Source organism: Heterodontus francisci, chromosome 12 (assembly GCF_036365525.1).
Source record: "Heterodontus francisci isolate sHetFra1 chromosome 12, sHetFra1.hap1, whole genome shotgun sequence".
Classification (NCBI taxonomy): domain Eukaryota; kingdom Metazoa; phylum Chordata; class Chondrichthyes; order Heterodontiformes; family Heterodontidae; genus Heterodontus; species Heterodontus francisci.
Genome location: NC_090382.1, coordinates 48854930 through 48957316, shown reverse-complemented (window position 1 = coordinate 48957316; position 102387 = coordinate 48854930). Strand labels below are relative to the sequence as shown.

Genomic DNA, 102387 nt, shown 5'->3' with positions numbered 1-102387 from the left:
CTAGGTCAAAGTCCTGGAACTCCCTCCCTAACAGCAGTGTGGATGTACCAACACCACATGGACTGCAACAGTTCAAGAAGGCAGTTCACCACCACCTGCTTAAAGACAATTAGGGATGGGCAACACCCTCATCCCATGAATAAATATAAGAAAAAGATCTGTGTGCTGTCTGGAAACAGGGATTGCATGCTTCAAAATTTTTTTTAAATTGCCTTTTGAGATGCCTCAAATGGCTTCCCCCCAGAGGGGGTTCCTTGCTGCTTTTGCAACCTGACACTGGAAAAGCCAGAAGGAGGCGGAATCTCAACCCAACCGCATTATCCAGAATTTTCCCACCTCGCCCGCACCCCATACTGCCTCCAACGTCTTGGGAACACTCCACCCAAAATATTTGTCATTTTCCCCATTGTAATTTCTCTGCCTCTGCCTCTTTATCCTTACTTTCACTAATCTCTTTTTACATATCTATTAAAAGCTTTTACAATCTGCTTTTATGTTTCTTGCTAATTTATTATTTTATTTTATCTTTATCAATTTCTTGGTCATCCTTTGCCGAATTCTAAAATCCTCCCAATCCTCAGGCTTATTCCATATAACTTCAAGTTAGCCACGGTTGGACTACTTTTCCTGTGGGTTTTTTAATTCCCTAAGTGAATGTATATTTGTTGCAAATTATGAAGTAATACTTTAAATGTTTGGCATTGCTTATCCTCTGGCATATTTTATAATCTAGTTTCCCAATTTACTTGAGCTAACTCACCCCTCATACCTACAGTTTGCATTGTTCAGATTTAAGCCTAGTTTCAGACTTTTTAAAAATTAATTTATGGGATGTGAGCGACGCTGGCCAGGCCAGGTACACCCACAGTGCTGTTAGAAAGGGAGTTCCAGGATTTTGACCCAGCGACAGTGAAGCAACGACGATATAGTTCCAAATCAGGATGGTGTGTGACTTGGAGGGGAACTTGCAGGTGGTGGTGTTCCCATGTATTTACTGCCCTTGTCCTTCCAGTTGGTAGAGGTCGCAGGTTTGGAAGGTGCTGTCTAAGGAGCCTTAGTGCATTGCTGCAGTGCACCTTGTAGATGGTACACACTGCTGCCACTGTGCGTTGGTGGTGGAGGGAGTGAATGTTTGTGGATGGTGTGCCAATCAAGTGGGCTGCTTTGTCCTGGATGGTGTCGAGCTTCTTGAGTGTTGTTGGAGCTGCACCCATCCAGGCAAGTGCAGAGTATTCCATCACACTCCTGACTTGTGCCTTGTAGATGGTGGACAGGCTTTGGGGAGTCAGGAGGTGAGTTACTCGCCTCAGGATTCCTAGCCTCTGACCTGCTCTTGTAGCCACAGTATTTATATGGCTACTCCAGTTCAGTTTCTGGTCAATGGTAGCCCCTAAGATGTTGATAGTGGGGGATTCAGCGATGGTAATACTGTTGAATGTCAAGGGGAGATGGTGAGATTCTCTCTTGTTGGAGATGATCATTGCCTGGCACTTGCGTAGTGCAAATGTTACTTGCCACTTATCAGCCCAAGTCCAGGTCTTGCTGCATTTCTACACGGACTGCTTCAGTATCTGAGGAGTCACGAATGGTGCTGAACATTGTCCAATCATCAGCGAACGTCCCCACTTCTGACCTTATGATTGAAGGAAGGTCATTGATGAAGCAGCTGAAGATGGTTGGGCCTAGGACACTACCCTGAGGAACTCCTGCAGTGATGTCCTGGAGCTCAGATGATTGACCTCCAACAACCACAACCATCTTCCTTTGCGCTAGTTATGACTTCAGCCAGCGGAGGGTTTTCCCCCTGATTCCTATTGACCTCAGTTTTGCGAGGGTTCCTTGATGCCATACTCGGTCAAATGCTGCCTTGATGTCAAGGGCAGTCACTCTTACCTTACCTCTTGAGTTCAGCTCTTTTGTCCATGTTTGAATCAAGGCTGTAATAAGGTCAGGAGTTGAGTGGCCCTGGCGGAACCCAAACTGAGCGTCACTGAGCAGGTTATTGCTAAGCAAGCGCCGCTTGATGGCACTGTTGATGACACCTTCCATCACTTTACTGATGATTGAGAGTAGGCTGAAGGGACGGTAATTGGCCGGGTTGGACTTGTTTTGCTTTTTGTGTACAGGACATACCTGGGCAATTTTCCACATTGCAGGGTAGATGCCAGTGTTGTAGCTGTACTGGAACAGGGTGGCGGCAAGTTCTGGAGCACAGGTCTTCAGTACTATTGCCGGAATATTGTCAGGACCCATAGCTTTTGCAGTATCCAGTGCCTTCAGTCGTTTCTTGATATCACGCGGAGTGAATCGAATTGGCTGAAGTCTGGCATCTGTGATGCTGGGGACTTCAGGAGGAGGCCGAGATGGATTATCAACTCGGCACTTCTGGCTGAAGATTGTTGCAAATGCTTCAGCCTTATCTTTCGCACTGATGTGCTGGGCTCTCCCATCATTGAGGATGGGGATATTTGTGGAGCCACCTCCTCCAGTTAGTTGTTTAATTGTCCACCACCATTCGCGGCTGGATGTGACAGGACTGCAGAGCTTCGATCTGATCCGTTGGTTATGGGATCGCTTAGCTCTATCGCATGCTGCTTACGCAGTTTGGCATGCAGATAGTCCTGTTTTGCAGCTTCACCAGGTTGACATCTCATTTTGAGGTATGCCTGGTGCTGCTCCTGGCATGCCCTCCTGCACTCTTCATTTGGTCTCCTGGCTTGATGGTAATGGTAAAGTGGGGGATACGCCGGGCCATGCGGTTACAGATTGTGGTTGAGTTCAATTCTGCTGCTGCTGATGGCCCACAGCGCCTCATGGATGCCCAGTTTAGCATTGCTAGATCTGTTTGAAATCTATCCCATTTGGCACGGTGATAGTGCCACACAACACAATGGACGGTATCCTCAATGTGAAGGCGGGACCGAGTCTCCACAAGGACTGTGCGGTGGTCACTCCTACCAATACAGTCATGGACAGAAGCATCTGCAGCAGGCAAATTGGTGAGGACGAGGTCAAGTATGTTTTTCCCTCGTGTTGGTTCCCCCACCACCTGCCGCAGTCTAGCAGCTATGTCCTTTAGGACTTGGCCAGCTCTGTCAGTAGTGGTGCTACCGAGCCACTCTTGGTGATGGACATTGAAGTCCCCCACCCAGAGTACCTTTTGTGCCCTTGCCACCCTCAGTGCTTCCTCCAAGACTTAACTCTGCAGGTGCAAGCAAGAGGCCTGTCCGAGGCCCCTCGTACAAAATTTGGATCGTCCTGAAATCGTTGCTCTTCCCTTTTCTTCATCAAGAGTGACCAAAGCCCTTTGAAGCTGTTATGAAGAAACTTCTATACTTTTTGATTTGCAACTTAGGGATCTTAAGGGACAGATGTGCATGAACATTGTTTTTGGTCTTGCTGTATGAATTTGTAAATGCATGAACAATTGTGTGATTTTCTTCTGTAAACCTGGACTCATTAAGAAAATTTCAAGTTTTTCACAGAACGCCAGACGTGGACAATCTGAAAACTGTTGGGTCCAGCAGCTTTGCTATTCATTTGAAAGGAATGACTCAGGACCATGCACAGTAAAACAAATCTGGATTTCCTGCCCAGGGCCCGCGCCTGCGCCTTTCACAGCGAGTCAATGGTGCGGGATTCTGCAAAACCAGGCAATGTGCGCGCCTCAAACTGGACTGAATACGAGAGATGAAGGAGTACCGACAGTGCTGACAAATGGAGAGATGATATCCGTTACTTTGTATTTTTAACAGTGACAGGTGGGAGCCCAAACCTGTAAAAGGTGGAATGCTGATGTTGAGCTTGTGATCCGGCTCCAGGGTTTTTGAGGAACTGCCTGTGGAGGGGCAGTCCATGGCGGAGCAGTGCTGAGAGAGACACAGTATTAGTACAAGTTCCGCATAGCCGGCAACGCAGCAATCGCACTATTGCAGTGCCTTCTGGCTGTTAGTGAGCTTTGGATACTCTCCATCCTTTCTGTTACCTTGCACTGGTTGTTGGGTTTGTCTTTGTGCAATATGGCTGTTAGTGCTGGGCTGACTCTTACATTATTAATCAGCATCGCAGTCACCATATGCCACCAGGAAGAAGCGCCCCCTAAAAAAATAGGTAAGATGTGTCTTTGCAAAGTGATTTTACTGCAGAAGCTAGGACATGTTTAATGCTGCATCTTATTCTAGGTTGCATTGATGGTATTCTACAAGGCAAAGCCAATTTCCTGTGATCTTTCAATGTTCGGTTTTACTGAGAGCTATAACTGTCGCTGAACCTGATAATCATTAATATCCAAGTAACGTCCCTCTGGCAAAAACAATAAAGCATTTTTTTAAAATCATTTTCATGAATCCTAGAAAAATGAAATGAGGTCCTAACGATTTGCAGAATCGGTTTCTTAGAGATGTACCTACGTTTGGCATGATGTATTCCGTCATGTATCTTTGAGAATCGGGGAAGGAAATGATTGTTCAAAGTCTTTGATTTAATACTATTTTCAAAGCTGCTTTTTGGTGTAATTTGAATTAGCTTATGATTCCCAAGACCTGATGGCTGTGACTCTGTTAGGATTTGATGTTTTGTGGTTTCTGCTGCATTCAGATGATGATGTAATAAAAGTGCATCATCACCGTTGCCTCATACATAAAAAGAACTGAAGTTGTGCAGAAAATTTCCCAATTGGGACTTTGAGGCCACAAGAAAGGTTTGAAAGAATAACGTGTTTCTAAAATGTGTGTTGCATTGGAGGTGCGTTTAGTTAAGCATATGGGCGATGATATGGCAATTGTACAAATGTTGGATAAATTCCTGGTTGGTTTGGATTTTTAATTTACTTTGACTCATCCAAATCTGCAGTAAAGTTTAGTTTGCAATGTTAAAGTCATTAGTAAGAGTGTAAATTTCCTCTGTCCTCAGTTTGTGTTTCTTCAACAGTGTGCTCTGGTGATCAACTATAATTGTTACGAGTTGGTAAAATTCTTGGGTCTAATGCTAACATGTCAAACAAAATCTATGTAACTGTGTGAGTATATAAAAAGAAAGTCTAGAGTAAGAAAAGGCCATACAGCCCATCAAGCCCACTCCATGCAGAGTCCATGTGTGATTTGCCACTTGGGTCCATTTTATTATCAAAGTTTTCTATAAGGATGACCATTACTCTGATACTTGTTGGCAGTTGTCTGAGATTGATCTCCCTTGTTGACCCGTGTACTAATTAATAAATTGATTCTGTTTCAATGTTAGTTTAAAAGTACCGCTGTAACTGAAATAGCTAGATAATGTACCCTGGAATCTCATTTTATTATATATTTTTTGTCTCCCACAGCTGTAGTAGGTGCAGGAATTGGAGGATCTTCTGCTACCTATTTCCTTAGACGTGAGTTTGGTCACAACGTTAAAATTGATGTCTATGAGAAGGGCACTATCGGAGGTCGACTGGCTACAGTTACTGTAAATGGTCAACAGTATGAGATTGGTGGCTCAGTCATTCACCCACTCAATCTTCACATGCAAGACTTTGTTAAACAGTTGGGTAAGGTTATGTTTTAATCATTCAGTTTCCAAAGTTTTCACCAGGTTGATTTTTAAATTTTTTAATAAGTACCAAAGCTGAGAATTGCATAAACCAAAAATTCAGTATAAAATAGTTTTCTTTTTGAGGTATAATAATACATTAAATTAACATGACATGTTAATGCTGGGAGTGAAATGCGTTACCACTTGCAGCCTTGTGCTGTCAGTACTTCCAGGTCAGGTTTCAACGGTTTTGCCCAGTAATGCTCTTTTGCCAACTACAGGGGAGTATTCACTACTTATGTGCGAAAGGCTGGCGTAGGCTGCTTCATCATTAAAAGGAAATTTGAATGGAGTTGAATCATCAATAGACAGTTTCACTCCTGAGTTTATGATGAAAGAGGGTTGTGTGGAGCATACTGCCCTGAGGATTCTTGTTGTGATATCTTGGGCCTGCAAAAATTGGCTTCTGACAAGCAAGAGAATCTTCCTAGGTGTCAGGTATGACCCTCAGTAACTTAATTATCGCGAAGCTCCAAGTGCTGTCTTGATGTCGAGGATAGTTATTTCCACCTCTCCTCTGTGGTGATTTTTTTCCCCAAAGCATTTCATTTCAAACTTTTATAGCCATCAAAGAGAGTATACTCTGTACCATCAGTACCAACCTGGATGCAAACACAGATTCTGTTGGTAAATGGAAGTTTTAACTCACTGTCAACCAGATGACACTATCCATGTTAGTTTCTTTGTTTTAGGATATATACAGTACACACTTCATTTGCTACAGGAACATATCTTACTGTTCAAATTTGGACCTGTTGCTGCAGCTTTTGTGACAAAACTGTTCTGGGTAGCACAGCATCTCAACAAGTGACATCATTGTGATGGCATTTTCTATGCGAGTTAGGTTAGCAAATTCCTAAACACCTAGTTTACAAATGCCAGTAGTGCACCCGACGGAGACATGGAGTTCATTACTTGGTCATTCTTGTGTATCTAATTTTTCTCCCCTTCACAACTGAGCTCACCCTCGCAAAAGACTCCCACTAATTTTTTTTTTTCCTTTTTAGTTTGCCAGCTGCTCCTGACTTCCCTGCTGATGGGCCTCTATCGTTGCTCCATTATTATCAGTTCTCTTTAATAATATAGACAAAATAGCACATTAGATGAGTGCGTTCCTGCAATCCCACACACCACTTCATTTTCTGATCTCAGCTGTGTTGCTGTATAAGAATGGCAAGTGAAAGCCAAATGTTTGCTGAGAGAGGGGGATGGAAAACAGAGCCGAAGTTTGTCGCCATTCTACTCACCTGCTATAGAATGGCACTGATAGAGGACTGCAAACAGGAAGGCTGCAGTTGGCATGTGGTCTGGGGAAAGCAATAAATTGGGAAAAATTTGAGGAGTTTCTTAGAGAGCAGATGGGTAAGGAAGGAAAAAACCCCAACAGGTCTTAAAAATGCATTCAGAAGAACTTTTTTTAGCCAGTACGTAGCAAGCCCAACAAGAGAGGGGGTGGGGTGGGGGGGGGGGGGGTAGTTCTGGGCTTAGTTTTAGGGAATGAAGCTGGGCAGGTGGAAGGGGTATCAGTTGGGGAGCACTTTGGTGGAAATAATCATTATTCATTTAGATTTAGGTTATTTCTAGAAAAGGACAAAGATAGACCAGGAATAAAAGTTCTCAATTGGGGAAAAGCTAATTTTACTAAGTTGAGATGTGATTCAGCTAAAGTGGACTGGAAACAGCTATCTGAAGGCCAATCAGTGCCAGATCAGTGGGATGCATTCAAGGAGGAGGTAGTAAGGGTTCAGAGCAAGTATGTCCCCTTATAGAAAAAGGGTGGGGCTAACAAATCCAGAGCTCTCCAAATGTCAGTGAGTTTAAAGGAGAGGATTTTTAAAAAAAGGAAGCTTACGACAAATACTGATAGCTCCAAACTGCCGAAAGCCTAGAGGAGCATAAAAACGTAGGGGTGAAATTAAAAAGGAAATTAGGAAAGCAGAGACAGGGCATGAAAAAATTTTGGTAAGTAAAATCAAGAAAAAGCCAAAGATTTTTTATAAATACATAAAGAGCAAGAACATAACTAAAGAAAGAGTAGAGCCTATTAGGGACCATAAGCGTAACGTGTGTGGAGGTGGAGGACATTGGTATGCTACTTAATGAATATGTTGCGTCTGTTTTCACAAAGGAAAGCGATGATACAGATGTTGCAATCAGGGAGGAGGTGTGAAATATTGGATGAAATAAACACTGAGAGAAAGTATAAAGGGGTTTGACATCTTTGGGGCCTGGGGATTTATTCACTTTCAATGAAATGTATCGTAGACTGTTATGGGAAGCAGGAGAAGATATACCGGAGACTCTGAGCACCATTTTCCAATTCTCTCTGGCTAGAGGTGTGGTGCCAGAGGACTGGAGGACTGCTAACATTCTACCATTACTTAAAAAGCGTGAAAGGAACAAACCGAGTAATTATAGACCAGTCACTCTAGCCTTGATGGTGACAATATTATTGGAAACATTTTTGAGGAACAGGATAAATCGTCATTTAGAAAGACAGATTAATCAAAGACAGTCAGCATGGATTTGTTAAGGGAAGGACATGTCTGACTAATATGATTGACTCTCCTTGTTAACTCCTCAAAAATTTCAATGAGGGTAGTGTGTTTGATGTTGCCTATATGGATTTTAGCAAAGCTTTTGATAAGATCCCACATGGCAGACTGGTCACGAAAGTAAAAGTCCATGCAATCCAAGGCAAAATTGGCAAGTTGGATCAAAAGTTGAAACGAAGGGTAATGGTCGATAGGTGTTTTTGTGACTGGAAGAATGTTTCCAGTGGGGTTCTGCAGGCCTCAGTACTAGGTCCCTTGCTTTTTGTGGTATATATCATTGATTTGGACTTGAATGCAGGGAGTATGGTTAAGAAGTGTGCCAGGGATACAAAAATTGGCCATGTGGAGGATAATGGAGAAAGCTGTAGACTGCAGGAAGACATCAATGCACTAGTCAGTTGGGCAGAACATTGGCAAATGGAATGAGAACAGAAAGTGCCGAAACGCTCTGGTCTGGCAGCATCTGTGGAGAGAGAAACAAAGTTAACGTTTCAGGTCTGCGACCCTTCCAAAGTGGCAAATTGAGTTCAATCTGGAGAAGTGTGTGATAATGCATTGGTGAAGGCTAGCAAGGCAAGGGAATACACAATAAATGGTAGGATATTGAGAAGTGTAGAGCAACAGAGTGACCTTTGAGTGCATGTCCACAGCTTTCTGAAGGTGGCTGGACAGGCAGATAAGGTGGTCAAAAAGGCATACGGGGTACTTGCCTTTGTTAGCTGAGGTTGAGAATATAAGCGCTGGGAGGATATGCTGGAACTATAAAACACTAGTTAGGCCACAGCTGGAATACTGTGTGCAGTTCTGGTCACTGCGCTATTGGAAAGATGTAATCGCACTAGAGAAGGTACAAAGGAAATAAACGAAGCTGCTGCCTGGAGTGGAGAATTTTAGTTATGAGGAAAGATTGGATAGGCTAGGGTTGTTTTCTTTGGAACAGAGGAGGCTGTGGATGACTTAGTTGAAGTGTATAAAATTATGATGGATCTAGATAGAGTGGATAGGAAGTCCCTATTCCCCTTGGTTGAGGGGTCCATAACTAAGGGGCATAGATTTAGGGTAGGAAGTAGGAGGGTTAGGGAGATTTGAGGGGAAATGTTTTGATCCAGAGGGTGGTGGGGATCTGGAACTCATTGCCCTGAAAGGGTGGTAGAGGCAGAAACCCTTATCGCATTTAAAAAGTACTTGGATATGCACTTGGAGTGCCATAATGTACAAGGCTATGGACCAAGAGCTGGAAGGAGGGACTAAGTTAAATGGCTACCTGTCAGCTGGCGTGGATATGATGGGCCAAATGGCCTCCTTCCATGCTGTAAATTTCTATAATTCTGATGATTGTTGGACAGTATCCATGGAGAGGAAAACAGTTTTTCATTTCAGGTCAATGCCTGACTTTTTGTCAGAACTGGAAAAGGTTTGTGATGTACCAGTTTTTTAAGCAAGAACAGAGGGAGAGAAGGTGGGGAGAGTTTCCGACTGCTTGACATTTTCATTTTCTGTCCCACTGTCACTCTAATCTTTCTGTCCTCTGCTCATGCACTGTACCAATGAAGCTTGCGGAGCGGCACCTCATCTTTTGATGAGGCACTTTACAACCTTGGGACTCAACATTGAGTGCAATAATAATCAGATGATAACCACCGCTCTGCATTTTTTCATACAGCAACTGTTGGTCGTGTCTCTGCTGTTGCTGTTTATGCTTTCTCTCGACCATTCCTTTATTTCTTTAATGTTGCATTACCACCCACTTTTTGCCTTGCACTATCGTCCCTTTTGCTCTTTATTAACTTCTGCCTTCCACCCTTGCTCTTGCCTTCCACCATAGCACAAACCTTCTCCTTTTGTTCTTTCCTCCTCTCTCCCCTTTCCCTGCCTCTCTTCTTACTTAAAAACTGGTAAATCTCTAATTAGTTTCCATTCAGACGAAAGGTCCTTGACCTGAAACTTGAACTGCCTTTACAGATTCTTCTGACCTGCTGAGTGTTTCCTGCATTTTCTCTCTTTTCGGATTTCCAGCATCTGCAATATTTTGCTTTTGTTTATGGGAGTTGACTTGCAATGTCCTGCATAGATTTGTAAGGTAGCAGGACCTGGGAGAGTAGCAGTAGAACCCTCATAATCTGAGCTGGATATCTGTATCTTAAACAGGTGTAACCTTTGCATCTGTATGAAGGCTAACTGAATTTAACACACCGCAAGGTGAATTTGGTTCAGATTTTAAGCTGTTTAATTCCACAGTAAGGTGACATGTACAGAGCAATAGGTATGATATGAGCTGCTTAGTTTAATTAGTGCAATTTGTATTCATGTAATGCCACAAAAGCAAGTGTGTACTAACAGAACTGTGGTGGGTTGTCCAACTTCAGTTTCGTCTGGGGAAAAAACAACTTTGATTAGCATATGAACCCCCTTTTCTTTGGGTGCCTTTTTTAACACTTGTGTGACTATGCGTTGTTTTTAAATACCTGGCAATAAAAGTAACTTTTCTTTCCCCTCCAACCCACTTTAGTTGGAAAATGGTCAAAAATATCAACAAACATGATATGCAGCAATTGGCTTTAATGGGACACAGCTGAATAACACCCTCCACCTAAGCAACAGAATAATAGCCTGTGTGTTACATGGTAAAATGCACCTATCCTTATAAACAAGGAAATATGTTTATTAATAAGAATAATTTTCAGCCTCAACTTTCTGATTTTAATTGCTGCCATGGTGCAGAAATAGGGAGGTTGGTGTACTGTACCATGTCCACCATCATTCCCAACTTGATAGACACTGGGATTAAGTTTGGAATTGTCTACATTTATTACTCCATATTTAGCTTGACTCCGGGTGAAAGAACTCAATGTGGTCTCTCCAAATGTCTATTAAATACTGCCCATGTTAAAGATCATTATAAACTGACTTCCTGGGATATTGCTTTATCGCTGGATAAACCTGAAATATTGAGCCTGCTGTCCATCTCTAACTTTGTATTTCAAATCTATATCAGGATAATAGCTTTTATTTGTTTAGATTTAGATTTGTGGTTTTTAAACGCATCAACTGAAATTTGCAACAGTGTAAGAATATAGACAAATCTCTTGTTGAGATGCAGTCCCTATTCATGTTAATATATAAAGGACAATATACTAGACCAGCAATTTGTATTTGCATAAGAAGTGGGGTTTTTATCGACATTAACGGTGCAAAGAAACTCTTGGAAATACTGTACTGTAATCTAAATTTCAAAGTTATTTTCTGTACTGTGCTGTCTTAGATCCACTGAATAGCAGTCTCTCAACTGTAACTGTTTTTTAATGAAAAGCTGCAACATTATGGTTTATATATACTGTTTGCTCCCCACACACAGCCTTTTTCATATTCAAATCACACACTGCACAATAGTAGATTTTTACAGACAATTACTGTCTGTTACTGTCGAGAGATAACTTTGGATACTTTTTAATAAGGAATTTTGGTGATGGAGGCAGTACTTAGTCTAATCAATAAAGGCTAAGAAAAGCTATCAGCAATGATTCTTAAATTCAATGCACTCCTCCTTCCCCCAGAAGCTGCGAGGCTTGCTTTATCTTCCCCATTAATTTCTCACCCATTTTCCATATCCTGTCCTGGAAACCTTGACTCTTTGCTCAGGTTTGATTTCACAGGTGCCAGTTGCCCTTTGGAACCTTGTTTAAATGCTGATTTATTATGTGTGGGCTGAGATAGTGAGCCTTCCATCCAAGCTCAGTCCAGCCTTAACTGGATGTCTGTGCACATGATTTCCAACAGGGCTCACTGAATAGAAATGAGAACCAGAAACTCTAGCTGATTTACCCCCACTCCCAACCCTAATCCATGATGCTGAAGCCAATTGTAAAACCTCTGCTAGCACTCCTGCTGAGTTCAGCTAACTGAACACACAAGGCAGCAATTAAACCTGGGATTTTTTTTGTGGCCTGTATGGCTCAGCTGCTCATTGCCTTAACCAGCTGAGTCATTATGAATCCCTTTTATCATAAGATATGCTTTGCTGGAGGGCTGGAAGTAGCTTGTATGATTCAACACGGATGATTTTGTAAACATCCAAGTTATTACTGTAGCAATTTATTGTTTCTTAGTCTTTCCCCTCTCTGTCTCTGTTCAAGGTCTGAAGCAAAGAAAAGGTATTCCAGAGAAACTGGCAATCTTCAATGGAGAGCAGTTTGTGTTTGAAGAGACTGACTGGTACCTCCAGGATCTGTTTAAAATGTGGTGGCGGTATGGCTTTGGTTTACTGCGCCTGCAGATGTGGGTGGAGGAGATACTGGAGAAGTTCATGAGGTACTGCACATTGTGCAATTCATATTGTTGTTTCAGTGTAACCTATAGATTGTCAGTTAAAGGACATTTTGAAGCATGATCTACCTCTTCCATTGTTAGTATAAAAGTAAAGTCATGACCTCAGGTTGTTCCAAAGTACTTTTGAAATGTAGAGACTATTATAATATGGGAAACACAGCAGCCAATTAGTGTACAGTATGTTCCATGAACAACAGTGACACAAATGTCCATATCATTTGTTTTCAGTGTTGCTTGAGAGCTAAATATTGGTCAGGATACTGGAAGCACTTTCCTGTTCTTCCAACAGCGAATTGGGATCTTTCATGCCCATCTGAGAGGAATGATAGGAGCTCAGTTTAATGTCCTAACTGATGGTCAGCAGCTAGGGCAGTGCGAGTGGGGCTTGACCCCACAACTTTCTGATTCAGATATCCACAGCCAAGCTGGTACCCATTACAGTGACAGTCAACATTTTTAAGAGTATAATCAAACCATTTTTACAGTGGAATATTGCTTTGCATCAGTGTGGAATCTGATTCCTCTGTTGTACAAGGTCTCAGTTTTGGAGTTACTGTGTTCTGCTTCATGGTATGTCTGCAAATGTTTGATGCCAGTTGTCTTGGAGTCGAAAGCAAAAGAGAATGTGATTCATGAATTTGACCACTGAAAAGGGCACAAACCAGTGAGTACGAGTCATGGTTAAATTTAAAAGCAAAATACTGTGGATGCTGGAAATCTGAAATAAAAACAAGAAATGCTGGAAATACTCAGCAGGTCTGGCAGCATCTGTGGAGAGAGAAGCAGAGTTAACGTTTCGGGTCAGTTCTGAAGAAGGGTCACTGACCCGAAACGTTAACTCTGCTTCTCTCTCCATGGATGCTGCCAGACCTGCTGAGTATTTCCAGCATTTCTTGTTTTCATTTCATGGTTAATTTTATTTGCCCATTGCAGCTCAAGGATTCTAAAGTTAATTATATAATCTTCTCACTGCTGCTGTCACTAAGATCAGCTAACTTACTCCAGTGTTCATTCTTGTAAATCTCCTGATGTGATACCTTAACAGCACATTGAGCAGTCCACTAACCTTCATTGAATCTTGATTTTTACATTTTCCATATGCATGATATTGACTTTTTTTTTGTACTGATGGTTCTTGACTTTGCAGTTGCTGAGATATAGTAATGCAGGGCAGGATATTTGTAAGCAAAACATGTTAACTCCCAAAATCCACAGTTGTTCCAGTGAATTCCCTCCACAAGTTAGGCAGCAGAATCACAGAAGTGTTAGTGCTGAAGGAGGCCATTCGGCCCGTCGTGTCTGCACTGGCTTTCTGAATGAGCAATTCAACTAATGCCATTTTCCCCGTCTTCTCCCCATAACCTTGCACATTCTTTTCAAATAACAGTCTAATTCCCTTTTGGATGCCTCGATTGAACTTGCCTCCCCCACACTCTCAGGCAATGCATTCCAGACTGTAACCACTCGTTAGTTGAAAAGGTTTTTCCTCATGTTGCTTTTGCTTCTTTTGCCAGTTACTTTAAATCTGTGTCCTCTCATTCTCGATCCTTTCAGGAGTGGAAACAGTTTTTCCCTATCCACTCTGTCCGGACTCCTGATGATTTTAAATACCTCTATCAAATTTCCTATCGGGCTTCTCTTCTCCAAGGTAAATGGTTCTAACTTCTGAAATCTTTCTTCATAACTAAAGTTCCTCATCCCTGGAACCATTCTCGTAAATCCTTTCTAGACTCTCTGCAATGCCCTCACATCTTTCCTAAAGTGCGGCACCCAGAACTGGACACAGTATTTCAGCTGAGGCTGAACTAGTGTCTTATACAAGTTCAATATAACCTCCTTCCTCTTGTACTCTGTACCTCTATTAATAAAGCCCAGGATACTATATGCTTTATTGACCGCTCTCTCAACATGTCCTGCCACCTTCAATGACATGCGCATATACCCAGGACCCTCTGCTCCTGCACCCCTTTAGAGTTGTACCCTTGATGTTATATTGTCTCCATGTTCTTCCCACCAAAATGAATCACTTCATATTTCTCCACATTGAACTTCATCTGACATTTGTCCGCCCATTCCACAACTTGTCTATGGCCTTTTGAAGTTCTGCACTATCCTCCTCACAGCTGCTCTAAGTATCGTATCGTCCGCAAATTTTGAAATTGTGTCCTGCACACCAAGGTCTTGGTTATGAACGTATATTAGGAAGAGCAAGGGTCCCAACTCTGAACAAAGAACAGTACAGCAGAGGAACAGGCCATTCAGCCCTCCAAGCCTGTGCCGATCTTGTTGCCTGCCTAAACTAAAACCTTCTGCACTTCCGGGGCTCCCTATTCCCATCCTAATCATGTATTTGTCAAGATGTCTCTTAAACATCGCTATCGTACCTGCTTCCACCACCTTCCCCGGCAGCAAGTTCCAGGCACTCACCACCCTCTGTGCAAATAACTTGCCTCGCACATCCCCTCTAAACTTTGCCCCCCTCACCTTAAACCTATGTACCCTAGTAACTGACTCTTCCACCCTGGGGAAAAAGCTTCTGACTATCCACTCTGTCCATGCCACTCATAACTTTGTAAACCTCTATCATGTCGCCCCTCCACCTCCATCGTTCCAGTGAAAACAATCCGAGTTTATCCAACCTCTCCTCATAGCTAATGCCCTCCAGACCAGGCAACATCCTGGTAAACCTCTTCTGTACCCTCTCCAAAGCTTCCACGTCCTTCTGGTAGTGTGGCGACCAGAATTGCACACAATATTCTAAATGTGGCCTAACTAAAGTTCTGTACAGCTGCAGCATAACTTGCCAATTTTTATACTCTATGCCCCGACCGATGAAGGTAAGCATGCCGTATGCCGCCTTGACTACCTTATCCACCTGCGTTGCCACTTCCAGTGACCTGTGGACCTGTACGCCCAGATCTCTCTGCCTGTCAATACTCCTAAGGGTTCTGCCATTTACTGTATACTTCCCACCTGCATTAGACCTTCCAAAATGCATTACCTCACATTTGTCTGGATTAAACTCCATCTGCCATTTCTCCGCCCAAGTCTCCAACCGATCTATATCCTGCTGTATCCTCTGACAATCCTCATCACTATCCGCAACTCCACCAACCTTTGTGTCGTCCGCAAACTTAATAATCAGACCAGCTACATTTTCCTCCAAATCATTTATATATACTACAAACAGCAGAGGTCCCAGCACTGATCCCTGTGGAACACCACTAGTCACATCCCTCCATTCAGAAAAGCACCCTTTCACTGCTACCCTCTGTCTTCTGTGACCGAGCCAGTTCTGTATCCATCTTGCCAGCTCCCCTCTGATCCCGTGTGACTTCACCTTTTGTACCAGTCTGCCATGAGGGACCTTGTCAAAGGCTTTACTGAAGTCTATATAGATAACATCCACTGCCCTTCCTTCATCAATCATCTTTGTCACTTCCTCAAGAAACTCAATCAAATTAGTGAGACACGACCTTCCCTTCACAAAACCATGCTGCCTCTTGCTATTAAGTTTGTTTGTTTCCAAATGGGAGTAAATCCTGTCCAATAATTTCCCTACCACTGACTTAAGGCTCACTGGCCTATAATTTCCTGGATTATCTTTGCTACCCTTCTTAAACAAAGGAACAACATTGGCTATTCTCCAGTCCTCTGGGACCTCACCTGTAGCCAATGAGGATGCAAAGATTTCTGTCAAGGCCCCAGCAATTTCTTCCCTTGCCTCCCTCAGTATTCTGGGGTAGATCCCATCAGGCCCTGGGGACTTATCTACCTTAATGCTTTGCAAGACACCCAACACCACCTCCTTTTTGATAATGAGATGACTGAGACTATCTACACTCCTTTCCCTCGGCTCATCATCCACCAAGTCCTTCTGTTTGGTGAATACTGATGCAAAGTACTCATTTAGTATCTCGCCCATTTCCTCTGGCTCCACCCATAGATTCCCTTCTCTGTCCTTGAGTGGGCCAACCCTTTCCCTCGTTACCCTCCTGCTCTTTATATACGTGTAAAAAGCCTTGGGATTTTCCTTAATCCTGTTTGCCAATGACTTTTCATGACCCCTTTTAGCCCTCCTGACTTCTTGCTTAAGTTCCTTCCTACTGTCTTTATATTCCTCAAGGGATTCGTCTATTCCTAGTGACCCTTGGGGAACTCCACTACAAACCTTCCTCCAGCCTGAAAAACATCCATTAACCGCTACTCTTTGTTTCCTGTCACTCAGCCAATTTCGTATCCATATTGCTACTGTCCGTTTTATTCTATGAGCAATAGCTTTGCTCACAGTTCTATTGTGTGGCACTGGAAGTCTGTGTACATCACATTAACAGCATTGCCCTCATCAACCCTCTCTGTTACCTCTTCAAAAACGCCAGCAAGTTAGTTAAACCTGATTTTTTTCTTTTAACAAGTCCATGCTGGCTTTTCTTAATTAACTCGCATTTGTCCATGTGACTATTAATTTGGTGCCGAATTATCAGGCTGGATTTTACCTTGGGTGGGCAGGAACACGCCACGGCCTAGCCTGGGGATCCTTCCGCATTTTATGGGTCCCCGGGCTTTAATTGTCCCGAGGCGGGACTTCCACTCACTTGAGGAAGGAGGTTCCGCCTCTGTGAGCTGTTGGCCAATCAGCGGGCCGGCGGCTCTTCATCCCAGCAGCACCACCGGGAGCGGTGGCCACTGTTGGGACTGCAGCCCTGCTGATGCCATGGAGCCTGGAGGGAAGGAAGGTTGGGCTTGCCTCACCGGGGAATCGGTCCTTCCCTGGTGAGGCTGGAGAGGTCGTTTGGGGAGATGGGGACATCTTCGATCCCGGGGGTAGGTTGGGAGGTGGGGGCAGCCCTCAATCGGGCACCCTGTGCCTGACTGCTATGCACCCCCCCTCCCCAATCAGGGCGCGGAAGAGCTGGCTGCTATCACTGGGTGGCCTTTCATGTCCCCAGCACGCTCACTTGCCATGGGTAAAATACCCTTGGAGGCGGGTGAGTGTCCTTAAGCGACCGTTAAGTGGCCACTTAAGAGCCTTGATTGGCCTCGGGCGGGTGGGCTGTTTTCTTTCCCCCCCCCCCCCCCCCCCCCCACCCCACCCGATGCTGTAAACTTGACCGGAGGCAGAAGCGGGACGGGTAGGCCTCCCGGAGCCTCCTGCTCAATTTTACTTCACCCCCACGCCACCATCTGACCCACTAGGGCGGAGTAAAATTCAGCCCATTGTTTCTCGAAGTTTCCCCCCCCACCAAAGTTAAACTGACTGGCCTGTAGTTGCTGGGCTTATCATTATATCCTTTTTTGAACAAGGATGTTACATTTACAATTCTCCAGTGCTCTGGCACCACCCTGAATCTAAAGAAGACTCAAAATTATGGCCAATTCCTCTGCAGTTTCCACTCTCACTTCTCTCAGTATCCTTGGATGCATTTCATCCAGCCGTGGCACTGGAATGGCCGCAAACTTGGCCAGGTCCCAAATACGCCAAGTCTCAGCTTTGTGGGAAAGTTTCCTATATTGCCTTGTGTTGGCAGAGCCCTTGCCTAACTCAGCAAGTCCATCGCCGCAAAGATGGATCAGGAGCAGGGTTCCACAGTTTGCGAGTTCCTGCTGCTTGGCCCTTAGTCGAAACCTGTTGTGTGATCAGTGCAGGCACACCTGGTCTTGTCAGATATATCTGGCTGGAAAAAAGGTGGAACGCATCTGAGGGTCCAGGCTGGACAGGAAGGCAAGAAATATTTGACAGAGAGGTTTTATGGGCCCTCCTTTTGAAGGGGGCTGCTTAGGGCACTCAGATTGCCCCCTCCCCGGGTAGGCTGGCTACCACAAATCATCCAGGTGTCTTCGGTGGTGTAGGGGGTTGGCATGCTGATGTGACTCCAAGCCCTGCTCCAAAAGCCACTTAGGAACTGTCAGCAGAATGGGTGATGAAGTTCCAAGGTAGTCACCTACCCAGCACAGTTTAAGCCAGCCAGCCCATTGCATCACACTGTGCTATAGGACATGGGCTTCAACCCACAATTACTCAACTTGGTGAGATCCTGGACTTGCCTGAGTTATGAGGGAGGTGCCAATTGGAGGCTAGGTACTTCCCAGAGTGATGGAAGAGAAATTAGTCAAACCTGTCGCATCACTCTTGTGAAGTGATATTTTGTTTTCCTTATCATGTAAGCATGGATGTGGTAAGGGAAGCAACCTCTGCATCTCACTGTGGCATTGTTTCCCCTCCTCCTTCCACCTCACTTTCTCCTGTTATCCTTGCTATCCTGAAGGCGTTGGATGCTGGCTGCATTCTTCACTGCTTCACTCAAATGGCTATTCTTCATTTATAAGCTGATAGTTTGAATTGGTAGGCTGTTTAACAGTAGGAGTTATCACATTTGAGCTCCGTACTGTTTAGATGCTTGATAGAAAAAGGGCTTCTTTCTCATTGGTTTGGGAAAAGCAAGTCAATATCATCTACTGAAATAATTGTTTTAAATTCATTTTTAAAAGACTGAAAATCTGTGGAGAGCTGGTGAACAAAACTTGTAATGGTTTCTTTTAAATGCTTGAACAGAAGTTCATTTAATGCCTGTCAATCAATAAGTCACAATTTTCTCAAGATGTGAAAAAAGGAGTGGTGCTTAAAAGAAGTCTTTAATCCTATGTTATCATTGTGGGACAGGATCTACAAGTACCAGGCCCATGGCTATGCATTCAGTACGGTGGAGGAAATGCTGCAGTCATTGGGTGGAGATCGTTTCATTAACATGACACGGCGGTCTGTGACAGAGACCCTGCAGGAATTGGGAGTCTCACAGCGCTTCATTGATGAAATAGTCACTGCTGTTATGAGAGTGAACTATGGTCAGTCAGCAACCATTCCTGCATTTGTTGGTATGTATCTCCTTGTTCCTGGTTAATCAATGTATAGTAATTTTTTAAGAATTAATACATATAAAAGATACATAATTACAAGGGAATAAACATTGGACATTATGGTAATTTAAAAAATTACAGTTGGCTGGATTAATAATAATCTGGTTGCACAGTAAATCAATAATTACTGCATATTAGATTTCTTCATAGAGAGACCTGCATCCATTTCACAGACCTGCTTCCGTAAGAGAAGGGGTGTCTAACTCTGGTACAGTTGTATAACGGGATCTACTAGAGTCTTAAGTGCTGTACAGCCTGTACTGCCAGAGGAGATATTTGTAAAGTTTGAGTTTTATTTATTGCCTAGCGCTGGCAGCTTTCTGGTCCCTTGTCTGTTTTATAATACACCTGCTATTTGCAATTTGGACTTGGAGTTAGGCCTGTAACAATAAGCAGCAACATTTTCCTGCCTTAAAGAAGTAGTTTCTTTTCAAACTGAGTTTGGCACAGCTAGATGCAGCTCATGGATGACCTCTGTGAGATAAGCAGTTGTTTCCTGTAATATTGACAGCAGGACTTTCCACCAGAAAGATAATATTGGCAGGCCTCGCTGAGTTCAGCGTGGCTTAAGTTTATAGAGCCATTCTCCAAGTTGTGTCTGTACAGTTAAAGGTCCCCCTTTGTACAGGTTAAATGTAGAAAGAAGAAATGTAGTGCCAAAAAAGACCACATTACCATGTTCCATCAACATCAACCCCTTTTCTTTGGGTCTATCCCATGACCGAATTCAGCTTTACATCATGTATGTGTTGTATGGCTCTTTTGTGTATATACACAGGAAATAGAGTTTTCTTCAAACAAAAATAAAACTTCACATTTTCATGGATGTGAAATGTTGCACTTCAAGAACATTTTTTAAGACTCTTACCATCTGTGTTTGTGTAACACATATGCCAAGCAACAGTATATAATGTAAAATTACTTTGAATTTTCGAATTTCCTGTAGGTAACTAAGGTTATAGTAGTTAATATTGCTGCATCTTTATATCGATGAACTGTAACTTGTCACAGTGCTACGAAAAATAACACATTCTGGTGGCATACTGAGCTCATATTATTGTGCTAGTTAGCTCTGCTTCCTTGAGGCAATTGACACAAGTAAGGTATTTTTAACAAGGAATGCTTTTGAACCAAAATGCATGATGGAGATTTTGCCATTTAATTCTGTGGTTAATGCATGCTAAGTCAGTAGATATTAATGCACTGAAAAAAATGGTGTTCAGCAGATACAAATCCCACAAGGTGAAATGCCCTTATATTTTAAAATTTCTATGTCGGCCAGTGCACATTCAGTATTGACCACTCATGACTGTATTTTGCTACCAAATAGGCTCTGTACTGCAATAGGAGACTTCTGCCTTGCCCAATTTCTAATCTGTTTATACATTTAGTTTGAAAGTAGCACCATGGAATAATAGAGCTGAGATTGGAAACTCTGGGGAAAGATGCTCCTTTCCACCACTATAGTGCTGCACAGACCGCAAGTTTTCCAGTTTTGTTTTGGAGTAAACAATGAGCAACTACCAATGGAATATTGAACAGGCAGTATTTATTTAGGAAACTAATGGGCTGGAGTTTTACGCCACCCCAAATGAGCGGGCTGGCGGCTGGGGGGGTGGGATTTTTCCCACCCCCACTGCAATTTTATGTGGGGCGGCGGCAGCAAGAAACAGCCTGCCCGCTCACCCGCCCCAGGCTAATCAAGGCCCTTATGTAGCCAATTAACTGGGGCTGCGTTTTGCTGACAACGCAACCATTAGGTGGCGCACATGCGCAAATGCAGCCTGTGCCACTAAAACGTCACAGCCTGCGATACTAAAACATTATAGCCTGTGACATTCAGGCAGCTGCCAGGACTAAAGGTGCTGTTCAAATAATCACACAAAGGCAACTGAAACACATGGCAGCACACAATGGCCGGAGGGAGAGAGTGAACGTGTGTGGGGGGAAGCGGGCGGGCAGGCCCCCGCTTGTCCCCTGTTCGCCCCCACCCCTGCATTACGTGGTGATGTCATCTGTGCATGCGCCAACCAGTCCTGGCAATGCGGAACGCAGCGCATGCGCTGAGTTCAGGAGCCCTTTCGCAGATTGGTGCAGTCTGATGACATCAATTGCTGGCTGCGTTGTCAATAATCACTTTGATTAACTGGCACTTAAGGGTATATTATACCCTTGGTGGCCAGACAGCATAAGCCTCAAAAACCCCACCTGGTGAAGCCAGGTGGTCGCCTTGCAGGCTGGTGGGGGGACCTCCTGATCGGGTGCCCTGTACCCAATGGAGGGCCTCCCCTGAAGCCCCAACTGCCCCCAATGCACAACACTCCCCCCACTTCCCTAACCGACCCCCCCCAACCCTTGCCTTATTGGGGCCCAACCGGTTGTCCCTGGCGAGGCTCTAAAAACTTACCTTAGTTCCCGGGTCATCCTTCATCTTGTTTGCAATGGCTGGGTGTAGTTCCAGCAGTGACCATCGCTCCCGGTGGCACTACTGGGACTAAGAGCTGCCAGCCCGCTGATTGACCGGCAGCTCCATTCGGTGGGACTTCCTGCCTTAAGGAGGTGGCCGTCCCGCCCAAGACCAATTAAAGACCTGCAGAGTGGAAAAATCCTGGTCTGGCTCCCCAGGTCCAGCAGAGCCAGGCTCGCCACCGACTTTTCAGCCATTGGACAGGACATTCCACCCAATGAAAAATTCTGGTTATGGTCCCATTCTTAATTCTGGCTTGGTTAGGTTTAGTTTAGGAGCAGTACACAAGAAGATGTTTGAAAGTGTGCAGGCATATATGTGCAAAATATTGTTGAGCAGCTGCAGGGGTGGTGGGGTGGGTGTGGTAAGTCTTGCATACTGACACATTTTATTTTGTGAACCACATGTTTTTCCTGTAGTATCATTTTAAACAGAGGAGGAACTCGCATGTATTTTTCTTAGATGTATGTGCAGCCCCTTCCAGTTTATCTCTGTGCTTTACATTGTTTTTGCCCCTTCACTAGAACTGAAGGGAAACCCTCCAGATTTTTGGTTCTGCCACCTGCACAAGAACAAATGCAGAATGGAAAGGGTCAGTGTTTGGCTGATCTTCTGTCTAGCCAGCCTTTGTCCACCCAGTAATATATATCTGTCAGTAAACTGCGAAAGTCAAAAGAGTTGCCTTCATGGTCTGCCTGTCTCATGCTCTCGGGGTCAGATGTGGGTCAGACTGACCTGTCAATCAAGCTTATTTGGTACTGACAAATCAGAGTTGAATGAAGGTGATATAGCTCTCACTTGCCATTCTTGACAAGTTGGATTTTTTTTTTATTAACAAAAATTCATCCTTTCTGGCCAGTTCCTAAATACTGCAACCAGTGATTCTGATCTTCCCAGGTTATACGTGCATGTCCTGTGGCTAACAGGGCAGACAGCTAATCTCCTCCCAAACTTCTTCCAGTGTGACGATGAACCAGCTGCCAGAAGATGCATAACAGCAGCACGGGGTCAGCTATTGTTAGATTTTGTTCCTTTCTCCTCCCCCGAGGTGCCTCAGCAAAAGGACCTACTGTGTGTGTTTTGTGGGGTTGAATCTATTGTTCCTAAATTCCACAGCACCATATCAGGGAAAAGTGACTGCTGGGGCTTTACAGTGGCAGGAAAGTGATGTCAAAAAATAAATGAACTAATTAAACACGCATCCATTTTATGGTGATGCATTCTGTTGAGGTACTAACGTGCTAAAATTTAATATATTTTTCTTTGTAGTCGCCCACCCCCCCAGGCCCATAGAATCAGGAAAGTCAGTTCAAGGAGAGAGAAATCATGTGTGAAAGTTGGTTTTAGTTCATTGCAAAATGTGTGTTGCTTCTCTTTCACTGTACTTCCCTGGACATTTATTCTTGTACTTTGCTTGGATATTTTCTGAAGAGGAGTTTAAAAAAAAAAAGCATAACTGTGTACACTACATTTGTAAAGGCTTCTGATTGCTTACACTTTTACAAGGTATGATTACGAGAGTGTTCTGAGGGAATGGTAGTCACTGGTAGCCTGAAAGCAGCAAGCACTTTATTGCTACATGTCTTTATTTTCTCTTAGATTAGGAGAATATTGCAATTATTTCTAAATATAATGGGCTGGCTCAAGACAAGGGCATTCTCAGCATTTCTGTGTAAGTATGCAGCCATTTTCCTGGACAACTAAAAACTGACTAAAGTACAACAGAACTGATGTACATTTCCAACATTTTCTATCGGTCTCTGTACAGAAATTATTTTAATTCATTCTTGGGTTGTAAGCATTGCTGGCTAGGCCAACAGCTGTAAATTTCTATAATTTGTTGCCCATCCCTAATTGCCCTTGAGAAGGTGGTGGTGAGCCGCTTTCTTGAACTGCGTAGTCCCTGTGATCTAGGTACACCCACAATGCTGTTAGGAAGGGAGTTCTAGGTTTTTGACCAGTGACAATGAAGGAAAAGTGATTATATTTTCAAGCCAGGATGGTGTGTGACTGGGAACTTGAAGGTGGCGGTGTTCTAATGCGTCCGCTGCCCTTGTCCTTCTAGATGGTAGAGGTCATAGGTTTGGAAAGTGCTATTGAAGGTGCCTTGGCGAGTTGCTGCAGTGCATCCTTCTAGATGGTACACATTGCTGCCACTGGTGGAGGAAGTGAATGTTTAAGGTGGTAGATGGTGTGCTTATCAAGTGGGCTGCTTTGTCCTGGATGGTGTCGAACTTTGTGAGTGTTGTTGGAGCTGTATTCATCCAGGCAAGTGGAGAGTATTCCATCACACTCCTGACTTGTTCCTTGTAGATGGTGGACAGGCTTTGAGGAGTCAGGAAGTGAGTTACTTGCTGCAGAATTTCCAGCCTCTGACCTGCTCGTGAATCCACCGTCTTTATTTGGCTGGTCCTGTTAAGTTTCTGGTCAATAGTAATCCCTAGGATGTTAATGGTGGGGAATTCAGTGATGGTATTGCCATTGAATGTCAAGGGGAGATGGTTAAATTCTCTCTTGTTGGAGATGGTTATTGCCTGGCACTTGTGTGGTGTGAATATTATTTGTCACTTATCAGCTCAAGCCTGAATGCTGCCCAGGTCTTGCTGCCTGCGGGCATGGTCAGCTTCATTATCTGTACCATTCGCAACTTCTCAATCATTAGGGAACATTCCCAATTCTAACCTTGACCTGATGGCTTAACTATTCAGATGTAAACTCTTGATGGGAACTATTCTGACAAATGGCCTATACTTTGAGTTAAGCTATTCTTCACTTTAAACAGCAGGATTGTTGGCATTTGTAATCATTTCAGCTTTGCAACAATAACTTGCTTTTATCTATTGCCTTTAAAGCAGTAAAATGATCCATGATGCTTCACAGGAGTATTAACAAACAAAATTTGACACTAGCTACATAAGGAGATATTGGGACCCATGACCAGAAGCTTGGTGAAAGAGGTAGATGTTGAGGAGCTGTTCTTATAAATTATTCCACAAGGAAATGGGAGTTCAAATGCATTTATTGGCTTTTGAGGCAATGAAGCATACAATGACTCTTAATATTTACACATATACTTGGGGCTGGATTTTGTGCAGGGCTCCCGACGCCAGGCTGAAAAGTTGGTCTCTGCGCTTTTTTCTGACTCCCAGAGTGATCCTCCAGTCTTTTGGGGTCAAAGTTTAAGGAGGCAGCATCCCCATCCCATTAAAGACTTAATAGGGATGGGGATCCCGCCCGCAAGAGCTGCTGGCCAATCACATAGCCGGCAGCTCAGCAGTATCTCAACAGTCCAAGGGGAGGAGGGTCCTAGGGGGGTACATTTGTTCCCGGTGGCAGTCCTCTGTGGGTCACAAATTGCCCACGAAGGAGGGATTCTATGTCCTGGATTCTAAAATACAGAAACAACAGAATCTCATGGACAAAATGTCATTTGCTCACCAAAGCTAGTGACAAAATTAGATGAACACAATTACAAATAAAGAGTGCCCTTCAGTTCTTCTAATAAAGGGATTCTCTTAAATTTACTTATGTCTATATCTCAGTTCATCACTGTTGATTCTGATTCAGCTCTGACAAGATAATTATTAACAAAAAGCTTTTCTGCAAAAAGTTGAGCAGTTGTTATTGCATATAATTCAGTTACAAAATGTTTAGTCAGTACCTGTAAGATTGTACTCCAGACTAACCAATTTATGTCCAAGCCAAATCTATTACCTGTTAGCAAATGTGCACTTTTAACATAATGTAATTATATGATACACGCAACTTTCAAATTACATTGGCCACTCAGCTTATCTGCCCTCAAACTGGATAATAAATGATGCACGTTGCAGGTACTGATCATTGGCATACTTGTAAATCTTGCCCTTTAATGCAATTCGCAGCAAAAAAAAATCAGTTAATGACTCTGTTTCTAACATGGTCATTGAAACATAATACATTTTTGCTATGTCTTCCCTGGCAGTTTTTAAAACTGTAAATGCAGCATAGATTTTGTTAAGGGATCATACAGTTCATCGTAGATTAAGGTTTATTAAAGCTATCCGTTACACTGCAGTCACTAACTTGTATATGTGTCAGCAGCATCCTGTTTTCGCCAATATCACTCAGCCCTAATACACCATGTTATTGTTGTTGTATTCATGAGGAACTTAACAGTGCTGACTTATGGAGAGTCCTTGGATTTTCCTGCCTGTTTTTCCCCTCTATACAAGTTCTGGAACAATGTGATTCCAAATGGAAAGCAGCGGAATTGTGACATTTATATAGAAGTAAAAGTTCAGCAACTTTCAACATGTCACTGAGCTTGTGACCCAGCTGAAAGTAATGTGTTCCAGAAAGCAGAAATCAAGACATTTCCTAAGTGACTTTTGCCATTTTAAAATGATTTTACATAACATAAGCCCTTAAACGTGTGTTTTAAAATAGCCTAGCAGCTAGATTATTTTCAAACACAAGGCTAAAGGCTTGAAGCAGGGGTTCCCAACCTTTTTTGCGTGGGGGGGGCCACATTCCAATTTTTGCCTTACATAGTGGGCCAGTGAAACAATTTTGGAAAGATAAAAGCATTAAAAATTTATTCTAGTAGATTGATAAAAACAACACCAAATGTGCATTATTGTGAAGAAGCTTTAAGTGAGAAGACTAATTTATTGACTTACTTTCTCATCACTATGCTGGATACTGATTTAGTGCGATACCTGATATTTTTTCTTTCCACAAGTACTCATTGTCTGCTCGCACACTTGTAGTGATGCGGAGTATTCCGGATAGCTGTTCATCTGTCAGGAGTGATCCTCTCACTCTTCCTCTCCGTACCTCTCCCCCCACCCCCCGGCTCTCTGTTGGACCAGGTATTTTTTTCAAGGAAGACATCAAGGGTCACTGAAGGAACTGGTGACAACAATGTCACATCACTCAAGTTAAAGATAGAACAGAAACCCTGGTAACTGGGCAGCGAAGGGACAAGCATTCAATTGACTGGACAAACCCAGTAGCAGCAGAGTACCTGGGATGGGCAGAAAACTGACAAGCTTTTTGGTTGTCAGTCAGTGTCAATGTGTTTTACCTTCTGGAGTGAGTTAAAATCAAGTCTGCTGCAGAAGAAGGTGAGAATTCCAAGGCGTAAAAGACCACAACCCAGCAAAACTCTAAAGACCCTGATAAGTCCACTGTGTCAATTCATCTTGTTTCCTGTATTTGAAGAAAGCCTGCTAAAAATAATTCTTAACGCCATCTGAAAAGAACTGTTCTCAAGATCCTAGTGACCTGTCTGCGTGTCTTGGAAGTTGGACTGTATGCCTATTTTTGGAACAACACATCTCATCTGCTGTTTTCTTCAAAAACGTGCGAGTAATCAACCCAAGTGCGTGTGTGCGCGTGCGCGCGTGTGTGATGCTAAGGTAAAAAAGGGGACTTTAAAATTTAATGCTGGGGCTTTAAAAAATGTGATCTGTGTGTTTGTTTGTTTTACTTCATTGCTAGTTAAGACTTGTTCTATATTAAACTGTTAATTTTGTTGTTCAGTAAAGAAACCTGGTTAGTGTGTTCTATTCTGGGGGAAAAATAGTGCATCTGATTGACTGTTTTGGTAAATGGGAAAATCTAAATCTATGTTATGACCTGTGGAGAGGTGAGACTGAATTAACAATGCACTCCTCCCACTTCGGTCGTACCATTATATAGTATCTTGCCACAAGTTCAAAGTTGTTGACTGTTGATGAGATGCCGTTCTATAAGCACCTTCCACTATCTTCTCTAAGGTGCTGTTCTTCCTACATAAAGCAATGTTAGCTCTGTACTCACCCTATTTCCACACTCTGTATCTTCAATTGGGCTCATTAGATAATGATCCGGAGCTGGAAACCTGGTTGATTTTACTTTTTCCCCAATCCTCTTTAGACCTGCTCCCGAGACCTAGTAGCAGGGCCCATTTGTAGTTTTCCTGAGATGAACGGAATCCACAAAGACCAGAGGTGGATCATGGCTATTCTTCAGTCATCTTGCCTCAGTTCCACACAAGGCTATCAGGGAGGCTTTTCCATTTTGCAGTATTGGTCTCTAACTCATGATCTGGAGTCCCCTCATAATGTGTCTCCAAAGTTAAATTCTCACCTTTGAAGTGGTACAAAAAATAAATTAGGGCTTAAAGCTTGAATTTTTTAATGTAGCCTTTGTTTAAATTCTACAGTTGTCTCCCATGATTCTCTATGTGGAATGTTCTATCTTGGAGATGGTGCTAAAGATCATGTTGTCATGCTAGGCCCCACCTGCCAAGAATGAGGCACATTAATTTTGTCATGAACATTGATTTTAAACTCTTACTGGAGTGAAGAAAGTACTTGTTAAACAGATCAACTGTGGCTGGAAAAGACATTTGCATATTAACAGACAGTGTTTGGAAGGACAAAGTAGCCATTCCCTGACATTCAACCCACGATGGACTTTTGATCTCCCAGACGTTGAAGGTGGAGGGAGTTCGCATTCCAGGTTGACTGCTAAGCTGGCCGAATACACAAATGGACATGGTCAAACCAGCTAGTCACATGACTAACCTGCTGGACAACCTGAGTTTTTTTTGAATTTGTACAAACAGTTTGGGCAGAAAGCAGAATGCTCCTGGACTGAAGAAGACCTCCAGTCTGTCTGTCTGCTTCCATCTCTTTCTCACAAGGCTCTGAATCCACAGAAGACACATGAACCCCAAGAAAGAAAAGTGTCCTACAGCAAACAAGGTTTAAAAAGAAAACTGGGCCCCAACGAAAAGCAAGATCTACCTACAATCAAGGACTCTATAGTGAGCTCGAAGACCCATAACAACAACTCTTCAGATATTGCCTCAAACCTTTCCACTTTATTTTCTTCTCTTTTCTGTCCCTATCTGCATGTGTGTATCGCATATGCATGCTAGCGTGGGTGCATAGTGTCTCCGTCGGCATTAACCGAATTAGAGTTTAATAAATTTCGATCTTTCTTCTTTAAACCTGAGAAAACTTGTGTGTGCTGGTTTCTTTGCCTTCTAATTGGAAAGCAGTGAACAAGGATTCACCAAGGGGGAGCTAAAAACAGTGTGTTTAAAATTAAACCCTGTTACTGTAAGGCCAGGTGAAGGCTGAAAGGGATCCCGAGACACCTTTCTCAACTGGTCGTAACAATGTACTTCCCTGACAGGAAGGTTAGGAAAATGTAGATATTACCTTCAAATTTTTTTTTTGTGCACTTCTTAACAGGTGACTTGAGTTTGAACTAACCTGCCTATCATCTTCGTTTTAGACGGCATTAAAAATGTAACTTTAGCATTGCTGCAAAGCAATTTACTGCAGTAGAACGATGGATTTGAAGTTATGTTTTCCCGGATTTGCACTGAAGCATGTGGAATCGCCTGGGGACAGTGAATGTTGCAATACTAAAGTAGATCAGAGTGCGTGACTGCAAAGAAACCCAACTGATTTTCTTTCAATTTAATTTAAATATGACTCCTGAGTGTTTCATTTGGTTGTAATATGTAACTCTGGAGTTAGAAAAGTGATGAGGTTCCTAATGGAGGCACTGCAACCTGCTTTTCCACTGCCATCAATTTAGTCCAGATTCTGAGAGGCTGGCTCGTAAACTTACACTGCATCCAACTCACTTATGAAACTGATAATTATAGGAACATAGGACTTAGGAGTAGGCCATTTGGCCCTTCGAGTCTGCTCCACCAGTCAATAAGATCATGGTTGATCTGGTTGTGGTCTCAACTTCTGCCCCCACCCCATAACCCTTGACTCCCTTGTCTATGAAAAATCTAACTCCGCCTTGAATAAATTCGATGACCCACTCCACTGCTTTCTGGGGAAGAGAATTCCACAGACTAACGACCCTTTGAGGAAAAAAGAATTCTCCTCACCTCTGCCTTGAAAGGGAGACAGCTTACTCTTAAACTGTCTCCCAGTTCTACTCTTACCCCACAAAAGGAAACCTCCTTCTGGTATCCACTTTATCAAACCCCCTCAGGATCTTGTATGTTTCAATAAGATCACCTCTCATTCTTCTAAACTCCAATGGGTAAAGGCCCAACCTGCTCAATCTTTCTTCATAAGATAAGCTCTTCTTCCCCAGAATGAGCCGTGTGAACCTCTGAACTGCTATCGCAATTATATCCCCTTTTCAAATAAGGAGACCAAAACTGTACACCGTACTCCAGATGTGGTCTCACCAAGGCCCTGTACAGTTACAGTAAAGTTTCCCTACTTTTATACCCAATTCCCTTTGCAATAAACACCAACATTCCATTTGCCTTCCTAATCACTTGCTGTACCTGCATACAAATGTTTTATGACTCATGTACCAGGACACACTGTTCCCTTTGTTCCACTGAGTTCTGCAGTCTCTCTTCATTTAAAGTGGACAAGTTCACGTTCTCCCACAGTATACTCCATCTGCACAATTTTTGCCCACTCACTTAACCTATCTATACCCCTTTGTAAACTCTTTACCTCCTCTTGACAACTTACTTTCCTTCCTATCTTGGTGTCATCAGCAAATTTAACTACCATACATTTGGTCCCTTCATCCAAGTCATTGATATAAGTTGTAAATAGTTGAAGCCCCAGCACTGATCCCTGTGGCACTCCACTAGTTTCAGCTTGCCAACCCGAAAAAGACCCATTTACCCCTACTCTCTACTTCCTGTTAGCTAACCAGTCCTTTATCCATGCTAATATGTTACCCCCCATACCATGTACTCTTATCTTGTATAGTAACCTTTGAGGCACCTTTTATCAAATGCCTTTTGGAAATCTAAGTAGACCACATCTACAGGCTCCCCTTTATCCACCTTGCTTGTTACTTCCTCGAAGAATTCTAATCAATTATTTGAACACTATTTCCCTTTCACAAAGCCATGTTGTCTCTGTTTGATCCCGTTCTGATTCTCTAAGTATCCTGCTATAACCTTAATAATAGATTCCAGTAATTTCCCTATGATAGATATTAGGCTAACTGGCCTATAGTTTGTTGCTTTCTATCTCCCTCCTTTCTTGAATAAAGGTGTTAGATTTGCTATTTTTCAATCTGCTGAGTCCCTTCCAGAATCTAAGGAATTTTGGAAGATTATAACCAAAGCCTCGACTATCTCTGTAGCAGCGGCTTTTAAGACCCTAGGATGCAGGCCATCTGGTCCTGGGGACTGGTCAGCCTTTAGGTCTAATAGTTTTCTAATAGTTTTCTCAGCACCTTTTCCTAGGTGATTATTTTAAGTTCCTCCCTGTCTTTCACCTCTTGATTTTCAAGAACCTTTGGGAAGTTTTCTAAGTCTTCTACAGTGAAGATAGACACAAAATACCTGTTCAGTGCCTCCGCCATTTCCTTCTTCTCCATTATCAATTTCCCAGACACACTCTCTAGAGGATCAACACTAGCTTTAGTTACTGTTTTCCTATTTAAATACTTGTAGAAACTCTTACTCTCCGTTTTTATATTACCAGCTATTTTTCTCTCATACTCCTCATTTCCCAGTTCACTTTTGCTAGCTCTGTCTTCATACCCTTGTAATTACATTTATTTAGGTTTAAAACACTAGTCTTAGACCTACATTTCTCCCCTTCAAACTGAACATGAAATTCTATCATGTTATGATCGCTGTCACCTAGAGGCTCCTTTACCATGAGGTTATTGATTAATCCTGTCTCACTGCACATTACCAGGTCTAGAATAGCCTCCTCCCTGGTTGGCTCCAGAATGTACTGCTCTAAGAAATTGTCCCGTGTACACTCTATGAACTAATATTCCAGGCTACCTTTGCCAACCTGATTTGCCTAATCTACATGTAGATTTAAATCACCCATGACTATTGTGGTACCTTTTTTACAGGCACCATTTATTTCTTCCTGTATACTCTGTCCTACAGTCTAGCAACTGTTAGGAGGCCTGTAAGCTACTCCCACAATTGATGTCTTACCTTTTCTATTTCTTATCTCTATCCAAGCTGATGCTACAAATACCCAAAAAAACCTTTGCTCAGGACTTTTTCCAAAGGGGTAAGAGAGCTGTATTTAGCCCAGTCTTCCAGTCCTTCCAAGAACTCCATGGCTGGAATTTTATGTTGGGTGGGAGGCCCCGCCCACAGGCCAAAAAGTTGGGGGCGAGCCTGCCTCTGCCGGGCCTGAGGAGCCACGCTGGGATTTTACGTTCCCCAGGCCCTTAATTGGTCTTGGGCGGGCCTTCCACCTCCTTGAGGCAGGAATTCCGTCCTAATGGAGCCACTGGCCAATCAGCGGGTTGGCAGCACTCAGTCCCAGCAGCGCCACAGGAAGTGGTGGCCATTGCTGGAACTGCACCCAGTCAACAGAAGCAAGAAGGATGATGGCCCTGGAACCAAGGTACGTTTTTGGGGCCTTGCTAACGACAATGGGCCTGGCCCCGGCGAGGCAAGGTGGGGTCGCTTAGGAGTGGGGGGTTAGTGCTGTCAAGTGGGGGGGGGCCCTCCGTGGGTCACAGGGTATCCGATCATGAGGGCACTGCCCCCGCCTCCCCAAACCTGCAAGAAGGGAGGGAGCCTTTGCTGCTCTGCCATCGCTGGTAAAATACCAGCAGCTGCAGGAGGAGGCCCTTACATGGCAGTTTCTCGCCACCGACACTCTGCGTAAAATTACAGTGGGGTGGGAAGGCGTTGGGAATGGCGCTCCCCCCCCCCCCCCCCCCCCCCCGTCTCCCACACAATTTTACAACCACTCCCCTGCCACCAGCCTACTTGTGTGGGGACCATAAAATTCCGACCCCTATTCCTCCAGCTCTGGCCTCTCATACATCTCTATGTCCTTCTGTCCATTGGTGGCTGTGCTTTCAGCTATCTCGGCCCTAAGCTCAAAAAATCCCTCTCTCCTTTTAAGACTCTCTCTTAAGCATACCTCTGACCAAGTGTGTGTTCAGCTGTCCTAATATCATTCTGTTTGGCTCTGTGTCAATTTTTGTCTGAATTACGGCTCTGTGGCATGCCTTAGAATGTTTAACTATGTTAAAAGTGCTACTAAATGCAAGTTGTTGTTGTAGAAACTCGGCATGCCAGCTCACAGAATCCAAAATGAAACAACATCAACATAAAAGCAGCTTCACAATTCTAGTTCTGACAAAAGGATTTTCTGTGGAAATGTTAACTTGTTTCGCCATCTAGGCACTGATTGGCGTGTGCATTTGAAGCATTTTGTTTCAGATTTCCAGCTCTTGAGTATAAATCCAGTTTGGTAGCAGCCCTTTAAATGCACAGAAGTGGAGATGTTTCAAGAGAGCCACATGTGCCTGCCTTTTAAACACTTCAGTTTTAGTTTCTGAGATGATCTCTGCACATACATGTTAGTGCATGTATCAGTACTGTTTTTGTGGGCAGGAAATGACAGTGTGTATTAGGCAGTACTGCCTGTGAAACTGATACTGTCTTGTAATTTGGTAGGAATGCACCATGAATAGAAATGGCCAATGGTAAAAGGAGGGGCTTTGCTTTCAACACCATCTCCGTCCTGAGACCTTGTGCCATCCTCCCATTTAAAAAGATGTGTGAATAAGACGTTACCTGCAAAATATAATAAGTGAAGTACATTTCCCTGAAGGGCTGTGCTAGGGTTGAGTAAATTTAATCTTGGACTTACGTAGAGGGTTAAACACACTCAGTAAGAGGGAAGCTAAATGTTTGCTCTTTTCATTTAAAATAGTGATTCTACATGAACTTTTACACTGTCAGGACAAAAATATCCTGTCCAAAATATGAGCTGTCTGGTGGGTATCCAGACAGATCAGGGGACCCCAGTCAAGTAGATCATCTTGTCAGTGTTATTCCTTGTAGTTAATAAAATGCATAAAACTTCATTTGTCCTCACTTTTATGATTTTGTGACACAATACCTCAACAGGATTAAAACCTCTATATAAAAAAAAAATTAGGCAGCCCTGTGCAAAGATGGACACTAACCTAAAAGAATGGATTTAATTAGGCCAGAGAGTTAGTCCCATTCCACTGAGTCAGCTAATTATATGGGATCAGATTTAGCCATGTCCACTCACCCTGAGGCCCATGCTGTTTATATGTTCCCCAATTGTTACCCAGTGACTACTGCTGAAAGTGTGCATTTGTGGTTATTTGCTGCAGACTGGATTAGATTTGACAGACGCTCACCATCCAGTCACTCATTCAAACAACAACCACTTGGGATGTAAGGTAGCTTAGCACGAGTCATCTTCATCAGAAAGGAGGTTGGACTCCAGAAGATGACTTCATATATCTAACAGAGAGCAGGTTATTCTGCACATATTTGGAATGCTGAGCTTAGTTGAAAATCTTGTACAGTTGGCATTCTGATACTTTTCACTGAGTGAAAGTTCGCAGCATTCTTTCTTCATTGAACATTTGATAAAACTGCTTTGCTTTTCTGAAGGGTAAATTGTATTTGAACGGGATATTCTAATTCTTTTTCGCTGTGCAGGTGCAGTATCAATGGCAGGGATCCAGGCTGGTCTTTGGGCTGTGGAAGGAGGGAATAAACTGGTTTGCTCCCGATTACTTGATGCAACAAAAGCCCATGTGACCCATGCCACAGTGACTTCAATTTCTCTGCACCATTCTGGTAAGTAAGAAAGACCATATACTTTGTTCAGACATTTTGGTTGTTCAGCAATTGTATAAAAATAATTATTCAAACATCCAATAACTGGTCTAACATCAGTGAGGACCCAACTGCAATAGAACATACAGATGTTCCATTTTTCTTTTATATTATCGGCACAGGCTCTGCTGTTAGAATGTTAACTGGGTTTTCGGTAAGCTATCGAGCATGGTGTACAAAGTACTACACGTGTCCTCCATCTGACTAGAATGAAGTAGATCTTTAACCTACAGGCCTGAGATAATAGTTTGAACTGTTGGTACTTTGCTCCTCCTCCTGTTTTTGTATGGGCGGTACCAGGAGATTAATAAACATTGTGCTTTATCACACTGGTACAGAGGTAAGGGAAAATGTACACAAAATTGCAGCATTAAAGAAATTGTACTTTTTTTTTAAACACCCTGTAGAGGCTGAGTCCTATGTACAGTTAGAAATGGTAATTTTTGGCATTTATTTGACAAAATATATCTTAAAAACAAATCAAGCCAACATGTGACTATGTTAACTCCACATATAAGGACAACACATAAGGTTCCAAGGCTAGAAATTAAGTTTGTGTACCAGATTCCATTGTATAGAAATTTGATGGTGCAGAATGGATGACTAAACATCAATACCAATATGGGGGGCTCATTACAGCTGAGGTTCCCCCCCCCCCCCCCCCCCCCCATATTGGTAAAAGCAGAAAAAGAGGCTCCAGGGCCCATGCCTGAACCAGTCGTTACCCCTTTTCATATGTTAATGCCTGTCTGGGAGTGCTGAAGACCATTGCTAGTCCCCACTCAGTCCCCTCTGTTGCGTGTTGTATTGTTATTAGTAGCGTATTCAACAGTGTTTCAGGCACAATCTGGAGAAAGGCTCAGGTAACTCTGAACTCTTTATTATTTACATTATACTGTATACACACTCCTCAAGCCACCTAAGCTAGCATCCTCTGTGCTGCTCCTTCTTCTCCAGCCTATCTCCTGTGACTGTTGCATCATCACTCTTACAGTGGGAGGGGTCTCTAACTTTTGTATTAAGCCTTTACATCCTTATACTACATCTGCCCCCCCCCCAAGTCTTTATCCAACAGCTTTCCAGACATATAGACACTTATGACTTCTCTGCTACTCTCTCTCTCTGCCTCTGCACCCCGCCAACCACCCCTCCCCCCCCCCCCCCCCCCCCCCCAAACCAAGTTTCTGACTTTACAGATTCAGTCTCGATAGTCCTCATGTTTATGAATTACTGTACCTTCCCCTTCCAGGTCATGTTTGCAAACTTTTTGATCATTGTTTAATTTGGGTAAACTTCTTGCTCAGAATAATTCGGGTTTGTTTCCTTATCTAGGAGTTTACTCTTTCTTGAACTTTGTCATAGTCTTGAGTCTTCAATCCAGGAATTAATTGTTGAGGCAATACTGGAAGCTGTGTTCTCAACTTCCTAGTAATTCAGCTGGTGATAATTCACACAGCAACAGCATTGAATGATGAACGTGGAGTGAGATAGAAAGATTTTCATTTTTCTTGGATAAAGATTTTATGGTTTGTGCACCTCGTTCTGCCTCGGCATTGGACTGTGGATACCATGGTGAGCTAGTAAGATGCTGAAAGCCCATCATCAATGCAAACTGGGTAAAACTTCCGTTTGCGAACTCGGGTCCATTGATTGATGATATTTCATCCGGAATTTCGTGTTGCGAAGATAGCCTGAAGGATTCTGATAACTACCTCGGTCGTAGAATGTAATTGCCAGATTTCTATCCAACTGGAAAAGTAGTCGATAATGATGCCAAACATGAATAAATCCGTGCCTAACCTTTGTCAAGGTCTAGTTCGAAATTGGATAGTCAACATCGGTTCGCACTGTTCTGGTCTCTGTATCATGATGTCTGAGTTGTTGATCATGGTCTCCATATCCTTGGATATCCCAGGCCACCATACTGAAGATTGTGCTCTCGCTCTGCACTTGGTTATACCCAAATGGCCTGGGTGTAAACAATCTCAGATATCGTATCTTATTGAAGTAGGAATAACAATTCTGTCGTTGTAAATTAATAAGTCATCAACTTATGGTTAAGTATTTCCTGTACTCGTGGAAAGTCTTCATTGTTCTCCCTCTTTGACTTTCTTGTGACCACCCATGTGTACAATATTGTCTAATGTGGATGCACTCTTCGTCATTCTTCCGTGCTTGTCATATTGCTGGCCAACTTTGTGCTGTGTGTGGCCAATATGATTCTATAGCACCTACGAACTTCACATGTTCCTGTGTTAGATGATCTACTGTTGCCCTCGATAACACATCAGCCGACGATTGAAAGGAATTGTTTACCTTTTGTTTTCTTGACTTTGGCTACCTTCTTAATTAACTGCAGTTCTAAGCATGCATTTCTGCTCAGTAAGGAAAATTCTTGATTTATGTAAGACATACAAGGTCTCTACCAGTTGTCTCCCTCTCTGTGTTTAAGAGCTGCTTGGAGTTTGCCTTTTACTCCCGTCTGAACCATGCAATTCTCGTTCTGTTGGTTGCAGGTCAGACAATACTGCGATGTTAGCACCTGTGTCAAGCTTAAAATTCGTGAGGGCTCCATTCACGCAGATATCTGCCAACCAGAAATCTTGATCTGGGTTACTGATTTCTCATGAGAAATATCCTGGTTCTTTCTCTTGTGGATATTGCTGTACTTGATTCACTGCTCTTTCCGTGAAGTTCTTCTACTTTGTACCCTTAAGCGAATAAATTTTGCTCTGGCACATTTTCCCATAATGTCCAGTTTTTCCACAATTAAAACACCGTTTTACTTGCTGGGCACTGCTCTCGTCTGTGGGCCTTCCTGGCTCCACAACATTGACAAGGTTTTCCTGTGTCATACGCTTCTCACTTGTATGTTTTTTCTGTTCCACAAAGAGTTTCCCTGGCTTTGGCTTAACCAGTTGCACGGGCATTGGACTCCTTCATATCCGTGGCTTGTCTTCAGCTTGTAGGATGTCCCTATTCTGTTGCAAACTTCAGTCTGTCTAACAATTTGAATGGCCTTTTCCAGTATAAGATCTTCCTTGGATTGCAACAGATCTGACTAGGATTTATCAGCTATGCCGATGACTGTCCTGTCCTTGATTAGTTCTGCCTTTAATTCACCGTATTCGTAACCTTCTGCCAATCAATACAGATCATTAATAAAGGAGTCTACAGATTAGCCAATCATCGGCACCAACTTATTAAATTTGGCCCTTTCCAAGATTTTATTGCTGCAAAAATTAAATACCTCTTCGAACTTATCAGAAGCCTCGTTGATCCCTTGTGGGACACTTATACCATGCACAATTGCACGTTCTGAATATAGAAGGGTCTTCACTTCCACTTCAGATTTTGTATGGCGTTGAGAAGCAATTCCAAACCTTGGGAACTTCTTTCTCCATAATAGCCAATTTTGCATCTGATTGGGCCCCTCTTGATTCTGGAAAATCTCAGGTATTTCCAATTTTGGATCCATATGGCTTCCTTTTCTTATGCATTCAGGGTGTTCCCTCTTTAAGAAATTCTGTTTTTTTTTTTAGGCTTGTTTGCTTTAATGGAGGCGTCCCTGCTGTTTTGGGGGCTTTCCTTGGTTTCTGGGAGTTCCCGCTCCTTTCAGGGGATACCCGCTCTTCTTCCTCATGTTCAGCCTGAGTGAAGGATTGGTTTTTTCCATTTTCTTTTCACTTTCTGAGCACAATGCCTTTTGAAAATTAATTCAAGCTTTTCAAAGGGCTTCTAATTTGATGTCCGACCATTGGTACCATGTCTCACCTGATCTCTAGAGTCTACTTGCAGGCCACCATGCTTCTGTGGTGCAGCCTGCATCTCTGTGTTCTAACTCACCACAGCTCCAGAGCTCTTCACAGCCTTTTCTGCAGGTAAGTATTTTTCTTACTGTACTGGACCAGTATTTATCTTAATTTCTCAGTTCACCACTGTTTTACTGCTGCCACCATGTTTTGTGTTGTTGTATTATTAGTAGCGTCTTCAGTAGTGTTTCAGGGATGATCTGGAGAAAGGCTCAGGTAAAGGGTTAACTTAGAATTGTTTATTATTTACATTATACTATATACACACTCCTCAAGCCACTTAAGCTAGCATCTTCTGTGTTACTGTTTCTTCTCTGGCCTATCTCATGTGACTGTTGCATTATCACTCTTACCGTGGGAGGGGTCTCTCTCACTGTCTTCTGTGTTAACCCTTTACATCCTTATACTATGCTCTCCATCGCCCGATTGTCCCCCTCCCAAGACTTGCCAAGGGCTGCTGTCAGCGACACTGACCCGAAATTGAACAGCTGTTGACCAGTGAGCTGCCTGGGTCAGCAGTGTGTACAGCTTATGTAAATGGGGTACAAGGCCCATGATAGACTGTGCCTTGGACCTACCCATTCCCTGCACAGTAGGTGGACGCCAAAACATTTCTAGGCCCATAAGTTTTTTTTTGTCAGCTTTATTTCAGTACTGATTTTTAACGGTGTAGGTCAATTTCAGGTCCGTTTTATTCATCTAGGACCGGCAGTGAACAAAAGTGAAGGCTGGTACTCAATGGTTGCACTGCCATATTGTCAAGGTACATCATAAATAACTATAACACTGCGTATTTGCAAGTGCCCAGGCCTTCTGCCAGTTAATTGCTACTGCATCAGTGTTTCTTTTTAAAAATAATTGGCTTGATTTTAGTGGTGAATCTTTGCCGGAAATCCCAGCTAGGCTCACTTGTGATCTGCTTGGCCAGTCCATCGGGTAATGACTGCATCAAAATAAGACAAGGCCTTGGATCAAAGGGAGAAAGGAATTTTAGATGCTGTTAATGTTCAACTGTTAATCACCTTCCTTCCTTCTATGATTCACAACATGCTTCAGGTAAGCACTAGTCACATGCATGTAGGAGTATACAGAACAGACCTTTTTGATATTCAGAATAGGTGATCACAGAATCACAGAATAATACAGTGCAGAAGAGGCCCTTCGGTCCATCGAGTCTGCACCGATGCATTAAAGACACCTGACCTGTCTACCGAATCCCATTTGCCAGCACTTGGCCCATAGCCTTGAATGTTATGACATGCCAAGTGCTCATCCAGGTACTTTTTAAAGGATGTGAGTCAACCTGCCTCTACCACCCTCCCAGGCAGGGCATTCCAGACCGTCACCACCCTCTGGGTAAAAAAGTTCTTCCTCCGATCCCCCTTAAACCTCCCGCCCCTCACCTTAAACTTGTGACCCCTCGTAACTGACCCTTCAACTAAGGGGAACAGCTGCTCCCTGTCCATGCCCCTCATAATTTTGTACACCTCAATTAAGTCACCCCTCATTCTTCCCTGCTCCAGCGAAAACAACCCAAGCCTATCCAACCTCTTCATAGCTTAAATGTTCCATCCCAGGCAACATCCTGGTGAATCGCCTCTGCACCCCCTCCAATGCAATCACATCCTTCCTATAATGTGGCGACCAGAATTGCACACAGTATTCCAGCTGTGGCCTTACCAAAGTTCTGTACAACTCCAACATGACCTCCCTGCTTTTGTAATCTATGCCTCGATTGATAAAGGCAAGTGTCCCATATGCCTTTTTCACCACCCTATTAACCTGCCCTTCTGCCTTCAGAGATCTATGGACAAACACGCCAAGGTCCCTTTGTTCCTCGGAACTTCCCAGTGTCAGGCCATTCATTGAATACTTCCGTGTCACATTACTCCTTCCCAAGTGTATCACCTCACTCTTTTCAGAGTTAAATTTCATCTGCTACTTTTCTGCCCATTTGACCATCCCGTCTATATCTTCCTGTAACCTAAGACACTCCACCTCGCTGTTAACCACTTGGCCAATCTTTGTGTCATCCGCGAACTTACTGATCCTACCCCCACATAGTCATCTATGTCGTTTATATAAATGACAAACAATAGGGGACCCAGCACAGGTCCCTGTGGTACGCCACTGGACACTGACTTCCAGTCACTAAAACAGCCGTCTGTCATCACTCTCTGTCTCCTACAGCTAAGCCAAGTGATCAATATACTGTATACAGAAAGTGGCTTTTGGTTTCTAGTTCTATCTTACAAGCCCTCTGAAGAACTGTTGAAAAGCATACTTCAGTTTCATATCCTGGCCAGGATTTTATCTGGGCGATGGGGGTTTTGGCATCCGGAAAAAGCGATGCTGAGAACCCTGCATCGCCTCTTCTGTGGGAGGCCCGCCAAGTCTAGTGCCAATTCGGCGCTTAACTGGACAGCGGCGAGCCTTTCACTGGATCAAGGACCCCAGCGATGAAAGTCCTGCCTCTGAGAGTTGCTGGCCAGTCAGGGACTGGCAGCTCTTGAATTGAGCAGCGCCACTGTGAAGATGGTGGCTGCTGTCAGTGGAGCACCCACCCGAGGGCTAAGAATGGCGCTGGACCCAGGCCACAGGTAGATCAGGGTGGGAAGGGTCTCGTGAGGTGGCATCGCGGGGGGCGGGCGGGTGTGTAGAGGGCTTAGTAGCAAGGATAGGGGGATGGCTCTCCGGGCCCCCACCTTCCCAATGCCAAGTCCCTCGTTCAGACGCTAAGTGCATTTTAACGAGGGACTCCACCCCACCCCGGAGCCAGCAAGAAGCCCATACGGTTTTTCGTGCTATGCTTCCCGACAGGGCTGCCCGCCGTGCGGCTAATTGCAGTGATAGGCGGGTGAGGCCCTTAATTGGGCATTAATTGCCCACTTAGGGGCCTCAGTTGGCGGGGCAGGAAAGCCATTTACAGGTCTGCCTGCCCGGACTTAATTTTGGTGGAGGGAGGAAGGTTTGCCCCTCCCCACCAGCATCCCACTTGATTTATTGCTCTCCCCACTTCCAAAGCCATTGTGGGGGATGAGCATTAAATTTCCCCCCCCCCTTTTTCATTTGTCGACATCAAAGTACATATCACAGATAAGACTCATGAAGTATCTGTTCCTGACCCTTGGAAAACAGTCTATTCATGTGAACAGTTGTAGTTGCTTACTTCAAAGCTACTTCTCTCAAAAGTCTTCCTGACTTAACTGTTCTTGAATGCTTTGAAGAGTATTCTTATTAACTGTTATCTGTCTACTATAGTTAATGGACTTCTCTGTCTATGTTTATACACTGAAGTCCCATTCACCCATTACCCTTGTGCTCGCTGACCTATATTGGCTCTCGGTTACGCAACGCCTTGATTTACAAATTCTCAACCTTGTTGTGAAGTCCCTTCATGGCCTTCCTCTTCCCTATCTCTATAATTCTGCAGCCCTGCAACCCTCAGATATTTGTGCTGCTCCAACTCTGGCCTCTTGCGCATACTCTATTTTGTTTGCTCCACCATTGGTGGCTGTGTTTTTAGCTGCTAAGGCCCAAAATTCTGGGATTACATTCTTAAACCTCTCTGCCTCTCTACCTCTTTTTTTTTTCTCCTTTTAAGACATAAGACACTCCTTTAAAACTTCCCTCTTTTACCAAACTTTTGGTCATCTGCCCTAATATTGCTTTATGTGGCTCAGTATCAAATTTTGTTTGATAACACTGCTGTGAAGTGCCTTGGAATGTTTTACTATCTTTAAGACACTAGATAAATGAAAGTTGTTATATTTTAATCACTCAAACTTGATCTCTTCACAGCCACTTATTTCTTTACACAGGCATTTCTTGTAAATAATATGCTAAAGCCTGGCTTTCTTCGCACAACATGGCAAAGCCATCCTGTTTATCTTGGAAGGTCTGTTGCTCCAAGACATAAAGAAGCTTGATTGGCCCGTAACACTCCAGGATATCCAACTGCTGCATTGTAGAAGCTAAGCCAAAAGAAGTGGATTAGATCTTTCAGTCCTGCAGATAGAGGGAGTTCACCTGAGTGCAAAGGATAGGGGGGGAAGGAAAAAAGAAATTTTGAGATATGTAAACAAAAAATGAACTTCTGTATGAAAAGTTTGAGCAGCACATTTGGTTAGTTAACTACAGATGTAAAGTTATTTGATTTTTTTTTTTAGGCATGAACATCTTGTTCAGGGAGTGATTTGTTAACCAGTGTAAGGGGAGTATGAAATTCTAACTTCATTTTTAGTCCATAACCAACTTTCTTTTCTTTGTTACTTTCCAGTTTTTTCCCTCAACAAATTAACTCTTTGGGCTTGTAGAACCTGCCCTCAACCACTTTCTGGCACCTCACTGAAGTGGCAGCCATTCGTATGGGGTTATCTTGATATTTATAACAGCTATTTGACTCCAAGAGGCGTCACAGCTGACATCTGCCTCTCTTTCACCCAATGCATCACACAAATTCATTGCAATACTGAGAACAAAGTAGGAATCCAGATTATAAATCCCCCAACAGCAGCACAGATGTGATCAGCTAACTAATCACAGACAAGAGATCAAATCTGTGATGAGACTCCTTGGTCTATGTGGGTCATTCATTCATTGGAGAAGCTCAGTGGAATCTTCAGGGGAACTAGTGAACAGCCATAAAAAATGTTGTGTGGTCTCATGACTTATAGTACAGGCACATTGATGACCTCAATGAACAGTACTGCTGACTGGAAGGACTGGGTTCCACGCTTAAGGAGATTGTCTCATAAGAACTTTTATCTCATCTGTGCGATTTAGGGGAGGTGCTCAGTGGGTGTCTGCAGTGCATCTTATAGATGGTACACACTGCCACTGTGCGTCGGTGGTAGAGGGAGTGAATGTTTGTAGATGGGGTGCCAATCAAGCGGGCTGCTTTGTCCTGGATGGTGTCGAGCTTCTTGAGTGTTGGAGTTGCACCCATCCAGGCAAATGGAGAGTATTCTATCACACTCCTGACTTGTGCCATGTAGATGGTGGACAGACTTTGGGGAGTCAGGAGGTGTGTTACACGCTGCAGGATTCCTAGCCTCTGACCTGTTCTTGTAGCCATGGTATTTATATGGCTACTCCAGTTCAGTTTCTGATCAATGGTAACCACCAGGATGTTGATAGTGGGGGATTCAGCGACTGTCATGCTGTTGAATGTCAAAGGGAGATAGTTAGATTCTCTCTTGTTGGAGATGGTCATTGCCTGGCACTTCTGTGGTGCGAAATTAATTTGCCACTTATCAGCCCAAGCCTGGTTATTGTCCAGGTCTTGCTGCATTTCTACACGGACTGCTTCAGTATTTGAGGAGTCATAAATGGTGCTGAACATTGTGCAATCATCAGCAAACATCCCCATTTCTGACCTTATGATGAAGGAAGGTCATTGATGAAGCAGCTGAAGATGGTTGGGCCTAGGACACTACCCTGTGGAACTCTTGCAGTGATGTCCTGGAGCTGAGATGATTGACCTCCAACAACCACAACCATTTTCCTTTGGGCTAGTTATGACTCCAGCCAGCGGAGCGTTTTCCCCCGATTCCCTATTGACTCCAGTTTTGCTCAGGCTCCTTGATGCCATACTTGGTCAAATGCTGTCTTGATGTCGAGGGCAGTCACTCTCACCTCACCTCTTGAGTTCAGCTCTTTTGTCCATGTTTGGACCAAGGCTGTAATGAGGTCAGAAGCTGAATGACCCTGGTGGAACCCAAACTGAGCTTCACTGAGTAGGTTATTGCTAAGCAAGTGCCGATTGATAGCACTGTTGGCAACACCTTCCATCACTTTACTGATGATTGAGAGTAGACTGACAGGGTGGTAATTGGCCAGGTTGGATTTGTCCTTTTTATGCACAGGACATATCTGGGGAACTTTCCACATTGCCGGATAGATGCTACAGCTCTACTGGAACAGCTTGGCTAGGAGCACAGGTCTTCAGTACTATTGCTGGAATGTTGTCAGGGCCCATAGCCTTTGCAGTATCCAGAGCCTTCAGTCGTTTCTTGATATCACGCGGAGTGAATCGAATTGGCTGAAGTCTGGCATCTGTGATGCTGGGGACTTCAGGAGGAGGCCAAGATGGATCATCCACTCGGCACTTCTGGCTGAAGATGGTCGCAAATGCTTCAGCCTTATCTTTTGCATTGATGTGCTGGGCTCCCGTATCATTGAGGATGGGGATATTTGTGGAGCCACCTCCTCCCTGTTAGTTGTTGAATTGTCCACTGCCATTCACGGCTGGATGTGGCAGGACTGCAGAGCTTAGATCTGATCCGTTGGTTATGGGATCGCTTAGCTCTGTCTATCGCATGCGGCTTAGGCAGTTTGGCATGCAAGTAGTCCTGTGTTGTATCTTCACCAGGTTGACTGCTCATTTTGAGGCATGCCTGGTGCTGCTCCTGGGATGTCCTCTTGCACTCTTCATTGAATCAGTGTTAGTCCCCCAGCTTGATGATGATTGAGGAGTGGAGTGATATCCCAAACCATGAAGTTACAGATGTGGTTGAGTACAATTCTGCTGCTGATGGCCCACAGTGCCTCAAGGACGCCCAGTTTTGAGTTGCTAGATCTGTTCTATCCCTTTGAGCACAGTGGTAGTGCCACACAACATGATGGAGGGTCTCCTCAATGTGAAGACGGGACTTGGTCTCCACAAGGACTGCATGGTGATCACTCCTCCCAATACTGTCATGGACAGATGCATCTATGGCAGACAGATTGGTGAGGATGAGGTCAAGTATATGTTTCCCTCTTGTTGGTTCCCTCACCACGTGCTGCAGTCCCAGTCTAGCAGCTACGTCCTTTAGGACTTAGCCAGCTCGGTCAGTAGTGGTGCTTCTGAGCCACTTCTGGTGATGGGACATTGAAGTCCCCCACCCAGAGTACATTCTGCGCTCTTGTCACCCTCAGTGCTTCCTCCAACTGGTGTTCAACATGGAGGAGTACTGATTCATCAGCTGGGGGGGGGGGCTGCGGTAGGTGGTAATCAGCAGGAGGTTTCTTTGCCCATGTCTGACCTGATGCCATGAGACTTCATGGAGTCTGGAGTCGATCTGAAAATCGGTCATGTGGCTGAGTCAGTGGATTTTTGTGATTGAGACTCAGATAAATAAGAGCAAGCGAAGAGCAGATGCTTTACCTGCACGGACATAGTCATTTTCACCAACTATTTTAAAGACCGACTATTTTAAATATTATTGGCTCTATTTTTCAGTCCTGAATTGTTTCCGAACATTGGTACCATTTGTCAGACTTCTCCCCTCCCCACCCTGTTACATATGTGCCCTGTTAAAACACTTCTGGCTGTATTCATTTTCTTAATGGAGTAGGAAGATAAAACAGCACATTGGTAAAGAGGTACCCCCACAATAACTGGTAGAACGTTTGTTCACACTGGATATTTCCACACAGTAACTTCCCTTTGTTTTTCACATTATCAGGCAGAGGTGTTAACTGAGGTCCAAGTGCTTTTTCACAATACTTGGGTCGTCTAGGGACATTCTTGTGCACCTTTATATGGCTGACTGTAGAACCAGAGGAATTACTGTGGGAACCAGAGAGAACCTCTTTATAAGGGTGTAAGAAATGGGTGCAGGAGTTGCCATACAGTGCCTCGAGTCTGCTCTTCATTCAGTAAGATCATGGCTTATCTGATCTTGGTCTCAACTCCCCTATAGTTCAAGAATTTATCTCTCTTAGCCATGAATATATTCAATGGCCCAGCCTCCATAGCTGTCTGAGGTAGAGAATTCCAAAGATTCATGACTCTCAGACGAAATTCCTCCTCATCTTTGTATTAAATGGGCGACTCCTTATTTTGAAACTTAAAAATTCATTCTTGGGACGTGGGCATCACTGGCAAGGCCAGCATTTATTGGCCATCCCATTGTCTCGGCATATGAAGCCAACTCAGAATCTAGATATGTTTCAGTAAGATCATTCTCATTCTTCTAAACTCCAATGAGTATAAGCCCAACCTACTCAACCTTTCCTCATAAGACAACCTCTTCATCCCAGGAATCAACCTATTGAACCTTCTCTGAACTACCTCCAATGCAAGTATATCCCTCCTTTAAATAAGGAAACCAAAACTGTGAGTAGTACTGTAGGTGCAGTCTCACCAATGCCTTGCACAGTTGTAGCAAAACTTCTTTACTTTTATACTCCATCTCCTTTGTAATAAAGGCCAACATTTCACTTGCCTTCCTAATTACTTGCATGCTAACTTTTTGTGTTGCATGTATGAGGACACCCAGATCTCTCTGACTGCAACACGGTCTCTCTCCATTCAAATATATATTTTTTAATTCTTCCTACCTAAAGTGTATTTTTCCTACATTTTCCCATACTCCATCTGCCAAGTTTTTGTCCACTCACAACCTTTCTATATCCATTTGCAGACTCTTTGGGCTGGGCTATTGCCCTCAAATGGGGGCAGGAGTGGTGACGATTGGGTAGCAAAATTTGCACCGCTGCGTGCTGTGCCAGTTTGCCAGCACCATCCCACCCTGGGCCATTTTCCCTGAGGTGGATCAGGGGATGAAGGGCTACCCACCTGCAAGCAGCGGGTAGACAATTAATGTAATATAATTGACCTTAATTGACCATTTACAGAGGCTGTCTGAAATTTGCTAGTTGGCTTGCGGGCCTCCCAAGGCATTAGGACAAGACCAGCTGCCTGAAGGCCCTCACTACCTGCCTGGCCATAGCTGCGGCCACAGGTCGCCCTGTGGAGAGGTTTCCACTTCACAATTGTAGCCCAACTGCTACGTCTATTTTTTTAAATTTACAAGTTTAACAAGTTGGAGACAGGGCGTCTCAAGCTGGAGGCGCCCTCTCTATTTGAAGTGCAGGCTGCTGCCCCTTCTGAGCTGGAGGGCCTCCTATTCACCCTCCAGCTTCAAGAGCCTGCCCGCTGTCCTTATTTGGATGATGAGGCCCTGCTCTGGCCACTAATTGGCCACTTTTGGGAAAATCATTGCTGGGTGATTGTTTTTTCACACACTGTGGATTTTGATACCCCCATTTGACCTCGACGACATGGTCCCGGCCCAAAACCTAACATCCTGACTTTTGTGTTCTCACAACTTGCTTTCCCACCTAAATTTGCCAACCTAAAAATGATCCATTAATCCCGACTCTCTTGTTTCTATTAGTTGGTCGATCCTCTATCCATGCTAATATATTACCCCCAATACCATGAGCTCTTAACCTTGTGCAGTCACCTTTTATGTGGCACCTTAACAAATGCCTTTTGCAAATCCAAATACACAACATCTACTGGTTCCCCTTTATCTACCCTGCTCATTACATCCTCCAAAAACTCTATCAAATTTGTCAAACACAATTTCCATTTCACAAAACCATGTAAACGCTTATTGATTGTATTACGATTTTCCAAATGTTCTGCTACTACTTCCTCAATAATGAATTGCAGCGTTTTTTCAATGACTGATGTTGGGCTAACTGGCCTATAGTGTCCTGCTTTCTTGAATAGGGGCGTTACAGTTGCAGGTTTCCAATCTGCTGGGACTTTTCAAGAATCTAGGGAATTTTGGAAGATTACAACCAATACATCCACTATCTCTCTCTGTGGTTGCTTCCTTTAAGACCCTAGGATGCAGGCAATCAGGTCCAGGATGCTGCCAGCCTTTAGTCCTGTTGGCTTGCCTAATATTTTTTCTCTGGTGATTGTTTTAAATTTCTCCCTGATTTTCTACTATTATTGAGATGCTTTTAGTCACTTCTACCATGAAGACTGATGCCAAATATTTGTTCAAAGTTTCTGCCATATCCTTGTTTCCCATCATTAATTCCCAGTCTCATCCTGTGTGGGACCAATGTTTATTTTAGCTACTCTCTTCCTTTTTATATACTTGTAGAAGCTCTTACTGTCTGTTTTTATATTTCATGCTAGTTTGCCATCATTTATTTTCTCTTTTTTTTTAGTCATCCTTTGCTAGTTTCTAAAATGTTCCCAATCTTCTGGCCTACCCCTAATCTTTGCAACATTGTATGCCTTTTCATTCAATTTGATACCATCTTTAACTTCCTAAGTTAGCCATGGATTGTTCATTCTTATCATAGTCTTTCTTACTCAATGGATATATCTTTGAGAGTTATGAACCATCTCCTTAAAAGACTGCCACTGCTTATCTGCCATCTTAACCTTTTAATCTGTTTTCCCAGTCCACTTTAGCCAATTTTGTCTTCATACCCTTGTAATTGCCTTTATTTAAGTTTAAAACACTAGTCTGAAATCCAAAATTCTCGCCCTTAAACTGAATATGAAATTCATCATGTTATGATCACTCTTCCCTGGAGGATCCTTTACTATGCAATCATTAATTAATCCTTCCTTAATGCACATTACCAGATCTAAATTAGCCTGTTCCCTAGTTGATTCCGTGGCATATTGTTCAAAGAAACTGTCCCGAAATATACTCTGAACTCATCCTCAAGGCTACCTTTGGCAGTTTGATTTGTCCAATCTATGAGGATTAAAGTCAACCTGATTATTGTAGTACCTTTCTTACAAGCCCCCATTATTTCTTGATTTATACTGTGTCCTACAGTTTAGCTATAGTTAGGGGGGGCACTATAAACTACCCACCAATGACTTCTTTCCATTGCTGTTTCTTATCTCCACCCAAACTGATTCTACATCTCCTGAGCTGAGATCATTTCTCACTACCGTACTGATCTTCTCTCATCTGCTTATCATCTCAGCCAGGGAATGTGAAGAGTACCCTAAAATGGAGAAAGGGAATTTTTTTTACGAAGTCTGTGTTCCCACTACGGAACTGTACCATAGAGAACAGAAGGTTAAGGTTTATTTTGTGTCTTGTTCGTGGTGATAAAATTGACTCCAGTATCCTGTGGTATTGAATTTAGGATGAAATTGGAAGAAGTTTAGAAGCCTTTGTCAACACCACAGTTGGGAATCTTATCCATTAGCTGGACTCAAATGTTAATATTCTATTTTTTGAGTCAGAAGCTTATGATTCAACTCGCATTCCATGTCTTGAACAAATTAAGCAAGACTGGCATTTCTGAAATAGTTTTGATTACTGCATTGTTGATGTGCTATCTTTCGATGAAATATTAAATCAAGATCTCAACTGCCTATTCTGGTGTATGCTAAAGATTCCTTGGCAATATTCAAAGAGCAGCAGCGAGTTCTACCATTGTTCAGATCAACATTCATCCTGCAGAGGGCTCTGCTAAAAAGTATCTAAATGAGAGGAAAGGAGTATGGATCAAAACCATAATGACCCCTCAAAGAATAAAGGTAGAATTAGCAGAGCAAATAATATTTTGGAGACAGCTTCAGAGCATCAACCCAGTAGTGATGCACTTTACATGTTAAAAATACTGATATTCACTTCCTTAAAAAAAAAAGTCAGTAATATTTGGTTATCCGTTGCTGAAATATTCGCGTCAACATGAAACTGATTTTTAAAAAAACTAATCAAATACTTTATCCATTTTGAGGACATTTAATTATAGTTGAAATAATTGATTCTAACTTTGTATAGAAAACTATTGAGACCACATACAGAATATTGTATGCCAGTTTGGGTATTCACTTCAAGATCACATTATTTTTAGAGAGCGTTCAAAGGAGAGTGACCGGGTTAATTCTGGGGTTTGGGACTCTTGAATTGTGAGGAGAGATTTGCTGGACTCTTTCTTTTGGAAGAAAGAAGATTAATGACACTTTGTAAAGTCTTGCACATGTCCCTGAGAAACAAAAATTATATAGAAGTAAACAGGTTTTTTGACTTGGACTGTGAACATAGAATTAGAGGATGCAGGTTTAAAAATAACAAGCCTCAGCAGAGACTTGAAAGTGGAAGAAACTCTCTTCCTCCTTACGGAGTAGAGTAGAATCCTAAGGAAAGCTGCTTTGGGATCTTAGGAGAGTGACCAAAGTGTGCCACTCTTCCACATTTGTGTCCTAAAAATGCAGCCAGTCTCCAGAAACTGGATACAAATGGAGTGCTGGTATTTTGCATGTGCACCTCCCCCTGTCCACATGTATGAAGTACTGAGGTTATGACTGGAAAAATCACTTTAGTGTTATTAAACAGGATTAAGCTACTTAACCAGCATGACTACTGGCTCTAGAAAGACGGCGGCAGTTTGGAAAACCCTTTTTTTCCCCCTTTTTTAAAAAAAAAGGCACAGATCTGCTGAACCTTTTTTAAGTATTTTTTTAAAAAAATAATTCCATGCATTTGGTTGGTGCCTCGAGCTATCCAAGACCTGTGTGTTGGCAGACAGTGGCACAAGGTGATAAAAGGGCAGCAGAAGCAGCAAGCAGGATTGAAGGGTTGCATGTCCTTTGCCCACTCTATTCTTGGTATTCTTATTGAAATTTACCAGTGATATGTTTTATGCTTAAAAAAAGAGAGAATGCAGGCTTATTCTTTTACAGGACTGATTAAGAAAAGATATGTTTGCAAATTTCAGTCTATTTCCATAAATAATTCTAAAATTTTCTTTCTATAGGAGATAAATCCCTTTACCAAGTCAAGTATGAAAATGAAGAGGAAGGCGGTTACGATTTCTATGACATTGTAGTCATTGCAACTCCTTTACATCGGGAAACTACAAATATCACCTTCAGTGGTCTGACACCGCCAGTCACAGATTTTCCTGGTCACTACCAACATATGATTGTTTCTGTAGTTCATGGTTACCTCAATTCCTCATATTTTGGGTTCCCAGATCCTAAACTCTTCCCATTTGCAGCAATTCTAACAACAGAAAATCCAAAGCTTTTTATGTTTAGCACAGCCAGTATTTGCCCAGTGAATATCACCAGTAATTACAGAAGAAAGCAACCACAGGAGGCTGCTGTATGGAAGGTCTTCTCCCCCTCCCCCCTCACTAAAGAACAACTGAAGACACTCTTTCTTTCATACTACTCTGTCCAAGTTACTGATTGGCTAGCATATCCTCAGTATGTCTCAGTGAAAGGAATCCCTCCCATTATTCTACATGACAACCTGTACTATTTGAATGGTATGGAGTGGACAGCGAGTGCCATGGAAATATGTACCATTGCTGCCAAGAACGTGGCTCTATTGGCATATAATCGGTGGAACCAACAACTGGATAAGATAGATCAGAAAGATTTGGTACATAAAATCAAAACTGAACTGTGAACAAGGGCACAGACAAGCTAATATTGAATGAACAAATAGATTGGATAATGTACTTGAACCTCTGAATTTGAACTTTGAATGCAACAGTTACAGCTTCTATAATTTTAATCTGGTTGTAAATAAGTATTCAATTAAACAGACCCTGTTACTGATTGCTAACCTATTATCAGGAATGATTTTAAGGTTGTGAAATGTCCTTTTTTAAAAATCTACTGTCTTAAGTTGTTTTGTGATTCACAAGGGGGAGGTCACAATGCTAAATTTATAGTTTGGGGGATGATAGAGTGTTTAGATGAACAATTTCATGAATAGAGGTAAAAACAGAAAATGCTCGCAATACTCAGCATGTCAGGCAGCATCTGTGAGGAGAGAAACGAAGTTAAATTTTCAGGTTGATGACCTTCAAAAAGTCATCAACCTGAAACGTTAACTCTGTTTCTGTCTCCGCAGATGCTGCCTGACGTGCTCAGTATTTCCAGCATTTTCTTTTTTTCCTTCAGTTTTCCAGTATCTGCAGTTTTTCTTTTGGCTTTCGTCATGAGTAGAGGGTTCACCTACCTCAGAGAAATCAAATGTCCTGGCTATCACCTTGAACCACTTTGCTGCCATTGTTACTGCATGTGAAAATATATACAGCAACTTCTCATTCAACCTATAAACACAAATGCTTTGTAACCCAATGCACTACGTAGATTGATAGTTCAGAGGTTCTGTCCCAGGGGTTTCCCCCTTTCTGCCCCTTGCCCCAACTCCCCACTGAATTTTGATCCCTGGGATTCCCCAAACATGTTAAGTTACAATTTTACATAAAACAATTAGAAATGCCAATGGAGGTAAAGTACGTCTTCTGAAAGAAGGGGTAACCTATTTTACCCTGGTCTTTGTAGCATTGGAGGATAAAGGAAACGTCATTTGAGGGGGAAGTGCTGTAGGTCGTGAAAGGACCTTAAATGGGGAGAAATATCTTGAACAAAAACAAGTAGATAATACTGTTTGAAGTGCTCATCTTATGTCACAGTTACAAGGCGTTTGGATGGTTGATCAATATGAAGATGCCTCTTCCAGGTATTGACCAGTGCATTTTATTTTCAAGTGCAGTCAGCCTGTTCTTTCCATCAATTTACTCAGTTAAATCTCTAGACATTTATAACTTGCAGGTTAATTGCAGTAAACACAAGAAATGCTGGAAATACTCAGCAGGTCTGGCAGCATCTGTGGGGAGAGAAACAGAGTTAATGTTTCAGGGCAGTGACCCTTCATCAGAACTGGCAAATATTAGAAACGTAAAAAGTTTTAAGCAAGTAAAGCTGGGGTGGGGCAAGAGATAACAAAAGAGGTGTTGATAAGACAAGGTCACAGAGAATAACTGACCAGAAGGTCATGGAGCAAAGACAAAACAATATGTTAATGGTGTGTTGAAAGACAAAGCATTAGTGCAGAGAGAGTGCTAATTGACAGAAATATGAACAGACCTGGCCCCAAGCACAAACATGAAAAGATAACTGGGTAGGCACAGTAGAAGCAAAATAAAATAAAATAAACAAATAAAAAATAACTCAAAATAAAAAGGGGGGCCCGTCGTGCTCTGAAATGATTGAACTCCGTGTTCGGTCCGGCAGCCTGTAGCGTGCCTAATCGGTAAATGAGATGCTGTTCCTCGAGCTTGTGTTGATGTTGGCTGGAACACCGTAGCAATCCCAAGACAGAGATGTGAGCATGAGAGCAGAGGTCATGCTTTCGGACTGAGCGGAGGTGTTCCGCAAAGCGGTTACCCAGTCTGCATTTGCTCTCCCCAGTGTAGAGGAGACCACATTGTGAGCAGCAAATACAGTATAGTAAAGTGAAAGAAGTACAAATAAATGGCTGCTTCACCTGAAAGGAGTGTTTGGGGCCTTGGATATTGAGGAGAGAGGAGGTAAATGGGCAGCTATTACATCTCCTGCGATTGTAGGGGAAGGTGCCATGGGAAGGGGACGAGGTGGTGGGGGTAATGGAGGAGAAGACCAGGTGTCCCGGAGGGAACAATCCCTTCGGAATGCTGACAGGGGAAGGGAGGGGAAGATGTGTTTGGTAGTGGAATCGTGCTGGAGATGGCGGAAATGGCGGAGGATGATCCATTGGATGTGGAGGCTGGTGGGGTGGGATGTGAGGACAAGGGGAACCCTGTCGGTTCTGGGAGGGAGGGGAAGGGCTGACGGTAGAGTTGCGGGAAATGGGCTGGACACGGTTGAGGGCCCTGTCACCCACAGTGGGGTTGGGGCGGGGGGAATCCTCGATTAAGGAAAAAGAAAGTCATATTAGAAGTGCTGTTGTGGAAGGTTGCATCATCAGAGAGATGCGTTGGAGACAAAGAAACTGGGAGAATGGAATGGAGTCCTTACAGGAGGCAGGGTGTGAAGAAGTGTAGTCGAGGTAGCTCTGGGAATTGGTGGGCTTATAAGTCCCGTATGGACAGCCAGGGCTGTTCATTTGTCTGTCAATTAACACCCTTTCTGTACTAACGCTTTGTCTTTCACCACACCAGAAACATACCGTTTGCCTTTGCTCCATGACCTTCTGGTCAGTTATTCCCTGTGACCTTGTCCTATCAACACCTTCTCTTCTGTTATCTTTTGTCCCACCCCTGCCTTACTTGCTTAAAACCTTTTACATTTCTAATATTTGCCAGTTCTGATGAAGGGTCACTGACGTGAAAAGTTAACTCTGTTTCTCTCTCCATAGATGCTGCCAGACCTGCTGAGTATTTCCAGCATTTCTTGTTTTTATTTCAGATTTCCAGCATCTGCAGTATTTTGCTTTTATTTTAGGTTAATTGCAGTGTTTGTCTCTCTCAAGATCCTAAAAACATACTTCCTGTGCGATAACACTTTGCATGGTGCTTCTTCAACTCAAGATTTCAGATAGTAATTGCAACATCACCGTTTTAAAATGTGAACAAATGTAGTAGAATGTGGAAGAAGTTGCACAATTTGCAACACTACAGCAATAGTAGTTTTGTTTATTTTCTTAATTGCTTAATCCTGCAAACAACATTGCTTTATCAGATCTGATTTACCAATATATTTCCATAAAATGTAAATAAACTTAACTTTGAACAATCTTTGTGGGGATGAGGGAAGGTTTATTTAAATCTGGGCAGTAGGAGAGAGTTAATTAAACATAGCCAATATTTGTTTCTGAAAAGTTCTGCACTGTAATATTTGGTGTGGTCCTGAGCCATACAGAGTAAGAAGGTCCCAGACAGGAATTCCTTTCTGTTCTAAATTAGCAGGATGGTGTGATGCTTGGGGGGAGGGGGGGGCGCGGTGAAAGTTTCTTTTTCTGGATGACCTAGGGTGGAGCAAATGTCTTCTCTAGTTTATACCTATCTTGGGATCTTAGTGGGATTGGCATCGGGGGAAGTTCAGTTGGACCGATTTATTTCAGGCTGAGAGAAAGAATTATATTCCATTGACTCCTGTTCAAATGAAATGTGTAGATACTGAGCGACTACAGCATCTGACTTAACTGTGATGCACCAGTGGCCAAATAACTTCCATGATGAGACTCTGGATTAATGTGTCAAGAAAGCAATAAAGGACTCATAGTATGGAATAATCCTCAGTATTGTAAAAAGATTAGTTAGCAAATTGGAGGGTTTTTCAGGGGTGGGGGAATGAGAGAAATTGCCCACAGGTCACAGAAAAACATATTTTACAGACAGTGGCTAACTGCAAAAATTGGTTAACCTCTACAACAGGCTTTAAAAGAGTTTTTTGACATGAGTAAAAATGACAAATGCATTCAAAAGGTGCATGGCTACGATTTCACCTTGGAAGCACTTTTCAATCATAAACTGGCATGGTCATACATTGATCTTGCGTTGTTGATGTGCATGTACATTTACACGCTTTGGGAATTTTAATAGCCCAACTTATTTTAATTTTAGACAAATGAAGATTGGGATGATGCAATGTGCCATTCTGATGTTTGTATATTTACATATTACCTAAACTCTGGCACACTGTTCACTACAGTGCTACTATTGTTCAGTAAAGTAAAACCAATACTGAAAATATGGATCTGTCGCTAGTGGTAGGATAGTTAGTATTGAAAGAAGACCTTCACCACACAATGCAATTTGTGTTTTTAGTAAAGATTTCTCCAAGAGTGTCAATATTTAAAAAAAAAAATCATGTGTTAATGAATTGGAGATGTGTTGTGTATTATAATCAATTCCATTGTTTTGTTCCAATAAAGAACTAGAAATATTTTAATTGATTTTTTTTGCAAGAGAAAGAAAGGTGATTGATGCCAGGGCTCAGTTTTAAGTATTACAAGGTATTGGTGAATAAGGTGGCATTGCTAAAGTGGACATCCCAAAGATTTACTTTGAATCTCTTGCAAACTCTCGCGAGCTGCAGAATATTTCTTCCTGCCTATGAGTGTGCTGTGTTCTTTTCACCATTGTATAATTGTCTATGAATGTTCTAAGACTGGCTTTACTAAGGGGAATGGGGATTTCCCTCTAAAGGGTTTGCTTCTTGTATTCTAAAATAGTGATTCAAATAAAGCTTACTGATTGTGGAGAATGTCTTGACCATAGTAATTAATTAATTTCAGCTAAATATAGCAATTCATTACGAATACTGAGGGCAAACCTGAACTAGACATTTTTATTGAATAGTGGTGTTTTTATTTTACACTCTGCCGCACGTCTTTCTTTTTTGATCTAAATACTTAGATTAATACTTATTTGGATGCAAATGTTGCATGGCTCCAACCTCCATTCCTTGGCTACAAACTCCATCCCTCTCCCTGGCAACAGTCTGTGATTATCTGTTCGCAACCTTGGTGTCACATTTCACCCTGAGATGAGCTTCTGACCTCATATCTGTGCCATCACTAAGACCGCCTATTTCCACCTCCGTAAAATTGCCCGACTTTGCCCCTTCTTCAGTTCATATGCTGCTGAAACCCTCATTCACGTTTTTGTTACCTCTAGTCTTGACTATTCCAATGCATTCCTGGCTGGTCTCCCACATTCTACACTCCGTAACTTGAGGTCATCCAAAACTCTGCTACCCGTGTCTTGACTCGCACCAAGTCCTGTTCTCCTATAACCCCTGTGCTCCCTGATCTACATTGGCTCCTGGTTAAGCAACGTCTTGATTTTAAAATTCTCATTCTTGTTTTCCAATCCTTCCATGGCCTCACCCATCCTATCTCTCTAATCTCTTCCAGCCCCACAACCCTCCAAGATATCTGCGCTCTTCTACTTCTGGCCTCTTAAGCAATCCCTGATTTTAATCACTCCACTGTTGGTGGCCACGTCTCCAGTTGCTTAGGTTTTAATACCCTGCCCTACACCTCTCCACCTTGCTTTCCCCTTTCAAGACTCTTTAACTCTTTGACCAAGGTGTTGACCAGTGCATTTTATTTTCAAGCGCAAGGGAATTTATGGAATTTTACACCCCCACAAAGAGCAGGCTGGTGGGGCGGGGAGGGGTTGTGTGACATGGAGTTTTTTTTATTCTTTCATGGGATATGGGCGTCGCTGACAAGGCCAGCGCTTATTGCGCATCCCTAATTGCCCTTGAGAAGGTGGTGGTGATCTGCCTTCCTGAAAGGCTGCAGTCCATGTGGGGTAGTTACACCCACAGTGCTGTTAGGAAGGGATTTCCAGGATTTTGACCCAGCGACAGTGAAGGAACGGCGATATAGTTCCAAGTCAGGATGGTGTGTGGCTTGGAGGGGAACTTGCAGGTGGTGATGTTCCCATTCATCTGCTGTCATCGTCCCTCTAGGTGGTAAAGGTCAGGGGTTTGGAAGGTGCTGTCTAAGGAGCCTTGGTGCATTGCTGCAGTGCATCTTGTAGATGGTGCACACTGCTGCCACTGTCAGTGATGGAGGGAGTGAACGTTTGTGAATGGGGTGCCAATCAAGCACACTGCTTTGTCCTGGATGGTGTCGAGCTTCTTGAGTGTTGGAGCTGCACCCATCCAGGCAAGTGGAGAGTATTCCATCACACTCCTAACTTGTGCCTTGTAGATGGTGGGCAGGCACTGAGGAGTCAGGAGGTGCGTTACTCGCCGCAGGATTCCTAGCCTCTGACCTGCGCTTGTGGCCACGGTACTTATATGGCTACTCCGGGGTGGCCCTTCCTGATCCGCTCCTGCCTCTGCTGCCAATTTACGCAGGGCAGCAGTGGCGAGAAATGGCCCACCCGCCCCAGGCCAATCAAGGCCCTTAAGTGGCCAATTATTTGCCACTTAAGGGCTTCCGCCCGACGCCACAGGTATTTTGCGTTTGGCTGGCAGGCGGCTGAGGCCTCAGAAAACCCGCCTGATTAAACTAGGCAGCCTTCTGGCGGGCTGGAGGGGGGCCTGCTTGATCGGGCACCCTGTGTCCCGTTGAGGGCCGCCCCCGAAGCCCCAACTATGCACAACGCGCCCCTAGCTCCCTGAAACCGACCTCCCCCTTGTCTCACCGGGGCCCAACCGATTGTCCCCGGCAAGGCCCTAAAAACGTACCTGTTTTCCAGTGCCATCTGTCATCTTCCTCCAGAGCTGGATGTCGTCCCAGCAGTGGCCACTGCTCCTGGCACTAAGGGCTGCTGGCCCGCTGATTGGCCGATAGGTCGATGGCGAGACTGCCTTCACCAGGCCTGGGGATCCAGACAGATTTAATGATCCCCAGGCCCTTGGGCGGGACTCCCTGCCTCAATGAAGTGGAAGTCCCGCCCAAGGGCCTGGGGATCATTAAATCTGTCTGGATCCCCGGGCCTGGTGAAGGCAGTCTCGCCATCGACTTATCGGCCAGTGGACGGGTCTCCCACCCCCCAACTGTGCTCACCGTAAACTTCCGGCCAATGTCTCCTTTTGTGGATTGGTGTTATTTTGTTTTATAATACTGTGAAGCATCTTGAGTTTTTTTAATGTTAAAGGTGCTGTATAAATGTAAGTTGTGTGTAAATATACATCTGTGCATAGGTAATGCCTTTAATTGTTCTGTTTCAATAGTTTATGAAGGACTCTGATGAATATATTATTCAGTCAGTGGACCAAATATCTTTTTATCATTGATTGATTCTCTACCTTCTGTGCCATTTGCTCTTCAAGCGGGTAGGGATGTCTTACTCTTCAGTTAGTTTGGACCACTGGGATTCTCCAATAGCCTTGCAATGACATTGCAAATACAGTGAAATATACCTTTGGCTATGCGTGTCTCTCTAGAAAATGATTGCTGATATTCCATCATTGGGTTTATTTTACAACTTGCAAAAGCCAATGGTTTCAGTTTTAATACAACTAGACTGAGTGAATGCCTTCATAACTGATCCAGGATCTGTTCTCATTTGATGACTACACATACATTACTTTCCTGGAGGAGTGCAGGATGGTAATCAGAAATGATAACCAAGTTGAGTTTTTCACATATCCTCTAGTACAAAGATGCTTAAGACAATTGGAACACCCCTACTGCTGCCCTGACTGAGATCAGCTAACCTGGAATTGAAGGAGCTAAATTGGCATTCATTTTTGAACAAACCTTATGGAATCAGAAAGATCCTTAAATCCCGAGGAGAGATTCACCTGAAAATCCTTTAGTCCCTTCAAGATGCTGTCTTTTATACTTCACAATCTGGTTGACAATGATCTCTCGTGATGACCCATCCACCAAGATATGCAGTTCTTCATTCAATGTTTCCACATTGAGTTGAGTCACTTCTTGCAACACTCCTGAAATAAGAGAAGGTTTGCAGATAATTTTGCAGTTGCCACTTCTTCACAGCTGGCCTGCGATGACAGAGATGCTGGTACAAAGCAGGCTAGTGGGCTCCACCATTTGTTGCAGTTCTTGAGCAAAGCCACACAGAACCTTGATATTTGTCTGATGCTCCACTAGCATCCTTAACTTCATGGCAAGACCTTGAGATCATCTTTATTTTGCTTTGCAGCCGAGTAGGACGCATCTTATATCTCTTTTAATAGGCTACATTTTCAAATCTACTCTTTTTCCCTGGGTGCTACAGCTGGTGAATAAGTTTTAAGAGCTGCTGCAAACTTCTTTTTGTATCAGGCGGAGTTAATAGCTTGACAGCTGCCATTTTGTAATTTGACTTTCTTGTGCTCTATGTCTCATCACATGTGAATTCATCATCTACGCTATATGTACCTCCATGATTGGCCCTGGGCTACGGAGTATAAGGGAAAGGGTCAATGACTCACTCATGAGTAGTCATTACTGTTTCCAAAAGTAGCGGGGACTTCCAAGGTGTTGGTGTTCAACAATATTTTCTGCTGTCTCCTAGCTTACAGGCTCGGGCAGAGAAAAATCAATTAATTTAATTGTGCATGAACAGCGTTCTAAATCAACTATTCAGTGGATTTCTTACGAAGAAAGTGGTAGCTGGTGAAGTGATTGAAGATTACATAGAAACATTAAGCTTATGTCCTTGTGAACCCACTGGAGGCAGATAGACTCCCACATCTCAGCCAGAATTTTATGGCCCCCCATAAGGAGGCAGGGCCCATAAAATTGGGTGGGAGGTGGTGGGGGGGGGGGGGGGGGGTGGGGTGGTGGGTGACGGTGGTGCCATTCCCGATGACCTCCCACCCCCGCGGCAATTTTATGAGGGGTGAGAAACAGCCCATCCACCCCAGGCCAATCAGGGCCCTTAAGTGGCCAATTAACTGCCACTTAATGGCCTCCTCCCGCCACCACCACCGCTGGTATTTTACCAGTGGTGGGCGGGCGGGCGGCTCAGGCCCCCAGAACACTGCCAGGTAAAACCTGGCGGCCTCCTTCTGGGCTGGGGGGCCCTCCTGATCGGGCACCCTGTGCCCCACAGAGGGCCGCCCCGAAGCCCGAACCACCCCGATTGAAAGAAAGTTCACCCCCACCCCCCCCCCCCAATCGAACCTCCTTGTCTCGCCGGGGCCCCAACAATTGTCCCCGGCGAGGCCCCAAAAACTTACACCTCTTCCAGGTCCGTTGTCCCTCTTGCTGCTTTGGCTGGGTTGCAGTCCCAGCAGTGGCCACCGCTCCACGTGGCGCTGCCGGGACTGAGAGTTGCCGGCCCGCTGATTGGCCAGCAGCTACATTAGGCGGGACTTCCTACCTCAGAGAGATGAAGACCTGCCCAAGGCCAATTAAGGGCCTGGGGAGCGTAGAGTCCCAGTGTGGCTCCCCAGGCCCGGCGGAGGCAGGCTCACTCCCAACTTTTTGACCAGTGGGCGGGGCCTCCCGCCCAACATAAAATTCCAGCCCTCCATCCCTAATTGGCAGGCCAGAATAGAAGCTAATTCTATGAATCAATGACACGGCCATTGCTTCATAGTGGCGCAGTAGTTAGCTTCATAGTGGCGGCACAGTGGCGCAGTAGTTAGCACCGCAGCCTCACAGCTCCAGCGACCCGGGTTCAATTCTGGGTACTGCCTGTATGGAGTTTGCAAGTTCTCCCTGTGTCTGCGTGGGTTTCCTCCGGGTGCTCCGGTTTCCTCCCACAGCCAAAAAAAGACTTGCAGGTTGATAGGTAAATTGGCCATTATAAATTGCCCCTAGTATTGGTAGGTGGTAGGAGAATATAGGGACAGGTGAGGATGTGGTAGAAATATGGGATTAGTGTAAGATTAGTATAAATGGGTGGTTAATGGTCGGCACAGACTCGGTGGGCCGAAGGGCCTGTTTCAGTGCTGTATCTCTAAAAAAAAGTTTCCTTTTTTAGTGGTGTCAAATACTAGGTGTTGGTATGTTCTCCTCCAGTAACCTGGCACTCCCTGACACAGTGTGCAGTCTTTACCTGCAGGAGGAATGCATTGTGATAATTAGCTGCTACAGCTTCCAGATCCTGCTGTCATAATTAGTCAGGATTCATAGAATGGATAGTAATAAGGATATATGTCAGGAAATAAGGACATTAGGTTGTGAGATTTCAGTGAACTAGCATGTTAAGTGTCTCATATCCTATAATGCAGAAGTGACTTTGTATCAGGGACAAGGATATGGAGTCATGTAACACCCTAAAGGGCAACACATGACTATTGTTCCAACAAACACCTATGCACCTCTCTGTGATTCAATGAGCTGTCCTGTCATTCATTTGAAAACAGCCATCTCCTTCCACAGTGACTGTGCTGCCACATGTGATTGATTCTACCCAGATACCCCAACAATTCCATCTCTCTGTTCCCTAGTTAAGCAGACCAGCACTTCCTCATCAGCCTCTGAAAAATTAGAAGCTCACCTTTCTCCTTCGTTAGTTGTAGCCACTTCAAGTCCCTCTTCCAAGAACCTGCTCAAACCTTTAACTGCAGGTTGTGCCCTTAGAACATGCAGGTTGTGCCCTTGCTCTACTACCACTGGAGTCCACTGCATATTGCCCTTTGCTGATGGGAGCTCCACCCTTGTCCTGATGCCATTATTCAAATTAGCTGATCCATGGAATTCATGAGGGGGTCATCTTCCTCTGGTTTCGCTGGGTATAAGTCCCATTCTGATGTACCGGGGCAGAACTGGTTTGCTCAGTCCAACATTGTTCCATATAGTGCCTTTAAATTGTTTGACCTGAAGTTCATCTTAGACAAATCATTTTTGACATTTATTAATGATCTGCCCTGCAGCAGTCATATTTTACCTCTTTGTAGGAGATCAAGTGGAACCTAGGTTTCATATAACCAACTCTGATGAAGAGTTATGCCTGAAAGCAGCTGTCATTGCTCTCCATAGATGCAGTGCTCATGTATTTCTGGCATTTTCTATTTTTGTTCCATATAATTGTTTCCACTGGCATGCAGGTTGGTGACCAAAGGACACAGATTTAAGGTAATTGGCAAAAGACCCACAGAATCATAGAAATTTTCAAGTGCAGAAGGAGGCCATTCAGTCCATCATGTCTGCACCAGTTCTCTGAATGAGCAATTCACTTAGTGCCATTCGCCGCCTTCTCCCCGTAACCCTGCACATTCTTCCTTTTCACATTACAGTCTAATTCCCTTTTGAATGCTTCAGTTGAACCTGCGTCCACCAAACTTTCAGGCAGTTGTCATGCAGGCTCCCACCTCCCAAGAATGAGAGACATTAATTTTGCCACATGAACATTGCTTTTTAAACTCTTACTGGAGTAAAGAAAGAACTTGTTTTGAAAAAAAAAAACAGACCCTTGACGGGAAAGACATTTGCATAGTAACAGACAGTACTTGGAAAGGTCAAAGGAGCCACTCCATGCTCCAATTTAATCCACAATGGACTTTTGATTACCAGACATTGAAGGTGGCGAGGCTAGCATTCCAAGTTAACTACTAAGATGGCCGAATACACAAACAGATGTGGTCAGACCAGTTTCGTCACATGATGAACTGGCTGTTGGAATTTATTTTGAATTTGAACTCGCCACAGAGAATTTGAACTCAGAACGCTGTTTGCTCCTGGTCTGAAAAGATCTCTCTCCTGTCTGCTTGCATCTCTTTCTCATGGAACTGAAGACCCATTGAAGACAGATGAACCCCAAGAGAGAAAAGTCTTCTACAAGGTTTAAGAAGAATACTGGGCCCCAATGAAAAGCAAGAATTACCAACAAGCAAGAACTACCTACAAAAGGACTACAGTGAACTCAAAGCACAGTAACAAGAAACTCTTCTGATATTGCCTCAAACCTCTCCACTTTATTTTTCTTCTCTTTTCTGTCTCTATTTGCATATGTGTATCATGTATGCATGCTAGAATGGGGCACGATGTAGGCGTTAACCAAATTAGAGTTTAAGTTTTAATAAATTTCACTTTTCTTCTTTAAACCTAAGAAAACCTGTTCATGCTCATTTCTTTGCCTTATAATTGTAAAGTGGTGAACAAGGATTCACCAAGAGGGAGTCAAAACACAGTGTGTTTAAAATTATAGACCAGGTGAAGGCTGAAAGAGACCCCTAGACACCTTTCTCACCTGGTCATAACACAGTGCATTTCCATAGGACCAAAGAAAAAGTACAGCACAGATGGAGGCCATTCAGCCCATTGTGTCCACCCCATCCAAATAAACTAATCGCCCATCTAATCCCACCTTCCAGCACCTGGTCCATAGCGCTGCAGGTTACAGCACTTCAAGTACATGTCCAGGTACCTTTTAAAAGAATTGAGGGTCTCTGCCTCCACCACCATTCCTGGCAGCAAATTCCAGATCCCCACCACCCTCTGGGTGAAAAAGTTTACCCTCACGTCCCCTCTAATCCTTCTACCAATCACCTTAAATCTGTGTCCCCTGGTAACTGACCTCCTTCCCCCCAGGGGAAACAGATCCTTCCTCTATCTAGGCCCCTCATAATTTCGTACACCTCAATCAATTCACCCCTCAGCCTCCTCAGTTCCAGAGAAAACAACCCCAGCCTATCCAATCTTTCTTCATAGCTGCAACCCTCAAGCCCTGGCAACATTCTTGTAAATCTCCTCTGTACTCTCTCCAGAGCAATTATGTCCTTTCTGTAATGTGGTGACCAGAATTGCATGCAATACTCCAGCTGTGGCCTAACCAGTGTTTAATACAGTTCCAGAATCACATCCCTGCTTTTGTATTCTATACCTCGGCCAATAAAGGAAACCTTCAGGGATCTGTGGACATGCACTCCAAGACCTCTCACTTCTTCTATCACTCTCAATATCCTCCCATATATTATGCATTCCATCGCTTTATTTGCCCTCCCCAAATGCAATACATCACACGTCTCTGGATTGAATTCCATTTGCCACTTTTCCGCCCACTCAACCGTTCTGGAGTCCACGGCTTTCTTCCTCACTATCAACTACGTGGCCAATTTTTGTGCCATCAGCAAATTTCCCAATCATGCCTCCCACATTTAAGTCCCAATCATTAATATATACCACAAACAGCAAGGGACCCAACACTGAGCCCTGTAGAACACCACCGGAAATCGTTTTCCATTCGCAAAAACATCCGTCGTCTACTACCTTTTGTTTCCTGTCCCTGAGCCAATTCTAGATCCAACCTGCCCTTGGGCTTTCATTTTACTGACCAATCTGCCATGCGGGACCTTGTCAAGCACCTTATTAAATTCCATGTAAACCACATCCACTGCACTACCCTCATCAATCCTCCTTGTTACTTCCTCAAAAAACTCAATTAAGTGAGTAAGACATGACCTTGCCCTAACAAATCCATGCTGACTATCCCTGATTAATCCATGCCTTTCTAAGTGACAGTTTATCCTATCCCTCAGAATAGATTCTAACAATTTACCAACCACCGAGGTCAGACTGACTGGCTTATAATTATTTGGCCTATCCTTCGCACCATTTTTAAACAATGGTACAATGTTCACAGACCTCCAATCATCTGGAACCTCGCCTGTATCCAGTGAGGATTTGAAAATGATCCTCAGTGCATGTGTTATTTCCTCCCTGGCTTCCTTCAACAACCTGGGATACAATCCTGGCGATTTATCCACTTTCAGGGATGTCAGACCCTCAAGTACCTCCTCTCTCTTGTCGTATTTAATATTTCACATTCCTCTTTAACTACAATGTCTGCATCAACCCTCTCCTTTGTGAAGACAGAGACAAAAACTCATTAAGAACCCTGCCCATGTCTTCTGCATCCATGCATAAGTTCCCCTGTACATCTGTGATAGGCCCTACACTTTCTTTAGTTATCCTCTTACTCTTAATGTACTGATAAAACATCTTTGGGTTTTCCTTGATTTTACCTGCCAATAATTTTTCATGTCCTCTCTTTGCTTTTCTAATTTCTTTTTTTACTTCACCCCTGTACTTTGTATAATCCTCTAGGCGTTCTAAAGTATTAAGATATTTGTGATTGTCATAAGCTTTCTTTTTCTGCTTTGACTTACCCTGTAAGCTTTTAGATAAGCAGGGGGCTCTAGATTTGGCAGTACCACCCTTAATCTTTGTGGGGACATGCCTACACTGTGCCTGTAGTATCTCGCTGTTGAATGCCTCCCACTGGCTTGCCACTGATTTTCCTTCAAGTAGCTGTACCCAGTCCACTTTCGCCAGGTCACCTCTCAATTTCATAGAATTTGCCTTTCCCCAATTTAGAACCTTGGCTCCTGTTTTATTGTTGTCCTTTTCCATGCTTATGTTAAAACTTACTGTATTATGGTCACTATCTCCAAAATGGTCACCCACTGTTAGTTCCTCCACTTGCCCAGCTTCATTACCAAAGACCAAATCTAGAATTGTGCCCCCTCTCATTGGGCTTGTTACGTGCTGGCTCAAAAATGTTCTCTTGAATGCAGGTCAAGAATGTTGTCCCCTCTGTGCCCTTCACACTGTTTGTAGCCCAGTTGAAATTGGGGTAGTTTCAGACCTTAACCACTCGCTACATGAAAAATATTTTCCTCATGTTGTTTTTGCTTCTTTTACCAATTATTTTAAATCTGTGCCCTTTTGTTCTCGATCCCTTCACACGTGGGAACAGTTTCTCCCTATCTACTCTGTCCAGAGGGGAGATTAGGAATTTTTTTCACACCAAGTTGTTATGGTCTGAAATGCTGTGCCTGAAAGCATGATGGAATCAGATTCAATAGTAACTTTCAAAAAGGAATTGAATATACATTTGAAAAGAACAAATTTGCAGGACTGTGGGGAAAAAGGGCAGGGCAATGGGACTAATTAGATAATCTTTCAATGAGTTGTCACTGGCACAGTGGGTAAATAGCCTCATCCTTCTGTGTTGTATCATGTTATGATTAAAATCAGAAACACTCCTCACTTTTATACTCTAACTTGTAAGCAGATGTCGGGGCAGTTCATTTGACTTTATCACTGACTGCACCTTCCACTACATTGAGAATACCGTTGCATTGAACCAGGTTTTAAAGGTATTGTAGCACAGTTAAGTTGACTAAAATTCATTCCCTATGTTGTCCTACAGTTTCCAAGTTTTTAAAGTGACTTTCCACAGACTTCCTTCTGTACTCATTTTGTTCTCTCCACCAGAAAGTTTCTCTCAGCTTTTTTTTTTGCCCTCTTTAGTTTGGTGATTTTCTTATGATCTTCTGGTTGTCCTTCTTTGTCTGTCTGAAAAATCAAGCTTTTTTCTGCATGCACAATTCCTTTCAGAAACTTTATTTTATTCCCTTCTTATTCCTGTTATTTTTCTTTCTTGGTCCACTCAAAAATATTATCTTTGTCATTTTGTCATTCACTTTGTCAGATTCTAAGGATTCTTGATGGAACTAAATCAGAGCTTTCTCCTTGAATATTCAATGAAGTGTTAGCAAGATTTGCCAGTATCTTTTCTACTCAGAGAATTGCTCAGATTGAGGGGTCAACAAGATCTCTGTCTTTGCTACATTCTCTGAAACACTCTATAAACACTTCTAACTGTGCACAATTCAGAATGCTGTTCCAAACCATTCAGATGTTGTTCACAAGCTGGTTAAATAATTTGTTCTTATATGCATAGCAGGTGTGCAACAGAAAAGGTGCAGCCAATTATTTAATGAGTCAGTTTGCATTGGCTGCTTCATTAGTTTAATCATTACACTGAGAATTGTTTTTTGTGTTTTGTTCTGGACAATCAGAGTATTACTCATTTTCTGAGCTCTGAGTTTGAATCTCACAAGTTACTACAAACAATTAGCCAATTGTTCCTTGGCTGGTTGTGAGCTTATCCAAAGAGAGCCTGAGCCGTATAGACCTGAATTGCCCAGATTCAATCCCTGGTCTGGACTGAATATGTTGATCTCAATTGAGGCAACAGTGAGGGAACTATAATTGATCTCAGCCCTGCATTAAGGAGGAGACGGTTAGTCAGGTTTTCTGCTCTTCAGTGTTGACCAATGCTGGAAGCATATATCTGATGAGAAAAGCATTGAGCTTGGCAGATTTATTCGGATGCTGCCAGGGAAAGGAACTTACGGTTGAGAAGAGGTAGGGAATATTTCCATGGGAGCAAAGAAGGTTAAGAGCTGATTTAATGGATTTATTTAAAAAAATTATGAATGGGTGGATATTGTCTCCATGAGATGATTGTTGAGGAATCAATGATGAGATGTCATCATTTTAAAATGGTCTCAAAGAGATGGTATGAGAAACATCTTTGTCAAAAGATTGTTGAAGCGTTGGATTTTTTTTATCACGGGGAGTAATTGAGGCAGAAAACATTGCATCTTTCAAGAGAAAATTGAATAAATAGCAGAGAAAGATGCAACACTGTAGAGAAACAGCAGGATAGTGGGATTAGTTTAGATTGATCTAACAAAGAACTAGCACAAACCAACTGACTTTCTTCAGCCTTATAAATTTCTGTGATTCTAACTTCTATCCATCTGCCTGTGGTGTTTTCCAGCTATGTCTCTTGTTCCTGCTTGATTTTCATATCGATTCTTTGCTTTGTTTTTGTGGACTTATTCTAAACTCCCCACAATTTTTTACGAGCTCCTTTGCTTCTACAAAATTTTCCTACTGGTTTCCTAGCCACTGAACTGGCTTCTTTGGGTCCTATGATGCATTCCTTGGAATATTGCCCCAGATCTTTATTTTTACAGGGGTGTCAATCTCAGCATTTGAACATTTTTGATACTGGCATTGCTGATAACCTCATATTTATAACATTTCTCTGTTGTAGTGAATAGATTCTGGCACGGAGTAAACCATTCTCATCAAATTCATTGGTCTGCTTATGACTTTTGAGTGCTACTTCATTTAGGTCTAAGAGGCGGGATGTGTTAATATTCTACCAAACAGTAAAAATGTATTTGTTTTGTGGGACACTAAAGTTGCCAAATGTAAATAGTGTTCTTGAGAATTCCCACTTGTCTATAAACATTTCTGGCAGCTGACGACCAACGGCAAAGTTTGTAATTGAAGTGAATTTACAACTTTCACAGAGGTTCGTGGGTAGTAGCACACAAATCGTAACACAAGTTTTGCCTTTTTAATCTTCCCAATCTTCTCTGCAAGCTGTTCACCCATTCCCACCTTTCCTATGGGAATGTCTCCATGCCAGGGTATGGTAACGTAAGTGGCAGTCACTCTCCAATACTTAACCTATGAGCCAGTTATTCACATGCAATTCTTAACCATGTCAACAGAGTATTTAGCTGTGCGGGGGTATTGCAGTTGAACCCAAGCACTTCTTCCTACCTAACACCCACGTACACTTCCAGTAGGAGGTGACTGGATAGTGATCAGAAAGTGTAACCCTGGATAATGTTCCTATTCTTTTCTCTGGGCAATGAGGCTAACTGCAGCATTACTACCACTGCCTCAGCTGAGATCAGATAACTTTGCATGGACTCAGACTTTCTTTGTATCGATTAGCTTATTCATCAGAAAAAACACATTGAAGTATCTCAGACGATCACCATAGTGTCTTCAGTGCTGAGGATAACATGTTCTATGTCCTCTTACAATTTTATTCAGTCTATATCTGCTTGTAGTGATTCAGTCACCACTTCTTTTTCAAATAGAAGAGTGATTATGATCTAGCATTCCTCCACCGATTGGTCCCCAGACTAGTAGACCTTATTGTAAGGATTTGTAAGTAAAATAGCTCAGTGGTGTCAAGTGTACTGTGGTTGCTGTTAATTTTTTAACATTTTAAATGAAAAGGAAGATTTTGCCGATCTTCCGCTGATATCACCAGTTCTAGTATTCTGGAACAGCAATACAAACAGAATATGTTGGAAATAGGCAGCAGGAGCTCTTTGTGTTTCAGACTTTAAGCAATTATAGCTATTTTTCCCCATTTATCTTCACATCACAGGCCCAGCAATTTCTCTTAAAATGACATAACAATGAAAGGCCAAGGCACACCATAGTACAGGACATCACCAAAGCAGAAGAGCATTAAAGAGAAGACAACAAGGTTGATTCCCTAATTGGTGCTCCCAGGAAGCAATGGTTGAGAAATCATAGGCCACAAGCCTTGATTCTTCTTCCACTAATTTAAGTAGAAAGAAAATCAGGGCCTGTGGGTCCATAATTTTTGATGAGTTTCTCTGTAATCACCGTTTTTCACCAAGAACATCCAGTAAGGGAATTTGCCTGAAGTTCAGACAAACAGTCATTATTTGCAAGGGAATGACTGTAAGTTTCAAGGGACAGTAAAATCGTAGCTTGCAACCTCACTCCTTTGTCAAATATAACGTTGTTATCAAGTGAAGGTCATATCAGCAGCTGTACTTAGCCTCCTTAAGAATAATATAACCTTGAAGTAAAATAGTTTAAAAATATTTCGAAAATGTTTTGAATGCTCTCCAAAATCTTGTCCTCAAACTTTAACCCAGTAGAATAGTCCACATCTGCCTCTCTTTTTCACATTAGGTGGCCAAGAGTACATTGCAGATTGTTTCTCTTATATTGCATCTTATCTTAATTCCATGTCAATGTGTCTAGCTGGTTAATATGTCTCGCCTTTCCCTGTGTATGTCCACGTTAGCAAATTACATAATGGAACTAACACAAGAATTTGCTTGGGCTTGTTTGTTCAGTAAGTTTCAGCAGTAAAGCAACTTCAAAAGAAGAAACTTGCCGTAATCTCTTATTTTCTTGTGCATAATAAATGACTGAATCACTGCTGACAGTTATTGTTCTTTCACAACATGAAATTGGGTTTGAATCCAGGTCATACTGATGTGTTAAAAGATTCGTACTCCTGGGCTAATTGTATAATAGCTGTAAGATGTTATTTAAAAAAAATTTAAGTATAAATGTCCAGATGGCACAGAGGTAAAGTCTCTTGTTCCTGAGCTGCACCTCTCAGCTCGTGCAGGTTTGGCTGCTACAATTGGTCTCAGCACAGCACGATACTTGTTTCTGATTGCTACGTGATGATACCAATGTATGTGGATTAAAAAATAGGATTGGGCTCAACTGTGATGTTACTGCAATCAAATAGGCTGTCAAATAATGGCGAGTTGGATGTGGTACTGGAAGCTGATGACCACCCATAGAACCACTTCCCTGCGAGGGAGTTACTGCCTTTAGGCTAAGAGCTTAAGAAATAGGAGCTGGAGTAAGTCATTTGGCCCTTCAAGCCTACTCTGCCATTCAATAGGACCATGGCTAATCATCTACTTTAACTCCACCTTCCTGCACTATCTCCACATCCTTTCATTCCATTAGTACCCAAAAATCTATCGACTTAAACAAATGAGTATCTACAGCTCTCGGGTAGAGAATTCCAAAAATTTATAATCCTTTTGAGTGAAGAAATTTCTCCATATCTCAGTCCTAAATGACCGACTCCCTTACTCTGACACTGTGACCCTGTGTTCTAGATTTCCCAGCCAGGGGAAACATTTTCCCAGCATTTAGCCTGTCAAGCCACTTAAGATTTTTTTATGTTTCAATTTGATCACCTTTCATTCTTCTAAATTTCCAGGGAATATAGGCCTAGCCTATTCAATCTCTCCTTATAGGCAGGGATCAGCAACGTCTCCGTACATGGACACCAGTGTCTGTGGTAAAAATTTTGAGGCCCATGACTGGTAATTTCAGCGAGGAGAAATTTCCCATTGGCTTCCTCAGACCAGCTTTTTAAAAGAATTGTACGCAGAAGCAGAACAGCACTTCGGAACTTGGGACAGATTCGTGCTTTTCTCGTGTGCGTGTGTGTGCGTGTGTGTGCGTAGAGCGAGAGAGACAGACAGACACGGGGCAATGACATTGGGGGGGGGGGGAAAGCAGCACAGAGGGAGCAACATGGGGGAAGGGAACAACACAGAGGGGTGACACGGTGTGGGGGGCAGGGAGCAACACAGAGAGGGAGGGATGACATGGGGGGGGAAGAAGAAACACAGATGGGGGAACAACACAGTGGGGGGAACACAGAGAGTGAGGGGAGAGACAGACAGACAGAGTGAGGACGGAGAGATCACTCCTGACAGATGGACATCTATCTGGAATACACTGCGTCATTACACAAGTCTGTACACAAATTTGTTATCTCATTCTTGGCTATTAGGTGGAGGCAGCAAATGAATGTCCCATGGTTACAACACATCAACCTCATGACCTAGGTCTTTAACATTATATCAGTTTGTAAATCAGCTGATTGAAATATTTCAAAAATAAAAGATTAAGTAAGAAAGGCAGCTGAATTGATTCATCATTCTGGCTGACATCAATCAGTGCATCCGAGTATTAAAAAGATATAATGTCCCAAAATTTGTAGCAAGAATATTGGAAACTATCAGAACTCACTGTTATTAAAGAGTAAATTACTTCTGGCATCAACACATGTGCAGTTAAATTCAGAAATCAGGAAGTTGTCCTGCTCCTCCAGAAGCTTTGCTACACTGTTATCTTGCTGAGAGACCCAACATTCACTTACACGATGGGCACGACTTTTCAGTACTTACCCACTAGATACACATTAAACATGCCTACTCCTATTTCTTATATTCTTATGTAAAAGTTAGAGCTTGTCCATTCAAATGCAAGTACATTTTTAACAGTGTGATGTCTTAATTACTACCAAAATCATCTTCAGCATTGAAAATATACTTTTAAAAGCGTAGAATCTCATTCCTTCAGATTTTAATTATAGTTAGAGATTTAAAAAAAAATAATTTTTTCAATCCCATCTTTCTTAATTTAGCTTTTGTACATTATTTGGCATTGGATTAAATATTCTGACTTCCTGGATTAGACTCTCCTTGTCTCACTAAAGATTCTTTGATTTGTTAAGGAGATGCACCATTGCTTGCCATGTTTACACAGGTCCCAGTTCCTATGTAGAGAGTGCCGTGCTGTTTTGACACTCCAATTACTGCAAATTGCAATGCAAACACTCAAAGTCTGTGGGCAAGTGCAATGAATGGCAAGCGCCATTCGTTCACCACTGACTGCAAAATCTGCGACGATGTGTTTTAATTTCATGAAGATCGCAATATTTAAAAAAAAACTTTGGAAACTTTATTCCAAGAAGACTGTGTTTTAAGAAACATTTTACTTTTTATTATTCTACTTCATAATATCCATGATTACAAACTTACAGACATCACTACAAATTCAACATTAAAAGATGGTTATGCTGCTTTGTGAGGAGCTGATTCCGACAGAATGGGCAGGCAGGACCCAGATATAATCCCCAATCTGTGCTGAATTAGATGATCTCAGCCTGGGCAGAGCGACAGTACAGTTGGCCTCAGTACCTCAGTTTTTTTTCCCCAAAAAATAAACTCTCATCTTAAAAGCTTGCTTATGGAAAGGGAAACGACAATGATCTTCTGAATCACTACAATGAAGCAGGAATTGATGCAGGTTCAAGACCTGATCTGCGTAGTTCCCTAATCTGAGCACTGTCAAGTGCTTTACAAAATTGCAGGATTCCCAGCAGGTGAAGGAAAAATCCAAGGGGAGAATCACTCTTGGGTTGTCTTTTTGCCTCGTGGGAACCAGCTACAAAATTGTTGCACTGGGAATGTGTCCTTTGTCTGCTCCTTAGCTGCGAGAATGGGGCCATGTGGACTAATAAGGATTAGTCTTTATTAAGGGATAAAATAGAAAAATAAAAAGGCTATAGCTGATTAAAATATTTCCATTTTTAAAAGAAAAAGTCAAACTCAGCTGTGTGGATGGAAGTTCCAGATACTTTATAAATTGCTACAGGGCTGCTGCTATCAGAGCAAAATATGTCTGACTCTTTTGGGAATCTGCATCAAACCTACACTTCCATTAGAGAACAAAAGTGAACCATGTCAGTGGTTGTCAGAGAGTAAATATTTACACTATTTGGGAAAGTCACTGCCTTTTTTTATTATTCGTTTAGGGGATGTGGGCGTCGCTGGCTAGGCCAGCATTTATTGCCCATCCCTAATTGCCCTTAGAAAGTGGTGGTGAGCTGCCTTCTTGAACCGCTGCAATCACCACCCTCCCCTGCCACCGTTGCCACCAATTGTTAACAGCTGAATGTGCATCACGCACTCCAGTCCTCCACGCACCCTAAGTGCGCCAGATCCGGCCCACCAAATCAACCAACCTGAACAGTGCGGACAGACAAAAACTGTCTATTACTATTATAGATAGGAACTCGGTGTGGTGCTACTGAGCCGCTCTTGGTGATGGACATTGAAGTCCCTGTGCCCTTGCTACCCTCAGTGCTTCTTCTAATTGGTGTTCAACATGGAGATGCACTGATTCATCAGCTGAGGTGGACGGTAGGTGGTAGTCTGCAGGAGGCTTCCTTGCCTATGTTGACCTGAGCCCATGAGACTTCATGGGGTCTGAAGGCAATGTTGAGGACTCCTACAGTAACTCCCTCCTGACTGTATACTACTGTGCTGCCACCTCTGGTGATGGTGATGTCTGGGACATTGTCTGCAAGTTATGTCAGGCTGTTGCTTGACTACTCTGTGGGACAGCTCTCCCAATTTTGGCACAAGCTTCCAGATGTTAGTAAGGAGGACTTTGCGAGGTCGACAGGGCTGGGTGTACCATTGTTGTTTCCGGTTCCTAGGTCGATGCCTGGTGGTCCGCTCAGTTTCTTTCCTTTCCAGTACAGCTACAATACTGACATCTACCCGGCAATATGGAAATTTACCCAGGTATGTCCTGTCCACAAAAAACAGGACAAATCCAACTCAGCCAATTACTGCCCTATCAGTCTACTGTCGGTTATTAGCAAAGTGACGGAAGGTGTCATCGAAAGTGCTATCAAGCGCCACTTAAACAGCAACAACCTGCTCCCTGATGCTCAGTTTGGGTTCCGCCAGGACCACTCAGCTCCTGACCTCATTACAGCCTTGGTCCAAACATGGACAAAAGAGCTCAACTCGAGGTGAAGTGAAATTATTGCTCTGGATATCAAGGCAGCATCTGACCGAGTGTGGAATCAAGGAGTCCTAGCCAAATTTAAGTCATGGGAATCAAGGGGAAAACTCTCCACTGGTTGGAGTCATACCTAGTGCAAAGGAAGATGGTTGTGATTGTTGGAGGCCAATCATCTTAGCCCCAGGATATTGTCGCTGGAGTTCATCAGGGTAGTGTCCTAGGCCCAACCATCTTCAGCTGCTTCATCAATGACTTTCTCTCCCTCATAAGGTCGGAAGTGGGGATGTTCGCTGATTGTACCATGTTCAGTACCATTTGCAACTCCTCAGATACTGAAGCAGTCCGTGTCCATATGCAGCAAAACGTGGACGACATTCAGGCCTGGGCTGTTAAGTGGCAAGTAACATTCGTGCCACACAACTGCTAGGCAATGACAATCTCCAACAAGAGAGAATCTAACCATCTCCCCATGACATTCAATGGCATTACCATCACTGAATCAACATCCTGGAGGTCACCATCGACCAGAAACTGAACTGGAGCAGCCATATAAATATTGTAGCTGCAAGAGCAGGTCAGAGACTGGAAATTGTGCAGTGGGTAACCCACCTTCTGACTCCCAAAGCTATCCACCATCTACAAGGCACAAGTCAGGATTGAGATGGAATACTCTCCACTTGCCTGGATGGGTGCAGTTCCAACAACACTCAGGAAGCTCGACACCATCCAGGACAAAGCAGCCTGCTTGATCGACACCTCATCCACCACCTTAAACATTTACTCTCTTCACCACTGATGCACAGTGGCGGCAGTGTGTACCATCTACAAGATGCACTGTAGCAATTCACCAAGTCTCCTTTGACAGCACCTTCCAAACCCTCAACCTCTTGCACCTAGGACAAGGAAAGCAGTTGCCTGGGTGCAGCAAATGCTGTAGGCCACCCTATAGAGGGGCTCCCCTCCCCTCCAAAAGTGGTGGCCTGGCTGCAAAACCTATTTTTAATTCCAACTTTAAAAAAGTTGGAGAAAGGGTGTCTCCATTTTAAAACGCCCTCTCCTGCACTTACCATCCATTGCAGACTGCTGCTCCTTTCAAGCTGGAAGGCCTCTGGCCATCCAACTTCAAGAGAATGCTTGCCTTCCTTAATTGGGTGGTGAACCCGCCCTCTGGTCATTAATTGGCTGCTCCCGGAAAAATCACAATGACTGTTTCCCACACAGTGCAGACTTCTGACCCACATTTGAGCCTGGGTGGGGTTCAGAAACCCACAGGGAAGGTCCTGCCCCATATGAATGTATCCCTGATTCTCCAACCCAATTCATGTTTGGGATCATGGTGTCATCACCTTATATCTTGACTCCAGTGGTATTAATTAATCATACTTACATTCTCAAATAGAATATCCAAAGATAATTTCTGATTTCAAAAATAAATCTTTCCATAGATAATTCAAATTATAAGTAATTTAGTGTTAATATTTAGAGGATCATAAGTATTCAATAATGAGTCTGTTTTTAAGCTGTCAACATTTGGAAGCACATATCAAAATTCAAAAGAATTTATGAAAGTCAGATGCATGTTTTTTAACATAAGCCATAATCATAGATTGGTTACAGCACAGAAGGAGGCCATTCAGCCCATCAAGCCCATGCCAGCTTTCTGCAAGAGTAATTTAGCTAGTTGCACTCCCAAGCCCTTTCCCCTTATCCCCGAAAATGTTTTCCCTTCAGGTGCTTATCCAATTCCCTTTTGAAAATCAGAATTGAATCTGCAGCCACCACCCTTTCAGGCAATGCAGTCCAGATCATCACTTGCTGAGTTAAAGGTTTTTCATGATGTCAGTGGGAATAAGGCCTACCATGCCAACCTGCCTGTCAAACATGACTGGGAAAAGCCCCAGTCCTCAGTTAAGCTGAGAGATTTGACAGAAGAAGCTGTTTTATGGTACAAATACATTGGAAAGAAAACAGTTGATCTGAAGAGCACAACAGTGCCAGTTGTGTTCAGGGGACAAGGTATTGACAAGCGGCACGTGCAGGCTGCCTTGAACAGTATGGTACAGGAGGACCTCAAGGCATGCATCAGCTGCTGGTTTCTAAAGTAAATAAGCTGTATAAACATTTATCAATGTTTAATACGTTTTTTTCTGAACTTGATTCATTTTAAATTTACAATAGAAAAGGAACAACCTTTCAATAAAGAATAGGATTAATATTTTAGGAACCACAAGGGAATAAGAAATCTCATATAAACGTGTATTTTGATATTAAGAGGTACTTATGCATGTACACCAGCCAGAGTTACAACTCATTCCAAATTTCAATATGCTTTTATTACAATCACTAATACAATCAAAAATAGCACTCTACAAAGCTCAGTGAATTTACCCAGTGAAAAGTAGGATCTTGTTTTGATGCCTGGTCTGAGCTGAGACAGCTGATCTCAGCCATGATGTTACAATCAGTCCCAGTGCCCCAGAGTATATAGCGGTGCAAAATCAGCTAGGGTCTCCCCTCCTGATCACTTCCAGTGGTAGCTGGTTGAATATCTAACCTCACCAACATCCATACATCTCCAACTTTCAGCAAAAGGCACCAGATAGAAATCACGATTGAGAATACTTGCTTATTTTCCCCCCTCCCTAACCTAGGAGCATTACTCCCAACTGTACGGTACCTCCTGCTGCCCATATGAGATCAGTAAAGACCTGGGACCACTGAGGCAATGGGGGAGCCACCCTCTCCTTCCCATCTCCAGTGTAATGGCAAATACAAAACCTGACTTTTGGCCAGATCCCCACTTTGTCATTGAAAGGGCAATTCTGATTCTGAACTTGGATTGGCCTGAATTTCAGATTTGCTCCTCCTCCCTAATATTGATCCAATTTCAAATCATTTCATGTCTATACTAATATTTTTTTTTCCTTGAGCATCTCCTCGACAGATTCGGTGTATTTCTCTAGAAACCGATATGTTTTAACAATACAAATAGTGTGCTAAAAGATACAAGTGCATCCTACAGCAATGTTTTCTATCACTGCTTTATATTGCAGGATACATTTCTTCTTTTTTCTTCTGTATTTTTTATTGGCTTTTGAACTTTCACACATGAGTCTTTTCACTGGGATCTTGCTGTAGATGAGAATGCTAGACATTGTTGTGTCTTCTTGCATAGTAAAAGGGTTGATGCACCCTTTGCAAAGACACTTGGCCTCTGGGATATCAATTGGTATACGTTCGTCATCATGATTAATGCTGTTTAAAAGAACACAGGTGAAAATACATTTTATTTAACAGAAAACTTGCTTTTATATAAAAAATGTTGCAGCACTCAGAAGTGACTCAAACAATAGTTTATCCCATTCATTGTTTGAACATAATTGTTGCTACAGTGTCTTAGACTTCAAGGAGCTATTTTTGAAACTTAATTAGAATTGCTAATTTTCTTGTTTCCCTTCAATTAATGCAGTTTTCAAACTGAGTGAAAATTTTTGTTTCTGGCCAAAATGCTCCCCTTACATTTTCTCCTGGTGCAGTTCAACAGGCACTGGTTCTCCTCTGATATTTATCCAAGTCGTCATCATTCATGCATGACCATCAGTAGTGAGAATTTGGGTGGAATCTGACTGCAAGAGTTTTCACAGCTAAAACTGATCTTAACCTTGGCCACTATATACTTCCAGTAGGGGTTGCTGAATAGTGATCAGGAGTGAATCTCCTGGCCTATTTCCAACTTCCTATAACATAAATGTTGAAACCAACTGTAGCACTCTAGCTGACATTAACAGAATCAGCACAGATTGGGGATTGAACCTGCAACTTTTCTGATGTGTATGTGTGTGTGTCTGTCTGTTTCACAGTGGGTGTATGTGTGTGTGTGTGATGTGGGTGGGTGGTTCAGTGACAGTGTGTGTGCATGGGTGGCTCAGTGTGTGTGTGTGTATGTGGCTCAGTGGGAGTGTGTTTGTGTGTGTGGCTCAGTGAGAGAGAGAGAATATGTGTGTGTGAGTGGCTCAGTGGGAGTGTATGCGTGTATGTCTGTGGGTGGCTGAGTGAGGGTGTGTGTGTGTCTATTGAGGGGTGCTCAGTGTGCGTATGGTGGGGTGAGGTGGCTCAGTGAGTGTGTGTGGGTGTGGCTCACTGTGTGTATATGTTTGTGTGTGCATGTGTGTGGCTCAGTGAGAGTGTGTGTCTGTCCCAGTGGGAGCTTCTGTGTGCGTGTGTGTGTGTGTGTGTCTCAGTGGGAGTGTGTGTGTGTGTCTCAATAGGTGTGTGTCTGTGTGGATGGCTCAGTGAGAGTGTGTGTGTCTCAGTGGGAGTGTGAGTGTGCATGTATGTGTCTCAGTGGGAGTGTGTGTGTGTCTCAGTAAGTGTTTCCCGCATGTAGCTGAGTTATCAGGGGAACGTCCATAAATAAAAGTGCAATTTGTAACTAAATTACATTAAGGCACTTTTGAAATTACACAAATATTCAATTTCATTACTATAGGAGACTAGAAACTATTTTCACAAGTCATATATTTGGGGATTTTTTTTGTTCCATTCCTCCATCTCCACCCCCTCCTGTCAATGTTAATTTGTTTTACTGGAGTAGAGTCCAGTATCTAATCCAAGTGCCAGTTTGTAAGCACTACTAGATAATGCGGAAATAATTCAAAGCAGCCAGCATGGATTTCAAAAAGGATGATTGAGAAACCTGATGGAGTTCTTTGAGGTGACAAATATGCTGGATGTGGTGGAAATAAAAAACAAGAGTAGTACTACGATCAGTTTTCAAAGTGGTTGGAAGAAGGTAATGGTTTTGGGATTGATTCTGTTCAATTTGTAAGTCAATAATTTGGGTATAGGGCTAGATGGACAGGCTATATAAAAACCGATGTCGAGGAGTTTGGAAAAAGGGGACATAGATGTAAGATTAAATGTAAGAGATTCAGGACAGAAAGCAGGAGAAGTTTTTTTTTACTTAAATGGTTGTAAAGTTGTTGCATGCACTAAGATTAAAGCAGAGACCATGTCAACATTTAAAAATAAGTTAGATAGATGGTTGATTAAATGTGGGATATAAGGGATATGGAAATAAGGGAGTAGGATTACTGCCTGTATGGAGGATAAATACCTACATGGACTTGGGCCAGTTTGTTTCCATGCTGTAATTTCAAAGTAATTTTGACAGTGAATGTCAGACAGCTGTACAGCCTCATAGCCATGCATGATCCTGTCCTCTTAGACTTTCAACTGGGGGTCACTAAATCTCGATCCATAGCAGAAAACCCTGGACAATTTTTCCCTTTTGCTGAAATCAATTCTAACACCCTACCCACAGCTGTTACTATGATAAATTATCTCACCATAGACTGGGTTCATCCTGGGACCTGTTCTGCCATTTTCAGCTACTCACTGGATAAACCTTCTGAGTCATCAGTAGAACGTGCTTTTGTCATTTTAAAAATAGGCAATCAAACATTTGACTCTACCTGTACGCCCATGGAGATAGGCTTCTTGTATTAGACATCCAGAATTGCAGATTTACTTCACAGTTAGTGCCTGTCAGTGCTGAGTTGTTCTTTAGCTGATTAACCATCTCTCTTACATTTTGTTCGTAGTTTTCTTCCAGCATAAATTCTCTGTCCGTAAGTGAATTTACTGTGTGCACAGGGTCTAGGGAAAACTTACGGTTGCTTCTGCTGAAAGCAATGGGTTCCACAGCTGGATCTGGAGATCTTGTCCTGGCTTGGCTATTTTTTTTCCCTCTTAGCGCCTTGTTTTCACTTTTTGATCCTGCTACCATTACTGATGCAAGAAGGATGGACATTATTGACACAGTGAGCTGAAAAGAAATCCAAGTTACAAAATTTTTTGAAGAGTAGAGGTTACAGAGCAATTTAAAGAAACATTTATTTAAATGTGCATTGTTGCCTTATGTTTGCCACTGGCAGCAAGGAATCTCGATCCAACACCTTTCAAACACTTTGCTACTGCCACCCAAAATCAGTGATGCCAAGTAAATGACTCTTTGAGAAATGTTAAAGGATTATTGTAGGTGCATTGTAATTGACTATTTTACTTGTTCACATTGTTGAAATCACCTGAGCAGTAAAGTCAATGTTATAAGATCATGTACTTCTACAATTTTATCAGCAGATCAAAAATAATAATTAAAAACACAACCCTGGGAGATCTTGTTTACAAATGAATGAGAAAGGAACACAATGAGCAGGATTTTAAGCAACCCTCGATATCATGTTCCATGGCGAAGGTAGGGGCCTGAAGATGGCTCTGGATGAGGTCTGCCACGGACCTCGATGCTGACAGGGCCCAGCCCAGTTCTCCCGGCACCGCCCCCCCCCATCCGCCCCACCCCACCCTACCCCTGCTGCTGGTTGATGGGACCACACTTTAAATATTCAACTAAATAAAATGAATGAATTTAAATACACTCAACTGCGATCTTGAGGGCCCGCCGCGTTCTTTGGCGTGGTGGCCGGCACTCCTGCCCCTTCAAATCCCTGTTTGGGGAAACAAGGTGCCACGCTGGTGAGGAGGGGGGAGGAGGTAAGTTAATCAGTGTGGGGGGGCGGGTGGGGAAATTGGGTCAAATACACATAATGGGTGTAGGGGATGGTGGAAAGGGTTGAACTTTAAACTTTGTGCAGTTTGGGGGAGGAAGGTCAGATGTTACATGTAAGTGTTTTGGGGGGAAGGGCAAATAGTTAACGTAATTGTTATAGGGGTGGGTGGGAAAGGGGCACTGGAACCTTATTTATTTAATTTTGGGAGCATTCACCCTAAACATTTAAATATCCCGGCAGGGCTGGCTGCCCTTTAAAAATGGCGTTGCGCCTGTGTAAAGGCAGCTGTCACCATTAACAGGGATGGACAGCCCGCCCTCTCCATGTGATTGGGGTGCAGGGGCAGGCCGCCCCGGCTTTTTAAATGAGCTGCGCGCTTGATATCGCAGCGGTTCTTTGGCATGCGGCCCGCACGGGGGGAGCCGCCATTTTTTGAGCTCGCCGCCGAGAACTTGGGAAAGAGAATGTTGAGAGGAGATTTGATAGAGGTATTCAAAATCATGAGGCGTCTGGACAGAGTCGATAGAGAGAATCTGTTCCCGTTGATGGAGGGATCGAGAACAAGAGGGCACAGATTTAAGGCAATTGGCAAAAGAAGCAATGGCGACATGAAGAAAAGCCTTTTCACACAGTGAGTCGTTAGGGTCTAGAGTGCACTGCCTGAGAGTGTTGGAGGCAGGTTCAGTTCAGGTATTCAAGAGGGCATTGGATTGTTATCTGAAAAGGAAGAATGTGCAGGGCGACGGGATGACGGCAGGGAGTGGCGTAAGGTAAACTGCCCTTTCAGAGAGCCGGCGCATACACGATGGGCTGAATGGCCTCCTTCTGTGCTGTAACAATTCTGTGATTCTGTCTGTGATTCGATGTGGACTGGCCAAATGAACACAGAATAGGGTTTCAAGAAAACTCCATATGCCAAATGAGAAATATTAATTTAATCAGTTGGAATCTTACATTAGACTTTCAATGGAAAAAAATCCTACAGTTAACTTTTTAAAAAAAACTAGCAGCCAAGATGGCCACTGCAATTTGCATTGATATAGCAGGAGACTGAACTGGAGACAAAAGTCTAACAAGAAGCCCAGCCAGAACAATGCTTTGGTTAACTGAATAGATTTTGCAGATCATCCTCATTTGTGGGATAGTCAAAGCTATCTTGAGGCATTCATAAATGAAGAAATCCCTCCAAGGGGTAAACACTATTAACCCCACCAAAGACAGGTTTGGGGTTTTAGACTTTGGACCGCATTTTAAAAAAAAAGATTGAGAGAACCATGTGACCATCTGTCCACCTCTGAAAAAACTGGGAGTTTTGTTACACTCACAGAAGACAAGCAGTAACTGAGATTGCAGCAGCAGAGAAAGCCGCATGCTTCCCTTTCTCTCTCTTTGCAGAAAGCATTAAGTTTGAAAACCATCTGCGACTGTGGCCCCTCCAAGATACAGACTGCTACAGACAGAGACCAGGGGAAGAGAGCCACCTACCAGTCTGCCTTCATGAAAATCCTGAGCAACACAGGCCAACCACAAAGTGCATTTTGACCAGCCGAGGACTTCAAGAATACAGCTTCAGCCGGAGGGCTACTGGACCATCCACTTCACAAGACTGTGTATTTAAATTCCATTTATTCTGGACTTTAATCCAACCACCAAATATATTTTTCCCTCTGTATTCTATTTAGAATCATAGAACTTTTAAGACACAGAAAGAGACCAGTTGGCCCATCGTGTCTGTGCTGGCTGAAAAACGATCCATCTATTCTAATCCTACCTTCCAGCATTTGGTCCGTAGCCCTACAGCTTACAGCACTTGAGGTGCATGTCCAGACTCCTCTTGAATGAGTTGAGGGTTTCTGCCTCAACTACCCTTTCAGGCAGTGAGTTCCATCAACACCCTCTTGGTGAAAAAGTTTTTCCTCATCTCCCCTCTAATTTTTCTACCAATCACTTTAAATCTATGCCCCCTCATCACTCACCTCTCTGCTAAGGTGAATAGACCCTTCACCTCCACTCTATCCAGGCCCCTCAAAATTTTGTACATTTCAATCAGATCCCCCCTCTCTGTTCCAAGGATAATAACCCCAGCCTATCCAATCTTTCCTCATAGCTGCATTTTTCCAGTCCTGGCAACACTCTGGTAAATCTCCTCTGTACCCTCTCTAGTGCAATTACATCCTTTCTGTAATGAGGTAACCAGAACTGTGCACAGTACTCAAGTTGTGGCCTAACGAATGAGTTATACAGTTCAGCATAACCTCCCTGCTCCTGTATTCTATATCTCCGCTAATAAAGGAAAGGATTCCATATGCCTTCTTAACCACCTTACTGACCTGTCCTGCTACCTTCAGGGATCTGTGGACATTCACTCCAAGGTCCCTTACTTCCTCTACACTTCTCAGTATTTTCTGATTAATTGTGTATTTCTTTGCCCTGTTTGACCTTCCCAAATGCATCAGCTCACATTTCTGCAAGTTGAATTCCATTTGCCACTTTTCTGCCCATCTGACCAGACCATCAATATCTTCCTGCAGCCTACAGCTATCCTCACTATCTACCACACGGCCAATCTTCATGTCGTCCGCAAACTTCTTGATCATGCCCCTTACATATACGTCCAAATCATTAATATGTACCACAAAAAGCAGGGTGCCCAGTACTGAACCCTGCGGAATGCCCCTGGAACAGCCCTCCAGTCGCTAAAACAGCCGTCAACAATTACCCTTTGTTTCCTGCCACTGAGCCACTTTTGTATCCATCTTGCTACTTTTCCCTGGATCCCATGGGATTTTTATTTTTTTAACCAGTCTGCCATGTGGGACCTTTTCAAAAGCCTTGCTAAAATCCATGTAGACCACATCAACTGCACTACCCTCAACTATCTTCCTTGTTACTTCTTCAAAAATTCCATCAAGTTGGTCAAACAAGATCTTTCCTTAACAAATCCATGCAGACTATCCTTGATAAGTGACAGTTTATCCTGTCTCTCAGAATAGATTCCAATAATTTGCCCACTACTGAGGTTAGATTGACTGGCTTGTAATTATTCGGGCTATCCTTTGCTACCTTTTTAATCAGAGGTACAACATTAGCAATTCTCCAATCCTCTGGCACCACGCCTGTATCCAGTGAGGACTGAGAAATGATGGTCAGACCCCCTGCTATTTCCTCTCTTGCTTCTTTTAGCAGCCTAGTGATTTATCAACTTTCAAGGATGCTAATCCCATTAGCTAATCCCTTCCTCTCTCCCTATGTTTATCACATGTGTGGATGTGATTCTTGTGTGAATTTGTACGTGAATGTGTAGCATATTTTTTTTTTAAATTGCGGCTGGATTTTAAGTATAATAAACTCACCTCTTTCTTGTTTAAACTCAAGAAAACCTGCCCGATTGGTTCTTTCAAGATCACAGTAAAGGAAAAAAGTAAAACACTCAGAGGTGGTAAGCACAACCACTGTTTAAAAGGAATAAACCCTGTTGCGGTCAAATAAGGGGAAGGGCAAGAGGGGAGCCTGAGACTCCCACCTCACCTGGCCTTAACAAGGGATTTATTGCAACGACTGATTTGTTATTGCTCAGATAATGCTAATTTCAATAGCCCCAGCAATTTTTATTCAAAATTGCAAGACAGATTAGCAAGTTGTCCTAAATGCAATGAGTGGCAGCATTTGTGGGATCTGTCATGCTGCAGCAACGCAGTTTCTCTAATAGTGAGTTTAAATAGACAGGCAGCCAGCTCTGTGACTCAAAATCAATATCTGTTATCTGGACTTAACCATGCTCCAGAGATACTTTCGTACAAACTTTCTAAAATTTAGTCTAAATGTTAGAAGAGAAATGAAACTGCAAACAGAGGAAAGATCTGACATTGGTTTGAAACTGTGATGTCTAATTCATAGGTTACTGAATATGTGATTAGTTACTGTTCAGATAGAGTGAACCTCTTCCAACCAATTAGTTCAATTTTTTAACAACATGTTGCATATAAATGTACAGCAAGATTATATTGATTGGAAAATTTCATTTGCAGCATGATAACCGCTGGTCAAAGCATTCACTGCTTATAATATACATTCCCTCTGTTTCAAATCGGAGTATGTTTTGGGCAGTATCACATTACAATTCTGGCACAAATAGTGGTATGTATTAAGAGCAGGAGGTAGATAGAGACACAAATGAAATTGTTCAGATGGTTGTGCGAACAAGTTTGCACCAGAGCAGATTAATCTGGCATTGGAATCAGAATTTTATTTCTTACTGACACCAAAGTAAATTTTCACCATTAAGAGTGCGTTTTGATTTGGAACAGCTATTACATACAAAACAGACAGGTTTAAAGTATTAGCAGTCCCTCTTAAGTTAAGGTGAATTGCGGCTTTAACATACGTTAAATATTAAATTTCACAGTGTGGATGTGTGATCTTCGATCTTAAGAATGGCTATCTCTGCTTTAATATGTGACGTTATTGCCTTTTTTTTAGACAATAAGCATTTTATTACTTTTGAAATACGATAATAGATGCATTGGATAATGTGCTGCATATAACACACAAAGATACTGTTTCTATTATAGTTCCCTGAGCATAGACAAATTCCAAATCTGTTCCTGAAATATGCTATCTTATGCAGTTTCTATCAGGACTAAGTTTGTCATATTTTTTTTTCATTCTTGGACATCCTGGCTAAGGTTGATTATAATTACAGAAGAGCCCCCTAGGAAGAGTGCCCAGTTGCCCCAAAATAAGATATTCTTATAAACAGGAGGTTCTGAGTCAAGAGTTTCATTATTAATAGTTATTTTCAGACATTTTATCCAACACCCAAACTTTGCTCCATTATTTATGTTTACAAATACAGAATTAGAAATATTGGAGTGCAAGGTGCAATGCAGTAATTCCACTGAGTCTGCTGACGTCAGAAACTGCTAAAGGGAAAAGCTCAATACATTTCAGATCCTTATCTGAACTTCAAGATACAATTACTGCCTGTGACTCACTCTCAAAATGCAAATGTCCACATCCAGTTCCACATTTCCATCAAGTCCCAAAACCCAGGCATCACTCAGCCTCAGTGGCTCCCTATGCCCCCAAGGATTGGCTTCAAAATTTACATTTTTGTTTTCAAGGATGGCTTCACTCTACTTTATTCCGGTTTTCTTTTGCCTTATGTTCCAACACGTATCCTTCACTCTTCTAACACACCAGACTTTTCCTCATTCCCCAGTCCCTCCACTCCTTCACTGTTCATTGAATCACTGTTTTCCTCTTGTAGAGTGCTACAGAATGCAAATTGTTGCTCTTATGGGAGACCCATGGAAGATGCACTGATTTATTTTTTTACTATACAGCAGTAATATCATTCATATAAAAGGGCCATTAGTTATATAGTATGTTACGACCTGATGAGAAAAGGGTCTCAGCCGTTTCCTGGTTCGACTGTTATAGGGTTTAATATTTAAAACACAGTGTTTTTAGCTTCCCCTCGTGTGAATCCTTGTTCACTGCTCTCCAATTATTTTTTTTTTTTTATAATAGCAAAATTATATTTCCAATTATAATAGCAAAGAAATCAACCAGACAGGTTTTCTTTGATTTAAACAAGAAAGGTGTAAGTTTATTAACCTTAATACACTAATTTGGTTATAACTACTAAAATTATGTGACACGACCACGTGCATACACAATGAACACACACACAGATAGAGAGAGAAAAGGAGAAAGAATCAAGGGGAAAGGTTTGAAGCAATAGCTGGAGTTCATTTACTGTCTTTTGAGTTTGATGTAAAGTCTTTGGTTGCAGTTAAATCTTGTTATCTTGTTGGGGCCCAGTGCACACTTGCAAACTTTTTTCGATGGTTTTCTGTCTTCTTGAAATCCAATTGCAGTCTCTGCTTTTCGTGAGAGAGAGAGCCAGGGAGAAAACTTCCTTCTCTTTTGTCTCAAATTGCAGTCCCTGCTTTTCGTTTGAGAGAGAGAGCCAGGGAGATGTTATCTTCCTTCAAGTTCAGTTGCAGTCTGACCCAAACCGCTTTCTGAGCACAATTCAGACTAAAACCTGGACCAGCAGGCCAGTCATGTGACCAGCTCTTTTTTTTTGGGACAGTGGAGCAGTGGTTAGCACCGCAGCCTCACAGCTCCAGCGACCCGGGTTCAATTCTGGGTCCTGCCTGTGTGGAGTTTGCAAGTTCTCCCTGTGTCTGCGTGGGTTTTCTCCGGGTGCTCCGGTTTCCTCCCACAGCCAAAAGACTTGCAGGTTGGTAGGTAAATTGGCCATTATAAATTGTCCCTAGTATAGGTAGGTGGTAGGGAAATATAGGGACAGGTGGGGATGTGGTAGGAATGTAGGATTAGTATAAATGGGTGGTTGATGGTCGGCACAGACTCGGTGGGCCAAAGGGTCTGTTTCAGTGCTGTATCTCTAAACTAAACTAAACCTGCCTGTCGGGCTTTGTGGATTCTTTCAATCTTAGTAGACATCCTCAGTAGGGGGCTGGAATGCTAACCTTCACACCCTCAATGTCTTTTATCAAAATCCATTTGGTTAATTGAATCAGGGAGCAGTTTCATTGACTTCTCCAGGCAACAGTCTCTTAGAATGCAGGTGCAGCCATGTTTTTAGTCCAGTAAGAGTTTAAAATTTATGTTCCATATGTCAATATTAATATGCCTCATTCTTGGCTGGTGGGGTTTCCATTACAAATATTACATAGTATATACAGCACAGAAAACAGGCCATTTGGCCCAACAGGTCTATGACATTTACGCTTCAAACGAGCCTCCTCTGAACTTACTTCATCTTACCCTATCAACATATCCTTTTATTTCTATCTCCCTTATGTACTTATCTAGTTTTGCCTTAAATGCATGATTTCATTTGTTATACCTGGTAAATGAATTTTGATATGCATTGACTATTCATTCCCACTAAATTGAATTTCAATGTAGCTGCATTCACTCTAAACAGGGTCATATAAATTACAATTACCTGTTCTTAGATAAAATTACTTTAGTTATTTACTTTAATTCCAGCTACAATACATAAACATGGTATTACTGAGAAGAAAAGCCAAGGAATTGTTCACTTTTAGTTTCCTCCATTCAGACTGCGTACTTTAATCAAAAGTTATTGCAGTCACACTTGACTATCCAACAAGAGTCCAACAAGAAAGGAGGCACTGCTAGACCTGGTTCTTGGGAATGAGGTGGGCCAAGTGGATCAAGTGTCAGTAGGGGAACCATTAGGGGACAGTGATCATTGTATCATAAGGTTTCAGTTGGCTATTGAAAAGGACAAGGAACAATCCAGAGAAAGAATAATTAACTGGGGGAAAGCCAACTTCAGTGGGGTAAGAATGGATCTGTCCCAGATAAATTGGAATCAAAGGTTGGTAAGCAAAATGGTAATTGAACAATGGGCTGTCTTTAAAGTTGAGATAGTTCGGGCACAATCAAGGTATATTCCCATGAAGGGGAAAGGTAGGGCAAACTAATTCAGAGCTCCCTGGGTGACAAAATAGATAGAGATTAAGATGAAGAAGAAAAAGTGTGCTTATGACAGATGTCAGGTGGATAATACAACCGAGAACCAGGCTGAATATAGGGTCAGAAGAGAGGTGGAAAAGCAAATAACAGGAGCAAAGACAGAGTATGAAAAGAGATTTGCAGCTGATATAAAAGGGAATTCAAAAGTCTTCCATAGGCATATTAATAGTAAAAGGATGGTAAAAGGAGGAGTAAGGCCAATTAGGGATGAAAAAAGGGGATTTACGCATGGAGGCAAGGGTATTAAAGGCTGAGGTATTAAATGAATAGTTTGCATCTGTCTATCCCAAGGAAGAAGATGCTGCACAGGTAATGGTGAAGAGGAGGTAATTCAGACACTTGAAGGGTTTAACATTGATAAGGAGGAGGTATTGGATAGGCTAGCTATACTTAAAGTTGATAAGGCACCAGGACTGGATAAGATGCATCCAAGGATACTGAGGGAAGTGAGAGTGGGAATTGCAAAGGCACTGACCATAATTTTCCAGTCTTCCTTAGATTCGGGGTGTAAAGATAAGCCCAGCAACTACAGGCCAGTCAATTTAACCTTGGTGTTGGGGAGGTTTCTAGAAATGATATTTCTGAACAAAATTAATAGTTACTTGCACAGATGGGAGGTAATTAGGGAAAGCCAGCATGGATTTGTGAAGGTCAAATTGTATTTAACTAAATTGCTGGAGCTTTTTGATGAGGTAACAGAGAAGGTTGATGAGGGCAATGCTGTTGACATGACGTACATGGACTTCCAAAAAGCATTTCATAAAGTGCCGCACAACAGACTTGGAGCAAAGTTAGAGCTCATGGAATAAAAGGGACAGTAGCAACATGGATATGAAATTGGCTGAGTGATGGGAAACAGAGTGTAGTGGTTAATGGATGTTTTTCAGACAGGAGGAAGGATTGTAGAGGAGTACCCCAAGGGTCTGTGTAAGGAGACTTGCTGTTCTGATATATTTTAATGATCTAGACCTTGGTGTACAGAGCACAATTTCAAAATCTGCAGATGATACAAAACTTGGAAACATTGTGAACTGTGAGGAGGATAGTGCAGAACTTCAAAAGGACATAGACAGGATTGGTGGAATGTGTGGACAAGTGGCAGATGAAATTTAATGCAGGAAAGTTTGAACTGATTCATTTTGGTAGGAAGAACGTGGAGAAACAATATAAAATAAATGGTACAATTTTAAAGAGGGCGCAGGAGCAGAGGGACCTGGATAGTATATGTGCATAAATCATTGAAGGTGTCAGGACAGGTTGAGAGAGTCATTAATAAACATACAGCATCCTAGGCTTCAATAGGGGCATAGAGTATAAAAACAAGGAAGTTATGTTAAACTTGTATAGAATATTGGTTCAGCCTCAACTGGAGTAATGTGTCCAGTTCTAGGTGCCGCACTTTAGGAAAGATGTTAACGCAGTAGAGAGGGTGCAGAAAAGATTCCAGGGAAGAGGAACTTCAGTTACATGGATAGATTGGAGAAGTTGGGACTGTTTTCCTTGGAAAAGAGGAGGTTGAGAGGAGATTTGATAGACGTGTTCAAAATTATGTGGGGTCTGGACAGAGTAGATAGGAAAAAACTGTTCCCAGTAGTGGAAGGATGGAGAAAAAGAGGACACAAATTTAAGGTAATTGGCAAAAGAAGCAATGGCGACATGAGGAAAAACTTTTTCACACAGTGAGTGGTTAGGATCTGGAATGCGCTACCTGACAGTGTGGTGGAGGCAGGTTCAATCAAGGCATTCAAGAGGGAATTGAATTGTTAACTGAAAAGGAAGAATATAGGGAGAAGGCAGGGGTAAATTGCTCTTTCAGAGAGTCAGCACAGAAATGACAGGCTGAATGGCCTCCTTCTGTGCTGTAACAAGTCTGTGATTCAATTCTGTGATTCAAAGCAGACTGCTGAGCTAATTAAAGAGATAAACTATAACTACATAAATTAAGCCAATTACCAATGATCTACTGTTGATCCAACTAGTATCTGGCAATGAATTATCCATAAAAGTTTCTATGTGCACGTGTTGAAGCTGAAGTTAATCTATGATTGAATTGAACTCATCGTATATGGGATCCACCAGTAGCAAAATGTATAGAAGATGCTGAATTCTGCGAGACCAAGGCGGACCTCTGGGAGTTCCAGAGGTTTAAATGAAGCATACTGTCACACACTCTCACAGGGACAACGAGAGAGTTCCACGACTGATGTCACAGTTCAGAAAGTGATTCGTTGCAAGGGGAGGTAGCTGATTGGTAAGTAAGAACAGGTGGGTATTTCTACCCTTTATTACTACTTTCAATAGCTGAAGTAAAAGTAAAGGTAGGGATTTTAGATTGCAGTAGGTAGTGTTTGGAGTGGATTAAGGTCCTTATCATAATCAGTACTGTAAATTAAAGGGAGTAACTAAGGAGCTTAATCTAAGGCTAAGTCATGGAGAGCTCAGCCCCGTGGCATGCTCCTCCTGAGCTATGTGGGAAATCAGGGACATTCCAGTGTCCCTGGCAACCATGTGTGTAGGAAGTGTGTCCAGCTGCAGCTATTGGCTGACCACGTTGTGCAGCTGGAGCTGCGGATGGATTCGCGTGGAGCATCCGCGATGCTGAGGACGTTGTGGATAGCATGTTTAGCAAGGTGGTCACACCGCAGGTAATGGCTGCAGAGGCAGAAAAGGGATGGGTGAACACCAGGAGGAGTAGTAGGTGCAGGCAGGTAGTGCAGGAGTCCCCTGTGGCCATCCCCCTCTCAAACAGATATACCACTTTGAATACTGTTGGGGGGGATGGCCTCCCAGGGGAAAGCAACAACAGCCATGTTCGAGGCACCACAGATGGCTCTGCTGCACAGGAAGGAGTGAAAAAGAGTGGGAGAGCCATACTGAAAGGAGATTCAATTGTAAGGGGAACAGACAGGCTTTTCTGTGGCCACAAATGAGACTCCAGGATGGTATGTTGCCTCCCTGGTGTTAGGGTCAAGGATGTCTCAGAGCGGCTGCAGGACATTCTGAAGGGAGAGGGTGAACAGTCAGACGTCGTGGTACACATTGGTACCAACGACATAGGTAGAAAGAGGGATGAGGTCCTGCAACAAGAATTTAGGGAGCTAGGTAGCAGATTATAAAGCAGGACCTCAAAGGTTGTAATCTCTGGATTACTCCCGGTATCATGTGCTAGTGAGTATAGGAATAAGACAATAGAGCAGATGAATGCGTGGCTAAGGAGGTGATGCAGGAGGGAGGACTTTAGTTTCCTAGATCACTGGGTCTGTTTCTGGCAAAGGTGGGACCTGTACAAGTTGGATGGTTTGCACCTGAACCGGAACGGGACCAAGATCCTTGCTGGGAGGTTTGCTAGTGCTGCCGGGCGGAGGGGCGGTTTAAACTAATTTGGCAGGGGGGTGGGATACAGAGTGGAGGTACAGTAGGGAGTGATGCACAGTCAAATATAAAAGAGAAACTGAGTCAGTCTGGAAGGCAGAGCAAATATAGACCTGTTAAGGCACAAGTGAAAAATGCAAGGCTGAAATTGCATCTATTTTAATGCATAGAGTCTTACCAGTAAGTCAGATGAATTGAGGGCGTTGATTAGCACATGGCATTATGATATTATTGCTATCACAGAGACAAGGTGGAGGGAGGGGCAGGACTGGCAGCTCAATATTCCAGGGTATAGAAACTTCAGGCGTGACAGGGGAGGGGGTAAAAGAGGAGGTGGCATTGCACTGTTGATCAAGGAGACAATTACTGCAGTAAGGAGGGATGATATCTTAGAAGGTTCCACAAATGAGGCCATATGGGTAGAACCTAAAAACAAAAAGGGGGCAATCACTTGGCTGGGAGTGTACTGCAGACCTCCAAACAGTCAGGGAGAGATAGAGGAGCAGATCTGTAGGCAAATCTCAGAGAGGTGTAAAAATAATAGGGTAATAATAGTAGGGGATTTCAACTGGGATAGTCTTAGTGCAAAAAGTTTAAAGGGGGCAGAATTCTTAAAATGCAAACAGGAGAGTTTTTTGAGCCAGTACGTAGAAAGTCCTACAAGAGAAGGGGCAGTACTGGACCTAATCCGAGGGAATGAAGCCAGACAAGTGGTAGAAGTGTCAGTGGGGGAGAATTTCGGGGATAGTGACCATAACTCTGTAAGTTTTAAGGCAGTTGTGGAAAAGGACAAAGATGGACCGGAAATAAAGGTACAGAATTGGGGGAAGGCCGATTTTAAGATGATAAAACAGGATCTGGCCAAAGTGGACTAGGAGCAGCTACTTGTAGGAACGTCTACATCAGACCAGTGGGAGTCATTCAAAGAGTGAGAGTTCAGAGACAGCATGTACCCATTAAGGTGAAGAGTAGGACCAACAAGTCCAGGGAACCCCAGATGCCAAGGGATATAGAGGATTGGATCAGGAAAAAAAGGAGGCTTATGGCAGATTCAGGGAGCTGAAAATAGTGGAGACAATAGAGGAGTATAGAAAGTGTAGGGGGGTACTTAAAAATGTAATTAGGAGAGCAAAGAGGGGTCATGAAAAAACACTGGTGGGCAAGATAAAGGAAAATCCTAAGGCATTTTATCAGTATACTAAGGGCAAGAAGATAACCAGGGAAAGAGTAGGGCCCATTAGGGACCAAAGTGGCAATCTATGTGTGGAGCCGGAGGACAGAGGTGAGGTTTTAAATGATTACTTTTCATCTATGTTCACTATGGAGAAGGACGATGTAGCATTGAAAGGGAGGAAGTAGTAGCTATTTTAGCAGGCTTAAAAGTGGATAAATCCCCAGGCCCAGATGAGTTGTATCCCAGGCTGTTATGTGAGGCAAGGGAGGAGATTGCAGGGGCTCTGACTCAAATTTTCAAATCCTCTCTGGCCACAGGAGAGGTACCAGAGGATTGGAGGACAGCGAATGTGGTACCATTATTCAAGAAGGTATAAACCAGGTAATTACAGGCTAGTGAGTCTAACATCAGTGGTTGGGAAACTATTGTAAAAAAATTCTGAGTGACAGGATTAATCTCCACTTGGAGAGGCAGGGATTAATCAAGGACAGTCAGCGTGGCTTTGTCAGCGGGAGATCATGTCTAAGAAATTTGATTGAATTTTTTGAGGCAGTGTCGAGATGTGTAGATGAGGGTAAAGCAGTTGATGTAGTCTACATGGACTTCCGTAAGGCTTTGATAAGGTCCTGCATGGGAGAATGGTGAAGAAGGTAAGAACCCATGGGATCCAGCGCATTTTGGCAATTTGGATCCAAAATTGGCTTAGTGACAGGAGGCAGAGGGTAATAGTCGAGGGTTGTTTTTGCGAGTGGAAGCCTGTGCCCAGTGGTGGACCGTAGGGAACGGTGCTGGGACCTTTGCTGTTTGTAGTGTACATTAATAATTTAGATGTGAATATAGGAGGTAGTCAAGAAGGCGTACGGCATGCTTGCCTTCATCGGTTGGGGCATAGAGTATAAAAATTGGCAAGTCATGTTGCAGCTGTACAGAACCTTAGTTAGGCCACACTTTGAATATTGTGTGCAATTCTGGTCGCCACACTACCAGAATGACGTGGAGGCTTTGGAGAGGGTACAGAGGAGGTTTACCAGGATGTTGCCTGGTCTGGAGGGCATTAGCTATGAGGAGAGGTTGGAAAAACTCGGATTGTTTTCACTGGAAAGACGGAGGTGGAGGGGCGACATGATAGAGGTTTACAAAGTTATGAGTGGCATGGACAGAGTGGATAGTCAGAAGCTTTTTCCCAGGGTGGAAGAGTCAGTTACTAGGGGATATAGGTTTAAGGTGCAAGGGGCAAAGTTTAGAGGGGATGTGCGAGGCAAGTTTTTTTACACAGAGGGTGGTGAGTGCCTGGAACTTGCTGCCAGGGGAGGTGGTGGAAGCAGATACGATAGTGATGTTTAAGAGACATCTTGACAAATATATGAATAGGAAGGGAATAGAGGGATATGGGCCCCAGAAGTGCAGAAGGTGTTAGTTTAGACAGGCATCAAGATTGGCGCAGGCTTGGAGGGCCGAATGGCCTGTTCCTGTGCTGTACTGTTCTTTGTTCTTTGTATAATCAGTAAGTTCGCAGATGACATGGAAATTGGTGGTGTTGTAAATAGTGAGGAGGAAAGCCTTAGCTTACAGGACGATATAGACGGGCTGGTAAGATGGGCGGAGCAGTGGCAAATGGAATTTAATCGTGAGAAGTGTGAGGTGATGAATTTTGGGAGGACTAACAAGGCAAGCGAATATACAATGGATGGTCGGACCCTCGGAAGTACAGAGGGTCAGAGGGACCTTGCTGTACTTGTCCATAGATTACTGAAGGCAGCAGCACAGGTAGATAAGGTGGTTAGGAAGGCATATGGGATACTTGCCTTTATTAGCTGAGGCACAGAATATAAGGAGAGGTGGTGGCATAGTGGTATTATCACTGGACTGGTAACCCAGAGACCCAGGGTATTGATCTGGAGACATGGGTTCGAATCCCATCACAGCAGAAAGTGGAATTTGAATTTAGTTAATAAAAATCTGGAATTAAAAGCTAGTCTAATGATTGTGATGAAACCATTGTTGATTGTTGTTTAAAAAAAACATCTGGTTCACTAATGTCCTTTGGGGGAATGAAATCTGCTGTCCTTACCTGGTCTAGCCTACATGTGACTCGAGGCCCACAGCAATGTGGTTAACTTTTAGATGCCCTCTGAAATGGCCTAGCAAGCCACTCAGTTGTACCTAACCGCTACGAAGTCTATAAAAAGGAATGAAACCGGACGTACCACCCGGCATCGACCAAGGCACCAGACACGACAACAGTAAACCCAGCCCTGTCGACCCTGCAAAGTCCTCCTTACTAACATCTGGGGGCTTGTGCAAAAGTTGGGAGAGCTGTTCCACAGACTAGTCAAGCAACAGCCTGACATAGTCATACTCACGGAATCATACCTTAACGACAATGTCCCAGACACTGCAATCACTATCCCAGAGTATGTTCTGTCCCACCGGCAGGACAGACCCAGCAGAGGTGGCAGGACAGTGGTCTACAGTAGGAAGGGAGTTGCCCTGGGAAACCTCAACATCGACTGCGGACCCCATGAAGTCTTATGACATCAGGTCAAACATGGGCAAGGTAACCTCCCACTGATTACCACCTACCGCCCTCCCTCAGCTGATGAGTCAGTACTCCTCCATGTTGAACACCACTTGGAGGAAGCACTGAGGGTGGCAAGGGCACAAAATGTACTCTGGGTGGGGGACTTCAATGTCCATCACCAAGAGTGGCTTGATAACACAACTACTGACTGAGCTGGCCGAGTACCAAAGCACATAGCTGCTAGACTGGGTCTGCGGCAGGTGATGGGGGAACCAACACGAGGGAAAAACATACTTGACCTCGTCCTCACCAACCTGCCTGCTGCAGATGCTTCTGTCCATGACTGTATTGGTAGGAGTGACTACCGCACAGTTCTTGTGGAGACAAAGTTCTGCTTTCAAATTGAGGATACTGTCCACCGTGTTGTGTGGCACTATCACCGTGCTAAATGGGGTAGATTTCGAACAGATCTAGCAATGCAAAACTGGGCATCCATGAGGCGCTGTGGGCCAGCAGCAGCAGCAGAATTGTACTCAACCACAATCTGTAACCTCATGGCCCAGCATATCCCCCACTCTACCATTACCATCAAGCCAGGAGACCAACCCTGGTTCAATGAAGAGTGCAGGAGGGCATGCCAGGAGCAGAATCAGGCATACCTCAAAATGAGGTGTCAACTTGGTGAAGCTACAACCCAGGACTATTTGCATGCCAAACTGCATAAGCAGCATGCAATAGACAGAGCTAAGTGATCCCATAACCAACGGATCAGATCTAAGCTCTGCAGTCCTGCCACATCCACTCATGAATGGTGGTAGACAATTAAACAACTAACTGGAGGAGGTGGTGGCTCCACAAATATCCCCATCCTCAATGATGGGAGAGCCCAACACATCAGTGCGAAAGATAAGGCAGAAGCATTTGCAACAATTTTCAGCCAGAAGTGCCGATTTGATGATCCATCTCAGCCCCCTCCTGAAGTCCCCAGCATTACAGATGCCAGACTTCAGCCAATTCGATTCACACCGGATGATATCTAGAAACAACTGAAGGCACTGGATACTGCAAAGGCTATGGGTCCTGATAATATTCCAGCCATTGTACTGAAGACCTGTGCTCCAGAATCTGCTGCATCCTAGCCAAGCTGTTCCAGTATAGCTACAACACTGGCATCTACCCAGCAATGTGGAAAATTGCCTAGGTATGTCCTGTACACAAAAAGCAGGACAAGTCTAACCCGGTATTTTACCGCCCCATCAGTCTACTCTCAATCATCAGGAAAGTGATGAAAGGTGTCATCAACAGTGCCATCAAGCAACACTTGCTTAGCAATAACCTGCTCAGTGAAGCACAGTTTGGGTTCTGCCAGGGCCACTCAGCTCCTGACCTCATTACAGCCTTGGTTCAAACATGGACAAAAGAGCTGAACTCAAGTGGTAAGCCTTTGACATCAAGGCAGCATTTGACCGAGTATGGCATCAAGGAGCCCTAGCAAAACTGGTCAATGGGAATAAAGGGGAAAACTCTCCGCTGGCTGGAATCATACCTAGCGCAAAGGAAGATGGCTGTGGTTGTTGGAGGCCAATCATCTGAGCTCCAGGACATCACTGCAGGAGTTCCTCAGGGTAGTGTCCTAAGCCCAACCATCTTCAGCTGCTTCATCAATGACCTTCCTTCTATCATAAGGTCAGAAGTGGGGATGTTCGCTGATGATTGTACAATGTTCAGCACCATTCACGACTCCTCAAATACTGAAGCAGTCCGTGTAGAAATGCAGCAAGACCTGGACAATATCCAGGCTGGGGCTGATAAGTGGCAAGTAACGTTTGTGCCACACAAGTGCCAGGCAATGATCATCTCCAACAAGAGAGAATCTAACCATCTCCCCTTGACATTCAATGACATTACCATCGCTGAATCCCCCACTATCAACATCTTAGGGGCTACCATTGACCAGAAACTGAACTGGAGTAGCCATATAAATACCGTGTCTACAAGAGCAGGTCATAGGCTAGGAACCCTGCGGCGAGTAACTCACCTCCTGACTCCCCAACGCCTGTCCACCATCTACAAGGCACAGGTCAGGAGTGTGATGGAATACTCCCCACTTGCCTGGATGGGTACAGCTCCAACAACACTCACAAAGTTCGACACCATCCAGGACAAAGCAGCCCACTTGATTGGCACACCATCTACAAACATTCACTCCCTCCACCACCAACGCACAGTGGCAGCAGTGTGTATCATCTACAAGATGCACTGCAGCAATGCACCAAGGCTCCTTTGGCAGCACCTTCCAAACCCGCGACCTCTATCACCTTGAAGGACAAGAGCAGCAGATGTATGGGAACATCACCACCTGCAGGTTCCCGTCCAAGTCGCACACCATCCTGACTTGGACTATATCGCCGTACCTTCACTGTCGCTGGATCAAATTCCTGGAACTCCCTTCCTAACAGCACTGTGGGTGTACCTACCTAACATGGACTGCAGCGGTTCAAGAAGGCAGCTCACCACCACCTTCTCAAGGGCAATTAGGGATGGGCAATAAATGCTGGTATAGCCAGTGACACCCACATCCCATGAACGCATAAAAAAAAGAGCAGGGAGGTTATGATGGAGCTGTATAAAACGCTTGTTAGGCCACAGCTGGAGTACTGTGTACAGTTCTGGGCACCACACTATAGGAAGGATGTGATTGCACTGGAGAGGGTGCAGCGGAAATTCACCAGGATGTTGACTGGGCTGGAGCATTTCAGCTATGAAGAGAGACTGAAAAGGCTAGTGTTTTCATTGGAGCAGAGAAGGCTGAGGGGAGATATAATTGAGGTATACCAAATTATGAGGGGCATTGATAGGTTGGATAGGAAGAAACTTTTTCCCTCGCGGAGGGGTCAATAACCAGGGGACATAGATTTAAGATAAGAGGCAGTAGGTTTTGAGGGGATTTGAGGAAAAAAATTTTCACCCAGAGGGTGGTTGGAATCTGGAATGCACTGCCTGAAGAGGTGGTAGAGGCAGGAACCCTCAACATTTAAGAAGTATTTAGATGAGCACTTGAAACGCCATCGCATACAAGGCTATGAGCCAAGTGCAGGGAAATGGGATTAGAATAGTTAGGTGCTTGATGGCCGGCACAGACACAATGGGTCGAAGGTCCTGTTTCTGTGCTGTATAACTCTATGACTCTATGACTGTTATCACTATAGCAGGAGTTATTCTATTTAGCTGTGGAATACTCTACTTTGGTAGAGTATAGTACATTACCTGCCCCATTTAAACTCCATTACAGACTGAAATCTCACTTATAATTCAGGAAAATAAACAGACGAAATTTCACAGTACATGTAATTGCCTGGAGAAAAAAATCCTTTCACATGAGTGGTTCGCAGAAATGTTTTTATTCCTCTCAAGACAACTACGGTTTGACCAAAGTCGGTTCCATTATAGCTGGCAGGTGCTTTACTGTATCATGTTCTAGACCATGTTTACACACTTGATGAACTAAATACATCAAATTGTTAAGGCTTGCCTGAGTACCTTTCAGATCACAGAAAACAATTATTTGAGGTATAATGGTTATGAAAGATCAAAACAACTCAACAAAACCTTTTACGGTTAGTAACCCCAAGCATGTGTCTATTTTTTATTGCATTGACTTAGGTATTTCAAAGAAGTGGGAGCAATGCAGCCACTGGTTATAAATAGGCTGGACAATCTATGTGTCAAATATCCATATATATATATATATATATATATATATATGAATCGTGCAAAACTCCTACACTTGCACTTCTCAAACATAAGGAAAACAATAAAAAATTCACGGAATTGCACGGTGTTTCAATATCTGGATAGTTTTAAATCACGCTGGCACCTTTCACATGAAAAACAATTATCTAAATTTAGGGAAAAGTTTATGAAATGATGTAAATTGTTTTTCAAAGTATACTTACTGTTTTTTGGTGGAAGAAAACCATTTCTCCAAAACAGCCTGATATCGGATTTGATTGTAGCACTATGGATCTGGAGAATATACTGCAAGGAAACAGGAGGAGTCCAAATATTAGAGTCTTGCATCAGCACATGCTTTCTACACTTTAAGAGTCAGGCTGATATCATTTGAATACGCCATACAAGATATTTCCTATCCAAATGTAGACTAAATCAGCGTGAAGAGGTGGATTTCCGTGAACCAACATCCTCTAATTCTGAACCAGCAATCTTGTCTTTCTTTTCCCACACTGATAGAGCACAGAATACAATTGCAGTTCAACATACCAAACTCTGCAGCAGCCAGAGAGAGAAAGAGAGAGATAAACTGAAGCTAGCAACAGAATTATATTGTTTTGTTTGTACCTTTACCAACAATTATGAGCTGGGCTATACTGGTCCTGAATTCATATCTGGTACAAAGTTTCCAGCAAATGACATTGCAATGGCAGTGCACTTTTTAATGTACATCAACTTTCACAGGATGGTGAACAAAGGCTGTCCCCAAAAGAAATGAGCCCTTCATGCAACATTTATAACTGTTTTAAAATATGTTAAGGTATAACATCTCCAGTACCCAGTTGGTAATTGTCAATACCATTTATTGATGGGTACATACCCAGTTGGCAGATTCAGGTGACAGATGATATTCCCTCTTCTGGATGTTTTAACAATATTGGCCAAACAAATTTGCTGCAGCAGAGCATTTCACAACATGCCTTGTTAGTTAGACATCTTCCTGCACACTTCAGATCAAAATATTTTTGCCCTGTAAGTTGCTGGAAGCGTGGGCTGGTAACAGGATGGTGAGATCAACAGGAAAATTCAATGTGATATCATGTACAGAAAGAGAAAAAAGAAAGGGCGGTGCAGTGGTTAGCACCGCAGCCTCACAGCTCCAGGGACCACAGTTCAATTCTGGGTACTGCCTGTGCGGAGTTTGCAAGTTCTCCCTGTGACCGCGTGGGTTTTCGCCGGGTGCTCCGGTTTCCTCCAACCGCCAAAGACTTGCAGGTGATAGGTAAATTGGCCATTGTAAATTACCCCTAGTGTAGGTAGGTAGTAGGGAATATGGGATTACTGTAGGGTTAGTATAAATAGGTGGTTCTTGGTTGGCACAGACCTGGTGGGCCAAAGGGCCTGTTTCAGTGCTGTATCTCTAAATAAAAAAAAGAGAGTTGGAAACAAATAATGGATTCAGAGAGAGAAAAAGTGACAAAGGAAAAGTAAGAATAAAGATAATTAAAGTTGCTATTTTTTAAATCTCCAACACCAATTCACTACCTGAAGGAATGAGGTTCCTTATTCAGTTTTGGGAAGGGTTGATCAGTAATCATTAATAATTGTCATAAAAACAGAAAATGCTGGAATTACTCACCAGGTCTGGCAGTATCTGTGGAGAGAGAAACAGAGTTAATGTTTTGGGTCTGTGACCTTTCATCAGAAAAATTAGAAATCTGCTCCTTTGTATTCAGTTTCTAACACTTTTTGCAGTGGACTCACCATTACTGGATCCTTTACTTCAAATATGTAATATGAATATAAAGAAAGTTCCTGTTGATTAAATATTAAGCAGAACGAATACCCACAGGAGTCAGAACACACTGGATTATAATACCTGTATTGAAATCCAGCTTAAGCTGATGGTATTAAGGTCCACCTTAAAATGAATTTGGGTAGTATCAAGTCAGGATCAGTTTGTATAAATCTATGGTAGAAATTCAGTATGGATTCAACAAGAGTGAGGAAATCTCACTCAGACATGATGACCCTGAAATTTACAGGGAGTCGAGGAAGGAAAGGGGGCACATGTTTGTGTGGGGGGTGGGTCACTTGGAAATGCTGGGAATATGGAGGTTCTGCCAATTTTTTTTATTATGTTTCCTGCCCAGCATCTGGCCTGATTGCTGAGGATTGTTGTAGCCCATCAATCATAAAAGATTGGGGCATGGTGGATGGGAGCTCAGAGCAGGGCTACAAGGAGAGAGGAAAATGTTATGGCATAGTTGGGGGGCTTGGCTGATTGTGGGTCTGTGTTGGTTAATTGCAGAGGGTCGGCAGATCGTGGGAGGGGTGTTGACAGATCGGGGGGGGAGTCGGCTGATCACTGGGAAGGAGTCAGCCAATCGCAGGGGGCGCATTGGCAGATCATGGGGTGTGGGGCAGTTATCAGATTGCAGGGGTAGTATTCCTCCTCCTGGACCACAAGCAGTGCTCTAAAAAGCTGGAACTAGCTGCTTGTGTCAAGTTCCCGAGCCCTGAGAAACTTGGACGATATACATTTAAATGCTTGCCAACATCTGAGGAATAGAGCCTCATTAACATATTATAATCAAGGACCTGTCTGTCTGGAATGGACGCCCCTAAACCTGGCATGTCTAAACCAGAATTAGGCGTATTCGCAGCGGCTTGGTGTCAGGCTTCACATAATTATCAATTGGACTTCCCTATCCAACTATGTGCTACCTATTGTGGGGTGCTAGAACTTTCCCTGATCTCTCATCAAATTGATGTGTGAAACCGAAGTCACAGTTGACTGTGGGATGAGGAATTAGGGTGGTGGTGATCTTTAATAGTGTTTAAGACTCATTTTGGGAGCATTTGGGACAATACATTATCTAATCTATGTCAGATATGTTTTAGGTATACCAAGATTAATTTTTCCTTGTTGAAAGAGTTAGCTTCCCAATTCTGTTATCATTAACTATGATTCATTTTGCTCATTTTTTTATTAAAAGATAAAATAATCTAGGTTCAAGACAATAAAAATATTTGATCAAATCACTGTCTCAATTCCAGCCTGTTTACTTCCCTATCCAAGAAGGAGACAGATGAATTGTTTTTTGGCATCTGTGAAAGCCAATTTGTAATCTCTAGGAGGTCATAGAGTCATTTACAGCACAGAAGGAGGCCATTTGGCCCATCAAGTTCATGCTGGCTTTCCATGGAGCTATACACTCAGTCCCATTCCCTGGCTCGATCCCGAGAGCCCTGCAAGTCTATTTCCTTCAAGTGGCCATC

At 43.1% G+C, this 102387-nt stretch overlaps 2 protein-coding genes across 3 annotated transcripts; one reads left to right on the top strand and one right to left on the bottom strand.

Annotated features, from left to right (window-relative positions):
* Nucleotides 1-3645: 3645 nt before the first annotated feature.
* LOC137375588 (prenylcysteine oxidase-like) lies at nucleotides 3646-52690 on the top strand. Of its 2 annotated transcripts, none has more exons than XM_068042948.1 (6): nucleotides 3646-4110; nucleotides 5321-5527; nucleotides 12233-12434; nucleotides 19114-19325; nucleotides 34289-34429; nucleotides 50806-52690. In XM_068042948.1, exons 1-6 carry the CDS (start codon nucleotides 4020-4022, stop codon nucleotides 51462-51464), a joined length of 1512 nt encoding a protein of 503 aa, XP_067899049.1. In that variant the 5' UTR covers nucleotides 3646-4019; the 3' UTR covers nucleotides 51465-52690. The 2 variants fall into 2 exon arrangements, with proteins under 2 accessions (XP_067899049.1, XP_067899050.1); XM_068042949.1 differs by having other exon boundaries at nucleotides 3647-4110; nucleotides 12260-12434.
* A 23819-nt stretch (nucleotides 52691-76509) lies between these two features.
* On the bottom strand, nucleotides 76510-100064 carry LOC137375587 (interleukin-17B-like). The gene is made up of 4 exons (XM_068042947.1): nucleotides 99986-100064; nucleotides 99330-99411; nucleotides 79673-80025; nucleotides 76510-77453 (listed from the first exon to the last, which is right to left on the bottom strand). Exons 2-4 carry the CDS (start codon nucleotides 99351-99353, stop codon nucleotides 77195-77197), a joined length of 636 nt encoding a protein of 211 aa, XP_067899048.1. The 5' UTR covers nucleotides 99354-99411; nucleotides 99986-100064; the 3' UTR covers nucleotides 76510-77194.
* Between the last annotated feature and the right edge of the window lie 2323 nt (nucleotides 100065-102387).

Bases quoted from the DNA above. Each gene is read 5' to 3' on its own strand.
- LOC137375588 (XM_068042948.1), top strand. From the start codon at position 4,020: ATGGCTGTTAGTGCTGGGCTGACTCTTACATTATTAATCAGCATCGCA. The intron at 5,528-12,232 runs GTAAGGTTATGT...ATTGTTTCTTAG, and splicing joins AGACTTTGTTAAACAGTTGG to TCTTTCCCCTCTCTGTCTCT. The intron at 19,326-34,288 runs GTATGTATCTCC...TTCGCTGTGCAG, and splicing joins AACCATTCCTGCATTTGTTG to GTGCAGTATCAATGGCAGGG.
- LOC137375587 (XM_068042947.1), bottom strand. From the start codon at position 99,353: ATGGTTTTCTTCCACCAAAAAACA. The intron at 80,026-99,329 runs GTAAGTATACTT...ATTTCTTTTCAG, and splicing joins TTTTCTTCCACCAAAAAACA to CTCACTGTGTCAATAATGTC. The intron at 77,454-79,672 runs GTAGAGTCAAAT...TCTTTTAAACAG, and splicing joins CTATCTCCATGGGCGTACAG to CATTAATCATGATGACGAAC.